This window comes from Ursus americanus, chromosome 21 (assembly GCF_024610735.1).
Source record: "Ursus americanus isolate L20-20 chromosome 21, mUrsAme1.1.p, whole genome shotgun sequence".
In the NCBI taxonomy this organism is placed as follows: Eukaryota; Metazoa; Chordata; class Mammalia; order Carnivora; family Ursidae; genus Ursus; species Ursus americanus.
The window spans coordinates 8685884-8828262 of record NC_142147.1 but is presented as its reverse complement, the minus strand read 5'-3'; the positions used below and the strand labels follow the sequence as shown (position 1 = coordinate 8828262).

Here is a 142379-nt window from a genome sequence, read left to right as displayed (position 1 = left end):
CCACCTCCAGGGGCTATCAGAAGGAAGCGAGCTAGACCGCAAATAAGGTGCCTACAAATATAGGGCGGCCACCCCTGCTGGCTCCTGGGGGCGGGGGCTGGAGTAAGCCTCCCTCGGTATGGGGGCAGGGCCGTTTCTCAAGTACGGGGGCGGTGTTGGGCAGAGCCCTGCCACATGGCTTCCCAGGAGGCAGGGTTTGGGTGCTGCCTCCGACCTTTTGAGGCCCGGGGTGGTGCAGAGGGGTTCTCATCTATCTGCCTACTGAAATCAGGGGAGAAGAGGAGCCATACACTTTGACTTCTTTTCACCATGAGATACCTACCCAGGGCAGCCTCCGGAGGCTGTTGGTAACCCGTGGCTTGGATGGCTGGATACAGGAATGGAAGGAAGGAAGAGGGAGATAGAGTGGGAGGAGAAAGAAAAGAGAAATCTCCCTTGCTTGTTAGAGTGGCAATGGGTACAACCGCTCAGGAAAACCATCTGCTAAGCTGACCATAAGCTATTACGTGAGGACCCATCGATTACGCTCTGAGGAGGACGCCCTACAGATCGATAGGCAAGCGTGGGCGCCAGAAGGCACGGACCGGAGCCTCCGAGCAGGACCACTCCCATCATATCCCCCAACTAGAAACAACCCCACGAACAGTGAAACAGTTCAGTAGATGGTGGTGTATTTATATCTATATTCGTGCGTTGGACTATTACATAGCCAGGCAAACAGACTACACTTACATGCAGTGAACCGGTCGGATCTCACAAGCAGGGCCAAGTGTGAGCAGTCGCACACAAAAGAATAAAGCCTGTATGAGCCCACTGAATGAAGTTCAAGAAGAGGAGAAACGAAATGATGGTTATTAAGGGTGCTTACTTAGAGTGCAAAACCCCTAAAGGAAGAAAAAGCAGAAGGGGTTAATATGAAAGTCGAGGTAATGGTTATTACTTTCGGAAGGGGGAGGGGGGACGTGGGGAGGACAGTGAGGATTTCGGCCTGTGGGTAGTGTTCCCTTCTTGGTCTCGTGTAGTGGTTACAAGGATATTTGCTTTGTAATGATTTGTTAAGCTGTGAACTTTTATTTATGGGCTGTTTGCGTTATATTACACAATAAAAAGATTTCAATAAAGGAATCGCTGGAAGCAGCAAATATGAATTCAGTCTTTATTCTGCATCAAGTAGGGCAGCACGCAGGGCTGGAATGTGAACCCCAGGCTTCCGCCCCCGGCCTGGGCTAAACCACTGGACATGGGGTGGGGGTGGGGTGATTGCATGGACTTCGGGCTTAGACTAGTGAACAACGCAAAGGAAGACACTTCACACCCACCCAGCTAACGTGGTGCTCTGACTTTAAGTCCACGCTTGTCCTAAACCGCAGGAAGGAATCGTGAAAGGTGGGCACTGGAGAAAAGCATTCAGCCAGTGGGGTGGAGAGATCCCTGCACGCGTCTCATTAAAATAATTGTGTGCAGACGATTGGGGGGATGGCCCCAGTTCTCCCCTGCTCCCTGTCTCTAGGCCATTACCATGTGACACGGCAGCTCGTCTCACACCAGAGGCGGGGTCAGTTTCCCCACCCCTTGAGCCTGGGCTGTCTTGGGCACCTGCTTTGATCAGTACGACGTGGCACCAGGGACAGAGGGCCAGTTCCCCAAGCCTTGGCTTCAAGAGACCTTGCGTGTTTCATTTGTGCTCTTGGGCTTCTGCCCCTGTCATGAGAAAAACACGCTCAGCGGATCTTACTAGAGAATGAGACACTCCAGATGAGGGCCAAGGGCAGCTGAGACCAAATGACTGTCAGCTACTCCCAGACGTGGGGGCAAACTCCGTCAAGGTCAGCCACCCCCCAACCATGTGATTTATGAACTTGAATAGTAAATTGTTTTAAACCACCGAATTTGGGTGCTGTTTGTTACATAGAAATAGCTAACTGAGACACTGTACATAGCTGTGGGGTCTGGGGGACTTGCTGGAAGAGGGTCCTGAAAGGAGATGCCCAGGCTGGGAAGCGATCAATGCCAGTCCACCCATCACCCTCGCCTTCTTCGGCTTCCCTTCCAAGCTCCAAGCAGCCTCCATGTCACCATTGTCACTGAGGCTCCTGGTGCCTGGAACGCAGACGGCACTCACACCAGGCCCTTGGTTTAGCACCTTATACTCCTATCCCACTTAAGCCTTACGACAGTCCTAGGCGTAGCCGCTGTTACCACCCCTGCTTTACAGGTAGGAAGGCTGAGACTGAGAGGTTAGCTGGCCAGCCCAGGGTCACGTGGCCTGGAAGCGGGAGCTGCGATCTGACCTCAGAGTCTGCGCTTTACTCACCTGAGCCATTCTCCTCTCCATCCCAGCCCACTCCCCTACGAGCGCTTCCCCAGTTGCAGGAGGCCAAACCTCTGGGCTCGCAGGAGACCACCCGCCTCCCTCTGTTTGCCTTCCCCTCGTCCTCAGGGCCACCCTGTTCCCCACCAGGAAGATCGCGCTCCGCAGCCATCCTGTCCCAGAAGAACACGGCTCCTTTGGATAAACAAGGCTCCAGCTCACAGGAAACGGCAGAAAGGATGCTTTGCAATAACCCGTCAACAGGATGAAGGGTATAGGAACAGAGTTTGTCCACCTGACAAGGAATCTTGGAGTATTTGGGTTGGAGGGGACTCCGGAGCTAATCTGGTTCAGGTTTCAGAGCCTTTTTTTTAAAGCCACAGAGTCTTTTTCAAATGAAATTTGATACAGAAACCCAATACATGAGAAAGACCAAAGCCAAGCTCTTCGGGCTGGGAGGCCAGGGGGCTCTACCTCAGACCCTGCGGTACCCCTGGGGCCCTGCGGAACACTATCTGAGAACCACTCTGGTGTACCAGTCAGGTCATTTTGCTGATGGGAAAGAATCTCAAGGTCACAGAGCGCTAGCCTGGAAGAGCCAAGACTAGAACTCAGATCTCCTGCCTCGCATTCCTGGGCTTGCTCTTCTGTTCCAAGCATTCAAGAATACAAAAACAACTCATTCCAAAAAGAAAGGCATAAATCCGATGTTTTTTTAACAGCCATTTTTCAAAATGGTGCACTTGGCTTCTCACCTAGTCACTAGGCTAGAATTGTTCAGTCATCCACTTTCAAGACCCTGATTATCACTTTGTCGTGTTTAGCTGGGGGTCCACTGGGACCCTGGACTCTTTTCTCTGGGATCATCTCCCTTGATTCTCATCCTCGTACTTTACTGCACAGTCCTTGTGTAGCCAGCTCCCTACAGAGCAGTTTTCCCTGGTGTCTTCACGACCACAAGACAGGCTGCAGGTGTCTGCCAATGTGAGAAGATACTCCAGAACATTCCCCAGGTCCAGAGGGAGCCAGAGAGGCCAAGGGAGGAGCTGGGAGTCAGGCATTTGGTGTCTCGGGGTTTCGCCCGCCTGGGTCCTTCAGGAAACAGCAGCTGGTTACTCTCCTCTGGGGAGCTACTCCTCCCTGACTGCATTCCGTGTAGTTTGGGGGGGCTGGAGCCCCGGCTGTCCTTGAGCCAGCCCCTCTGTTTACTGGGCTTCAGTTTCTCTGCTTGTAAGTTGTATTCGTTTCCTCGGCGGCCGTAACAAATTGCTATACACCGGACAGTTGAAACCGCAGAAACGTCTCTCTCACACCTCTGGAGCCTGGAATTCTGAACGCAACGTGTCAGCAGGACCACATTCCCTCCGAGGTTCTAGGGAGGAACCAGTGCAATGCCCGGCTCCTGGCTCCCACTGGCAATCCTTGGGCTTCCTTGGTTTCTAGATATGTCGCTCCCATCTCTGCCTCCATCTGGCCTTGTCCCTTCTGTGTGCGTTTGTGTCCAAATTCCCTTCTTCTCAAAGGACACCAGTCATTGGATTAGGACGCATCCCAATCCAGTAAGACCTCATCTTGACTTGATCACATCTGCAAAGACCCAATTTCCAAACAAGGTCACATTCCCAGGTACCAAGGGTTAGGACGTGAACAGATCTTTGCAGGGGACGCAATTCAACCCCCGACATAAGTGGGTTATGTGTGCACTGGGTAGTAGCGTCCCAAGATTTTGTGAAATAAATGTGTCAAGGGCCAAACAAATGACAGCTTACCAGCGTCATGCCCTCTAGGTCCATCACAGGACCCCACAGCACCCTGCGTGGGCCCCTGTGAAAGCAGGTGTCTAGCCCTTTGTGCTATTCTCTTCGGTGGTGGGGAGGGGTCTATCTCCTCCACCTGGGGCCACTCCTGGGAGGTGAGCGAGCAGAGGACAGGCCTTGAATCCATCTAGGAATCCCTTCGGCTTGCCCTCCACATAGGCCCTAGACCCCACCCCTTCTCTGCCCCCACAGTTCCTGCCTGGCCCCAGCTCCCCTTGACAACTCTGGAGCCTCCTGGCTTTCTCACACCCTCCTCCCGTGCTCTCTCCACACTGCCATCAGAGAGAACTTTCCAAACATAAATGGATCGTCTCACTCCCTGGCTCAAAGCCCGCCTCTCTGTCTTGAGACCCCTACAATCTTCCACTTATTTCTTTAACAGTCCAGATCCCCATGGGACCTCATCTTGGGGGCTGCTCACTGTCTTTCTCTCCACTGGGAGGGAGTCCCTCTGGAGCACAGCTCCCCAGGCCCCTGCCCTTGGTACCTAGAGGAGGGTGGGGCAGGGCTGGTGTCATGGGTGGCGGACCTCTGCAATCCCACGTGACCCCTACCTAGAAGGGCCTCAGGCTTGGTGTAAGGCTCCATGGTCACCGTCAGAATTCTCAGTACTTTTTGAACAAGGGTCCCCTATTTTCATTTTGCACCAGGCCTTCTAAATCACGTAGCCTGTCCTGGTGTCTGGTAGACGGAAGGTGCTCAGAAGAGAATTACTTTGGGTGGGAGAGGGAGCAAACCTTGTTCCCTGCCCACCCCCCTCCACCCCCCACCTCCAATCTCCTTCTGAGAGCCTAGGCCTAGACCCTACCCAAGCTTAAGCATAGAAGCACTTGCTGGGCAGGGGAGGGGAGGGAGCAGGGTAGGACACAAAGGGAACCCGAACCCCCTGCCTCTGTCCCTGGTTCTCCCCAAAGACACCTCAGAAACAGCAGCAGCAGAGCCCTGCAACCAGGAGGGGCTGGGGGGCTGGGGGGCGGGGGGAGGAAGAGACAGATGCAGGAACCTCCCTGATGTGCCCCTACCCCTGCCCCTCAGGAACTCACGTGATGAACTCACTCCTTCTGCAGGGCACCCCTGGGTGGCCAGGTGCACCCCTGAGCATCAGCACTAGGAGGGGCCTCCCGCTCCCTGGGTCCAGGACATCCCAGACGGGGCTGCAGCCCACCCAGTAGTTCATTCTTTACGGATCCCATTCTTCAACCTGAACCCCAGGCTGCGATGTGAGCCCCTTTCTCTCCTAATCATGGCCAGGAGAAAGCCTCCCCTGAAACTCACCTCCCTCTTGCCAATCTTGGATTTTTACAGCAGGAGCTGCTGTCGGTCCTCTCGCTGCTTCCGGGGGGGCACCGTGACCTAGCTGGGATTCGATGACATGCTCTTTTCTTGGTTCTTTTTCTTCTTATGGACCCGATATTGTTTCATTCCCCCCCCCCATTTATGTGGGTGACATAAATATTCTTTATTCCAGTAAAAGCATTTACGTTAGGCAAAGGGAATCTTTGTAAACCGTCGCAAGGCGGGGGTGGATATGGCAGGAATTGTGGGGGTTCCTGAGGGAAAGGGGGCACTTCTGAACTCCGGTCCCGGCCCTCCTACAGTGTGGACACTGAGGCTCAGAGCAGGGAGGGGACGTGTCTGGAGTCCCACACAGGGCCTGTGGTGACACCAGGCTGACCCTCCAGCCATAACGTCTGTGGTTCATGCTGAATCAAAGGCTGGGCTGCCTCTGTCCTCCCAGAAACCCCCTTCCCCCAAGTCCCCTGGGGACCCCCTCCCCCGACACTGGGGCTCCTTGGCCCATTTAAAAACCCAGGCTGCAGGCGAATCGTCCTTTGCAAGCCTCAGACAAGCAAGTCTGGAGACTGGAAATCGTGTTTCTGCTTTGAAAACTGCCACTGACTGCCTTTCCCATCTTCTGCTCAGCAAATCTTCACAGGCCGTGTTTTAAATACTCTTTCTCCTTTTGCTGTGATCAAAGGACTTGCTTGTTCCCCTGATAGGTGACAAAAGATGTCAGAAAGACTAATGAGAGAATGTGGTTGCCGCCCCCCCTTCCTTTCTCCCAGAAGAAGGGTGATCACAGGGCAGAGAGCTTCTTGGGCTGGGTGGCGTTTAGGATTTAAGCAGGGGAGAGATAAGCATAGAGGCTGGAGCGGGAATGGAGGAGGGGGCCTCAGGCAGGCTGATAATTTGGTGCCAGTGGTTGACATCAGTTGGAGGGCCTCCCAGCATGCATTTCCCCTCCTGGGCAGAGCGTTCCAAGTTTGCTTTGGAATAACCAGCCTGCCTCCACCATCATCTGGTTCAGGAGGCGTGGCTCCAGGCCCAGCTGTGGGCTGTGTGTGCGACTGAGACCTGGCCCCTCCATGTCTTATATTCTTTTGGCCCTGAGGTGGGTACATGAGCCAATCAGAACCACAGAGAAGGAATCTTGGGGCTCTAATTGGACCGAGTGCTAGGAGAGAGGACGGCACTTAAGACTGGTCTTAGTGGGTTGGGGACACAAGCCTGGAGCTGCCAGGGAGCTTGCCCAAGAGGGACTAAGGAAATAGAGCCAAAAAATGGAGGGAGAAATTGTTCGCTGAGTCCGGATGATCTTAAGCACCTAGATCAAACCATACCTGCATACAGATGCAGGAAACACCCTTTTTTGCTTCAACTGCTCAGGTTTTTCTTTCATTGTGACAAAAGATGGCCATTTCATGATCATCTTTTAACACCTGAACATGTGTCTCCAGGTGCCTTGCTCCCTACCATGACCCCTCTCTATCCCCAAGGATCTGACAAATACAATTTCTTCCATCACATTTCTAGGCACAATCGCAGCTCCTTCCAGGCTCATCACACACCAACACTGGAAGAGTCTCTGTTGGAGGCCACAAGTTCAGATGGAGAAACTGAGGCTCACTCAAGGGCATACCATATAGAGAGTTCCTAAGATAAGTCACACCTCTGGAGTTGTCTGTACCTGGCATCTTCCCACCCAAGAGACAGCCTAGAGGAATGGATTAAAAGTCCTCACAGCCCTGTGACTCCTGCAACCTATATCACTCTTCCTGAACTTAACTGTCCCATTTTATAAGTTCAGGGACTGAGGCAGCAGGAACAAGGAATGTGTGATACTCCTACTCTCATCTCCTTATCCTGACACACACTCAGCACTTAACCTTGCAGCTAGGAGACAGGGAGACCTAGCACTGACAACATTGTGCTCCTGGATCCAGCCATGCCTGAAGGCCCTAGATCTATCTCTTGGATCTTTCAAAAGCCAATAAATCCTCCTTCAAGATTTATTTCAGGATTTTGTCACTTATAACCAAAAGAGTCCTGATTATATAGCTGCATTCAAATCTCTTGGGGCCATGTGTCATGGGACAAAAGGAACAACTATACCTAGCCAGCCGCAGAGGTCAGGAAGAAGACCTGTCATAGAAAATTCAGGCATTCCATGGACTTCCCCAGTTATCTAGGTGGGTTAGAGCCCCCTCGAAGCCATGGGAGGGGAGGCTGGCAATGTGGAGACATGGTGGAAACCAGCATGCATGGGGTGGGCACAAATGCCAGGGTGAGGTGCCCCTGGGAGGGGCCTGGTCTTCCAGGAACTGGGGCCATAGATGCCCCAGACCAATGGTTCTCAAAGTGTGGTCTCTTGACCAGCATCAGGGTCCCCTGGGAACTTGTTAGAAATGCATCATCTCAGGCTCTGCCTCAGACCTGCTGAATCAGAAACTGGGTGTGGGGCCAGCATGCTGTGTTTTCTCAAGCCTTCTGGGTGATTCTGATACTGCATAAAGCTTGAGCACCACCGGCTTAGACAGTCAGATAAATTAACTATACTCGGCAAAGAGAAGGAAAGTATCTACTATCAAGAAGAGATGTAGGGAGCCCAGAACCCAGCTATTCATCTTTCCTGTTCACAAGTGTCTCAGGCAACGTCAGCAGCTCCGGAAGCTGGTACAGCGACCTCCACACCTCTCCCGTGGGCCCGCACCAAGCCGGACAGCAAGGCAAGGGACAGCCACCACAGCCACGTTCCTCCCAGCTCATCTGCCTCAGCCCTCTTCAGAGCACTGGGGGCGGCAGCCTGCCAGCACTGACACAGAGGAGGGAGGGCCCACGGGTGTGAGTGTGGACCGAGGTCGACCAGGTGAACTTTCACTCAACACGCTAGGCTCATACACTAGTCAGATCCCCGTCCCTAGCTCGAGCTCAGTAACTGCCTCGAGGTAGTCAGGATAAGGCTGGGTTTTGCAGCAGTAACAAACTAATCTGAACCCTCGGTGGCTTAACACATGGCACGTTCCTTTCCTGTTCTCACAAAGCCCAGAGCAAGACAGGAGCCTTTCCAGGACAACGCAATGTCTCAGCAGACCAGGCTTCTTGGCCCTTGCAGCTCTGCTATCTCAGGACAAGCCTTCAGGGGCAGAGAGAACTGGAAGGACATGCACAGACTCATCATTTCCATCCATGCTGCTTCCACTTGTAGTTCACTGGCCAAAACTAGCCTTGTGGCCTCAACTAGCTTTGAGGAGGCTGGGACACACAGGAAGCATGCGGGGAGTTGGCAATCAATAGAAATCTCTGCTACCTACCTGTTGGAGACCCCCGGCTGCCACCCACTTTGCCACCACCCATGAGATCCCTCGTTTCCTCGAAAACACCTACTGAGGATTGACAGAACCAGACTCTGTGAGCAGCATGGGATGTGGATGGACATAAACAGGACAGACACGGTCCCAGTCCTTCAGGAGCTGATGGGTGGAGGGTGGGGTACTGGAAGATCAGGCAGATCTCCTGAACATTCCCCAGACCCCCTTTTCTATGCCCCCATCCTTCTTGACTCATCTGTACAATGGGCATAATCAATGAACAGAAGTCATCCAATAATACTGAGAAGAGTGAGTCTCAGACCGGTGACACCTCATGACCCTGGGCAGTGGGGCCGGGATTCAAATGCCGTCTGTCAGATTCCCATCTTCAAGTCCCTGGAGTGGTCCTTCCTCTTCCACCCTGGGTGAGGGGCCCCTGCAGGGTCTCCCTCCAACTTTTTTTCTTCTTGAAGTTAGTTCCACGCCCAGTGTGGAGACCAACGTGGGGGACTAAACTCATAATCCTGAGATCAAGACCCAAACTGCAATCAAGAGTCAGGTGCTTAGGGGGTGCCTGGGTGGCTCAGCGGTTAAGCGTCTGCCTTTAGCTCAGGGCGTGATCCCGGCGTTACAGGATCGAGCCCCACATCAGGCTCTTCTGCTATGAGCCTGCTTCTTCCTCTCCCACTCCTCCTGCTTGTGTTCCCTCTCTCGCTGGCCATCTCTATCTCTGTCAAATAAATAAATAAAATCTTTAAAAAAAAAAAAAGAGTCAGGTGCTTAACCGGCTGAGCCACCCAGGCGCCCCTAAACCTTTTAAGCTTTCTATAAGAATGAGGGGATCCGACAGCCCAGCCTCCCTGCCACAGCCAACATTAACCAGGCCTGGCCTCGAGCCAGCCTGGTCCCCCCAAAGACAACTTGAGCCCTAGGCACATCCTTGGAACTGGCTCCCGGCTCGGGTCATTCCGGAAGGACCAGAGCGGCCCTCCTGCCACCCAGCATGCGGACAGGGCCTGCTTCAAGCCCCTCACCCCCTCCCACCCCCCTTTCTCCAGACTTAGATGTCGTTGAAAAGCTTACCACGGGACCCAGCGAGGCCACCACTGCCACCATGAGAAACCTGATCCCGAGTCGCTGATTAAAACCAGGAGGGGGTTTTAATCAGCCGGGGCCGTATGCTGTTTAACTGAAGATGAAAGTACCAACGATAAGCATCATCTCGGAAAGGATGTCGTTAAAGGAAGAGCAGAACAGCGAGTGGTATCTTTTATCATTACAGTAGCCCCTCACCAAGCTCTCGTTAGGGGCTTTGAGGACCATCTGGGCCCTGTCTTTATTATGCGGCGCTTACAGTGTCACTGTGTTTGAGACGCCTCCCCAGCCCACGCCACGCTAAACTTCTAAATATACAATTAATGCCTATTAATTATAGTTTTCAAACCAGCAAAATGATCCTTCATTAACTTAATCGCCTCTTCTATTTTATCAGGAAATTGTATTCTCGCTTTCCATAATCCTTGCATCTGAAGCCCCCCGTGGCGGGTGGTACATGGTGCTTGGCTGATTGGCGAGGGGAAGGCCTGCCTGTGCTCTGGCCATCTCGACACCCCCTGCCATGCCACCCTCCGCCAGGAGATGGAAGGCCACCACCGAGCCTGGTCAAGCTGCATCCCAGGTCATATGGAATCGGATTGAAATCAGTGTGTGGGGGGTGGGGGACAGAGAGCCTTACCTTCCTCATCTGTGAAATGGACGTGACAGAAAGCCCCACAAAGTTGCCATGAGGATTACCTAGGCAGTGCTTTCCTTCCAGGGGCATTTTTGCCCCGTGGCGTCGCAGAGGGCCCAGAGCAAGGAACGGGCTGCTTCCTCACCCCAGCTCCGTGGGTCCCCGAGCCCATCTAGACTCTCCTAAAACCCTACTCCAGCTTTCTATACATTTAAAGCGTCTCTACACTTCTCTCCCTCTGTTGCAACTTCATATCCACAGCTTTATTTTAAGCCCTGTCACCTCATCTCATTTGGGCCTTCGAGTAGTTTACGGCTAAGCAGGGAAGACTAGTTGTGCTATGAGGGATGTGTGGGGAGCCTATGAGGGGCATCTGCTCCAGGCTTGGGGGTCAGGGAGAGCTTCCTGGAGGCACTGGTCTGGAAGGAGGCGTGGGGTAAGGGCAGCACAGACCCACGGCCCCCTGCTGTTTCGGCGGGGCCGTCAGGGACCGTCCAGCCAGCACAGACTCACCTCCCCCCCGGCAGGATCGCATCCCAGGCTGTGCCCAGTCTTCCTGCAAGGGCCCTGGGCTCCAGTCCCTCAGCACACATGGGGAGGCGTCGGCACCCGTGGAGAAGCTCCCCTGAGACTTAGGCTCCAGGGCTAGGACCGGTGCGCAGAGGCTCGGGCCTGTCATCCTGCAGGCGGACACTGGGAGTGCTGGGCTGTATAGGCTCTGTAGAGTTCTGTACATCTTCGTGTCAGCTTGTCACTTTGCAGCTCACTCTCCTGCCCCCTCGCTCCTCTTGCTGGCGTCACTCTGCCAAAATGCCATCTGCCCTCAAACCCTTGTCTCAGGCTCCGCGGTGGGGAACCCAGGCTGAGGGGTGAAAGGAGCAGCAGCTTCTGGCACAGGAGGGGAGCAGAGGCGTTGGTTGTTCAAGGACCACGAGGGGGTGCAGTGGGGCAGGGTGGAGCGGGAAGTCAGGGTGTGAGGGAAGGTGAGGAGGGAAACGGGCAGGGGCCCCTCGCCTTGGCCTGGTCTGCTGGGCTGGGAGGTCTTTGGGTCCTTGTCCTGAGGGCGAGGGTGTGGATTTGAAGCAGGGTCAGAAGGGTGACCTTCTGGGTAGGAAGCAGCAAGGTCAGACTGGTGTTTGCTTTCTGTCTGCATCGTGGGGACTGACAGGAGAAGCGAGGCTGGGAGAGGAGGTGGCCCAGGCCAGGGGACAGCTGACAGGCCTCTCCACCTGGCTCGGTGCCACTGGGATAGAGGACCTAGGTACAGGTGAACTCTCTTTAGGTTGGAGAAGCAACCAGTCTCAGCAATTGGACGAGGGGTGAGGAAGAAGGAGTTGAGGACGCCCAGGCTTCGGGCTTGGGCTCCTTGGTGGATTGTATCGCCCTTTACTAAGCTTGAAACAAGTTTTGGGGTAGGATGGTGAGTTTGTTGGGGGCATGCAGGTGGAGCCCCTTGTTAACAGCCTAGAGACGGTTGTCAAGGCCATGGCCGTGGATGAGATCCCAGGAAGTGAGGCCATGGAGAAGAAAGGGGCCAGGATCAAGACTGCAGCAATGCCGCCATTTTAAAAACTTTTTATTTTGCCAATACTTACAGATTCTGCAGAGACAGTGCGGAGAGATCCCATGTACCCAGTTTCAATGCAGCAATTTCTAAAGGAGGATTCGGCAAAGCCTCCTGCTAAATGTGGTCCAGAGGGGCTAGAGAATGTCCGACAGGGCTTGATGTCGAGAAAGTCATTTCACTGAGGATTCAGTTTGGTTGCAAGAGAAAGTGGTTTAAACAAGTGAAAAGTTGATTTCTTCCTCACTGAATAGTCTAAATGTAGGTGTCCAGGTCTGCAAGAGTAGTCCTGTTCCTTGGGGGAACAGCTTCTTCCAGCCCCTCCACCATCTCTAGGGCATTGTCCTTGTCCTCATGGCCCAAAGTGATGGCTAGAATTCCAGCTATCACATCCACTTTCCAGGCAGCAGAATGGAAAAGAGGATGGAGGAGAAAAGGGACAATGGGAATAAACAAGATAGCTCTTAAAAAAGATTCCCAGAGCTGCCATAGGATAGCTCCTTCTGTCTAGAATTTAGTGACAAAATTGAGTTGTGTAAGAGTCTGAGAACCACAGTCTTTATTCTCGAACTCAAAATCAAAAGTTCTATTACCCAGAAGAAAGGGAGAATCCATACATGGGAGCAAGAAGCAGCCTGTGCACAGAATCCCAGAGTGGACGGAGAACGTGAAAGGGAGAGAACATGGTCACCATCATGAAACACAGGAAACACACAAGAAGTCAAGAAAGGTAGCTACTAAAATACCCATTGGGTTTAGGAACAGAAAAGTCAATGGCAACCTGGTGAGGATAATGACAATTGTTCCCTCTGACTCCAGAGCCCTTGATCCTGAGTTCTCTACTTTTCCCAGAGGTGGCTTTTGTCAGGTGGTGGGGCAGAAAGACAGAGGTGATGGTGTTGAAGGTGTTGTACGGAGAGTGGTAACAATCCAGCCCAGGGGCTACCGTAGACCAAGCAGGAAGTGGAGACAAAGGCAGGAAAGGACACTGGTGTTTTGGGAAGAACCAAGGGGGACTGTGAGAAGGCCAGGAGTGAGGACAGAGGGAGGTGGTAGCTTTTGTGGCTTCTGAGGTGGGGCACTTCTGGGCCCACCGTGAGGCCCAGGAGGGGGTGGCTAAAGAAGAAGGAGAAAAGGTCTTTGGGGAGCAGGCAGGCCGTTACAAAACAGACAGGGGTATCCAGGGGAGTGCTGAACTCCCCCACGACACTGCCAAGATGTCAGATAAAGGCAGACACTGAGTTTCCATGGCGCAAACCCAGGCGCCTCCAAGGCCACCCAACACTTTCACATTCTTATGGCCACTATGACACCTGCCCTGAACCCCGAATATGTGCCCGTGGATCCCCAGGAGAACGTCCCAACTGCTCTCCTTTCCTCAAAGGCCCTCCGTGATCACCAGGCATGGACCAGGAAACCCCAAGGAACAGACGATGCCAGGGACCTGAGTCCCTCACATGAAGCATTTCTGAGTCCGCCAGTCCATTTCCCAACTGCCAGCACCACCAAGTCTTTGTAGAAGGTCTGTCTGGACCCCAGAGCTTGCTCTGCCTGCAGGCGGGAACAGCCGATGAATGGCTGACAGCAACAGGTGGGTAAACGCCCCGGCTCCCTCGCTGTGCGGGTGCATAACTGAGGGGTGTTCTACATGGGTTCCCGGGGTTCCCAGCAGGATTAAGCCCTGACTGTCCAGCTGCTTGGCTTCCCTGTCTCACTTTCTCACTGCCCTACTGGCACCTCCCAGGATCACTTCGGAAGGAACGACTTGCTCTCAAGTCTTCACCTCAAGGATTTTCTCCTGAGAGAAGCCAAGCAGCTGGAGTGCCCATGCTGAGCAGCTGCCAGGTACTGTATGAGTGGTACTCAGGGACAGCCTCCAGGACCGCACCTCTCCGTCTCTGCTCTGCGGTCCTCAGGCACCTTGCAAGATGGCTGCCACCATGACGTCTCACAAGCCCGTCCACAGACTTCCCTTTGGGTCCCATTGGCCGGAATAGGGTCACATGACATTTTCTGACCAATCACTGGCAAAGGGGACGGCTTTGCCAAGATGGCGTGGACATATAATAAAATTAATACAGAAGGTCTCCTACTTCTGTGAAAGTGTTGAAGGAGGAGGAGAAAGAGGAAGGGGGGGAGAGGGAGAAGAAAAAAAGAACAAAAGGAACCAAAATTTGTAATGCCCAAAGAACAACTTTACAAGCTCAAATATTCATATTTGGCTATGTCGTAAATATTAAAACGTGAAATAGCGAAAAGATGGAGCTGGTTGAGCCTGTATGCCATTCATTCATTCATTCATTCATTCATTCATTCATTCATTCATTCATTCATATTTAAAGCATATATTGAGTGTTTACTATGCCCTTGCCCTGAAGGAGCTCACAGGCTACTTGCTGGGAGTCAGGGTGGAAGGACAAGAAAAGCACAGAGGACTGAGTGTGCGAAGGACAAGGTGGCAAGAGGCATAACCTAGGGATGCCCTGATTCAGCTATTTCTTCACCTGGTCGGCACCTGCCCCCCTCCCAGCCATCCAGGATCGTGCCTGCCCTACACAGCCACTCTCCTCCAGGAAGGCTTTTTCCAATTTCCCCGGGGGGTTCAGGGTCTACCCTGTCCCTGCGCCCCCTGGGACCTTGGGTGGACCAGGTGCTGGGTTGACACTGCCTTGGCTGCTTCTGAAGTGTCCTTGGGTCCATTTGTCTTGTCTTCCCATTAAGAGTGAGCGCTCCAAGAGGGAGGGGGCTATGTCCCCAGAACTGACTCACAGCCTAGGCTGACCTGCCCGGCCCAGGCTCAGCCCTCACACCTGCCTCTGGGCTCCTCCTCTCTCTGTCTCTCCCATCAATTTCTTATTTCATCAAAATCAATTTCTGTCCCGTTTTTGCCATGTACATAAAAGACTGTGGCATCAATTAGCCTTAGTTCTCTCTCTCTCCCCCTCTCTTTTTCTGCCTCGTCTTTTTTGGAAACCTCTTTGTAGGGAAAATCTCATATTTCAGCAATTTGCATTATCCACACACTCAGCTTTGAAGTTCTAAGTTATGGTAAGAAAAGGACCCACTTATCTGCCCATAAAAAATGTTCAAAGCTTATAAATTCCCTGAAACAGATGTACATTATCATTGGATTTGCCTTTCTTTTTGCTAGAGCATGCCTAATAGAGTTTCGGCCGCCCCCTGGCCCCCTTCCCCCGCCCCTGTTAGCATCTTGTCTCCACAGAAGCCCGCTCCCCACTGGGCCAGACTGACTTCAAAGGTCCCAGGCTGTCTGTTAGAAGCAAAGCACAAAGTGGGAACATAGGGGCCTTTTAAATCCCCCGCGTTTAAGTCAATATCATGCCTCCCTTCTTTCCCTTCTTCTGGCGGAGGGACATAAGCCAGCCATGCCTTTTCTGCCTCCACGAGCGCCAATTGAGCAATTACCCAAGAGAGAGGAAATTGAGGCCTCTTTCTCTCTCGGCCTCTGTCTTTGCCCTCTTGTTCTTTCCAACTTTACTTTCTGTTCCTTCTCCCCACTTAACAAGATACTGTTCAATAGCAGGGAAGGTATCGCTGCTCCTCAGTGTAGACAAACAAGTGGATCCGTAGCACTTTTGTGGGTAAGAGTGTCACAAGCGGCTTCTGTCCAACAGGCTGCCATCGTGTTCTATGATGAAGGTCCCTCTCCAGCCGACTGTTTACAATCTCCACTAAGTCACCAGAGGGTCATACCCTAACCACCCTCCCTGCCCCTGACCTTCCAACTTTTTGATGTATCTTCAGAGTAGGGAGCAAATTCTCCACGGTGACTCCCCAGGCCCTGCCCACCCTGGGCCTCCCTCTTGCTGTCTGTGTTCAGCCTCACTGGCTTCCATCAGTTCATCCAATGGCCCACCCTCTCTCCTACCCCAGGGCCTTTGCACAAGCTGTTTCCTCTAGCTTTTCACCTATTTCCTCCTTATCCTTGAGGTCTCTACCTGAACGTGGCTTCCTGGAGAGGCCCTCTCCAACCCTGGTCTCAATCATGTCTCCTCTGTTATTCCTGCACACATCTCCCCAGAAATGATCACAGCTGATAACAATATAATTTTTGTGTGACTGTTACTTCCCTACTAGATTGAAAGCTCTGTGAAGGGAGGGAGGGTTTCTAGTTTATTTGGCACTGAGCATGGCTCCTGGCACATAGTAGCTGATCAGTAAATATTTGAGAGTACAGATGGAAAAGGAATCTGGAGATGAATTTGGGACAGGTGTGGTCCAGGGAAAGGCCAGCTGGGCCTGACAGGAGGCTCTCTGAACAGTGAGTGACAAGTTTGGGTCACCCTTTGCTCTGACCGGGCTCCATTCTGGAGTGGTCAGCTCCCAGAGCAGATCTGCAGAGGCTAAACCATGCAGCAAGGCTGACTGAGATACCTGAAAGCCAAATTCTCCACAACGAAGAAGGGAAGGAAAGAAAGAAGAAATGAGGGAGGAAGGGAGAGAGGGAGGAAAAAAGGTACATGGACCACACTAGAATATTCCGGGTAGGAATTTCTGAACAAATTACAATCAGATATTGCTTTTTGAGGATAGAGTCAGAGGAAATGAAATCAGGTGACAATGGCCATCTGGGGAAGATCTGGCCAGGGGACAGAGCCACCCCAAATCACCCAGGTCCCATGTGCCTGGACTATCCTGGGAGCCCACAGGCCAAGCCCAGTGGTGTTACCCCTTTCTCCCATGCTACCCCAAGCATCCCCAATACATTCCTCGTTTTCAGTCTATCCAAATGCTACTACCCATCCCCAAGGGCAGAGTCAACATGTTAATGAGCCTGAGCACAATCCTATGAGAGGGGAGGCTCCCTGGCCACTTGTCTTTATGAACGCAATCAGCAGAGACGCCTGGAGCACCAGGGCGGGCCTGGGGCCATGGGGAGGCCAGAAGACACTGTTCTCCAGTGGCTCTAACAAGTATCTATCTTTGCAGGGCCTTTGGGATTATAAAATAATCTTTGGTGAGCAAGACCGTGCTTTGGTGGCCACAGACATTAACTAAATAATCAGAGGCACAAACAAATATATACAGCTGATTCTGATTACTCACCGGGTCTTTATTTATGAATTTGCCCACTGTCTAAAATGTAGAGATTCGTAACCCCCAAATCGATACCCACGGTGCTCTCACAGTCAATCATAGTTATGTGCGGAGCAGCAAAAAATTTAAGCCACTTAAATGTGCGTGTTTCCAGCTGACGTCAAACAGGGCGATGTCTGCCTCCTAGTTCCAACTCATACGCTACACACAAGTGTCCTTGCTGTAGTCTATTTGGTGCCACACTTCTTGTATTTGTGTGCCTTCTGTTGGCGATTTCGCTGTTTAAAATGCCCCCAAATGTGGTGCTGACATGCTGGCTAGTGTTCTGAGGCACCAGGAGGCTCAGATGGATGGGCCTTACAGAGAAAACGCATGTTAGATCAGCTTCATTCAGGCATGAATTACACCGCTGTTGGCCGTGAGTTTGTGTTAACGAATCAACAATATAGCGTAAATCAGGTGTCTTTAAACAGAAATACACACACTACAAGGTTAGGTATTGACTGGTGGATGAAAAGGTTGCAACCGCAGGCTCGCAGGAACCTAACCGGGTACGTCCCCTAGGAGCAAGGGGTCAGGATGTGCTAATTCAGCATTAGCGACGACTGTGCGGAACATAACCCGACTCAACCGTAATTGTGAACATGATCGGTGCTATGAAGAAGGGGACTGGCAGGGTACCATCTTGCTGCAGCTGGGGCCTCAGGCTTGGCCTGCAGGCCTGCCTCCCAAAGCTTCCCTTTCACTCACATTTGCCCTGACTTGGCTGGGGTGATGGTAGAGGAGAGGGTAGGACTGGTCTTTGCTCATCTTTGCCAATGTCCGAAGGCTCCTGGAAGGGGAGAGTGAAGTGGCGAACAGCTTGCCCCCTCCTCAGGTGTCACTCTGTGTTAAACCCTATGACCTAACCATGACCTTAGTATAAGTCACTTAGCAGAATAGTCACATGGTTTCCTCACAAAGGGTGTCCTAAGGATGTCAGCAAATGCAGGCTGAGCATACAGTAGGTGCTCCATAAGTGATAGGTATGGCGATTTAGACTCCTCAGTGATCCTGGGGCTCAAGGCCTGGTCCCAGGGCCTGAACCAGCCTCTCTGAGGACAAGAAGAGTCCCAGAAGCAGGGCAGCTAAGAACTGTCCCAGAGCCTTCCTGTTTCCCCCTCTGGTGGGGGGCAGGAAATGCTGGGCATGGCTTTTAGGGTGCCAGTCCTACTGCTGCCACATTTGTTTAGGGCCCAGAGCTGCCCCTCCAAGGCCCAGCTTGTCGGAACCACAGGCAGCCTCATTATGCAAATGAGATTTAAGGCCCAGACAGGTTGGGGTCTTGCCCAAGTTCACATGGCAGGGCAGGTCTGGAAGGAACAGAGTGACCCCATTGAATGTGGAAAGGAAATGTAACAGTGCAGCCCTTGATTGTGCAGCTGACCCACGGGGGCTCTGCAGCAGAGTTGGGGGCAGGGCAGCCCTCAAGACTACCCCTCCTTTCCTGGGAGCCCCGTGGGGCCAGGTTCTCACAACAGCAGCTGCCATTTCTTGAGGGCCTACTGTGTGCTAGGCTCTGAGCTGAGCACTTCGTACCCACTGGATCCTGTACTCTGATCCTTACAGTGCCCCAGGGAGCTGGGTACTCTGATGAGCCGCATGTTGCAGAGAAGGCAACTGAGGCACAGAGAGGTTGAGCCGTGGGGCCCACAGTGGTCCCACTGGTCACACAGCTGGAAAGTGGCAGATCCAGGTCTCAGTAAGGGTCTGCCTGACCCCAAAGTCCATACTCTCAACCATCAGAGCTAAGCCCCCACGCCTACATTGGGGGGCCTGGCTGCTGGATCCCATCACTTCCTCAAAGTTCACCTACCAAACCAGAATCCAGGATGTCACATGCTCCCGGATCTGCAGATGGGAAGGGCCAAACGCCTAACCTGAATGGGGACACGCGACCCAGACAGGCAGGAGTCATGGCCAGTGCCGGGCCTGGGCGGGGCAGTGCTGGGCTTCCCCGCGTGCCCACCCCGAGAACCCCTCCTCATCAGCAGCGTCCAAGAGAGCTGAGCCATGTGGCGATTTGCTCAGGGAATTTAATGTGTAAGAATCCCCTCTTGTATTTCTTGCTTTGCTTACATCTCCAAAGACCCCGGAGCTAAAGCAAAGAAGATCTCATCAGGCCCATTTTACAGAAAAGCAAACTGAGTCTCTGAGCAGTGAGTCACTGGCCCATGGTCAACAGCTCAAAGCAGCCCAGCCAGATGGAATCCAGCCAGTCTTTTGAGTTGGGGCTTTTTCCACCCACTTTGCCTCTTCACGCAGTGACAGACAGAGTCTCACGCAGGCTGGCACCCTCTGCATGGGTCCACCAACCAACCCTGCCCCAGCTAAAGGAGGAATGGGGCCATGTGCTGAGGGTGGATTTCTAGAACTGGCCCCAAAGATCCTCCCCATGAAAATTCTCCCGTGCCTGAAACGCCCCTATTAGTGTCTAAACTCTGCCCTGAACAGGTCCAGGTTTTCATAGGCCTCGCTGGCCCCAAAGGTCCTTGAGCATCGTCGGGGTCATAAGCTGAGAGGCTGCAGGGACAAGCCAAGGAAGGCGCCCGGGCCCCAGGCTGATGGGGCTCCGGACAGTGGCGGGCGTGCACACGATCTGAAGGGGGCGTCACTATAGCTTCCGTTGGGAAGATGGGCCTGGGGGAATGGCATTTTTTGACCTTTATGAGAGAAGCTCAAAATCCAGATATTTAGATGACATCTTCAGATTTGGGAAATTAATTCAAAATTTTTGAAACCTCAGATGGGTCAGTCATGACATAATGACGGGCCATGTTGGGTATAGCCCGAAGGATCCGTGGCTGGAGGAGGAAGCCTGGGGAGGCTCAGAGCAGGCAGGGGACGGGAAGGATGGGAGAGTGACAAGCTCTCGGGGAGGGTGGCTTCGAGCCCCGCGCCACGGCCCCCCGGAGGCAGCGCAGGTGGCTGACTGCTAGACCGGCAGTGACAGCCCTCCAACAGTCTGGCTACAGCCGAGCTTTGCCGAGGCAAAGGATCCCCACCACAGCCCCTGCAGAGTCCCTGGCCTGTGACTGACGCCGTGGAAACTCTCTCCCCAGACATCATAGATGCCAGCCTATTCCCACATTTCCCAGCAGGCGGCCGAGGCCACAGACTGGAAGAGGGGGACCCAGGGAGATGGCGCGGATCAGCTTCAGGAAGGAACGTCAGTACGGACTACACACACCTCCTCCGGACTCAGGCCTCCCATCTTGAAAATGGGGATGGTAATTCCCGCCCAACCACAATCCGCTGTCCACAAACACGATGAACATTCAGCCACATGTTCACCGGTTTCCAATGGTGGGGGAAGGGGGTGGGACACCAATGCAGCGAGGGGTGGTTCTTTTCAAATAAGGCTCCATTTTGTCCTTTTAAAAAATTTTTTTTCTTTAAGCGGTAAAAGGCTGCAGTTTTCTTTTACATTCTTACTTAACAAAATTAGAAGTCGGCGATGCTGTGTTGCTTTCCCAGACTTTTATCTGAACTCTGACTGCTTTGTACAGCTCCACAGGCAAGGATTCAGCGGCAGGAGACCGCCCGTAAACCCTCCAGTCACTAAGGGACTTGCAATCCCCAGTCCCCTCCCTCCCGCCCTCCTTTCTCTGACATTCCTTCTTTTCCCTTTAGTGACCACCTACTGCGCGCATGCTCCGAAGTCCCTGCCTGCGGGGCCCTTAGCGCAGGAGGAAGCCAGCAGCCAGCAGTGAGATGCTGACAAGCACCGCGGACTGCCCCTTTGTCTGGGCACCTGCTAAGTTGGCTCCAAGAAGGGAGGCCTTGTTGTTCAAGAAAAAAAATAGAGAGAGTCAGCTTTGATGAACTTATCCAGAATTTTGCGATGAGAAATATCTAGAAAAGAGTTATCTTAGTGGAGCAGGGGGAAGTCAAAGCCTGGGGTGAGGGTAGAGAGGGGATGGTAATCCTATTGTAGTGCTCGAAGTCCCTGAAGGCCTTCATCCTGCTCTGCCACCGTGAGATCTGAGTGGTGGCCCGGGGGGTCTGGGACTGCTTGCCCCCTACAGGGCCTCCCCAGACCCTGGCAGTTACTCCTGTGGCTGGATAATCATACCCTTCATATCCTTCTTCTAAATCTCTAACACCCCTCTCTGCATACCTCTTCCCTCTGGACATGGGGGATCAGGAAGGGCCCTCCAAAGGGTCAGCCCAGACTTGGCCCCCAACGCAGACCCTCGTAGGGGTGGGGCAGGGTGCGCTAAGCTTGACCATGACCACGCCTGGGTCTACGGTGCTGCAAAGAGGGTCAGCTGGTAGTTGCTCGAAGCCCCTACTCCCCAAGGATGGCCTTCATCGAGGACACCAGCGCCTCCCACAGTGAGCGAGGACCCCAAAACAAAGTGGGAGGATGGAGAAAAGGCCACTTCCTTCTCCCTGAAGAGCCGAGGAAGAGGAGCGTGCGGTGCACACAGCAGGGGTCACTGTGGACCCATCCTAGCTGGAAGACACTCCTGGGACTCTCCCTAGAGCTGGCTGTCCTTGGGTGCCTGTGGTTTCGCTAGGGGAGGGGCGGGAGGTTCCTGACGGTCCAGGTGGCAGGGCAGTGAGGCAAAGAATGCGGCCTGCACCAGAGGGCTGTTACTGAATTATCCAGTTTCATCCTCTGGTGTGGCCATGGCCACTTGTCCAACATCAGGAGGCTTTTCGGAGGCTCCCGGTGGGACAGGGCCATGGGGAGCGCGCTCTGCCTCGTTTATATCTCAGGGCACATCCGTCTGAAGGCAGGCGCCCTAGACTTCTACCCTGCTGGTACCAGCGCAGAGGCCACTGGGTTTCTCGTGCTGTGGCCTCTGGGCCCAAGTGCAGCAGCTCCCTGGGGTGGGAGCCGGTCAAGGGCACTCATGCCTGTTGCCATCACACCCCAGACCCACATGCTCTCACTCCCGGGCGGGGGGTGCTGGGTATCTACATTTCACATGCTCCCTGGGAGATTCTTATGGCCCCTGAAGTTAGGGATATCCCTCGAACGGGGCCTTCTGAGGTCATCTGGGGAGAATGCCAGGCTCGGGGTTCTCAACGTGGCTCACCGGAAGTCGGCTGGGAGCTGAAACACCTTGATGCCTGGCCGCCCCCCAGACCAGCGAATCAGCATCATCGGAGGTGGGCCCAGGAACTGGCATTTTTAAAAATCTCCCCAGGTGACTGTGAAACACTCAGGATGAGAGTTAGAGGCTGTGAACATTCCACTCTGCTCTCCCCGCCCCCCACTCCCAACGGGGTGGTCTATGCCCAATCATGTCTGGAGGGTCTCCTGTCGAGGGGGAGGCCCTCTTGTCTCCACCAGGCTCACAGGCTGGGGGCACCGGGATTCTTCCCCTTTGTGGAGAGAAAGTGGAGGGCGCAAAAGCCCAGGGGATGGTCAGGGGGAGCTCGGGAATCGAGGCCAGGCTCTGAGCATCATTTCCTCCCCGGGGTCACCTTCTGCTACTAGAAAAGGGGTCTCACACTCATTCCCCCTCCTCAAAGGAAGATGTTGAGGGCAGAAAGCCCTCTGTGTAGACATACATTAATCCATAACAACATTCAAGGGCCCAAGCCCCTGAGAAGAGGGGCTGGGTTCAAAGGTCTGTTGGTTTGGGAGAAGATGACAAGACAAAAACCAGATCAGAGTCCCCCACAAGGCAGTGATGGAACATTAATGATCGGGGACACCGCTTGCAGGAGTCACTAAAGCGTTAGTCTGAACCACCCGTATTGGCTCTGCGAAACATAGCCACTTGCACGCGGAGAAGGGCTGAAGCCGGGCCGTGCCCATGCGAGCTGGGGGGCCAAGGCAGGGCTGGGAGGGTGCAGGCTGGGCCTGGACTGGACAAGGGCAAGGCTGCCATGGGGTCTTTTGGGGCATGCCAGCCCCAGGTGTCTGCTGGGTGAAGCCCTGCCTTCGATGAGGGGGTGAAGGCGGGGCGGGGGGGGGGGTTGGAAGGTGTCACAGTCTGCTGACACCGAGCACCTCTCAGGGGGGCCCTTTCATTCCCGTGAGTGCTGACGGGCCTCGCAGAAGCTGGGGTCATTAGTGGCAGCGGCTGACAGAAACGGTACTCGAGGTGCAGGCAGCCTTCCCCTCCTCCTGCCACCCCCAACGCTGCCTTCCCCTCCAGCCCTGTAATGATTTGACATCTAAACGCTGAGAACAATGAAAGGGAAGCAAAAGAAACTGCTCCCGGCTGTTTCCTTTGCCAAAAAGTGTAATTGGCATGGCTGGGTGGGAGGTGCACAAGGCCCCCTGGCTCCCCGACCCCCCAGTGCTCCCTGGGAGATGAGAGCCGAGCCTGGCAGCTGCGAGCCCTCACGCCTCAGCCCTCAGCCCTCAGCCCTCAGCCCGGCTGGCTGCCTGACCTCCCAGACGTCCTCGGGGGGCTCGTAACAGAGGAGCAGAAGCAGGGCATCCTAACCACCAGCCAGTGCTGTGCACACGTGCGCACGAGGCTGGCCAAGCCGAGGCCTGTCCCTCCTACACCTTGTCCAGGGCCCAGACGAGCGCAGAGCTCAGGGCCCTGGAAAAGCAGCAACAGTTCCTCTGGAAAGGACATCAGGAGATTTGCAAACAAGACAAAACTCACCCACATCGGCCTGTAGGAAAATGTGCTCAAAGACTCACCAAGAAGCCTGGTTGACCCCTTCTAGTTTTCTTTTCCCTCCTTCCTCCCTTCCTCCCTTCTTTCCTCCCTCCTTCCACCCTCCCACCCTTGCTCCTCTTCCTTTTCCTCTCTCTTCTCTTTTCCACTTCTAACTATTCGGCACACCTTCTTTTAGAGGTCGTTTGAGATCTACCAGCATTGAGATCACACATGCCTTGAGCTCAGCAGTTCGGGGCCGGCGCTGTCCCTCTCGCTCCTGCTCGTGGGCACTGGCGCAAGCTGAACACAAGGACCCCCGTGCCCCTGGGATGAGAGACCCACAGGCCTGGCAGGAGGGGATGGGGCAGGTCCATGACAGCACCTCTGAGCAAGAGAAGGCTGAGCAGCCGTTAGAGAGAAGGGGGCCGAGCTCGATAGCCCTGGGGGGGCAAGCTCTCCAAATACAGGAGGTCACAGAGGAAAGGCCTGACTATGAATACCATGTTACTCCTTGGATAAAAATAAAAAAGTGGGGGTGGGAAGGGGATTAAGCAGCAACGGCAGTGTTTTCTTTCTTAAAAATAGATCTGAAATAAATATTGTAAACTGTCAGCGTGTGTCAAATCTGGGCGGCGAGTTCCGTGACTGTTACAGTTTTCTGTTTCAAACCTTGTTTGAAATATTTAATAAAATAACAAAATGGGGCAGGGGAGAGAGGAATGGGTTGGGACACAGAGGACTTTTAGGCAGTGAAAATACTCTGTGATAATGACCAATATGTCATTGGGTATTTGTCCGAACCCACAGAATGTCCAACACCAAGAGCAAACTCCAAGGCAAACTATGGACTTCGGGTCATTATGGTGGGTCCCTTAGGTTCATCCTTGGGGAAAAAAAAAAATACCATTCTGGTGAGAGATGTTGGTGATGGGGGAGTCTGTGCAGGCATGGGGTAAGGAGTATATGGGAAATCTCTGAATCTTCCCCTTGATTTTGTCAGAAACCTAAAAGTGCTCCGAAACAAGGAAAGTCTTTTCAGAGAATTAACAAAATTTAAGCGGGGAGGTATCTTACGGAGATGCATTTATTCTTGTAAATTATGGCAGCTAACGTCTTCACGATGCTCCCTGGGCCAAGCCTATATGAACTCAGTGACTTCTCGTAACAACCCTGTGGGGTAGGTCTCTTACGATCCCCCTTTACAGAAGGGAAACGGAGGCTTGAGAAGTACAGAGTATGGCGTGAAGCACAGAGCACTGAGGAAGTCAGAATTTGAACCCGGGCAGCCTGGCCCCAAAGTCTGGGCTCACAACCCTCAAGCCTCCCTGCATGGCCCAGGAGGGCCCAGGAAGGTTAGAGTCAGGGATTCTGGAAGGAAGTGTACATTTACTGCCCCCCCCATTCTGTACTATTTGAATCTTCAACGATTTTTCAAAATGGTATTTTAAATAAATCCCAGTTCCTAAGAAATCACCGAATCCTGGAGGGCGTGGGGCTGGGAGAGATGGCATGGAACCCCCTCTCAGAGGCTGAAAGAACACTCTAAAGCCACCGCAGAGACTCCCCGCGTGGACCCCAATCCCTGGTTCCTTTCCACCTTGCAGCCATTCTAGTCCTGGGTCCCCTGGCTCCGCACCCCTCCTTTCCTTTCTTCCTAGACTCCGCCCTCTTGCCGCCGGGTTGGCCATGTGACCCCAGGTGGGCCATAGTGATTGGCCCAGGAGTGGGTAGGGATCTAAGCGCAGCCAATCAGAATCCTGCCCTGGACCACCCCTCGCAGAAGATCCTTTTCCATCTGGTTGTGGGGCTGCAGCCCCCCCAGCGCGACAAAGCCTTTAGAGGTAGAAGCTTAGAGCCAGAGAGGGAGGGGCAGGCCCCAGCGCCTCTCGGCTTCCTTCCCACCCCGCCTCCTAGCCTGTCACAGCCAGCTCCCTGCCTGCCTTGGTTAGATGCCCATCCGTTTGAGTTCGATGCTGACTGATGGAAGCCCACAACCCAAAACAAGGGAAGCTCTGACCCAGTCAGTGGTTAAGCCCTGCAGCGGTGAAGGGGGTCCTGGGGAAGACTGGAATGTCAGCCCTGCCACCTGCTCTGTGATCTCTAGCGAATTACTTAACCTCTCTGAGCCTGAGGCGCTCCCTGAGCTCACTTAACAAAAACAACTCAGAAGCTCTGGAAGAGGACATGGCAACTGGCAGCCAAGGAGCAAAGAGGCAGGTAGCTGGTCACTCCTTCCTGTGCCCCTCCATTCACTCCCTGCCTGGCAAGAACGTCCATGTGGCCCTCAACAACAGATCCCCGGCCCTGTGGCTCCCGCGGGTTCCTGGGGGCGGGGGGTTCAGCCAATAGTGTCTCAACAGGATGCAGGGCAGGAAGGAGTGAGGTCGGGAGCTGGGTTTCCCGGTAGGGTCCCCACAGGCTGGCTGCATCCCCGAGTGACAGTCCCTCATGGCTCCTTCTGGTGGCTCCCTTAGCCCCATGGCTCTGTCTGCTGAAGATGACTCCCACCCTCTCTGCGCCACAGCAGGGGCACCAGTGGACCCACGCATCGCCCGCCCCGGATTCTGCATTCTTTCTGGAGGCTTTGCCCTTTATTCCCTCAAAGTACCCAGTGGGAGTATGTCATGTTTTTCACGGGACCCAGACTGGTTGACAGTGGTCCTTTTCCTTGTCTCCCCAGGCCCTCATCAGACAACGTTGTGCTCTGTGGAGGACACTGCTCCAGGGCCCCAACTCTGGCCACTGTCCCCCTTGCCCTCCCAGCTTCTGGACTCCAGCAGGCCTCTCCAAATCTGTCAGACCCCGAGCCCCGAAAAAGGACCTGCCGAGGAGAGGCAAGTGACCATTCGCATCTGATGGACAGTGGCCCCACCGGGAGGCACAGAGGGTGACATCGGGGCTCAGAACACGTCTAGAGAAGCAAGCCACTGATTTCCGCACACCGGAAAAGTTACCTGAGAGTGTATATTTATAGAAAGATACATCGAAACGGACAGATGGCGCCTAGCTATAGATACAGTCAGCTCTGTTAGAGGACCACGTAGGTACGTATATATTTGCCAACAGTAGAGAACATGAAGTTTCCACATCTTCAGCCACAACCGACAGCACACGAATGCCCGATCTGGGAAAACCACGCTTGTTTTTGTGGTTGGGTTCCCTCTCCAGAGGTTTCCCAAATGAGAAGGCTGGTTTCAGGGACAGTCTTTAAATATGGGTGTGTATCTTTCTCAAGAAGAGAGAACAAGGGAAGGGAGGAGGAGAAGCGTATTTTCATGTGGTGCACGGCAGAAAAGATGGGACTGGTTTTGGGCGAGGACGTGATCCCGCTGGAGAGGCGCGAAAGGGGACTCCAGAAAGACAGCTAGGGTTTCTAGGTTGGGACGTAAAAACACAAGAGCCCAGAAGGTCGCGCGTCCGCAGTCCGCTGACTTGTGGCACATTACAATCAGTTAAGGGCAAAAGAAAATCAGAATCGTACTAAGAGGTAGCAGCTGTTTATCTTCTCGGAGATTTCGAGGGTCTCTGGAAGCGGGCCAGGTAAGGGTGATCTCCTGGAAGAGACTGGGGTAGGGCACAGTTCTGGCCGAGGGCTCCCCCAGAGCCGGGAAGGGTGTGGACCAGCCTGCGTGGAAACTGCCGCTTGAGAGCCCGAGCCAGCCTCCACCCTTGACAGGCCACTTCCAAACCCCGAGTCATTTTCTCGGGTAACTTATGCAGTCCTCACAACATATAAATAAAAGTTTAGTTCTGTGTTTCCATATATCTTCTACATGGAGGCTAGCTGAATATTAGTGGAGTAACAATAATTATTAATAACAATAATCGTCATAATAACAATAATTAATAGAATAATAATGCCTTGGGGGCCTGGGGAGGGGGGTCCTTCATATGGCCGGGGTGGGGGCTTCCGGGGAGGGGTCTATGTCTGGTAAAAGTGGTGGTAATGGTGGTGATGTTCGTGGTGGTGGTGATGTTCGTGTCTCTGGACCGCCTGGCCGGCCGGGCTCTCATACACCACCACGGCGGGCAGGTCCCTCACGCGGTCCCGCCCCACGACACTGCCGCCCACGGCCAAGGGCACCTGCAGCCCCCGGCAGCCCTGCTGGCTCTCCCTGGCTCGGTGCTTGTGCTTCTTGTGGCCGAGGGGTGCCAGCGTGGGGAGGAGGGCGGGGCTGGCGGCCAGGTGGGCAGCTGGGGACACCGCAGGGACAGCGGGTCCCAGAGGGGGTTTGCTTCGTGCCCCTCTGGCCACGTGGCCCACACCCACGCTCTTGCCCTGGGCCTTGGGGGACCTCACAAAGTGCTTGCTCCCGTCCTGGGTGCCCCGGAGCCGCTGCTGGACCTCCGAGACCTTGGCGAATGGGGTGTCAAGGAACTGGAAGGAGCCCGGGTCCGTGCCTTGGGGCTTTCGGTGTGGGACGTGGATGGCTTCTGGCTCATGGGAGCGAGACCGAGTGGGGTTGGACGTGCGGGGGGGCAGCTCTGACTTCTGGGCCACTGATGGGGAGCCTAGGAACCAATTTAACAGATATTTCATGAGCACCTACTGTGTGCTGGTGCTGCTCTGTGCCCCAGAAACTCCCTCCACCCCCCCATGCTCCAAGACTGGTAACTGTTCACTCCGAGAGCTCCCCTCCCCACCCTGACTGCTCCTCGCTGCCTTGGAGGAACCTCTCTGGAATGGAACTTGGCCATCTGCGAAGGGGGAAGATCTGCTTCTTTGTTAGGTCCTTAAAAATAAGTAATTCCCCTTCCAAGAGAGAGACGAGAAGGAGAGAGAGACGGGTAGCTGTCTGAGGTCACAGGAACAGAAGGAAATGGACAGGCGTATTCCTTAACTCACGGGGGTAACCAACACAGGAATTACACACAGAAGGAGGAAGGGGAGAAGGGAGTTGGGGGTGCGAAAATAAGTGAGCTACCTCTTCATTTATCTTAGCAGGGGGCAACAGATGTCAACAGCTGATGAATACAGAGTCGTGGAACAGGGGAGAGGGCGGGAGCGGCCTGGGTGGGGCACAGAGCGATTGTTTCCACTGCCTGATAGGCCCTAAGATACTATTTGATTTTTGTTCAGCTTGGGACATGTGTTCGTTTTTAAAATGTTTTTAATGTCATCTCCTCCAAGGAGACTCTTTAACCCATCCAGTAGAAGCTGCACCTTCCCCCAGCCCGGGGAGGGGGCGGGGAATGAACACCCCCCCCCCCGCACCCCCCGCAGCTCTCCCCTTGCAGGAGCTCCCTTACCGGGCCCAAACTGGGACGTGTAGTCCTCTATCCCGGCGAGATCTAAGTAGTGGTTTCTCCTCTCGATGTTCTCATCCACGCAATGGTGGTAGCAGCCAGACTGCTCCAGACGGCTGTCACCCTGGAACCTAGGGCAAGAAGGCCAGTGAGGGGGTGGGCACCAGCCCTCGGTGGGGGTAGCCCCGCGGTCTCCTGGGAAGCCACCAGGACAAATCCTTCTGGACCCTTCATTCATCTTCTGGTTCTTGGGAAGGGGTGGAGGTGGGGTGGGGAAGGGAGTGGTCATCTTGGCAATATGTGTCCCTAGCTCCTTCCCTGGCAGCAGAGAGGGAGACCTCTGCTGGCCTCCCTGGGCTTTCTGGGAGGACTGGAGAGGCATTTGCTTTGAACAGGTCCAAAGTAAAGGTGAGAAGTTACTGGTCAAAACTTAAGGAAGCCCCAAAGTCAGGCTTCAAACCACGTGTGCCCACGGCAGACAGGAGACCTCACCCCTGGGCTGGTTCCCCAGAGAGTGCGGGCAGCATAAAAGCCCCCAGGCCACTGGAGTTGAGGGTCGCAGGCTCTGTAACCTGCCCCAAAGCCCAGAAAGGAGTGTGTGTCAGGAGGGGGTGGGGAGAGTGGTGTCCCCAGAGGCCACTTTTCTCCCACTGCAGGAGTCCAGGCTCCCTGCCTCTCCCCTGCAAGGCTCTGTGAGCTGCCAGCCCCACCCCTCACATCCTCCCCACTCCCCAGCACAGTTAGCCTGCCCGCCCCTCCCCACCAAGCTGTGGCCCCTGCTGGCACTGCCTTCTGTCTTTCCTCTATGGGCGGGAGCCTGTCACAATCTGGTCACTTCCTTTCCATTCCCCCCCAAGGTACCGCCACCCGGCCCCTGACTTCCGGCCACGGCCCCTGACTTTTGGCCACGATGCCTCCTACATCCTCACCCATCCTACACTGCTGTTACTTTATATTCCTGTTTAGTCGATGCTTTTCCTTAAACGCACTCTCTCTTCGCTTCCCTCCCTCCTTTCCTTCCCTCCCTCCTTTCCTTCCCTCCCTCCTTTCCTTCCCTCCCTGCAGTTAAAGAAATAACAGGTGGAAGAGAATCACAGCCTTACAATCCCTTAGCCATGATTCTGAAACCCAAAAAGCTTGAAGACAGAGATTTTTCATAACCTATTTGGCTGCCAAGGCTGCCCTAAGCCGACGTGAAGGTAGCTATAGCCTTTTACATCCCTTCGTGTGGATAGTCATGTGTCCACGCAGAAATTTCAGGGCATGAAATAGCGGGCTGCTGCCCAGACGCCAAACAGAATATATGAGAAATGCGCTGGGAACATCTCTGCTAAAAGCCAACGAATGCTGATTTCCAAAACATTTCTGGCCCAAAGCGTTTTGGACAAAGGAATGTGGACCTACATTTATTTTTTTAAAAATGGAATTTGATTTGTGAGCTTGTCCTCTGAAATCACTGCCCCCTGAAGAGAACCCAGACTGGAGCCCCCTGCTCAAAATCCCTCAGATGCAGGTACACAGCTGGTGCTCAATATGTGCACAGGTGCACTGGGCGGTCATGGCGTCCCCCCGCCACCCGCGCACACACCCACTGTACCTGAGTGGGGCTCGCTGCTTCTTCTCCCAGCTTCGCAGCTCCTCGGCAGGCTTGGTCTCCGCTCTGGGCCTCGCGCTCTGCAGGTCTGAGTCCCGCCCGAGAAACAGCCGGGTGAGCGGCTTACGCCCGTGCCCGCCAGCTGCCTGGCTCTGCTGAGGTTTCTGAGCTCCCTGGCAGGCAACCCTCGACAGCTGGCCCATGGCGGCTCACCATGGCTCTGTGGGCAGGGTTCTCCAAGCCAGGACCAGACAGAGGGATCTCGCAGCTACCGGGCCCCTTACCTTCTCCCCCCAGACTCCTGGGCTGGCCACGTCCACACCCACCTCCAGGGCTCTGCTGACACAGGGCCTCCCACCTGTAATTCTTTTCTTACCCAAATCCTGCTCTTTCAAGGACCTGCTCAAAGTCCACCTGTCCACAAAGTCGCTCCCAGGGAAAGCCCCCAAGGCTCCCTTCCACTCCTCCCAGGTGGGGGGGTGTGATCCTTCCTGAGAGCTGGGAGTGGACTGGGTGGCCCCCCAGCCCCTCACCGGGGTGATTGAGAAGGATGCCCTTCTTGCCCTGGCTTCCGTCGGGGGCCACCGTGAGCTTCACCCGCAGCGTCTTGCTCGACGTCGGGGAATGGTTGACGGAGGAGTCGACCACCTCGTAGATGGTATGTAGCAGGCTGGTGATATCCTGCGGGGGAGCCAAGCAGAGGGCCACGCGGGGCTTCAGCCACAGGGCATCCCCAACCCCGGCAATCCGAGGGCCCTGGGAAAGCTAAGGAAGGGAAAGGCCCCTGGCTCCCCCAAAGTCAAGCTTAAGGCACAAACGTGCATGTGAGAGGTTCATTTGGGAGGGGATCCAAGGGCAGGGGCACAGGGGCAGGGGGCGGGGGATGACGGGAATGAGCAGGTCCAGCCACGGGCGACCAGGCTCAGTCGCCCTTGCGTCCTCGGAGGGACTGCGTGGAAACCACCTCCGCGAAGTCTCATCCCTCCCTGGTGGTGTTGCCCTGGGCGGGGGGGGGGGGGGGGGGTGGTGACGCTACATTGCTGGGACTTCCAGGCTGTTCTGCAGAGGCTGAGGCAGTCCCACCCGAGAAATCTCTGATGGTGGGCACTGTCCACCCCAGCAGCAGGGAAACTGAGGCAGGTCGGGGAGACTGACGGGGAGAGGGGTACCAACAGCACCTGCTTCGGGTCTGAGGAGCTCCTTCTGAATAACAAATGCAAAAGTAGACGTGTTGCTCAAGATAAACTATTCTGTGAGAACTCGACCCAATCTCATCTCTCTGGACCCCCGTGACCCCCTCAAGTAGAACAGGGATGTCCAACCCGTGCTCTGTGCAGCGTCTCAGAGACTTCGGACTGGGGAATGGAGGGACAAAATAGGTGTCCCCTTGTTCTGGGGGTCTGCTAAGGTCGTTTGTCTGAGGGGGAGGCTTCCAGCTTTAAAGGCTGTAGGAAACTTCTGGAAAAGGTATTTGCTCTCTACAGGTCAGGCCCACAGATGGCCAATGATCTGCCCTGTGGCTCCTCACAGACAGACAGACTCATCCCTCACTTTATTCCCCACCCGTAAGCCATTCGGACAGAGGTGACAGAAGTGACACCAAGCACTGCTGTGGCCAGGCAGGTACACTGATGAGCAACCCGGAGAGGGGAACCCACAGAGGTGGCACCCACTCAGCTCCACTGACCTGCCCCGTGGCAACGCAGGCTAAGGAAGGGTCATCCCGGAAATCCAGAATCTTCTGCTAAATCTTCAGAATCTCTGATACTGGAAACTCAGTTTTTGTCAGCTCCCCATTTCCCCAACTCCCCAGCCCCTGGCCACCACCATTCCACCTTCTGACTCTCTAAATCTGACTATTCCGGGGACCTCATAGAAGGGGAATCACACGGTATTGGCCTTTTTGTGACTGGTCTGTTGCCCTTAGCGTGAGGTCCTGGAGGTCCATCTGAATTTGTGTTCTGGCTCCTGGTAGGATTTCCTTTCTTTTTAAGGCTGCATTATATTTGTTTATCTTCTCCCCTGGGGACGGACACTTGCGGGGCTTCTGCCTTCTGGCTCTTGGGTAATATGCTGCTGTGGGCGTGGGGGTACAACTGTCTCCCTGAGACCCTGCTTTGCGCTGTAGAGACTCAGAAGTGCGCTTGCTGGGTCACATGGGACTTCTGCGTCTAGCTTTCCGAGGACGCTCATGCTGTCGTCCCAGCAGCCACGCCATCTGACATGCCCGCCCAGAACGCACAAGGGTTCTGATGTGGCCACTTCCTCAGGGACACTCGTCGTTGTCGGTCTGTTTGGGTGTTTGGTTGTTGTTGGGTTTTTTTTTTTTAGTAGCCACTTAACACATGTCAGGTGGGATTCCAGTGGGGCTTTGATTCGCATCTCCTAATGATGAGTGATGTTGAGCCCCCTTTCATGGGCCTATTGGCCATGCATTTGTATATCTTCTTTGGAGAAATGATCAAGTTCTTTGCCCAAATATAATTGGGCTGCTTGTTTTCCTGTTGTGGAGGGTGCAGTTCTTTTTATATTCTGTATATTAATCTTCTATCAGAAACGTGATGTGCAAATATTTTCTCCCATTCTGCAGGTTGCCTTCCACTCTGCTGTGTCCTTTGATGCACATTAGTTTTGAATTTTGATGTAGTCAATTCATCTATTTTTATTTCGGTTGCCTGTGATAACTTAATTTTTAACAAAACCTTCTGGAAGGCTGGGCCCGCACATCTCAGGGCTACGTGGGGATTGTGAAGGCTGCCAGTTTGAGACCCAGGCTCGCTGGCTCACTCCGCAGTCTCAGCTCCTGCGGTCAGGCCCGCAGAGGACTCCTCTTCTCCCCACTTCTTCCCCTGAGCTGCTCTGCACACCCACATTTGCCCCCTCTTCTTCCCATCTTAGGAAGCCCTTGCAGGAAGGTGCCAGTATCTCCATTTTCCAGATGAGGAAAGTAAGGGCCACCAACATCATCCCCAAGTGTCCTATCCCACGCCGGGGGTGGGGGACAGTGACTGCACGCCATGCTCTAGTGATCCCAGCCGAAAAATCGACTCTTGCCTGCATGGGGCCCAGCACACAGAAGTGGGCCTGTGAATATTTATTGCACAAATGAACACGTACTTTCTTCTGAGTTGGGAAGCGAGCCCAGACGCCAGCTCTGGGCTGTAGCTGCCATGAGGTGGGAGCCTGTCTGCCCCAGCGCACAGAAACATGCCCGCAGGCAGCCAGCGAGCATGGAGGGGACCAGTATTTATAGCCAGCTTTGAGGAGTGGCCTTGGGGCTAAAAATAGACCAAGGGGAAACACGAGGCTGGGTTCTCCCTGGACTGGAAGCCAGCCTCCTCGCTTCTCGGCAGGAGGAAGACACGATCCAAGGATGGCCTTCTCTAGCCCGGGCTGGGGCAGCCTCCTCGGGAACCCTCACTTCCCTGCTCTTCCTCTCGTTACTGAGGGTAAAGAAAAGCAAGACGCAGAGCCAGACTGCAGCATCTGCCCGCGGGTTTCTGCAAGGCCTCCGAGGTGGGGGTCAACCCTCTTATGGTCAGCATTTCCGAACCAGCAAGGAATGAAGGCTGCGGCTAGCAGGGCCAGCGTGGTCTTCGCTGCCACACGAGTCTGAAGAGAGGACAATGCCACCGCACCCCCGAGAAGCCCAGCCCGGCTGCCTGCGTGGCCCGGACAGACGGCTGGGGCCACTGCCTTTCAGCTCAGTTACCCAAGCTTCCAGACTGCAATGTGTTCCCCTGTGAAGATAATTACACCGCAGCTGCCATTCCCAAACAGGATGGGGGGGAACGGCGGTGCTCACTCCAGAAAAACCATAACCCCTCGCACAAAGCATCACAGCTGGAGGGAGACAGGGGTTCACCTAAACCATCCCCCGGCCTCCCCAGGGTCTCCAACCAAGAAGGGTTTCCACTGCTTCCCAAGTACCCAGGCTCCTCTTGGGGCTTTGCCTGCCCAGAACCCATTCCCCTGCCCCCTAATAACAGTATGTTGATATTACTTTGTGAGCCGACTACACGCCCCCTCTCACTTTCAGTCTTTGTGGCTCATGTATCCAGTAACTTCCCCCGGCTCCACGACCCAGAGTAGGCCATCTCAAGCCATCGCAAACCCATGGCAAAAATGACTGGGTCAGGGACACTCATGTGAGGTGGTCAGAGCCAGTGAGATTCAGTTCTGGAACTTCTGAATTGGGAGGGTCGCTGAGAGTCCCAGATAGAGGGAAAATGTCAACCGTCACCTTGCTACTGGCCAGGGGAAAGGCTGCCAGACAACGAAGGAACGCAGATGAAACCGAGCCACTGCAAGTAGCTAGTCCTGAAGGCACCAAACCTCTGGATCCAGCCGCGCCTGAAGTCAGTGCCCTGGACCACCATATACTCCTTTTTTTTTTTTTTCAAACCAATAGCAGTTTGCTGGGGTTCTGTCACTTACATCCCCAAGAGTCCTGAATGATTGAAAGTCCCTCCCAGCTTCTTCTCCCACCCTGTTGGAACATTCCTTAAGCCACGGCCTAAGGAAGAGATGCCCTTTGTTCACCCAGGTGTTCCTTCTGGCAGCTTCTCCTGCACCAGTCACAGAAAAGAAAACCTGTAGCCCTGAACCAAGCAGGGAGAGAAGACAGCAAAGCTTCTCTGGGGACACCCCGGGTGCCCCTGTGAGCCGGACATGAGGTGGGCGTGGAGCCAGCCATGCTGCTCTCAGAGCAGGTCACACATCTGAAAGCCAGCGCCTCCTGGGGAGGGAGACGATGCCCCAGAGGGACGGCGGGGAAAGCCACGTGGAGGCAGAAGGGGTGGCACCCAGGCCCAGGGTAAGAGGAAAGCAGACACTGCAGTAGCTCAGACCAGGTCATGGCCCTGCTTCAACCACCTACCAGGGGCTTCCCTGAGCCCCAGGAACCCAAGCCAGGGCCTGCCCTGCTGGCTCGGGCCACAGCCCGGTGTCCTGGTGGGCACCCACCGCACAGTCTCGTCTGGCACCTTAAACACCCCAAGCACTCCCGCTCTGCACCTGCCGGGCCTCTCTCCCCCAGCTCTGCAGGCCATGCTCGCTCGGCTCCACGACGCCTCCCCCAGGAGGTTTCCTAGACACATGGGCCCCTCTCTGTCACACTGTTTATCTCCTTCACCAACCCCGTCACACCTCAGGACTGTCCTGTAATTGTTTGGGGTGGGCCTCCCTCAGCAGCTGTCAGAACCACGGGCCGGGAGCCATGTCTGCACTGTTTGTCCCCTTGTCCCCACACCTAGGGCACAGCAGATGCCCACAGAGGGTGCTCAGTATCCAGACAGAGGCACGGAAGAAGGGTGAGAGGTACACAGGGAGGAAAGAGGTGCGGCAGGAGCCCTGAGGGGAGAGACGCCGGCGTTCAGAGGGAGGAGGGAGGCAAAGAACGGGCCCGTGAGCAGGCCAGGCACAGAGCTCTCGGGGCTGGGGGTGCTCATTCCTGCCTTGGCGGAGGGAGGCCCTGCCTGGCCTCTGTGTGCCCACCTGGCCCCAGCTCCTGGGCACACTGGCTGAGTTGGGTAGCAGCCTGGGATGGTCGCAACCCCTGCCCTAGCCAGAGCTCTCGGACTCCAGAGAGGAAGAGGCAGGACAGGACTCTGTTGGGACTCAGGGTTCTCCTCCTCCGGGGAGCCCTCAGACTGCATCTCACTCTTCCCCTTCCCCAGTGGGAGCAGTGCCTAGGCTGAGTGCAGGGGAGCCCGGCTCCCCCTTCCTCTGTCCCTGCTGCCCACTCACTGGGCAGCTCTGGGACACCCCTCCAGGTCTCCCTGAAGCTCCAGCAGCCTCGATCCCCTCCCCACACCTCCCCACCGCCTGGCAGGGCGCCCTGGAGAAGGGGGAGGGGCAGGAGTGCCCGAGGGTGTGGCCAGGGCAGCAGGCCCGGCAGGTGCACTCACCTCACGGGTGACCTTGCCATTGTTGTCGAAGTCGTACAGGGTGAAGGTCCACTCCTGCCGGCTGTCCTCTTCCACTGACACGTCACACTGCAACTCCTGGACACAGACAGACAACCCACGGGCATGGCTGGAGTACCCCGAGGCCAGGTCACGGGGTTGCCACCTCCCCACGGCCCTCCTCAGACCTTGCGTGAAGGAAGAGCACAACGACCAAGACGTGAGGGGCCGGGTGGGGAGGCCAGGCGGGCAGGGGAGGTCTGGCCCAGGGAGAGAGGCCTGTGGGGGTGCCAGACAGCCTCTGGGTCTTTGAAGGCAAAGGAAACACCGGGGGGTGTGACCTGGGGGTCTGAGAGGAAGCTCCAGGGCCTCAGGGAGACTGAACTCGGACCAAGGGACAGACGTTACTGGAAGACACAGGGACCCGTAATGGGAAGCTACGGCAGGACACCCAGGGTGGCCCCCCGACCTGGAAGGCAGAAGAGGGTGAGCGAGCATTAAAAGGTAAAGCTCCAGCTCAGCCCCGGTGGGAGCCGGTACGTGGCCCTCCGCGGCTGTGTGACCCTGGGCGTGGCTTCTCTGTACCTCAGTTTCCCCTCCTGTAAATTATGGGAAAGGCCAGTACGGATCTCACAAGGCTGCTGGGAGCACCCCACATCCCCTCGGCGTTCCTGGGCAGCTGTGGTGGACAGCTCCCGACCTCCCACCTCAAGCGGCCAGCTTCTGTGTCCGCCGAAGACCTGAAGAGCTGGGGCCTGAATGCCCGGGGCAGCCTGAGGCACTCTGCATGGCTCTCCGGGGGAGGGGGGGGCAGCAGGACGGAGCCCCAGCTGCCCTGGCGCGGATCCACCCATTCACCCACAGGTACTGGCTTCCCTCCTTTGCTGCTCCCTGGGATCACCTGCCAAGTCCTTGCCTCAGGCTCTGCAATGGGGCACCTGGAAAAAGTGTGGAACTGTTTGGCACCTAGAGAAGTCCAATTAATGACAGTGGCTGCCATTGTCTTTGCTGTAACGTTAACATATGATGTACGAAATGTTAACAACCACTTCATTATCACCGCTCACAGGACCCGACGTGTCTAACCACAGGCACCCAAGCTGGGACGTGATGAGCTCTGTCCCTGGCAGTGCGTATGCAGGAGCCAGCCGAACACCAGATAGAAAGCTCGAGAAAGGCTGGCTGTTTTGGCAAAGAGGTTCACAAGATTTTATGAAAACAAGCAAAGATGCTCCCAGGCCATTCAGCTGCCCTCTCCTTTTGCAGGAGGACAGACTCAGCCTCCCAGAGAGGGGGGATACCCTGCCTCTGAATGCTGACAGGGACGAGTGCCCGAGCGCGGCGTCCCTGCCCCCAGCCTCTGCAGCTCGAAGCCAGTTCCCTCCAGCAGTCCTCGGGCGGCCCACGCGGAGTTCAAAGCCAGCCTTCCCTCAGTTGTGACATGCCCGTCTGATACCTGCCAAGTGCCCACTCTGCTCTGCGAGGCACCGTTTCATGTAGCTCAGCGCTCGCCCCGCACACATGCCCACACGCGCACACACACACGCACACACACACTCACACACACTCGCACACACAGCATTTATCTGATTCCTCTTCCCTGGCCCTTCTGCACCACTCCAAAGACAGCTCGGGGTTCAGTAACTATTCCCCCCAACTTCTGTCATATATGTCTTTTGTCCCCCTCCCCAACCACCGCCACCTGGGCTCCCCAGGGAAGTGAGACATCTAGGTGTGAGCCTTCCCTCTGCTGCTGCCCTCGGCCCTCGGCCCTCAACCCCCTCGACCGCCCCAGAAGACACGCAGGCACTCCGGTGGGCTCTGGGAAGAAGCTAGCCACCCCAGCTCCCCAGCTGGATGCTGCCCGCCCCCCAGTCCTGCATTTAGGGCCACTGTGAGCCACCTCACACCCTGTCCCAGTCATCTCCCCGCAGCACCTGCCATCACTGCACAATATGACGCAGCGCCTTCCCACGCGGCTTGCGGCACGGACAGGCCTCTGGGCCTTTGCTCCTGCCGTTCCCTCGGCTGAAAGTGCTCTCCTTAACCCAGAGGCTCTGTGTCCTCACCTCCAGCCTGACCGAGGCAGCCACCCCCTCCGTGAGCTTCCGGACCCCCGTCACATCCCTGACTGTGCAGTGTCCGGGTCTGGGTCACCGTCCTGTCCCCCTCGCCGCACTGTGCTCCGGGAAGGCAGGAGCCCTGCCCAATTCACTGTGGGGTCCCCCGGTACCCCGCAGGTGTCACTCAAGCTTGGCTGGAAGGAAGAAGGAAAGCACTGACATGATAGCGCCACCCTTTAAGCATGTTAGGTGCGTTACCTTCCCAGGCTCACAGCAACACCCCAGTAACATAGACGGAAACTACCCCCATGTCCCAGGGGAGGCCAGCGGGGCAGTGGCAGAGCTAGGATGTGAACCCCAGCCTGCCGGCTCCAGAGCTATGCCCTAGTGGTCTCAGGGAGGGAAGCAGAGAAGGAGGAAGGGAGGAGAAGGGAGGGCAGAGAGAAGCCGGTCAGCTCCACGCCGACAGGTCCGGCTTCCGCTCTAGCACCCGCCCTGCTTGGTCCACAGAAGAGCGTAACGTACTGTTTGGGACGGGGCAGGACAGACAGACTGCAAGCTTTAGGGGGGCGTGTCCCTTTAGTTGTTGACCACATGGGGAAACTGAGTCCCAGATAGGGTAGGGGACCTGCCTAAGGCCTCCTGCCTCCTGGCATCCAGCCTACCCGAGAGCCCCCACATGTTCCCCAGAACAGCCCCAGGAGTCGGAATGACTTCTTCAACTAACGAGGAAACCGAGCCCAGAGGGGAAGGCAGTCACCTAGTACAGTAATGCCAGGGCCAGGGCCAGGCCCCACGGTCCCCCCTCACGTCCGCCCCCAGACTGCCGGGCCACAGCCCAGTGGGATGGCGGTGCTCAGTCCTCAGGGCCTCTGTGGAGCTGGGGCAGCCCCCGACGTGGCGGGACAAACCTCCCACAAAGGACAGCTGTTCACACAGGAGGTGAAAGGCCTTTGCATCTGGACAGGCCTCAGCTTCCCTCCTCGAAAAGCACCGCCGAGAGGACAGAAACCCTTCTCTCCAGAGCCCAGCACCAGGACAGGGAACTTACTTCAAACTTCAGCTGTTTCTTGGAGCCCGGGCAAGATTCGCTCGCCTTCTCCCTCCTCTTCTCATCTCCGCTGGCCACCCCGTCTGTCTTCTCGGGAGGCAGGGCCACTGTGGGGAGGGCAAGTGAGACAGCGTGAGGATGGTCCCCAGCTGGGCCTCCGGGCCACCGCCCCCACTGGGGCTTTGTTCTGGGGACCGTGAGGAGGAGCGCCAGGGTGCTGGGCCCTTTCCTGCCCTGCCCGTGTGCTATAGTCAAAATCCCTTTGCTGTCTGGCCTCTGGTAATGTCCACGGCTGCCCGAGGGGAGACCCCCTCCCAGGGGCACCCGTGCTGGCCACTCAGATGACCCCAGGGCGCCTCAAGGCCGCCATTCTCTGCCCCAACTATAGAGCCCAGATAAGCAGCCTGTGGCCAGCCAGGGCCCTCAGACCAGAGGCAGGCAGACAGGGAGCTCGTGGAGTGTGGCCACTGTCCACACAGTCTCACTGCCTTCCCTGCTGACATTCTGGCCTCCTCAAAGATGCCGCCTCATGGGCCCAGTGAACGGCACTCTGGTGAGTGGTCAGGAAGACTGAGAGAAGCAGGAGGCAGGGGGCTTCCCTCAGGCGGCCTGAGAAGCAGCCTTAGTCCCTGCTCGGGTCCTCCAGACACTATGTGTGACCCAGGGCGAGCGGTGCAACTTCTCCAGACCTCCCGACTCGTTTCCCCAGCTCTCCAACAGGGATCCGGACAGTCCCCTCCCCACGGGATCCTCGTGTGGATTCAAAGAGCTGGGACTGAAAAGGCCAAGGGCCCAGGGCCAGCACGCAGGGTCCTGGAGGCTGCTAGTAGTTACAGTCAAAGGAATGATGTCCCCTCCCCGCTCAGTCTCTCAGGAATCGGCACAGTCGGTAGCTAAGTTTTCTCAAAACGGAGGCTTTGGGCATGCAAAAGGACGTGAAAGCATCATCTCAAACACAGGCAGCCTGGGATGGCTAACAGGACAGGGAGGGAGGAGCTGAAGATAAGGGTGCTTTGGTCACCCGTCCAGACGGGCGGGGACAGGAAGGCCACGGCGGCAACAGACTGACCTGACTCCATCCACAGCTCCCCTCCCAACTGGGCCTGAGTGCCCCCATCTTTCTCTTCACTCCAGGTACACCCAGAGGGATGCGGGGGGGCCGGCCTGCGATGCCCCCACAACCAGGCAACAAGTCCCTAGAGCTGGCAGCGATCCAGCAGGAGACCCTGCCTCAGTCACAGCCCCCAGCTCCCTCGTGGTGCTTTCGCAGAGTGAGGCCGATAAGGACAAACCTAAAAGGAGATCTAGCTCCTCAGAGGCCCCCTGGGGGGGGGGCTTGACGGCGGTGGGGGGAGGTGACTGACACGGATGGCTTCTGCTCTAGTGGATAAAACCAGGCCCTGGGGCGCCTGGGTGGCGCAGTCGTTAGGTGTCTGTCTTCGGCTCAGGGCATGATCCTGGCGTTCTGGGATCGAGCCCCACATCAGGCTCCTCTGCTGGAAGCCTGCTTCTTCCTCTCCCACTCCCCCTGCTTGGGTTCCCTCTCGCTGGCTGTCTGTCTCTGTTAAAAAAAAAAAAAAACCAGGCCCTGCCCTCCCTGCTCTTCCAAAGCCAACAGCGCCGTGGCCAGGCCAGTCCGTGCACTGCTGAGTCCTGGGCAGTCAAGTGGGCAGTTAGTCGGTGACCCAAGGACAGCCGAGCACACAGCCTGGGCCACCCTGATCCCCCCCACCCCCCAATCTGCCGGTCTCCTGCTGGGCCAGAGCAGCCGCCATCGTGGCACGAGACGGGGTGCAAGGCAAAGTGCTTCTCCCAGGCTACGAAGCACGAGGCACCCCGGCCGCCCCCATTTAGAAGGCAGCTTGTCAGAGCGAGTCAGGGAGCGGGGTCTCTCTCCATTGCCAGCCCCCAGCATCTCCGGGGGGTGCAGCTGAGCTCAGTGGGACCGTCCTGGTTGAGAGCACTGGTATCCTGGGTCCATATCCTGCCCCTGCTACTGACTGGCCCGGGCAGCTTCGGCGAAGGCGCTGGACTTGTCTGGATCTTGGGCTCCCCGTGTGGAGAATGGGGATGAAATGGTTTCTTCCCCATAGGGTGGTTGGGGTGGGGGGAGGCAACGAGGCACGTGCCTCCGTAGCACAGTGGTCTGTATGCAATAGGTGCTCCATAAAAGCTGGCTTTGCCAAAGACGGAGGGGAGCCATGGTCCCAGCGGACAGCCCAGATCCGGGTGATCCCCCTCACCCCCAAAACCGCCCCACTGGACAAACCATGGTGCCCTTCTGGCTGGCAACATCCTCTCTTCAGCCCCCCTGCGAGGCATGGGGGGAGAGAAGAGAGGAAAACAAAGCCCAGCTCCATCTTCAAAGCTGCAGCCTCCCTCCGCAGAGGTCCTGGCTGGAGATGTAAGCCAGCCAGGCTTATCGAAACCAAACTTCAAGTTCAAAGTTATCAGAAAACCAGCTTCAGGTTCAACCTTGCCTTTTAAGTTCCACTTGATAAAATCCAAAGGAAAGAAAACTCTGTCCCTTCTCCCTCCTTCTCTGGGGCACCCCTCCTCACACGCAGGCCCTCCCCGCCTCCCCTCCTTCCTCCTCACCCACGGGGGTGGAACGCGCCCCCCTTGAAGAGCTCACGCTCTTCCTGTGTCTTCTCTAAAGACCAGCGTGGTCTGGATTGCCTTCTCGTCACCAAGGGGTCCCTCATCCCATCCCAGCTCAGAAAACCTCCCGGACACCCACAGGACTGGCCACCGATGGGTCGCAGGACCAGGAGCTATCCTGCCCCAGAGCCCTGCGGGCCAGGAACAAGGACAGTCGGCGCCCTCTGCCCCCACCGAAGAAGGCCCTTCACCCTGTCCCTGTCCCGGCCCAATGGGCCGAGGAGGTGCCAGAGCTGATCAGAAAGCCTAGCAGACTCCAGTGGCAGAGGCAGGGGCTGGGACTCGGGGCTCTGCTTCTACACCCACATGTGAACCTCTCAAACCAAACACCAACCAGCAGCCAGCCCCGCCACCCCTGTGCAGCCCGAGCCACCTCCATCCATCCATCGCTGGGCTCGTGGGCACAAGGAGGGTAAAAGGTGCTCGCTTCGGGCTGTCACGGTCCTGCCAACCAGCAAAGACCATGGCATTTTTATCGGGATGGGGTTTGGTGCCGGATTCTGAGCCCATTCTCTCTCTCCTACTCCTGCTCATACCAGAGATTGTTTTCCCCCAGAGATGATCTTCAGGGGGGCATAATTTCAGAGGGACTCCGATCATTCTTTAATCACTCACAGTAACAACAGGAGATACTGCTAATTTGAAAGAAGAAAGGAAAGCTGGAGGAAGGGTAGAAAAAGGAAGGGAAGGGATGGAGAAAGGAGGAAAGCAAAGCCTTCGAGTTCCAAGACTCGCGTTCTGGGTTTATATCCTGCGTTCATATCATTGCCTGTGACGTACCTTTAGATGACTTAGAGCAGAGGCTGGTAAGCTATGCCCTGTGAGTCAAACCCAGCCCACCCACCGCCTGTTTTTGTAAATAAAGTTTTATTGGGACACAGTCACGTTCATATGCACTGTGTATGGCCGCTTCACTCTGCGATGGCAAAGTTCAGTAATCACAACAGGGTCTATATGGCCTGCAAAGCCTAAAAGTTGTACTCTCCTGGTCCTTTATAGAAAAGTTTGTGAACTACACTTAGGTACCCTTCCTACCAGGGTACCCTGATAAGCAGGTTGCAGGCTGGATTTCACCTGCTGCTCACCTGCTTAACTGGAAACTCTTGTGCAGTACACAACCTGCCCAACCATACACAGTAGGCATGGACGAAAGAAAATGTCAACTCTGATTTCTTCAAACCAATTCTCAGCTCAGACGAGTCTGGGGGTGGTGTGCGGAGCTCCTTCTCTTTGGAAACTGCTCCCTGTCCCTCCTCACGCCATGGCTGCGAGGAGCCTGCTGGCTGTGTTTACCAGATGATGGCTCTCTCCCACATTAGCTCCCAACCTGGCATCTCTCCACCCCCAGCAACTGCCAGATTAAATGCATTACTTGACCATCTTCACCCGGCTCCCTTTGATGTTCCCTTCTCAAGCTTCAAAATACCTTTTGGAGGGAGATCAGACAGCATTAAACAGAATTACTAATTAATTAAGCAAAGTTAAATTTTAAACACTGTTTGTTGTGTTAGCCAAAAGCCTGAACAGAACAGACTTTTTTCCTCCACTGAGATCAAAGACAGTCTCTTCCCTGTCCCTCCCCCAGTTTAAAAAGAAGAGGGGGCTGGGGAGGAAGAGAGGGAAAGAGGAGAGTACAGAGGAGCACCAGCGAGTGAGGAAAGACCCGCGTGGGGATGGTCGGGATGGATGTTGGGGGTGATCATGGGGTCTAGACTCCCAGCCCTCACCCCGCACCCACAGTCCCGATGGGAGACATCAACAGCTCATTTGGGACCGCATGCTGGGAGAGCCCCGGTCACTTCCTCGAGCCTGTTTAGCCTGGCAAATAGCAGTGACCCAGACAGCAGGATGGCACAGCCCACCCAGCCAGAAGCTGCTGACAGCTGGCACCACCCAAACAGGGTGAGAAGAGGGCTACAAAATAAAACAGATCTGCCCTCCCGCAGCCCCACCCTCCCTGGCACCCAGGCAGGACCAGCACCTCAGGGCTCTTTCCTGGGGGGGCGGGCTTAGGGTCAGCTGAGAAGCCGGTTGTGCACTATACAACTCTAGGGGGCGCCATTCACAGACTGGACCTCACACTCTTGTATATTGCCAGTGATATTTTTTGGACAGATGGCCGAAAGTTGTCTGGAGGCGGGGGTGGGGGGGATTGGAAACTCTTTTCTTTACTTGGCACGAATGCATTTGTGGCGAGCAGAGTTTGGTCTCGCCCCATCCGGCCCAGCACTTCATTCTGCCCAGTCTGATCTGGGATCTTCCAAGTCCTTCCCAGGAGCCTGCCACATCCTGGCGGCCAGACTGCAAGTCTCGTGGGAGCCGGGGTCCTGCCGCCTAGTGCCCCTGGGATGCCCACAGCACACGCACAGGGCAGCCAATCCACGCCAGCATGCTAAGTGGCACCAAACCCCAGAGGCAGACACAAGGAAGGCCGTATAAAAAACACACCATCAATTCCAGCTTGACTGAGATCGGGAACCGGCGTGAGAAAGCGGGTGCTTGAAAGAGGTAGGTCTGTTTCTGAATCCCATACTTAGGCTAAAATCCAAACCCTGGAGGATCCGAGCAAACACCGGCTTATTTTAACACAATCCAGAGAGGCCTGGTTGATAATAAATTTAGGAAGCAGGGACAAATTTGAGATCCCATTATGACAATTACCAGCCCCCCCTCCCCACCCCCACCAGAGACCAGAAATGCTTAACACTCAGACGGGTGGTTCTCTCTGCCCGGTTACCTGCCACGTTCTTCTCAGTTGCTACGACGTAAGATCTAACACAAGCCAGAGCTTCCTTGCTGGAGTTTGGACACCCGCCCTAACGTCTCCACAGGCCCTTCTCAATTGTCCGCGTGCAGATTATCTGCTGCAAATATTTTAGTCTCGGGGTGGCTCGCCAGGATGTTTCTGACTCCCCAGCCCCCCACCAGCAGCTGTTGGAGGGAATGCAGATGAATTTTAATATTAGCCTATGCCAAATATAATTAGGCGGGTCAATCTGCTGCCAGTAAAAAGAGAAAGATATCATATGTGCATTCCAGGCCAAATGGTTTCTCGCATCATTTGCGCGAGGCTCTCCTGAGGGAGCGAGGGTCCGAGAGACGCGCCAGTCTGCTCGTCAACGAGCCCGGCAGCAGGCTGGTGAGGTTAGTGGGTACGTGAGCTATTCCGTTAGGGCCTGTTAAGAGCACCGGGCAGGGTCGGTTCCTGTTTGCATCTTACCAAAGAGGAAAGCAACCTGAAGAAGCAAAATGGATGGGGCCACAGATTTCCCTGCCGAAAATGATTCGCCTGCTGCTGTCTTTCGGCCCAGTCTCTCCACTGACCTGCTCTTTAGTTTTGGACCCAGCCGTGCGCTCACGCTGTTATCCCTGCCAAGAACACTTGCCCTGGCTTGAAAGCTCCTTCAGGTCTTCCGCCCAGGCCCTCCAACCTCTGAGAAGGTGCCTGCAAGCCCCCAGGGGCTAGGTTAGGGTTCCCCACTCAGTGAGTCATCCGTATTACTCCACTATCATCATTACTCCGTTAATTCGATCTTTCTACCGTAGCCTAGATGCATCGACACTGTCATTGCCATCACCATCACCATCATCATCATCAAAACAAGCCAACAGTCAGTAGCACAAGCAGGATTTGAACCCACAAGTGTAGAAACAGAAGAACGAAAATCGCCGTTTCCTGATTCCCCAGCCACTGGTCTCCCCACTCTGTCACCCAGTAGTTGACACCTGCTCCTGTGTGTCCTGCAGCCATCGTCCCCCTTCTGAGAATAGCATCTGGGTTTCCTCCGGCGGGCCCCCCCCCCATCTCAACCCCTCCTTTATGGAGGGCTGAGCCCACTCCAGCGTTGGGGATGCACCCAGCACCCCGCCCCGACATGAGGCATTTTGTCCTGAAAGCCCCTGGGGGCTGCTCCTAGGTCGGTACTGAGGTACAGTTCATCCTGAAACCAGTGAAGCCGAGCTCGTGGGCCCCTCACCTGCACGGGCCCCGGCAATGTGCTCACAAGGTCGTTTGGTCTTTCGATACTTTCACATTTAGGCATTTTCACCTCAATTGGTTACGACCACTGTCTCCTTCCTTTCTGACTCCCAAGCAGCCTCTTGCGTCTCGCAATGTCAGAGTGAACACAGGCATTTCTGGAATGGAGCTAAGGGAAGGCTGAGTTGGAAATATATTTATTTAAGTTTAGCAGGATAGATCTATCGTCTGGCTCAAAGTTATAAAAGAATCGTGCAAAAAATAAAGAAGAGAATCGTGTATTCTTTTTCTTAAGGACGACCCCCACACTGGACAAGCTTCCGGTGCCGTACAACCTAGATCCACCCGGTGAGAACCAAACTTTGGCAAAAAGTATTGAGCCTTGGGGGCTCTTTTTCACCTGAGGGGGCTGAGCTCACAGGATGGGAGCCCCCAGAGCTGGGTGGCCACCCTTTGCCACCTGAGCGGGAGAGACCAACACAGGGGCAGAGGGAGAGGTGACAGAGGAAAAGGGGGGGAGGGAGGGAGTGTGTGTGTGTGTGTGTGTGTGTGTGTGTATGACATGGTTTGCACTCCTGGATCCAGCTGGCCCTTTTTAGGCAAAATCCACCCGAGCATTTTTCAAGATCGTCAGCTAAAGCTTCAGTGCGTTTGGGTTGATGGTCAAAAGAACCCAAAGAATCCTGACTGAAGTCTGAGCCCCTGCTTATCAGGACAAAAACCACCACCACCCAAAGAGGAATTGACGTAATGCGGCGGGATTCTCCAAGGTAGTTTCTGGCACTTTCCACCAGTGGGTGTCTACCCCTTCCTGAGACCAGACATGCCAGCCTGGGTTTTTTTTCTTCCACAATCTTGCCTCCCCAGGCTGCATTGTATCGTAGGGAGATTTTATTTAAGGACGAGTTGTGACTGAGGGGAAAAAGGAAAGGAAAAAAAGAGGAAAGAAGGAAGGAGTGGAGGGAGGGAGGGAGGGAGGAAAAAACCTTCCAACAAATAGCATTCTAGCCTTTTCCCTCATCAGAGCATAAGGTTGATAGCCACTCTGCTTTGAGGTTTGAATCGGGTTGAAACGAAACATCTGTTCGGGGAGGGAGGGGGGAATGCCGGCAGAGAGGGAGCAGGAGAGAGAAAAAAGCTTTTTTGGGCTAAAAATACCCTGTCCCTTCCACTCTCCCTCCCTCCCCGCCCAAGTTAAAACATGTGATGAAATTCAACTTTTAAAATCTAACCCCGAGCTACTCGAAACTACTAAAGCTGCCTTGGTATCTGACACAAGTCAGAATTTCCACTGTTCCAGCTGAGCTTTTATGAAGAACAGACTCGAGAGAAGCTGCTGTCCCCCGGGCTGCTGGGGGGACTGCCGCCGAGTGGAGTTGGGCCTCGCTGACACTCACAGGAGGACGGGCTCTGAACTGAGAGCCGCAGCCAGCGGGGTGTGGCCCGCCTGCCCTCCGTTGGGGGGGGGTCCCCGCTGCTCACCAGTCATCTCCTCCTCCTCCAGGACTTCCAGGGAACCACTGGCCAGCCCCAGTGATTGACCGGTGCCCGGGAGACATGCAGGGTCCTCTGTGGAGACGTCCTTAAAAGTCCTCCCTCTCTCCCTCTCTCTCTTTCTCGCTTGCCCCACCCCCAAGCTGCTCCCTGACCTCCAGACGCAGTGTCCAACTGTCTGTCTACTTGGCATCTCTACTTGGATGTCCAACAGCCATCGGGAACCTGACATGCCCCCAAGAAACAGCCTTCCCTGTCACCTGCCCGAACCCCCACCTCAGAAGAGGCCCCAACCTTGCTTTTGGTCCTTAAGCTGGAAGTTCAAGGTGGGGCGGGTTGGGGGCCTAGGATCCCTTTCTTTCCCTCATCCACCCCCTCACTCCACCTCCCATCTCCCACGCCTACCCCACCAGGACCCCCATTTCTCTCCGGCCCCACAGCCCCCATGCAAAGCCGACACCATCACCCTCGCCCGCACTACTGGAATCATGTCCCATTGTCATGGCCTCCTTCCTCCCGCCTGCACGGCCCATCCTTCCGAGAAGGCACAAGTACCTTGTTAAAATGGAAGTCAGAAGCTGGCACTCACCTTGCCTACAATTTTCCAATGCTTTCTCTTCAAAAAGCAGCATAAAACCCAAGCGTGTGGTCCCACCCTTGCTGACTGGCCCACCCTTGTCCCCCAGTGTCCCCTCCTGCCACATAGGTCTCCCTTTTGTGCTTCCCTAAACCCCAAGTTCCTTCCCCTTGGGGTTCTGCTTGCTGGCTCCTTCTGTCTGCTCTCCCTTCACGTCCTCCCATGGCTGGCTCCTTCCCGGCACCCACATCTCAGCTGACATGTCACCTCCTCAGAGAGGACTCGCCACCCTCTCCCCTTCACTGGGTTCTACCTCTTGGGCCGAGCACCACTACCAGAAACTGGCACGGTCCTTCCCGCGTCCCTCGTGTGACACCCTGCCCGCAGGTGCTCAGCAAATTCTCCCCAAGGAGGAGGAGTTAGAGGCCTGAGTTCTGGTCTCAGTCTGCTGTGTGACCTTGGACCGGTCACGTCCGCTCTCTGGGCCTCGGTTTTCCAACTACAAATGAAGGGGGACTAATGGGCTTCCCGAGGGTTCCTCGGGTCTATGAGGGGTTGATATATCACACCCGGGGGCCGGGACGAACTGACCGGGGCCGAGGGGGAGTATGTGGGACCTGCCTGGGTGGCCCGAGGGAGGGGACTGCCTGACTCAGTGACTTCATTCTTCCAGTGAGTATTTATTAAGCACGTACAGCGTGCCAGACTCTATGTCATGCCCTGGGAGGAGAAGGAGAGGTTCTAATAGGATTAAAGAAGCTTTGAAAATAGGTCTTCTTTGATCTGGACTAGTAAATAATTATAAACACCAGTTGGCTCCTCTTCAAGAAGAGACCCGTGAAACAATAAGACTCCTGCGAGCTCACATACGCTGGGCACTTACTCTGCGGACCAGGGCTGTTCTCTGCGCTCGCATGAACGACCTCCCTGTCTTCATGGGAGACCTGCAGAAGGGCTCCGATTACCCCCAACAAGGAAAATGAAAAACAGAGACGTGAAGCGATTCACCCAAGGTCACCCAGAGAGTGGTGGTTAAAGCCAGGCTGGATCGGGGGTCTGACTTGCAAATTCTGAAAAAGGCCCAAATAAAGGTAGGAAGGTGCCTCTCACAGATTCAGAGGCGGTAGTGGTGAGACAAATTTCGGGGCCCATGCAGAGTCAGATGGGTCCTTAGCTCACCGTGGGGCTACTCAGACCCGCAGGGCCTCAGGCCCAACACCACCGAACTGCTTGGCAGGACCAGCTACTCTAACCAGGGAAGTAGGGACACCCCCAGGGATGTAGGGATACACCCACCTCCCCCCATAGGTCTGGTCAAGCCAAACCCAGGCTGGGGGGAAGGAAGCCTGCCCTGCAGCAGTCCTGGGGGCCTGGAGGGAGGCCTTCAAGTCCTCTAGAGTTCAAGTCAGCGTTCTAGAGATGCCAGGTGGACTGCAATGTGCCTGCTTCCAGCCCCACGTGGAGGTCAGAGGACAGGAAACAGACATGGTGTTGGGGGTCCGTACGCAGAGTCCAAAAGTCAAGCCACTGGGAGGGATGGGGACGTCCCTGGGCGGAAGGGAGAGAGGGGACCCAGAGAGAAGGCCTTGTAACCATTTATAGGTCTTTCCCTTCCCAAGGGCACAGAGCCGAAGCTGCACCGAGTGGGGAGGACGCCCGGACACAGTGCTTCCGGGAGGCCATGCAGGGTAAGGTGGGTCTGCCAAACAGGTGTGGCTCCAATTTGCACCTCAGGCCACAAGCCACAGGCTGCCACCACCTGTCGTGTGGCCCAACCGACCAACCGAGGACGAGATGCGGAAGCCAGGTGGGGACCCAAGTGAAGTGCGAGGGTGGCCCTCCCCTGTGCTCAGACCCCTGCTGGGTCAGCAGAGGGAGGGTCCCTCTCCCCTTCTCCCCTGGAAAGCCAGCCACGTGTCCCGCCCCTGCCACGCCCAGCCAGCTCTCGGAGCTTGGGACTTTTGATGTTTACTTTGTTCTCTCCATAGTTCAAAAGGAGCTCCGCAGCCCTCGCACCAGGCCCAGACTTAATCTGCCATCCCGCGAGCTCCCAGCTGGCCAGTTAAGGCGGTTAAGATGCTGGATTAGGGCCGGCTTTACATAACAACGCAGGAGCGAAAGCCGGCCTCTCCTGGGATGGCTAAAAGACTTCTTTTTATCTTCACGCCTCAGATGGCCTTTTTTCTCCCTTAAACAGCCCTCCAGCCCGCCAAGAGGCAATGAACTTGGCCAACAGGAAGACAAAGAAGAGATTCAGGATTCGGTGTGCTCTCCCTTGGCCGGTAGCACAGAGGGGCGCCGCTGCCCCCCGCCCTGGGGCCAGGTGGATGCTTCTCCGTGGCCGGGACCATGGGCGACCACAGAACCACAGATGGTCATGGGTCCAGCATCCCTCCCAGGAGTGTCAGAACCTCGCAGGCCGGCCCAGGTGCAAACCAGAGCAGCCTCGCTCTTCCTGCCTCCTCTACTCATCGTATTCACTTTTAATTCTGTTGCGAGTCTTTCAATTCACTCTTCTTGGGAAAGTTAAAACATTCTTCCCCGTTAATACTACAGTCCTCTTGAGGAGCTCTTTCTGGTTTTACTATCCTCTTCCCAAGTCCAAGAGGAGCTCCTATTTTGTCTGTCGGGCTCTCCCGCTACACAGTAATACGCACGTGGTCTCTACTCATACAGTAGGAAATACAGAGCACTATCTCGTGCCCCTTTTCACAAAAGACATACTGGCCACAACCCACCACATCTCTCTGCGACCTGATCTGTTTTACGTTCTCTGATTCTGTGTGAGCTTTTGTTTGAAGACAGAGGCCGAAAAGCTGGACCACCAACAACTTAGTCTGAACGCTAGTTGGGAAACTGAGGCAGGAGAGTGGCTCCTGACCCCCTCCCCCATGAGTGGTGGCACCGACGTGCCCGGACATCACCAGGGACTAGCAAGGTGCCCGGGCTGCCCTTCGAGCCCAGCATGCAGCCAGGGGGCCGTGGGGTCAGACCGAGTACCGCCAACCTCATACCCTTTCCCCAGCAGGAGCCGGGACCCTTGGGCGCCTCCTCTTCATCCCACATCTATCAGCCAGTGTTTGTAAGTGCTCCCCTCCCCCACAGCAGGGCTTCCTTCTCCCTACAAGGAGCCCACGTCCTTTGCGCACCCACAGAGTCCGGCTCCATGACTCCACTCATCATGTGACAGAGGGCAAGGGGGCGCAGAGCTGGGGGGACCCGGCCGCGATCCACAGCCGGTTGTTACCAGAGCTGGGAGGGGAGCCCGGTCTAGGTGCTCCTCGGCCAGTGGTCCTTCTACTTCGGTACGAGAGGACTCACGCTCTGAATGCAGACAGTGCACAAAGTAACCCTCCCCTCCAGGAGGAAGTGGATTCCACGGCTAGGCCATTTCGTGTCTATTTGCAGAGAAAAACATCTCATTTGAAATCAATTACATGGTTGTAAACGGAGCCTTGAAGGACAGAGAAGTGCCTCCTTTGGGGCAGTAACAAGGGGCTCAATACATAATGGGTAGACAGACAGACAATGATTGGAGGATGGGTCAATGGCGGAAGGGGTGAATGACGGGAGATGAACACGTGAGCAGAGGATGGAGTGTGGGCGGCTGCGTGATAACTCAGAGTATGCGGGCTGGTGGACGGGGGGTAGGAGAGTAGGGAGAACCATGGATGGATGGATGGATGGATGGATGGATGGATGGGTGGGGCACGGCCAGTGGGTGGGTGGGTTGTGGGACGGTAAGGAGTGAGGGATAGGTGAACGAAGGGACCAGATAGACAAGTGGACTGGTGGCTGGTTGGATGGGTAGCGAATGGGTGACAGATGGAGTAGGTGGGGGGACGGATGAACGAGAGAATGAACTTGCTAATGAGTCACTGTGAGAAAGAGCGGGAAATGAATACACAACTGGAATGAGAGCCGAAGCCCACGGAATCAATGTCTGGGGTCACTCCAATCCCCAGGGCTTACATCCTTCCCACCTTTCCCTGATTCCCCAGATCTCAAAGCACCAACTCCTGGCATCTCTCCACGGAGCCAAAGATGACGGCCAAGGCCTGGGGGAGCCCAGAAGAGTGACAGAATCAGACCCGCGGAGCCTCTGCGTGTGGTCACCAGCTCTGCAGGCAAACGGCCCACAGCCTGCACGAAGTTCTGTCCACGGGACTCCCCCCAATCCTTGATTCAGGACCTGCTCGTATTGGAGCCAAGTTTGCTAGATACCTGAGTCCCAGCCTGCCTCCAACTCCTCGGCCCCCAAGTGAATCTCTTAAAACAATGCTTCTCAAAGTGTAACTTGCACACAAGCCACGTGGGGAACCTCTTTGAGGGCACATGGCCTGGGGCCGACAGCTCTCAGGCTGCATGTGGCCACAGTCCTCAGGTCTGGCCCAGGCTCCCCTTGAGAAACTCTTGGCACTGTCTGCTCTCCTCTCAAGGCCCTACGGGGCTCCAAGGTCTAGATTCCCCTGCCCCCCTCCCCAAGATCCTTGGCCCCCTGGCTCTCTTGCGAGCTGCCTGTCCTCACCTCCACAGCAAGGTCCCTACTATCCTAAGGCTTCCCCAGTTCAGTGATTCTCTTCTCTGAGTAGAAAATGGAAATGCTATCCCACTTAGCAAATGCTTTCCAATGCCATCTGTGCTTGTACCAACGTAGGGAGTCAAGCAGGGAGAAGGCTCTCATTCCCACTCTGTAAGTGTGGAAACTAAGGCTCTTCTAGAAAGGTGGCGTGCCTTGCCCGAAGTCAAGTGAGGGCACCAGTGGCCAGCCGGCCCTCTGCTCCAAGGTCCTCATCCTCCTACAACAGGTGCCTCCCCTCGAACAAAGGCAGGAGCAAGAGCTACAGACTGAGAGGGGAGGGGCCGGGGGGGCTGTTTGTATGCGTGCTTGTGCTCCCAAGTGAGTGATGTGAACAGAGAAACGGGGAAATAGAACAGCTACTTTATGTAGTGCTTACATTATAGTCACCCCCCCCCCCCAACAGGAAGGCTGAGTTCAAACAGCCTGCCCAAGGTTCCCCAGCCAATACAGAGCAAGACCAGGATGTAAGGCTCAGGAGCCTGGCTCCATTCCAGGCTTGGACCCATGAAGGGCTACACTCACTCCCCTCTTGCTTCTCACCCTACCACCCCCACCGACAGTCAGGGTCCTGTCCTCTGTCTGGTCTGCAGATTTCTTGGAGGGTACCCAGGGCATGTGGTAGACCAGATGGCCCCATCCCCATCTCACTGCACCCTGGAAAGAGAGCAAGAATTCTGGTACCTTCTAGCCGAAAGTCTTCCTCTTCCTCCTCACTGAGCGTTTCTCTGAAAACTTCACCCACGAGCTCCTAGAGGAAGACAAAGCAGGGGCGTTAAGTAAGTATCCGACAGAGTCAAGGAGGAACCTGGCATTGGGATGGTAAAGGTGGCGTCATGAACGTGGGCCTGGCTGGTCCCAAGGAAGCAGGGCTCCTGCTCTGATTCTTCTGATGGGAATTTAGGTCAACTGAGGTGGATCCTATTGCTTGAAAAGGGAACTGTCACCATGCTTTTTAGGAAGTACCCTGTCCTCAGCCTACAGCTCACTATAAAATGCTGTAGGCTCCTCCCTCAGAAAGGAAGTTCCACCCTCTGCCCTGGAAAAAGACAGAGACAAGATGAGAAAACATCCCTATCTACCCCTCAGAGTCAACTTTGACGGACTCAGGATGAACAAGCCTCCCCTGTGGGCCCCAGGAAGGGATCTCAGTGTGAATCCTTCCTGGGGTAAGGGTCCCAGGCGGGCTGTCTCCATGGGTTTGCAAAGAGGGCCTGGTTTGCACAAGAGTGGTCTCTACCGCCCCTAACATGAGCCCCCAACTCTTCAGCATCACATTCAGCAACCTGCACGCTCTGCCTGCCGGCTAATCCTCAGACATGCTGCCGCCTCTCCCCAGTGCACACACCTTCCAGAAGCTAGCCTGACCCTTGCGCTGCCTTGCCCGGTGCCCCACGTGTGAGTTCAGGATGTCCGGTGGCAGAGTTGTTCCCAACCAGCCTGGTCAGGCTGCCACTCGGCTGTCGTCAGGTTGGCAAGGGGAGTTTCGTTGGCCCACAGGCTGGGAAGTTTCTGGAATGTCCACAAAGGTACCACCTATCTTGCCCTACCCCAGCAGGGTGACCCTAGATATGGAAGAAGCGAGACCAGCACTTGTCAGACTATCTTCTGCATTATTGGTATCTGCCAATAAGAGTTCTGTGATCAGAAAAGATTGTTTTCAAGTCAGACAAGATCCCTTACTGAAGAATTTACTATGGTAACAGACACTGTGAATATCCAAGGGGTAACTTAGGCTGCATTCCTCAAACCTATTGCGACCATGGAGTTTTGTGTCTCAAAAGCATCCCGTGGGATCTATGTTCCGAGGAACCCACTTTGGGAAATGCTCCTCTTCCGGGGGAGAGACAAAGTTTGGGAGGGTTACACCTCCTTATCTCTTTTGACGCCACAACAATGCTCTGGCAGCGCTTCCCGAACCACAACATGACAAGCAATAAAGAAGCCCAAACTCAGCAGCTGTCACCAGCTTCTCTTTTTTGGGGGGGGAAAAAAGTGCAAAGAGAAAGAAAAAGAGAATGCGCCCCCTCCTTGAAAAATTAGAAGGGGGAAAAAATCCCAGATCTCAGATACTTAACAGAAACACCAGTGCTTGTCTTGATTAACAAAACCAAAAATCCTGCTTGGTAGAGCTGATCTTATCAGCTGGACACAGCTGGAGATAAGCCTTTTGTTTTGTTTTGTTTTGTTTTGTTTTGTTTTGTTTTGTTTTGAAAGGATCGACAGCTAACATTTTATGGATTAGGGCTGGTGTTCGCCATTCTCCCTCTTCTTCCGAATCGTCCTGGTGCATCACACACTCCTCCCCCCCCCCCCCGCCTCCCCCCGACTCCCCCGCCCCAGGTTATGAAAATGTGGTCATTCAGACTTCTGATGTACCACTGACTTCAACGCCAGGCTCCTTGATTCCTGGAGTCCGGGCGGCTTCTCCCTCCTCCGCCGCCAATTATCATAATCACCGAACACTTCCTGGGCTTGTAAACTGGCTGTTTGCGTTAACAGCGCCGGAGTTGACAGGGAAGCTGGGAGCGGGTGACAGGGCGGCATCATTAGGTGGCTGGGACACTCGGCAGCCAATTAGAGCCCATCTTTCATGTCAGAAGAAGACGGATGCCACCTGCCCCAGACAGCCTGGCGGGCAGCACCTCCTCCCAGGAGTGGGGTGACCGGCTTCAAGGGGATCGTGCTGAGGTCTTCTGGAAAGTGGGGGCTCAGTGCGGACCTCGGCCAGCCACGCGGACAGCTCCCAGCGAGGCGGCCAGGACCTGCCAGGCACACACTCACGAGCGCTCGCGTCTTCTTGTCGGCACACTTGGAGGAGTTGAGAGACTGCCAACGTCACTCCCAACAAAGCAGCCGTCTGGAACCCCGATAACAATGCCTCGCGGTGTGTATCACGCACTCTGAGAACTGTCTGCGGGGAGAACCAAGCTCCCTGACACAGTAAAGGCATGTCTCTGCACATGAAAGCAGAGTTCTGGCAAGTTCCAGGGTCAGCTTCTGCGTGCTCAACCCTACCCTGCTCTGTAACCCCTGACTCGCTGGGCAGTACAGGTGCTCGATGCTGGCAAAAGTCCGTTTCATCCGGGGCGCCTGGGGGGGTGGTGCAGTTGGTTGAGCATCGAACTCTCGGTTTCAGCTCAGGTGGTGATCTCATGGGTGGTGAGATCGAGCCCCGGCATAGGACTCTGCACTCCGTGGGGAGTCTGCTTGAGTTTCATTCTCCCTTTGTCTCTCCCCCCACTTGCATGCACTCTCTCCCTCTCTCTCCCTCTCTAAAATATTTTTTTTTCTAAAATATTTAAATAAATCTTAAAAAAAATTTCATTTCATCTGCTAAACCAGACTGCCCAGGGAATGCCGTGTCTGTGGTCCTCAAACTTTGAATCACGAAGCCAGAGGCAATGCGGTGTGGAGCTAGACACAAGATCACATCCTAGCTCCACGGCCTCCCTCGCCCTTGGATGTGGGGCCAGCCACTGCTTTCTTGGAACCTCAGTCTATCTCTCTGTAAAATGGGTACAATGATAGATCACAGCAATGGCAGGACAGCTGACCTTACTGGGCCTCTCCTCAGTGCCAGGCGCCGTGCGAGGCACCTTATAAGTATCATCTCCCTCAGTCTTCACCATTGCCCTGCACTTTCCCGCTCTCCAGGAACAAATGCTTATAAAAATGATCTGCAATTTGTAGAGTGAGAGTTATGATTGTCATCCTTTTTTTTCCTACAAAGAAAGTGCCGTCAGTCCTCAAGGGACATAGGAGACAGGAAATAATGGGACTGAGAGCCACTCGCATCATTTACCAAGGGCTCATGGAGCCTGAGGCGCTGACCGAGGGAATGAGGTTCCCAACAGCCCTGTATTTAAATGAGGCAGCGGCTCCACCAGGCCAGGCGACCGGCTGGGGATCCTCAGCAGAGCCAAGACGCCTGGCCCGAGCTTGTGCCATGGAATCAGGGCTCCTGTGGGCATGGGGACAGAGGCAGCCAAGAGTCCTGGTGCTTGCCAGGGACCAGGGATCCCACTTAAGGACGTGCAAGGAGAACGGGCCTGCCAGCCGCTCCGTGGGTGGTGGCCAACCACTCCTGTTAATGCCGCAGGACTCCAAGGGCCCACAGCTCCTCCCCATTAGGCTGGGGACAGGGCAGAGCCCTGGCCGGGAGGCCTGCAGACAAGGTGTAGGGGCAGGCCCTGGGGACCATCCTGCAGGAAGGCACTCAGAGCCCTCGACAGCCACGGGCCCCACGCGGAGCCCCACTGCGGAAGGTACGGGGGCATGGAACTGGAATTGGCCAGACCTCGGGTCAAATCCCAGCTCCGCGTCATACACGCTGCATCACTTGGGTGAAGGAACGTTCTCAGCCTCCCGTGTGTACATAGGGATGATAGCGCTCATGGTGTCTCGGGGTGGGTGTGAGGGTTAAGTAAGTCCTTGCATGGAAAGGGCTGACGTGACACCCGATACCACAACTGGGGCTCCAGAGACCAGAAGTTATTGTTCATTACTTCTACTCTTGATTGTCAATTGGCTACCAGAACATTGCTCAGAGAAGCTCAAAGGTTCACCAGCCCCCAGGCGCCCTCAAAGACACTGAGAAACACTGTCCTACCCGGCACACTGTTTTACTCCTCATGGCAATCCTTCGAGATCGTACCATCATTATCCCACTTCGCAGATGAGCAAACGGAGGCACAGGGAGGTTAAGTGACTTGCCTAAGGTCACACAGCTAGTAAGAGGCAGAGCTGGGCTGGAAGGCAGGCACCTGGCTCCAGAGTCCACACACTTCACCACTGCCCTGTGAGAAGCCCAAGTGCGGGGCTTCGTATGAGTGACTTCCCTTCACTGCTCCTTTACTCGGCCACCACTCCAGTGGCCCCTGGTCCCCGGCCCCTTCTCCTCTAGCCTTCAGGACAGTCAGCATCAGACTAGGCTCTAAGTTGTTACCAAAGGCCTTCCTGGATCCCCAGACCTCCTGCTGCACCCAGCCTGATGCCAGGCTGCCCCCTGCCTTGTGGCCAGGCTCGGTGGCCTCTCAGAGCACAGGGCCCAGGCCCCTCTCCCTCCCTCCCTCGCACGTCCCCACACTGCTGCCCCACGCTGGGCCCCAGGAAGAGAGGCCAGCTCCTCCGGTCGCTGGGTGTGCAGCCAGCGCCAACCCAGAGCCCAGAATTGCAGGCATAAGGCCTTATAAGGCCTCAGGGGACGGGAAACCACATCAAAGCAGGGCTTGGGAGCGGGCTGGAGTTCGGTTAGGGTTTTTCCTCTTTGTCTTTGAGACTCCTACTCCTGAGCTTAATATCTTCCCGCACCGCCTGCCCAGCAGCTCTTTGTCCATTTTCTGTTCCCTAAGAGCTAACAGATGTTGGTGCCACGGCGTTTCAGAGCAAACTCCTGGTGCTCATAGAACACAACACAACTTCTAGATTCCAAGAATGCACAGGTCTGCAATGTGCCGGGGAAAGGGAGGGTTGGAGGCACACCCCAGCCACCCTGTAACCCCTAGATCCAAGCAGTCTGCCCTGGGGCTGCCCCAGGAAATTCCTGGCGAGCTCCCTCTTTCCAGCGCGCTGTGCAGAGGCAGGCCGGCCGGGCGTGCCTGGGGGTCCGGCGCCGCTTGGGCAGGCCTCGCCGAGAGCAGGCTCTGGCCGTCCAGGGCAGGGATGCTCCCTTCCCAGAGCCCGGCCTGACCTGGGAGTCAGGGAGTCAGGGCAGCTACCCGCCGGCCCGGCCTCAGCAGCTGACCGACAGCAGACGCCTTAGTGAACCACTCTGGCTCCCGTTCCGCTCTTCTGTAACATGGGGTTTAGATGTCAAGAGTTTATACATGTAGTGGGAGACACTAAGTATGAGCTTCTCTGCTCCTTTAAGGGCACCCTACTCCTGCCACACGTTTGGAACATTCTCACATTTGATTCCTGCAAAAACCTCAGGTCCAGTGATTCAATGCCTCAGTGTCCACCCCGGGACAACATTCTCACGAGAGCACCAGGGAGGCCCGTTCAAGTTCACCAACAGTCCACGACATGCTAAATGCCCAGAAAGGAAACTGCTAGATCCTCACCGCGAATGCCACACAGTGGTTCTGAAGAACCGGGCCCACCGGTAAATCCCGGCATGCAGCGCGCCACGCCACGTGGCAGACGCACAAAGTAGAATGCGACTTGCACATCTAAGAAAACACGAGGCACACACGTACTGGGAGGGCACCCAGTGTACAGGTATCCCCGAGCTTACCGCCAGGGAGAGAAGGCACAAGAGAGGGGGATGGGAAACTTCAACGTTCTCAGAAGCGTTCTAGTACGTTCCTTTATCACTGGGGCCACTGAAACCTAGTTTAATAAAACCCCACACAATAACCCCCTTTATAAGAGGGACCTGGGGCTCACCCAGAGTAGGTGACTGGTCCCTGGTCACTTAAGGAGAGAAAGTGGCAGAGCTGGGTTGGAACCACCCAGGCCCTGGGCTCCGTGTTTCCAGTGCGGGGGGAGCAGACCGGGATGATGCTAGTGGTCCCCTTGAGAAGAGACCTTCTGGGGCTCCAGCCTCCTGACCCAGCAGGAATCAAGAGTGAGAGGAAAGCCGGGGCCATCCACTTTCTGAGCCTCAATGCCCCATCTCCACTATGCACCTTAATCCGTGGACCTCTATTCTTCTGCCCCTGAGAGCCACTCTGCCCAGGAGCATAGCAGGCCAAAAATGCAGGGAATTATCCATTCCACCCCCACCTGGGTAACGTGCAAACCTGGAGACCACTGGCAAAGGGCCAGGGGAGGCTCCTGGGGGCCCTGGCTCCAGTGACAGGCCAGGAGGGGCTGGGGGTTCCCCCCTCCCTGGGGACTCACTCCTCCCGGATGCCAGCAGAACGTAGACCTCACGGCTGCTTCCAGAAAGAAATGGCATCTCTTCTTAAACAAGTGTAGTGTGGGACAGAGGCCTCAGACACTCCTTTGAGGACACCACAGCCTCCCATGGCCATGTAGCCCCCAGTGAGGGCCATGGCACCTGCCCAGCACCTGTCCCCCAGCTAAGCAAACTGGAGTCGTCCCCCCAGATCCTTCTCACAGGAGCCAGCAGGAAAGAAGTCTTCTCTGGTGCCAAGACCATGTCCAATCTCATCTCCAGCTGCTTGAGACAGCACACCCCAGGTGAGAACTCACAAAGGGACAGAGACACAGGCCAGCGCCCAGGAGAGCACGATCATTCAAGGCCTTAGGTCAACTTGTTTCTAGAAGTCAGCTCCCCCAGGGCAGGGAACTGGGTCTGCTCTAGAACAGTGCCTGATATACAGTAAACACTCACTGAGTATCTGCTGGATGAACCTTGGGGCCAGATCCACGCTCACCTGCCTTTTCTGGGGATGGGACAATCACAGAAGCCATTCAACGGCCTTCATCGTCAACAGCAATCGGGTTGGGGTTCTCCGACTTGGAGCTGAAAGCTCTGACCATTCCCCCCACCCCCTGCCCCCAGAACCTTCAGAACTAAGCCACAGTCCCCTAAAACCAGAGCCCAAGATTCCAGCCAAGCTTGGAAGCCAGAGGGAGAAAGCCGCCACCACCGGCTAAGCTGTGGGCACCTGCACACGTATCCCCTGGCTGGAGGAGGGGGAGGTGCTGAGCAGAAGAGAGGAAGGCAGCTCCAAGGGCTTTGGGGTGCACAGCTGGCCTCCGTGTCTGGCCTGCAAGGACCAGGCCTTTGGACTCCACAAAGCTGTGCTGCAGTAATTAAAATTCCTTGGATTTCTCCCTGTTTTTATCTGCTCGAGATGTAATCCCTCTGCTCCCATTGGCACATCCCAGCCTCTGCCCCCCACATCTCGAGGGCTCCAGCCTGAGCTGGCTTTCTGGACTTGAGGGAATGCTTATCAGTAAGGTGGACAGCAGGCAGGGAGTGGGATGGCAACACTTAGCAGGAAGGACTTCCAACCCTGGGGTCTGACTCCAGGGCCCCACACTCCCCTCTGCTGAGGCTGAGCCTCAGGCCGTCCATGCTAGAGGGTGCAAATAACCCCCCCAAAGATAGCTTTGCCCAGTCCTGGAGACAGAGCCAGCCAAATGCAGCAATGGGCCAGCAGAGTTCACTGCCTGGGTTGTTGTCACCCCAACAAGCAGCCGGCATCCACACGCCATCATCCCAGCTACCCCCAGAACTGGGTCTCACCTGGGCTTCCATGAGTAATTCACAGTTTTCTTTAGATTGACTCTCTTTCTCCTTTTCTTTCTTTTTAAAACCTAGTCTTGCCAATAAGATCAGTGAAATCGTGGATATGATGTCCTAGTTACTGTTGGGGTTCTCAAAAATATATTTCATATTAAACAAATGCAGAACCATTAAAATACAAGCTGTCCACCATTTAACCTCAAGCCCCATCCCCCCAGCAGAATGCGGGTCCCACTTTGGGAACTATACAAGGTTTAAAGAGCCGAGAGCTGAAGTCCTCTGCCCCCTCTCCCACCCTGAGCAATCGGGCCAGTTCCCTCAAACAGGTGGGAAGGGGTGGAGGGAGGAAGGAGGGAGACACCAGGTAAACGGCCAGGCCCAGCAGACACTCCCCCATCCGGTCACAGGCCCTCCTCCGGGGCTTGTACTTTGGGAACAGGAATCCTGGGGCACGGAAAAAAACAGCCAATGCCAAGAGGAAACAGCCAAGTTTGGCATTACCCAGAACCTGCCTTTATCTCCAGCCTTCGGGACCTGAGCGCTCTCAGGAGATGAACCAACACAGGGCAGGCTGTCCAGGGCTGGGCAGGACACGCGGCCTAAGGGCTTCTCGCTGGCGTGACGGGAATTTTCCTACTAGATGGCAGTTCAAAGGAGTTTCTGCAGTGGAAACCAGGATCTGATGGGCTTGTCGGGGCGTGGGAGTAACTGAGGTCACGAACATAAAGGACTCAGTGATAATAATTACCAGCATTTCTTTCGCAAGTGGCTGACATGGGCCAAGTGCTCTGTTCAGCATGTTGGTGCCGAGCTGAACGTTCCGAACAGCCCTGTGAGCTGGGGTGCTGCTGTACCTGCTGCAGCCAGGGGGACACCGAGGCTTGGGAGATTAAGTGACTCCTGTGAGGGTCCCACCTGAGCCCTCGCTCCTCTGCTTGATACTGTGTGCCTCGCACCAATGGTTTCCCTGTCTGTGCCTCAGTTTCCTCACCTGAACATGGAATGACAGCAGCCGCCTGGTGGGACCCCTTTGAAGGAGAAATGAGATCGCGTGGCTAAGGCGCTCGCCGCCGAGCAGTCAGCAGGCCATAACGCAGCCGTGCCCTCTCCGCATTGGGGGGGCCCTGTCCTTCACTCTCCGCCTTCCCGTCTTCTCTCCTTCAGGGCTGCCCCACAGCGGATCAAAGCCAGACCCAGGAGCGCCCCAGTCGGCCGCCGGCGCTCAGCGCTTCCTCGTCTCCGCCCTCCCGCCTGGCCCCCCGCCAGCCACACCAGCCACACCACCCACCCCGCTAGGCCACGGACCCGCCAGGCCACTGCCTGCCACACTGCTGGCCTGCTGGGCCCCACAGCCGAGCGCCGAGAACAGGAGAGGCCAAAGGGGCCATGCTGTGCCTCCGATCCCTGCCTCCGCCAGCGGCTCCTGGCCCCGGGACAGGCCTGGGTCTGCAGCCAGGGTCCAGCAGGCGTGCCCTGCTGAGCGGGGTGGCCGGCAGCCAGGCTGCTCACACCTCACAGCACTGTCATCTGTCGCCCAGAGAACGGTGCGCAGCGCAGGGGCCACCCTGTCGTGAGGAGAGGAGTGCACCCTGCCCGGGGCAGGGGCCAGCCCAGCTGGGGACCCTGTGTGGCCCGGGCACCCAGGAAGCAGGATGATTCTCTCAGCCTCGGGAGTGAGGGGCTTGGGCTTCCGGTTTCTCCTCCCTTAAATAGAGGGAATAAGGTCGTCTCATTTCATACATCTAAGGAAACTTTATTTTCATGAACAAGAGAACGATGGTTTGAGCCAGACTCTAGGACCCTCGTGCTAGACACACACACACACACACACACGCACACGCACACGCACACACGCGCACACGTCCATCCCGTCGGGCCCTAAAGTGCTTGCAAAAATCATCTTCCTGGCCCTCTGATGCCTGTCCATGCCAGACCTCCCTCTGTCCTGGCCTCCTCCTCCTGCCCCATAGCCCAGCTCCCAGGACCTCTCCCCAGCCCCCTTGCTGGCTGGACCCCACCTCAGGGCCTCCCATCCCCCACCTGTGCTGCTCCCTCCACCCTCAGCGGCTGACTGCCTGCTGGTGAAGTCTCGTCCCCCCGCCCCCCACCAGTGTGACTGCTGACTCCCAAGGTCCCCACCTCATTGCATTTGGGCAGAATCAAGGCTGGCACGTCTGGACGCCCAGAGGACTCTGTGCGTTCAGAATCTGAGCCGTTTCTGTGCCACCAGATGTGTGACTCTAAGTCTCAGTGTTCACACCCATAAAATGGGCCTGTGACACAGGCGTGCCTTGAGGGTCACATAAGAAGGCAGACAGGGAAGAACAGAAGGGTTAGCAGCACTGCTTGGGAACCCGGGCTCCCAGGCACTGGCAGAGGGGAGAGAAGGTGAGGACAGCGTAGAGGGGGCAATCCCATCGGGCTCATAAACAAAAGAGGCATTTTCTCCAGAACATTTCTGGAAGGACACGCCACCCATCAGTCATAGAGGCTCCCCTGGGGGAGCAGGAATGGGCAGTGGGGAGTTGTCCCCATCAGCTGCCCAGCTTTCTAGACAATCTGGATTTGTGCTGTCTCTCCTCTCCTCCCCTTCTCTCTCTTTCACTCCGTCTTTTTTAACCAAGAACATGTGATGCTTTTATACTCAAAAGACAGTAGGCTTTCTAGAGCTGTTCCATGAAAGAGACTGCTGTGGCTCCAGGGCCCACTGGCCACATGCACCGAGCTGCTCAACAGGCCTCGGCAACTTCCCGTGTCCAAACTGACTCCCGACCGCCCCAAACCCAACCTCCCAGATGGCCTCCCTGCACCCGACCAGGGCCGCTCCCCGCTTCCTGTTCCACAGGCCCGCCACCCGGAAGTCAGCCTGCTGCTGCCCTTCCAACCCTTCCAACCTATCCCCACTACATCCTGTTGGTTCTACCTCCAAAGTGTACCTGGAAACCAGCACGTCCTTACCTCCCCTGCACCCATGGTGCACTCCAGGCCATGCAGAGAGGTCATCCTCTCTCATTGGGACGATGGCCACCATTTCCCTTTCTCTGCCCTTGTACCCCCCGGTCCCTTCTCCAAAGTCCTACGAATGCCCTACGAAGCCCCACCCGGCCCGTCTGCCCCATTGTCTACCCGCCCTGCTGTTACTCCCCTGCACGCATTCTGTCCCAGGCCACCCTCACCTCCTTGCCGCAAACACACTCCTACCTCAGGGCCTTTGTACATGCAGTTCCTGCTGCCTGAAACTCTTTCTCCACATATCCCATCCCCGACCCCCCCCTTCAGGCTCTGGCTCATGTCATCACCTGGGTGAGGTCTTCCGAACCCCTCTATAACCCCTCAGTTTAAACGGTAGCACCCCCCCCCTTCACCTCTTCTCTGTCTCAGTTTCCTCTGGGGCACTCACCGCCATCTGACATACCACACATTGCCTGACAGAGGAGGCGCTCAACGAATATGTGTTAAACAACTAAATGCGGCTCTGACTAAATTTACTGACTCCGAAAAACATGCCCCGCATTTTCCTCAAAGAGAAAGCGCAGAGAGGAGCGACAGCATCCACTAAAATTATCTACACGCGTTTCCACGCGCCGTGGTCGGAGAGGCCCATCTGGAGAGAGCGGCCACAAAACCCCCAGAGGCGGTGCCTGGGCCCCGGAGTCGAGGTTGTCAGACGGCTTGCCGGGAAGCTGCCCAATTACTTCCACAGTCAGAAATCATAGCAAAGCGTTTGGAGGAAAACATGTTAAAACACATGGCAATGGGCCACGTTGGTTCGAGAAGGACTCCCCGCAGAAGTCGGCTAGAAGGGTCTTGGCCCTAGCCGGGGGTGTGGTCTGCCACTTGCAAGTGAAATGGGGCGGTTTTTGGATCCCACCTGGCAGGAAGGAGGGGGCAAGGGGCCTCTCCGCACCCCAGTCCCCACTGCTCCCTCCCACGCCATGCACACAGCCCATGAAGAGAACCCACCAGGAACCCGCCTGCTCCCCAATGCTCTTGGCTGTGGGTGCAGAGGAAGCCGGGCGGGGTGGGGGGTGCTGGCAAGACCTTCTTTGTGGTCATGTAAGGCAGATAGGCTTTGATTCCAGAAATGGTATGAGGTCAGCTGTGAACCAGGGCTGTCACTGGGAGCAGGGGAGGGTGGCAGCTCTCTCTCCAGACCCTTCAAATTCTATTCTTTCCATTCACAGGCAAGCCAAAATCTTAGGGTTGTTGTTTGTTTGTTTGTTTGTTTTTTGGTTTGTTTTTTTAAAGAGGGGAGTTGTAGGAATCTGAAAGGTGGCTGCCCGCCCCCAGAGGCCTACCAGGGACCCCTGTCGCCACAGTGGTCCTCCAGGAAGCCCACGGAGGCCTAGGAGATGCTGTGTGGCCAGCATCCAAGGTCAAAATGCACTTGGGTCTGAGGGCAAGAAGGCATTCACAGCAGGGCCTGTGTCCATCGTACCTTGTCCCCTGTGGCCTCTGGGTCATCGGACTCACCCACAACCCTAAGAGGTCAAGAAGCTCTCACCCCCTTTTACACCTGAGGAGGCAGAAGCTCTGAACAGGGAGGCAGGAACATGCAGTGCAGGTGGGAGGGACCAAGACCCCCTGAGAAGAAGGCCAGGGGTTCCTGAGCCACAGAGCCCCACATGTTTCTGGATGTCAAGGAAGAAGGCCTACAGACACACACACGCAGTCCCTCGGACCACAGGGTCAGGGCCAGACCAGAGCCCTGGTGCAGAGCTTCTGACCTGAGGGGAGGTCCAGACTCCCCTGAGAAGATCCCCCCAGAGAAACGCCACACAAATAAAACTGTACATCAAACCTTTCTGCAAACTTGAGGTTAAGCCCCCCTCAGAGAACAGATGGGGAAACAAAGGCCCCAGAGGAGACTGCCCTTGCCCAAAGTCACAAAGCCAAAGAGTGACACAGCCACAATCAGAATCCAGAACACTCAAAGCCGGCAGCAAGAGCCAGCAAAAATCAGCCCCCACGGGGGCCAGCAATAAAGATGAGAGCCCCTCAATTCCGCCAGAAGCCGGGGGGGGGGGGTGGCGGGTGCTCCGAGTCAGCGAGCTCAGACTCTCAGACCGATGTCCCCAAGAGCAGGGCTCTGTAACCTGTGCGGTTGGGAGAAGATTCTCAGTTCTTCGCTGTGGGACTTCTCAAACATTACAGACAATCTGCATGAGGAGCCCCTTGCTGTGCTCAGTGTGCAGGTTTCCCCGACTCCTCTAGGCCCTCTGCTTATGGCTCCCACTCAGACCTTTTGCCATTTCTGTGAGGCTCCCACCCCCTCCTCCAGTAAGCTTTCCTCACCAGCAGCCCACATCTGTGAGATGTCTTCAAAGGCCTTCAGAGAACGGCAAGCTTCCCCACCCCACCCTCGGACAGGTGGCTGAGCCCAGCTTCCTCACTTAGTGGGGACCAATTCTGAGGCAGAAGTCATACTCCAGGGGTGCCTGGGTGGCACAGCGGTTAAGTGTCTGCCTTCGGCTCAGGGCGTGATCCCGGCGTTATGGGATCGAGCCCCACATCAGGATCCTCCGCTATGAGCCTGCTTCTTCCTCTCCCACTCCTCCTGCTTGTGTTCCCTCTCTCGCTGGCTGTCTCTGTCGAATAAATAAATAAAATCTTAAAAAAAAAAAAAGAAGAAGTCATACTCCAGAGCTCCCCGCAGGAGCTCCCTCCCTTCCTTCCTGGTCTGCTCTGGGAGATCGTCCTTCATGAATCACTTGCACATGACCCTTGTCTCAGGCTCTGCTTCTGTGGTATACCTGATGGCTCTCCACTGAACTACCTGGTTCACTGGAGGATTCCTGACACGTTTGGTAAATTCACATGGAGCAGACAGGCTGACCAGCAAGCTGGTTAGTCTCAGACAAAGGGATGGGTCATCCCAAGGCCAGTCCAGAAAGGTACTGGGCCCAGGGGCCCTGTGCCTGGTCTCAGGCCCAACTGGCAGACAGAAACGGACATTTTCTCCCACCCATCACTCACCCCACTCCCATTTCAATATATGCCTCTCCCCATCTCTGGGGCCTAATTCAAGTACAGGGAGACCTTCCTGGTCACCTCATCCTCCAGTGACTTCTCTCACTGAATAGACATAGCTCTCAGGGCTGACTTCAGGAGGAATCCAAGGCAGAAAGAAAGCTTTACCTCTGTAGTGGGCACTTCCTGTGATTTGGACAAACGACTCCCCACCCCCCCAGCACCCATTCCTCCTTCTTCTCGGTAACACTTTGATTTTCCCTGGAGAGCCACCCCTCCACAGGCTAGCCAGACTTCACAAATAAAAACACAGGACACTCAATTAAATTTGAATTTCAGATTCTCTCATTGTTTAATATAAGTATGTCTTGTGCAGTATTTGGGATATACTTATAGAAAATAAATATGTTATTTATCTGAAATAAAACTGGGTGTCCTGTATGGTATCTAGAAACCCTACCCCTCCACCACTTTTACCCAAGAGGCATGGACAGGGCTGATTCCTCCCCCTCAACACAAGGGTGGGTACATGATCCAGGCCTGACCAGTGAGAACTTTGCACATCCCTGGCCACAGGGATTAGTCAAGGCTGGGCACATGACCCGAGCTTGGGTCAAAGAGATGCAATTCTAGGACATCTGCTCTTTTTCTGCTGACGTTGATGAAATGTGAGGGTGGAAATCTGACACTGAAGACAACATTTTACCTCTTTACAGGGAGATTCTTTCAAAGAAAAAAGCCAACATGAAGGAAAACAGATGCAGAAGTTGAAACAATAGACAATGGGTCCTGACAACACTGAGTGCCTGGATCAAACCATGCCTGAAGCTAGTGTTTCCCTAGACTTTTCAATGGCATGAACCACTAAATCACCCCTTTTTACTTAGACCAGTTTGAGCTTACTTTCTGTCATGAGTCATTGAAGGAGTGCTGCTCAATCCAGCCTCCCCCGACCCAACAAAACACTGGTACAACGAGGCCCAGAGTCTGGCTCAGTGAACATTTAAGTTACATACGTCTCTGATGTTGTACTTTACTGTGGAAGGTAGCATGGGATTATGGGAAAGCCTGAGCTTTCAAGTCAGAGAGGCCCACCTCCCATCCCAGCTCCATTACCAACCTCTTTCCAGGGTCTGGCCCAACTTACTTGAGTTTCTGTGACCCTCAGTTTCCTCATCGGTAAAATGAGGACACTAGTACCTATATTCTGGGGTGCCCATATAATTTTACTGCTCAAACCAGGTCACTTTTGAGAGTGAAAGGGGGCGCGATTAATAACCGGGCCAGGACAACAGGAGTGACCGGCACAGTCATAGGTAAATGGGCCAGTGGTAGCCCTATCTACAACCAGCCCTGCCCACCTCCACCCACCCCATGGTCAGTGCCTTCCACACTGTCCACCCCTGTCTCTCCCCATCACTGCCCTCTGCCCAGGCCACTCTCGCCATTCTCCTAGCTGCCACCTGATTCCTTTGCCCAGCACAGCTGTAATACTCCCTCCTGGAGAAGCCAGCCCAGGACCCCCAGACTCAGCAGGGCCCCCACTGTGCCCCCCCACCTGTGATGGCCTCACTGTGGTCCTTAGTGCTCTGTAGGACTACTACTTATAGACTGCCAGTCTCCCCACTTGGTTCCATAAACTCATTGAGGACAGGGACCGTACATTTCTTCCTTATTACTGAAGGCCCTACAGACCTGGCACGGAGCCTAGAGCACATAAAACAGCAGCCAAAAAAGTAAACTGCTAACCCTCCTTTGCCTCCTCCCCACAGGTCTTGTGTTTGCTCCGTGTGTCGACAGAACCATCCTGGGGGAGATGTCAGGCAGGGACGAATAGAACTATGAATCACGGAGCAGGGAGAGCGTGGGGCGGGGGTAGGACCCGCCCCTGGCAGGCCGGGACGCGTTGATAAATGTTCTCAGAGCCAGGGACTCTGGGGACAGCAGCCCTGGGAGGCCCCACCCATCTCAGCGGCCCGCAGGCAGCGGCGGTGGCGATGCGCTGGCCCTACGACAGTTTTCATTGATCAGGGGCCAATGTGGACTGAGCCTGGGCTGGTTGCCTAGTCCAGAATCCAGCTCTGGCTCCTGCTCAAAACACAGGCCCGGCGTCTCCCTGCAGCCTCAGCCAGCTCTGTCCTCGGCAGCAGCCAAGTCACTGCCCAGGACGCAAACTGGGCAGGTGCAAAGGGCCTCTCCAACCTGAAACCAAGGCCATGACATCCCACACACAGCCCGGGTTGTTTCACTTGTGAGCAGACAGCGTCCCCTTGGGTTGCCTTGCCCCCTCCCACAAGGCTTTTCTGGCCCACCCAGGGGCAGCCTCACCCGCCTGATTTCTTGGTTCATCCAGGCTCCTAGGTTGAGGTCAGCTACCTGGAAAATGCTTTGCCGACCAGCTTCTTGGCTCACACCCCAATCCAGATGGCACACTACTTCTTTATTTCCGCAGGCGCCCTCCCCTGCTCTGCAGCCCTTAATGGCTCCCTATTTCCAACCAACTCAGATCCTTCTGTGGGCTTGCCCTACCTTCCCAGTCCTGCTCACCAGGAGACAAATGGTTGTGACAGGGGAAAAAACGCTGGCCTGGGAACCTCCCATTCTGCCTCAGTTTCCCCGTTTGTATAACGGGAGGAGGCAAGAGGGTGTCTCCAAAGGCCTTCCTGCTACAACAGGCTGTGATTCCATGGGCTCATAAAAGGGTCGATTGAGCCAGGCCCTGACCTCCACTCTTCCTCTGCTGTCTTCAGGCCACCTCGCAGGGCCATCGCCCATTCACAAAGCCACCCCCGTTAAATACCGAGGAAGGACCCCCAGCAGCTGCAGCCTGACAACACGCACCTCCAAAGATAACAATTACCAGGTTAATTTCACAATAGGCTGAGCCCTGATGGCTGTGAGCTCGTAACAGCACCACGAGGAGGCTGCCGCATCCTTGAGTGGGGTGGGACCCAGATTCTGCCCCAGACCACCTTGGGGTTTGGGTCTTGGCTCTGTCACCTTCCAGCTGCAAGATAATAACTTCCCTGTGCCTCAGTTTCCTCCTTTGTATCACGGGGAAATGATACTATCTACCTCATGGAGTTGTTGCAGTGATTAAAGTAGGGGATATTGGCAAAGCACTGAAGTCCTGGCTTATCGGAAGCTCCACATAAATGTTTAATAAATAAAAATAAAGGTTACCAGAAAGTGCATAAAGACATACTTATAAAAGAAAGGAAGGAGGAGAGATCATCCCACAGAAAGGATACCGTTTGTGAATATCTTCTCGCGAGCATCTGCTGGTCCTGGCGCATAGAAGGGCACGAACGCATGTGGGCGGCTTTGTTTCTTCCCTTGGGCACCTGCCAGTCTTCGATGAGGTATTGATATGTCCCTGGATTCTCTGGGCAAGTACAGGAGGATCGATATGGGGGAGACAAAGTTGAGCCCAGCAGTGCTGGAAAGGACTGGACCTCTTCCGAGGCTGGACTGGCAGGAGGGGTCCCTATAATGCCAAGGTCAAAAGGGCGCTTGACAGAGGGCTCCCATGTGATGTTTGCCTGACACCATCATAGGGGAGCAGGAACCACCCAGACTTGAGCCACCTTCTCCTTCAAGGAGGAGCCACACTTGGGGGGGGGGGTTTCTAATTATAGGATGGTGCAAGCAAGACACAGCCCTGTCTTAACAGTGCCCCGGACCAGGCTGATTTTTCACGAGGCCAGGGGAGTGAGCTGTGAGCGCAGGCCACACGGGGCTTCCGTACGGAGCATGCTGGGCCACAGAAACCCAAACCGAAACTCAAACGAAACCTCGGAGGTTCTTGTACACAGCCCATCATCAGGTTATTGTTTTAAAATCCACTTAGCCACTCTGTCTTTTGATTGGGGAGGTAATTTACATTTAAAGTCATTATTGACAGGGAAGGATTCACTATTGTCATTGTTTTCATTGTTCTCTGTTAGTCTTAGAGTTTTGTCGTCCACCTTTCCCTCTCTTGCTGTCTTCCTCTGTGTTTTGTTGATTCTTTGTAGTACCGATGTGCTTGGATTCCTTTCTCTCTCTCTTTCATTTCTAAAATTTTCTCCGTGGTTGCCATGGGTCTTACGTAAAACAGCTCATAGTTCTGGGGCGCCTGGGGGGCTCAGGGAAGCATCCGACTCTTGATTTCCGCTCAGGTCATGATCTCGGGGTTTTGAGATGGAGCCCAATGTCAGGCTCCACGCTGGGCATGGAGCCTGCTTGAGATTCTCTCTCTCCCTCTGCCCCTCCCCCATTCTATCAATAGATAGATAGATAGATAGATAAATAAATAAATATCTTATTATAGGTTTGACAGCATCCATCGTTTGAGCTGCATAGGCTGTAAAATAGGCTTAAAAAGCTCTATGATGCCACAAATAAAGTTTAATACTTAAAGAAAAAGTCAAGAAAAAAATATATAAATAAATAAATAGAAGTCAAGAAAGCTGACTCGTTGTCCTGTCTGGGCGATTGCTTCAAGGGGATTCATTTCCATATTCTCTCTAGTTTTGTGTAGGATTGAAATTTTCTATAGTAAATACTTTTTACAGTGGGGGTCGGGGGGGGGGAGGTGCAGCAGGGGGAGGGCAGCTTAGCCGGAAGAACAAGAACTTAACTTTGCACCATCTCGGCAAGAACGGTCAGGTCCAAGGCTCACCAGGGATAAGCTGGTCAACCACCAGGATCCTGTGATGCCAAGTCGTGGGAAGAGGCACGATTTCTTTCAGCCACAACGCGATCACAACAGAATGGGAAAGGGCCAAATCTTGTGTGGCTCCTGGGAGCCAGACACCCTCCTCAGACACCCTACTTTGTGTTTATGAACTCATTTCATGATGACAACGACTATGAGGTAGACCTCGCTATCGCTCCCATTCTACAGATGAGCAAACGGAGGCACAAGGTGGTGAAGAAATCTGACGGAGTCGCGCTGGGATTTAAGCCGAGTCCCCTGGTGCCGCAGGTTGTGCTGGATCGAACCAGCATGCTGAGCGGCCGCTCCCTTTCCGCCCAGAGCGGATCACAGCCCAGCAGAGTCAGATAAGGAACAGAGACAGGCTGGTTAAGCCACCTCATCGTGGTAGCTTTGGAACCTTTGGAACGGTTGAGTCGGAAGTGCACTGATAAGTCCATAACCATTGTGCTCTTGTCAGTGGGTTTGATCTGTCATTCTCAAGTGGTCTCTCCTTGGTCCCACTGGTTTCCAGGGATGCAACTGGAAATTAGCACTGAAGTCTTTAAGAAAAATCGGTTTCTCTATTATGTACGTTGAACGAACTGAGCCACGAACGTGCAAACAGGTGTCGGGGGTCCTCTCTGTGTGCTGCAGTGCCCGGGACATGTGGGGGTCCCTCTAGCAGCAGGGCACCGACCCATCGCCCACAGCAGGCTGCTTCACCCACTAGCGGCCCGTGGTGGGACCTGGAGGGACTCCCTTCACTGACTTAGCTTTGGCTAGTCACATGATACTCCCCAGGTTCAGGAGCAGAGGGAATCCCAGGGGCGAGGCCTGTTCCTCAGAGATCCTCACGTTCTTTCAGATCCGTGAAGGCCATATGCAACCTACGGGACAATTTCGCCACCAATCACTGCCTCAGACTCCGAAGCCAGAGGACAAAAGTTACCTTGACCTCCAAGATAATACTTCTCCCCCCTTCCAGTAATGCAATGTTAGCCTGGGTTACTGTAAGTATTATATCTTCTACCATGGGACATGATGGTTCTACCATCACTGGACCAGAATAGCCCCTACCTGGCAAATGAAGTTTCATTCGTAAAGAAAGACATGGCTACGCTAGCCTTGCTATTCAAAGCGTGGCCTGAGCACCAGGGGTTTCCACACAGCCTGGGAAGTTGTTAGACATGCCGAGTCTCGGGCCTCGCCCCATCTGCCAAATCAGAATCGGCATATTTATGTGACATCTGTGCATTTCATATATGCATTCAAGTCTGAGAAACTTTGGTCTGGGGACGACCAGAAAGATGACTGCAGAGTTCGAGCTGATATTTATTTACTCAGCAAGCCCTTGTTTGAAGTACTTTCTAGGCACTAACCCGTTTAACCCTCCCTCACAAGAAGTCTGAGCTAAGGACTATGGCTATCTCCGTTTCAATTTATGATAAAATGACTCAGACTAAGACATAGACTCAGACTCAGAGAGGCTAGGTAACTTACTCCAGGGCACACAGCTTCCGAGTGGTAGAACTGATAACACAATGGGAAAGGTTAGGGACTTTGAGGGTGGAAGAGGCCAGCTTCCTGCCTTCACACACTTCAGCAGATGGAGAAGGCCAATTCGGGGTGTCTCTTGAAGGCAGAGCAGGACTCATGGCAGGGAGGGCCAATATTCTCTCTCCTTCCAGGAGCTGAAGCCATCCAACAAAGGAAGAGGCCACTCAGAATAGTGAGCTCCCTGTCATAGGAGGCATTCAAGCAGAGGCTGGGTGGCCTTCTGTACGGGATATACTGGAGAGGATTCCTACTTTAAGAAGGAGTCAGGCTTGACAGGTGGGACTTTCCTCTTTAATCCCAGGGTTCTGGGAAGACCAACAAGTGAGAATGCCCCCCTTTCCCACCAAGGGCTGGCTGTGGATAACAATGGCCCCTGGGAGCCTAGGAAATCTCTCCGGCCTTAAGAGTCTGAACAGAAAATGGGGCCTATTTTTAACCCTCCAGCCCAAACATCTTCATCCTGGATCGCTGGTGGTCCACAGACAGCAAGCAGAATTAACTGACCCCTGGCCGGGGATGGGTGGGGAGGCAGACAGACACCCCTCCTCACTCCCTCTGAAGCAAGGAGACGTCTCTGTGGCTCCATGATCCAAGCTTTCACGAACAGGAGAAAGCCCTTGAAGAAGATCCTCATTCATTCATCCAACGGCCCACACCTTGACTCACCAGACCCTACTCGCTGGCATCTTCAAGTAATGCAATTTCTACCCGGCTCACAGAACAGGGTGCAAATGGACCACTCTGATGGGGACCTGCCTTCTAAAATGGCAGACCACGGGAGTGCCTGGGTGGCTCAATCTGTTAAGCGTCTGACTCTTGATTTGGCTCAGGTCATAATCTCAGGGTCCTGGCATGGAGCCCTGCATCGGGCCCCACACTGGGCATAGAGCTTGCTTGAGATTCTCCCTCTCTCTCTGCCCCTCCCTACCAGCTCCCTGCCCCACCCCTTCCTGCTCACACACTCTCTCTCTAGAATAAATAAAGAAATCTTAAAAAAAAAAAAAAATCAGGCCATGGACATCTTTCAGAGGGACCCGGCATGGCCGAGGGTCAGAGCCCGCCCACTAGAGTTGAAATCACAGCTCCACGTGTGAACTGACTGCTCTGTGCCTCCGATCCTTGTCTGGAACATGCGGATAAGCACGGCGCCCAGCGGACCTAGAACAGCACCAGGCACACGGTGAGCACATCTGCTCAATAAACACAACCCAGAGACGGAAACATCCTCGCCATTCCAAAGAAGGGTGAGCTTTAGCAGTGAGATTCACAAAGCAGCACAAAGGTGCCACGAAATAATGAGTGTGGCATGCTTGGCGTGTCCGTGGCAAATGGAGGTCTCTCAGTCAGTGGTCGTGGACATCCCTGCCAAGCCTGCTACTATCAATCTTGTTGCCATTACCAGTTTCTAACTGGAGAGAAGAGAAGAAAATCAGCACAGACCACACTGGGCAGCCTGGCGGGGGCTGAGGTGTGGAGTAGGGCTGAAGAGGGCAGCGCGGGGAGGAGGGAAGGCCCAGCCTGGGTAAACGCTTGGCGGCTGGATCTTGGAGGCAGCGAGGCCTCTGGAGAGCCAGCTCCACAAGCCTCAGAAGTCAGGCCAGCTTTCAGTTCCCGGCATTCCGGCCCCAAGTCCCCCGTCGGGCCCGCTGCCCAGGGCACTCAGACGCTTCCAGGGCCCGGGATGTGCTTCCAGAGCGGCCTCATCTCCGACTCAGACCCAGAATTCCTTGGCCAGCAGGGACCATGTCTCCGCGAGGCTGACAGGGCCCAGCTGCTGGGAAGCTCTCTCCTGCACTCCCGCAAGGCCCTGTCTAGCTCCTGAGTGGTCAGAACGGGAACTGCCAGTGTCCCCGGGCCCTGGGCCAGCCACATGCTCGGTACACAGGCCGGCGAGGGGCTGCGGCCACCCCCTTGGACCCTTGGTGCCTGAGTGGTGGCAGGCACTGCGTGGTTGAACTCTGAATCTAATGACAGGTTTCCCTGAAAAGAAATGCCACAACAGGCCAAGTTTTGAGGAAAAAGAAACAAAAGAGAATCCTCTCTTTTCTCCAGAGCAGCACATCCTGAATCTAGCAGCATCCTTGATGCTCCAGGGGCTCGGGAGAGGAAATGCCACTGCCTGGGTCCCCCTGTTCCTGGTGTCCGGGACTTGCTACCATCTACAGGTGACAGGCTGGACCCTTGGGGCCACAGGTGATGCAGGATATGTGCTGGGGTGTCACAAGGCCCTGCAGCCCACAGTCAGGGGGAGACGCTCAACGGAGACCATCCTAGATGAACAGACCCCTTGCTTATCCACAGAGGCCAAAGAAGAGAAACCAGCCAGCCCCGGAAGCTCCCTGTGACCATGTGCCTGTGACGTAGGGTCACTCATATGCGGGCTGATGATTATAATTGCTGATATTCACCAAGGGCTTACTCTGTGCAGGACATTGTACCTCCCGTTTTACATTTCTCTTCTTTTGAAACCCTTGAAACAGTCCTTCTATCATTATGCCCATTTTATAGATGGGAAAACTGAGGCACAGGCTGCCTAACGACTAAGCGACCCATTTGGAAAGTCGCAACCCCGGGACCTATGGGCAGGAAACAGACCCCTCAGCCCAGTGGTATCAAGCCGATTGTATTAATGGCCCCAATTTGTCCACACTTCCCTGCACCCACGACCCTTTGGGGGTGTCCTCGCACAAGGACGCTGGGCTTAGCCATGTGACTTGCTGAGGCCAATGGGACTGTAGCCAACATGAGGCAAGCAGAGACTTGATACGGCACCTGGGATTTCCACTTCCTCTCTTAGACATCCGCTACTATGGTGAGAGGTGCCTGGGCTTTGCTCCCTGGAGGGATGTGAAATGCACCTGGAGGAGACTCACCTTGCCCCAGCCAATTCTTTTCCTTACCAGGCAGCTGCCCGTTGACTTGTCAGCTGTCCTCAGAAGCATGAGCGAGTCCAATGCAGATCGGCCCAGCCTGGCCCAGCTCAATAAAATCGCTCCAAACAAACGGTACATGCGCGAGGAAGGTTAAGTCACAAAGGCGTAGGGTGGTTTGTTACAGGGCAAGAGCCAACCGTATATATTTGGTTATGCGCGCATATATACTTAGTTATATATAGTACGTGTACAGTTATGTGTACACATATCTTATTATTAAAAATGTAGATAGATAGATATTCTTACTGCCCATTCTCTTTTCACATATGAAATAAACCTCCTGAAATTAACAAGGTGAAGAGTGATACTATTTTGAATAAGAAACCCATTAAACCAGGGGGTTTGCTTTAAATGAGAGATTCTCAAAGAGTTTCTGTATTTGGAGGAGGCTTCAAATCCCACAGCTCTTGACAACACCCAGGAAGGGATCGAGCCGCGTCTGCGGTCCTGACCCTGGTCCCTCCGCCATACCTGTGCCCTGTGTCCCTCAAGGGAGACCGTTTGTTGCTCCGCCCTTCTCTCTTTGATTCTTAGGAGGACATGCTCTGGCACGTGCCAGGGGACACGTCATCTTCCTTCCACGCAAGCTGACATCAAGCCACGCCTCTGTGGTACAGCACACCACCTCCGAACTGAGTGGCTTCAAACTTCCACCTTCTAACGTCTCGTGATGCTACGGATTGACTGGGCTCCACCAGGCAGCTGTTGTTTGTCCCTAAATCTCTCATGTGACTGCTGCAGGCGGGGCCTGCAGTCATCGAGAGCAGGTCTGGGCGGGAAAACCCGAAATGGCTCACCCCAGACGTGATTCTGAGACAAACACCAAGGTCAAAGCAGCCGCCTGGGGACACCAGGATCCCCGCTGGGTCACCCGAAGATTCCGAGGCCCCTTCCAGACTGAATGTGTGAAATGACTAGTGAGAGGCCCTGCTCCTATTCCTGCACCTACGCGGGGACGTCTGGAAGGTGTGAGGCCACCACGCTCTTTGCAAAGACCTCAGTCTGGAAATGAGCACCTTCAAGATCTAGCCTGCCTTGGGCCCTGGGAGGGAGGTTCTCTCCCGGGACAAAAAAGAATCACATCTTGGCAAGAGCTCTAGGCAGCGGCCTGGGGGACTGCTGTAGGGAGGCCAGCCCTGGGAGAGCCCTTAATCGTTTAACTAAAATTACATTCAAGGCATAATTAGCAGACAGCTCCAAATTCATGATCTGAGGCCCATCGGCTCTAACGGACTAATTAGTTGAGACATCCTTGGGCGGGCGACACACTCTGGCCTTCTCCGAAACATCCCAGGATGCTCCGCAGATCAAGGCTGGCATCTGGTCCAGGAGCTGCCTTACCAAGGCCAGGCAAAGAGACAAAAGCGTTATTGGGCCAGAAATACACCTTACGGCACACACAGCTCTGGGAGATCAACCAGGCAATCTCTCGATATGTGATTCCACCGTCCCCAGATCCCACTCACCGAGCCCTTGTAGACTCACAACGACTGAGAGCTGTTGCCAAATAGCCCAACATCAGAAAACAAGTCACCAGCTCTGTGGAAGCCCACAAAGTACCCAGAGCCACAAGCTGACCACAGAGAGTGGGCACTGGCTGTTCAACCAGCTCTCTCAATCCAAGTCGCTTCTAAGCAAGTGGCAGGGGCCCCACACAGCAAGGAGGACTCGAAATCTCTGTGGGGAGCTGGCAGAAGACAGCTTAGCAGAAGCAGAGTCTGCATCTTGGGGAGGCCCTCAGCGCATCTAGCGTAAGAACAGGTACAAACAGCAGACGCAATACGCAGGATGGGTGAGCGCAAGAGACGGCACTTAACAGTGTGAGAGCACTCAAGCCCTACAGCTCTGCTTCCTGAAGGGCTCCCTGGTCAGAGAACATGGGGAAATGGGCCACCAAATCGAAAGAACGCCAAGTTATGCTAAAACCCCATCTTGAGATTCGTAGTGTACCTCGGCACAATAAAGGCACTGAGAATTCCTGCAGCAAAGAAACTTACTAATTTGGTTATTAGATCACTGTTTCCCAAACCTATTTTAGCATAGAATCTTTGACCCCCCCCCCCCCCAGAATTTCTAGTGGGATACTGTATTTGGGAAATACTGTCCTATGGGAAGCAATACATCAGTGTAGGGCATATGTGACAAGGGCAGATGTGACAAGCTCCGATCCTGTTGGAGCTAGGTCATTTATATAAATGAAGTGGGCCACATTGAATATTCGCATAGGAAACATACAGAACCTTTCATCGCCATGAAGAAATATGCTCTCATTTTTCTTAAAGAACCATCTTGTTTCATCTCCACCCCTCCCCCAATTTTTTTTCTTTGCGAGAACTAGAAAAACTTATTAAAAAGAAACATATCTCGGAGTGCCTGGGTGGCTCAGTTGGGCCTCTGACACTTAGTTCGGCTCAGGTCGTGATCTCACGGGTGGAAGGATAGAGGTCCACATCGCATTGGTCAGCGGGGAGTCCGCTTAGAGAGTCTCTCCCTCTGCCCCTCCCCCTGCGCTCTCCCTCTAACAAATAAATCTTTTTTTTAAAAAAGGGAGAGAAGGGGCGCCTGGGTGGCACAGCGGTTAAGCGTCTGCCTTCAGCTCAGGGCGTGATTCCGGCGTTGTGGGATCGAGCCCCACATCAGGTTCCTCTGCTATGAGCCTGCTTCTTCCTCTCCCACTCCCCCTGCCTGCGTTCCCTCTCTCGCTGGCTGTCTCTATCTCTGTCAAATAAATAAATAAAATCTTTAAAAAAAAAAAAAAGGGAGAGAAGAAACATATCTCTATAAGAAAACATGTGCAAGACCAATGATGAAGGGCCACAGAGAGAGAACGAGGATTGGTGGGTGCCACGGGGCTCCGGGTGGCGTATACCATGTCCAAAGGCCCAGCCACACTCAGCTCCAGCTGAATGTTGCCAGGCTACAAAGTTGATGCCAGTATTACCAGCTTTTCCAATTTTCAAAAAGGAGTCAGAAATCTGGACTTCTAAGTGAAATCCTCCATTTTTAAGCATTGATCCTTTTTTTTTTTTTTTTTTTTTGCAATTAAATCAGTCAAATAAATCATGCTGGGGCTAGATTCAGTCCACCCATTTGCAGTCTCTGCCGAAAGGAAGAGAGTAAAACACACTAAGTCAATTGGTGCTGTCTGCTTTTCCGAAACTTCTCTGGCCAGGGACTCCTCAGGAAGCCGAGCTGCGGGGTGTGAGGACTCTGGCTATGTTGGCGGCTGTCACTTACACTCACGCAAGCCCGTGCACGGGGGCCTAGACCCAAGGCATTGAGGGACTCCCAAAGATGCCAGCTTTGCCTTGGCGAAGGCCCCACCGCAAGCACGGGGGCCCGTCCTCTATTTGGGCTCACCCCGGCACACGTGGGAAGACGTGACAATGAGAGGCCAAGTCCATCAAGAGAACCTGGCATGGTGTCGTAACACTCAGGTCTCTTTTTTAAAAATGGGATCTGTTCTCCAACCAAAAATAAAAACAGAAAACCAACCCGGAGAGACCTACAAAGGCAGGTGTAGCCCATGGGATAGATCAGGTTAGACTGCATCTATCAGGTTAGACTGCACAGTGAGGGACTCCGGGGACCCTGAGGATGGCCCATGTCCTAGGCAGCCAGGGCTTTATGTGAGCACGTGTTTAACCTTTACAGATAAGGCCCATGGATGTAAAGTCTCTTCTCCAGGGTGACACAGTGACACTTGCATTCCCAGAGACAGAAGCTGCCTCATGAAAGCAACGACTGAGACCCAGCCCGACCCCGCAGCCCAACCAGCTCCCAGGCTACCCAGGGGGCCACAGGCTTGGAGGAGGCCTCCTGGGCATTTTCGGAACCATAAGGAATGGTTCTCAGAATCTGACAGCCAGCCACAGTAGTGCAAGAGGTGCGTGCCGCGTGGGCATCCAATTAGAACCTGGCTGTTAATCTCCCAGCAAGCCACCAGCAGCCTCCCAGGGGCTACGCCATTCCACATGCGAACAGAGGCAGAAGCTTCTAGAACATGGGGCTAGACATGCCCAGCTGAGAAAATTAGCAGAAAAGGAGGCCGAGGCACCAAGAGACCTTGAAAAGGACACGAGGACACAAGCGGGGGCTGTGACAGAGATAGACCCCAGCTGCCCAGATAGAACTACATTTCCCAGCACCCCTTGCATCGGAGTGAGGTCATGTGATCTCACAGCCAGGGTTCTTAAGGAGTGGGTGGTTTTTCCATTCTTTCATTCCCCTTCTGCCAGCTGGAAGCAGAAAATTTGGAGAATCTGAGCTACAAGATGGAAGGAGCCCGGGCCACTCAGTCACTGCCTGGGCAAGTGTCACCTTCCAAACAAGATACCTGCTTTACACTGGTACATGAGCAAAAAATAAAATTCTAGCATCATGAGCCACTCCAACGTCAAGGTTTATGTGCTCCAACAACTAGGGTCACCCGGTCTAAAACAGGAGAAGAAAGAAAGAAAAATGCCATGGGTGAGGAAAACAGATCCCCACCAGAGTGAGCAGCTCAAGGCAAAACCAAAACACGAAAAACTCACCTGGCTAAGTCAGATCAGCTGCCACCTCCTACATGCAGCCCACCCAAATGCCCCCAGATAGAGGTGAACTTTAAGACCCCTAGACACTCAGTTATGCCTACTACCTTGATCAAGAATGACTTAGGAAAACTTATTTTGCAAAAAAATAAAAAGTATTCTGACCTCTCAACAACCTGCTAGAAAGTTATTCCTACTATGTCCACTGACAAGTGAGGGCCATGTGATCAAGGTCACGCAGCCTGGAGAAGCAGACTGGGTTTTGATTTAAGCTCCTGTTTCTTCCCCCAACCCCTCCTGCTCTGGAATATTATACACCTTTTCCCAAAAATCACTTCCTGCACCTCCCACTTCACTGGGTTCTTCCTGAAGGCGGTGCTGAGCCTGGCCCTCCTGCAGCTCACAGCGTCCAGCTGCGGACCCCTTAATGCGAACTGCAGGGAGTTATCGATAGGTAAGCCAGAAATCACTACCACTGAGGGGTCTGCATCTTCTTTGCTGCCTGGGGAAGGGGAGGGGGTGGGAGGGGCCAAATACCTTCCTATGAAATGGTGGTGAGGGTAGCTGCTCCTATAAGCTCTGTTCTGGGGTGTGCCTAGCGGTCAGTACACCCACCAGCCACCAAGCACCCATTTGTCCGGGGCACAGGCAGGGCCCTAGGAGGAGTGAGGGCAAATTAGCACACAGTCCCAACTTTGAACAAAAGGTAGGAATGAGCTGAGAAGCTAGCAACCAATCTTGGGAACTCAGAACCTTCTAGAAGCCAGGAGTGGACTTGGTGGGCTTGACAGATGCTCCGCCATAGCAGGCTTTGTCAACCTTGGTGCTGTTGGGGCCAGATAATTCTTCGCTGTGACACCGTCCGGTGCACGTAGGGTATCCAGCAGCATCCTGGTCTCTACCCACCAGATGCCCACAGCACCAGCCCCCTGGCGTGATACCCAAGGATGTCTGCAGACATTGCCGAACATCTCTGCTTCCATGAGAAGCCTGGCTCTAAAGGGCGCAACCCATGGTGACCACACCGAAATTTAGGCCTGCTGTTTTGAGGGCACAACCCCTTCCCAGCGCTGCAGCCCCTGAGCTCCCTAAGAGTCAAACTCGGGCCCCACCGCCCTGGGAAGGAGCCCCTCAGATGTGAGATTCGTACCACTGAGGCCAAGGCTGATCAGGAATCTGCCTTATTTGGGGGAATACTGTCACAACATCGCTGTCTTCCCAAACGCCCCCTCCCAGAAACACAGGCCGGCAAACCGATGCCCGGAAGCCCAGACCGGATTCCCTTTGCAGGAACGCTGAGTTTCCCCAGCAGCAACCCACCCCCTACACTTCCCCCCCTTCTCCCCAAAACACAATTACCCTCCTGCCAATGCTCCGAAACCCCGGGCCCTGAGCGGTTCTGGTCTGTGAAGCGAGTACCTGTGAACCGCCTGCCTCTAAACCCAGCCGGCCCCTGGGCACGGGTGAATATTTCAGTGCCCGAGTCCCCCCAGAGGACTGGTCTCCGCAGCTTCTAGCCCCTAGTTAAGAACTTGTTCTGAGCGAGTTTCCTTTACTTCCAGCAAAAATCTGGGTTACTAGGGGGAGGGCAGTGGAGAATCTAATAAATCTTAGAATATACTTCTTGGCTAAAGGGGGAGAAAAAAAAAGCCTACTTACGGGTGTCATGAAACACCTTTCCTGTTCTCTGAAGAGAGCCCCGTTCAGAAGTTACTATTGTATTCAAGCTGTATTAAATCAAGCTGTGAGCAGCACCAGGGTTATGCTTTTAAAGAATGCCCTGAGCCAATTCTGATGTTTAAAGGGAAAAGGAAAAGTTTCCAAGGCTTCCATAAATTCCAGCGAGAGGAAGTTTCAAACTTGGGTGTTCACAGTCCGTGGCCCCCACATGGAAACAGCTTGGTTTCATGTATTTGGTTTTACTGTTCAAACTTGAGGGTCTTTTAACTTTTTATTTTTACAGGGCTCAGAAGAAAAGGGAGAGGGAGCCATTTGCTCACCAAGTGCCAAAGAAAACCCTAGAGCCTCCCTCCAGAGGGCCTCTGCCTGAGGCGGCGGCGAGCAGGGGTGTGGGGCGGGGACCCCCTGGCTCCTGGCACACCCCCAGCCCAGCTCCTCCTGCCCGCTGGAGGCCAGGCCTGCAGGACCAGCTGCTAATTAACTCCGACAAGATCAATTCGGGCCAGAGCGTGAGTGGAGAGCGGGCAGGACAGTCATTTGGCTGTGGCTGGGCTTGGGCCGCCCGCAGGCAGCAGGAGGAACAAAATGGAGACTTTCCAAAAACAAGAGGAGGCCCCGCCAAGAGCTGAGGAATCCTAAATTTAGTCCCTGGGGGGAGACGGCTGTGTCTGCTCAGCCAGGGCACCAGTGAGGCCCAACATCTCTTGGAAATGTCAACCAAACCAAACAGGCCCTCCCAGGCCACCTCAGCCCCAAGTCCTGACTCCAAGGAGCTTACCCCTCAGTCGGGAGGGGTGACTCACTCACACACACACACACACACACACACACACACACACACACACACGGGTTCCCAATCCTCAGTCCCACTCTCCAAGGGCTGGCTACCCAGGAAGTGGTCAAGGCAGGTGGAGTGTGCCCATTTGACAGGCAGGAACACTGAGTCCTAGGAGAGGCAGTGGTGAAGCAGGATGAGCATAGCAGTCCTGAGTCTGGATCCTACATCGAGCTCTGCTGCTGATGGAAGAAGGGACCCTGTCACTTCTGACCTGGAAGAAGGGACCCTGTCACTCAGAACCTCAGTTTTACCATCTATAAAATGGGAATAAGAATACCTACTTCAAACAAAATTCTAGAAATGTAATGTATCAACATGCATGTATTATACATACACACATATACGTGTGTGTGTTAAAAAGAGACTCCTGGGCTGTCCCCCAGACATAGAGTCAACAGCTGTCACTCATGCGGCCAGGCACCCCTCCCCTATCTGTGGCAACAGCACCCTGATACTCCTTGGGCCGCCGCTCTCTCAGACCCTGTGGCTGATAATGGGCCTGCCCTGTTTCCACAAGCGTTCTCATACCTGCTGGATCAGACTTGCCAGGGTTGAACCCAGAAGCTATCTACTCGTTTAATTTCCCCAGGTTATTCTGATGCACACAAGGCGTCTCAGACACAGCCGCCAGAAAACTCCAGAGGGTTCTGAGGCTACGCTCAGAGAGGGTGTTAACCCCCCAGGAAGCCGCACGTCGGCAAAGGGGCTCAGATTCCAAAGGGCTGTGAGGACAGGACCCTCTCCCAGACCTGAGCCAAGATGAGCTCCACAAGGAGGGAACCCGCGGGGCAGAGAGCAGGCAGCATGCTGATCTGACCCCACACAGTGCTGGCTCTTCCCCCACCCGCACTGCCCTTCGCGCTGCAGGGCAGGTCAAGGGGAGGATGGGAGGCCCAGAGGCTCCAAACCAAACCTGCCCTTGTCCCCTTGACTGTCACCCTCGGGCCCTAGGCAGGGATCACAGGATGTCCACCCAGCCACAGGGCAAGTTTAGCATAAGGGGGTCTCCATAGCAACCCTCCAGCTGGAGTAATTAATGAGTCACCTGGTGACCAGCAGGGTGCAGAGGGACAATGGAGGGACAGGGACAGGGTGAGGCTGAAGGGTAGGGGTGGGGGTTTTCCAGTAAGGAAAGAAATAACAAAGACCTTTCCATGGGGTAAAGAAATTTCCAGAAAGACTTTCCCTTCTTCTGCTTCCTTCTCCCTCACAAGAAGCAATTTTTAAAGGGAATACGTATTAGTCATAATCAAAGCAGGTTGACCGAGCACCTGGCCTACACCAGGCCACAGAGGTTCACGTGCAAGGTCTTACTGAACTCATACACCAACCCCAGGGGGAGGTTCAACTGGTAGTCCCATTTTACAGAAGAGGAGACTGAGGCCTCAGAAGGATCAGGAAAGCTGCCTAAGGTCACGTAACTAGTAGGAAGCAGGCCCAGGATTCCAATTACTCTGATCCCAGAGCCCATTCTCCTACCCTCTTCCGAACAGCCTGTCAGCACACCTCTAACCTCCACATGCTCTGGGCTGGGCAGAGACTGGCTTTGGACCTGGTTCTGCCTGGCTCAGAGGTTCACGCAAGCCCAACGCCACACTGACTCCGAGCTGGTTAAGAGCCATGGTGGTGGTGATGAGCACCCATTTTTACCGATCCCCTAGTTGGTGCTCAGAGGATTTCTCTTTCTCCCGGGGCCCCCCAGTAGACCCCGTGAGCCCCAGCTTGGCTAGAGCACAAAGGAAGGAGGTGGGGCACAGGACCCCGCCACACCCAGCCTTCCAGCCAGCCCCAAGCACCATACGGGGTCAAAGAAAAACCACTGGTTAATTCCAAAAAATATCCAAGATGGAAGCAACTTAGAAGCGACTGAGTTCAGCTACCTCCACCCACTATTTACAGAGAGGGTAGTGGAAGCCCAGAGGGGAACGAATGTGTCCAAAGCACACAGCAAAGCAATTCCATTCTGCAAGTTTTTTGTTTTTTGTTTTTTTTAAGTAGACTCCATGCCCAGCGCGGAGCCCACCGCGGGGCTTGAATTCACAACCCTGAGATCAAGACCTGAGCTGAGATCAAGAGTCAGATGCTAACTGACTGAGCCACTCATGTGCCCCCCATTCTACACTGTGGTAGGCCTGGAGCTCGGGGGTTGATAACAGCACCTGCCCTGGATACCACAGAGCTGAGGTCCTGTGGGAGGCGAGCAGTAACACAATCACCACATGAATAAATTGTTAATGCCCAAAGGTGATAAGCACCCCCAAGAAGTGGAAGGAGCTGGGTATTAGGAGAAGGAACAGCAGCGAGGAAGGAAACTCATTGTGAGTGGGGCCTCAGGGAAGGCTGTTCTGAGGCAGTGAAGTGGAAGTTGAGTCCTGAAGGGTGAGTAAGGAAGAACCAGGCAAAGAATATCAGGAAGAACATCTCAAACAGAGGGGACAGCATGTGCAAAGGTCCTGAGGTCGGAGCGTGATGGGTGTGTTCAAAAAGGACCAGAGTGGCTGGGACCGAGGAAGTGAGGGGAAGGCAGTGGGAGACAAGAGGTGGGAAAGGGGCCAATCATACTCAGTTTTGTAGACTATAGGAAGGATCTGACGTTCTTCTAAAGGCTGCAGAAAGGCACAGTAGGGATTTAAAGAGGGGCATGATTCTGTAAAATCCCAGTGTGTCCTGTAAGGTCAGCCTGGCTGAACTACAGAAGGTAACATCAGAGGCTTTGGAATCCTGCAGGAAGGATATGCTGGTGGCCTAGACCAGACAGGGACAGTGACGAGCAGCAGACAAATCTGAGAGGCGTTTAGTCAGAGAATGCACAAAAGTTGTCCATCTGCCGGCTGTTCAGTCAAAGGTTGAGAGAAGAGTCGGGAATGACCTCCCGCTTCCAAACAGAGCAACGGGTGAATGGAGGGCCGGTCATGGGTTTCCCAGGAAGACGGAGAGAGCCGTTTGGGACGGGTTACATTTGGGTGTGTGAGTGGCATCGAGAGCAGGTGTCAAGCAGTGGGCACCCACTGAAACCCCCAGGACCCCCACTTGCCCCCGCAAAGCCACCAAGTGCGGAGGCTCCGGGTACGGGGTGCGGGTCCCAGCAGGCTGAACAGCCAGCAGGTGTTCCTCACCCCGGCCGTGCTGCCGAGCGCCCCGGCTCACCACCTCCTCACACGAAAGCCAAGGCCCCCGCATCCGAGCCTCTCAACGGTGATCTCAGAAGAGGGAATTTGGTTTCATCATTAAAAGGCAGCAGTCCCCAGGCCAGGGTCCATGTCACTAACAATTTCCAAGGCCTTGAAAGGGACCTTTAATCCAATTGTCTGTGTCGGGCAGTCAATGGGGCAGCCCCTGCTTCCCTCTCCACCTTCCTGCCGCCTCTCCCTTTGAAGGCAGCCCCAGGGAGGAGATGCCCAGCACAGCCCCGGCCCGGCCCTGACAGCTGGACGCCTCCCTGGCCAGGAGGGGCTGCCCTGAGCCTCTGCCATGAGCCCAGCAAAGGCCACCGATGAACGGGCCCTCGGTGTGGAACCCCACCCCCCAGTGCCCGGTGCGGTGCTGGTATGATTGGGGATGGGGGAGCCCAGCGCTCAAATACCCTCCAGCCACATTCCACACTCAGTACAAAGTCCTGTGCTGACATCAAGGTCTCCCCAGCAACACGTTTCCAGATGGAAAATCAGGCGAACACACATTTGGTCACTCTGTAAGTTCTGGAAGTGGAAGCCCCCCCCCATCCACATTGTGCCTCCAGAGGCCTCGCTTACCACATACAAGTAAAAATTAACAATAATAACTGCCCTATTTATTGGGTACTGAGCAAAGCATTTCACCTTTAACCTATACGACAGCTCTGCGGGATAAGTACCATTTCTCCTCCCATTTTACAGATGAGGAAACAGAGGCACAGAGAGGTTAAGGAACTCGCCCAAGGTCACACAGCTAATAAGAGGCAGAGCCAACATGTGACTCAGGTCTGGCTGTCCCTCGAGCACCATCTCTCGGGCTTTGTTTTCTCCCCCCTGCCCCACACAGAGCCTACTTTTAGACTTTTTCCCCCATCACTTGAAATTTTAACACTGCAAATATACCGTGTAACTATTTATGCAGATCGATATCTAAAGTGAGTAAGAACTTTTTGCCCCCACCCCCTCAGCACAGCCCCAAGAACCAACTTTTGCCTACTCGGGGACAATATCATCATTGAGAATGGTCTAGAATCTAGACCAAAGTTGCTCAATAGGAATCAAACGCAAGCCGTATACGTAGTTTGAAATTTGCTAGTAGCCACATTAAAGAAAAAGAGACAGATGAAACACATTTTAATAATGTCATTTAGCCAATGCGTCTATTGCCCTTTCAAAGTATTACCGTTATACGTAATCAACGTAAAAATTATTCATGAGAAACTCTACACCCTTTGTATCATACTAAGCCTTTGAAGCCTGTGCAGAGTCACCGTCCAGCCCAGCCGTGTTTCAAATGCTCCACGGCCGTGTGAAGCTCGTGGCTCCCGTGGTGGGCTGCGTTCTCACCACCCTGCGGCAGCAATATTGTTTCTCTTCCCCAGAACCCTGAAAATCAAGCTCCGAGAGATTTTCTCCATCCAAGGAACCCTTGGGAGAGTCACTACCCCTCCTAACAGTGGGTTCCACTTCCCAGGTTCTCAGGGCCTACTGCAGATGGGACACATGCTAAGACGCTTTCAAGGGGCTTCAAAGAGGAGTAAGAACTGGCTTCTACTCGGGTAGTTTATAATCTAAAGTGGGGAGCAGAGGGGAGTGACAAATGTGCCAGACCCTTCTGCACACCTGGCCTTGAGGTTTCCCACCCATTTCCTGTTCATCCTTATGCTAGAAGAGGGGGAGGGGGTCCTATTATTTCCAGCCCATTTTATGGATGAAGAAACTAAGGCTGGAGAGCATATGAATCTTGCCCAGGGCTCATCTATGTGACTTGGCCGACCCCGGGCAGGACACAGGAGATGTTGGTAAAGTGACAGGAAGGCTTTTAGGAAAAAAGGGGGCAGACTCGGAGAAGGGCTTTGGGGGGGGTGCTGGTGAATGCATGATGGAGGTTCCATGGGAAGGAAGAAGGACACGAGGGTACCAAAGATAAAGAAGGACCGGGTGTATCTGCAGGGAGTTAAGGAGGAACGGGAGGATTCCTGGCGGAAGGCACAGCCCCGCAGACCTTTAAGAGGCAGGTTTTCTGGGCACTGAGATGCCTCAGCGCATAGCCCGTGTGCGGGGCCCTGTGTGAGAAGGGTCCGAGTCCGATCATGAGCCGTGGAAAAGGACCCAGTGCCCAACCCACGGGCCATAATGCCAGTGGAATCCAGCTTCCCAAAATATTTACCAGAAGGCTCTGGGCACCAGACTCCATCCTGTAAACTTGGATACCGTTCCAAAGCTGAACCGATAGATCTCCTGGAGAACAAGATAAACTCTCCCTCACATTCTAAATAACGACAGGGAGGTGAGGAAGAGAACGACATCAATCAACCCTCTCCAACCGCCCAACTTAAAAGGGATGACGGTCAGCAGCAAGAGAGGGGCAAGGATGCTGTCTCCTTATCGGGCGCATGGCTGCTCCAGACACAAGAAAGATTTTGGCAGGCATTCTTCTTCCACATCGAGGGGGGAAGGGGAGAACAAAGTCTCGATCCCCAAAGGTCAGACCCATCCTCCTGGAGTACGATAGAGCCAATATCGTTTCCCCTGATTTCCAGGCGAGAACAGTCCCTTCCGTGAACTGAAATACTTGACCAGCTCGAAGAATGAGGCCCATAAATGCCCGATGGCCTGGGGTGGCCCAGATCTCGAATCCTTCCCCCACTGCATTATCCGGCCAGAAGTCTCCGTTCAGGACTCAGGAAGTACACCCGCTGCACTGGAGAGCACCAGCAAAGGAAACAGCACGGTGAGCTGCTTCTGGAATGCGGACTGAAGGGAGGCCGGTCTTCCTGCCTCCACTCATCACTGCAGACACGATGCATCGAGTAAATGAGTCAATGCTGGGCATGGGTAATCCCACCTTATCCTCACAAAGCCCAGGTTACACACGGGACAGTGACTACTCCAATCACTGTGGACCCAGAGTCACACACCTGGTCGATGGCACGGACTGCTCTGACCTGGGCCTGCTGTCTCTCCAGCTGGGGCCCTCACACACCGGCATGCCACCCCACTGTCCCCCACTCTCTGCCATGCACCCCCAGGCCCAAACTCCAGCTCTGACCCCCGCCTTTTCCTGCTCTGGGACCTTAGGCTTCCTTCTGCCTGCGTAACAAGCCCAAAATCCCCAGGTTGGGTTAACAGAAGGTGGGGGCATGCCCAGGAGGCCCCCAGACCCTTGCACCACCTCTGTCACCCACTCCCAATTCCAGAAATGCAGCCCAGCCTCTCAAACGGCCCATCCGAGAAGCGGGCTTCCTAGCATAATATTTTCCTCCCACAGAACGTGAGAATAAAGGGCTCTTTGCTTGTCTCCTGAAATAACTGGCTCTCGCCATAAAGCAATCTTCTGCCCAGTAAAAATATTTCTGTAAAACTTGGTAACTCTATCTGTGGTTCCTTTTCTGAAAGTCAAAAATCTTGGAGAGTGAAACATGGCAGGGGCAGACTCTATGACAACCTCATGAAGTCATGTCTACCCAGACATTCCCTCCTTAATACTGTGATTAATTTGCTGTTAACCACAGGGACTTTGTGTCTTAATGCTCTCAAAGCAGAGCACCAGTTCGCCTTTCTACAGAACAATACCCACCAGCCCAGACCTGGTGTCCAGCCAGGCAAGCAGAGGGGCCACTGGCCGGGCCTTTGCTGAGATCGGGGAGCTCCTTCCTAGCCCCGTAACACACAGGTGAGCCGTCACCTGTGGCCTGTCCTTGGCCAGGCAGGAGACACGGCTGTTGAAATAAGTGAGGGGTATCCTAAGATCAGAAAGTAAAGGTACCCACAATCACCCCAAACTAACCCCAAGACACCTGGATGAGTCACGGAAGCCTGCTGGGCCTTAGTTTTCCCACATGGAAATAGAGATGAATCACCCCAGCAAGTCCTCAGCAAACAAAGATGTTCTCTCTGAACTTCTTCGTCCACCAGACAGCAACCGAGACCCTTGCAGGTGCTGTGCTGGGCACCTGAGAGATGGAGTGGGTTTCGCAGGAATCTTCCAGAACCTACCAGCAGCTCTGGAGGCCTTACTGAGCTACCGAGCATGTTTACTGAGTGCTTACTGCATGCTAAGCCTTAAGTTGCTCCATGCATTATTTCCTTTAATCCTTGAAACAACTCCAAGAGGTGGGTACTTCTTTTTTCTCATTTTACAAGTGAGGAAATTAAGACCCAATGTCAATACAGTCAACAGAGTTCCCTATAAACCCAGATCCAAAGCTCTGTGGCCCCTAGAATTAGGAGAAGACCCACATGAGAATAATAATAATAAGGAAGTTAAAAACAAAATAAGCCGGGGCGCCTGGGTGGCACAGCGGTTAAGCGTCTGCCTTCGGCTCAGGGCGTGATCCCGGTGTTATGGGATCGAGCCCCACATCAGGCTCCTCTGCTATGAGCCTGCTTCTTTCTCTCCCACTCCCCCTGCTTGTGTTCCCTCTCTCGCTGGCTGTCTCTCTCTCTGTGTCAAATAAATAAATAAAATCTTTAAAAAAAAATAAGCCATACAGAATAAGGCAAAGGATCTTAACTGGGAGGCTACGGGCACCCTGAAATTGGAGTTAAAGGTGTGAGAGCATTTATTGAAGAGAATGACGCCGTCAGATTTAGCAGACTCCCAAAAGGGTCTTGCTATCTACTCCTTGAAGGTTAAGCTCGTCATCACTAGAAGCTAGGAGCTTGAAAGGAAGGCCGTGACCCACGTGGGCTGCATGGAGGAGGTGACAAATTACCAGGGCTCTTCTAAGATCCAATGGCAAGGAGTGGTTCTCCCCAGAGAGTCAGCTGACTGTCGGCCTCTCTGTCCCCTCCCACGCCTGCCAGCTGCTGACAGGAGCTGCAGTGAGCGAGTTGTACTCCAAGGGCCAGGCAGGACGCAGATGCTGGCCCCCTCCATCCAATGCGCATTCTGCAGCTGTCTCCTCACAGGTGCTTTTTCTCTGGGGAACTGCCCACCCTGTCCCCCTCCACCCTTGAGGTTTGGGACTGAGCCCAGCCCCACTCCAGGGTGACCATGTTGACCCAGGACCATCAGAGGCCGAGCGATTGGTTCTGTGATAGGCACGCGACCCAAGTCAAAACAATGGCAGCCCAGCTTGGGCTCTGGCTAAACCACTCTCTTCCAGCCGGGAATGGCAGCCCAGACCCCTGGGTGCCAAGCTGCCACCACATGGGGAGAGCCTCTGCCTGAAAATGAAGCCAACCCCAAAGAAAACAGAGCTAAAGGCACAGACCACTGGCCTGGGACAGAGAGGGAGCTCTGGGATCCAGCGTCCCTGAATTTGATTCACCCTCGGAACTTTCCAGTGACACAGGCCAATCATGCACCTTTGTATGAAACAGTGGGGATGGGTTTCAAACCCACAGGATCCTGACTAATCCACACCAAGAAAGGTCACATTTACTTAACCACAACACCCACCCTGAACCCACGGCCCTCCTGCATTCTGAAGACACCAGGCCAGGGGAGAAACTCTGGCTTTGCCAGAAAAGTAATAGAGCCGCCCCTAGAGATCACATAGGGGTGAACGGTGTGTCAGAGCAGGGGTGTGGGGGCAGAAGTAGCTACAGAAATGCACACCAGTGATCTAGGTAGACTACAGGCCCAAGCCCCTAAGTCAGCCAGCTGCCCAACCACAGGGAATCGGTGCAATAAATTATGGTCAGTCCTCGGGATGGAAGGCTTGAGGCCACGAAGAGCAGTAAGATTCAATGTACTGATATGGACTGATTTCCAAAATGCACTGTTAACAAAGTAAGGTGTAGAACCAGATTCTGACACTCAGCTGAAGGCAACACAAAATCTCTGTCACTTTTTCATGATTCCGCACCCCGATACCATTTTTTGATTAACCTACAAATACCAATGCTCCCCAGTCCTAGTGGCCAAGGGGGCTTCTGCTGTCTGGGTGGGGGTAAGGGTCGGGAAGGCGGGAAGCACGTCGAGGAACCGGAAACAGCAGGTACCTAGGGAGAGGGGCGCTGGGAGGTCAGCGTCGGAGGTGGCACGGAGGCCTCCTTTTCATTATATAACCTTGAGTACTATTTAGAATGTCTTTATTTTTGTTTTCCACCATGTGCATTAACTTGATTTACGAAAAGGAGAAAGGCAAGGACCCTTTCGAAAAGGCAGGGGAGACGTGAGCAGAGGCTTTCTTCGAGGGCTCAGAGAGGCATGGCTCTGTGAAAGGAGGCGGGGAGGTGGAGGGACAGGACCTGACTTCCTGCCCCCCTGGAGTCACGTGCCACGGACCAAGCTGCTAGCCCCTCTGAGCCTCGGTTACTCGGCGATGGTTCCTTGAGCACCTGCCACGTGCCGAGCTGTGCAAAAGGCCCCGGGGATCCAGCGGTGAGCCCCGCAGAACCGGCCCATGGACACTGCCGTCCGGCAGAGTTTCCCCATTGTATGAGTGCTGACCCTGGCCAGCTTTCTGTAAGTATTAAAGGCCTGACCAATGGCTGGGAGGAGGGCTTTGCAGACTACAAAGCTCTGGCTCTTCCTCCTGGAGAAAAGCCAGCCCTGCTCAGCATTGCGCCAGGAGTGGGCTGTGCCTCCCAGCTCCGCGCACCACAGCCAAGGGGACGGGTCCTCACCCAAGAACCCCAGAAGCATGACCGCAAGCAAGCCTTCCGAGATTAAGGAGGCCAGGAAGGCCTGATTTGTGACACCAGGAGAAGGTGTTCCAAGCCACCCACTTGGAAGGACCCCACGATCCTCCCCCTCACGGATGTGGCCGTGGCCAGTGGGGCTGCCGGCCTCCAAGCTGGAGGGAAACCATGCGTCCAAGGAGCAGGGTCTGGAAAGACCCCAAGAAGGGTTTCACCAGGGCTTTCCGGGGGCAGAGCCCTCTTTCCACCAGCACCTGCTGCAGACAACTCCTTTGGACCCCTCAGGATGGGGGTTAGCCCGATGGGCCGCAGCACTGGATCTTGCCTATTGGTCCAGAGTGAGCGGCTAGCCGCATGTGGCTATTTAAATGAATTTAAATACAATATATTGAAAATTCAGGTCCTCAGTCACAGAAGCCACATCCCAAGTGCTCAACAGCCACAGGTGGCTAACGATGCCCCTATTGGACCGTGCGGACACAAAGCATGGTCATCATCACAGAAAGTTCTACCGGACAGTGCTCATCTCGAGGTCCTTTTAACCTCTCCTTCCTTCCAGTTACAAAACGAGGGTCCTGGCAGGTCTTGAAAGAAAGGCCAGATATCCACAACGGCAGTAAAGATCGAAACCCACTTGTAGGTTTAAGAAGCCATAGCCACAGGGAAATGCACGAAAAGACAGAACCATTGACTGAGCTGGTCATGAGTCAGGGACTGTGCCTGGCTCCTCCCCGACTGCCTTTCCTACAAGGTCCAGGCAGGACAGGCATCACCCAATACAGAGAGGTTCCGATTAGAGAACATCCAGGTGGAGGGGGGCCCCAAGGGCTCCGCGTCTGAGACAGCACACGGGAGGCTCTCATGCAGGTGGTCCTTGCTGTACCCCCACGACCTTCCCAACCCCACACCCCCCCTCCGGCCACTGTCTTCTCCCTCCACCCCCTCCAGCAAAGCCTCTCCATAGATCTCCTGCACACGCGATCCACTTCTCATCCCTCATTCTCTTCTAAAACCTACGGGCTTTTTGAAAAATACAAAAGTATCCATGCTCGTTGGACAGAAAAAAAAAAAAAAAAGTCAAACAATGTAGAAACATCTAATGTGAAAAGTGAAACTCCTTCTCTCCTCACCACCTCCCACCACTCCAATCCTCAGGGAAGCAGCCTTTGACAGTGTATCCTTCCAGATCTTTCTCTGTGCACCTGCAAATATATAGACACAGGCCTGAATAGACTTTTGTATCCTGCAAAAAAATGGGACCACGTTATACTTCTGTTTTGCTCTCGCTTTGCTCATTCAATAGCATTTCAGGGCCTCCTTCCCGTCAGCCCGCTGCCCACCCTCACTCGCCCTGGTTTCACAAGTCGCGGAGAGATCCGTGACACGGCCACCCCTTGTTTGTTAGCTGTCTCCTAGTGATGGATATTTGAGTTGTTACACATTTCTCATTCTTCCAAATAATGTAGCCATGGATGTTCTTTCAAGTATGTGCTCTGCTCCCATGCAAGGCTCCCCCGGTCCCCTCATGACCCAGGCCTGTCCCGCCTCTGCTGTCATCCCACCAAGATAACTCCTGCCACACCCAGCCATACACACCAGGATCCCAGATCCCACAGACACCTTGCAGTCCTTTTTCCGACTCAGGCTCTGGGCAGGTTCTCTCCAAGAGACCATCCTGTCTGCTAGACTACCTTAATGGTCCCCAATAAATGTCACCTCCCAGTATGTATGCCCCCGTGTAGTCCCTTCCCCTGAACCCGGCCTCGACTTGTGACCTGCTCTAACAGGGAATGTGGCATTGCCAATTCCAGGCCTGGCAGTTTCCACTTCGGCACTCCCGGGAAGGCAGCCACCAAGTGGGGAGTCAGCTTACCCCGAGACCACCATACTAGGAGGAAGCCCAACCTAACCATGTGGTGAGGCTGCATGGGAGAGGACCAAGGCCCCAGACATAGGGCCCAAGTGGAACTGTTGTCCCCTGACTGTTGGAGCCACCCCAGCTATGCCACGCGGAGCCACAGACAAGTTGCCCCTGCCAAGCCCAACCCAAATTGCATAATGTTCAGCAAATGGTAAAAGGATTAAGTCACTAAATTTTGGAGTAATGTGTTACACAGCAAAAGAGAACCCAAACACCCGCCTTTTCTTCAGTGTATTTGGAAATGCAGAGGCGAAGGCCACGAGAGGTCAAGGTAGCTACCTAATAGCCAAGCTGGGGCCACCCCCAGCTCAGGACTCCCAGCGCAATACTCTGTCCAGTCCCCAAAGATGCAGCCGTGTGTTCTTCCAGGAGCAGCTGCTGCTTAGAGGTTGATTCTCAAGTGAGAGGACTTGGGGACCCACAAAGGACTCCTCATTCTCTTCATGCCCGAAGCAAAGGGAGTAGGTGGGCAAGAAAGCACCCCCAGCCGTCCTGGGAGAATCTTTGTGACCAAAGAGTCAACAAACCAAAAGGCCCTGATGTTAAGAAAGAAAACTCTGGCACAGAGAGGTTAGGGAACTTGCCCAAGGTCACGCAGCTAGTGAGAGACAGAGCTGGGGCTTGAAACCAAGCATTCGGGCTCAGAGCCTGCACCAGTGACCACACATCAGTGTTTTCCAACACCTCGACCGCAGTAAGAATTACATTTTAGAACGCGCCTCTATATAAATGGATTTGGGTATAGATGTGTAGGTAGATATCCATAGATCTAGACTGATCTATTACCTATAGACATGAATATCCATGCCCATAAACTAAGCAAAAAGTCAGGCAAAGTAATATTTCCTCTTATTTTAGGCAATGTTCTCTCCCATTTTCATTCTATTTCTTTTTTTTTTTTTAATGCTGGTCACTAAACTGATTTCATGAGCCACGAATGGGATTATAACACATGATTGAAGGGGGGAAAAAAATCTCATCTATAATGATGAAAGACAGCTCTAAAATCAGATTAACCTGAATTTGAATCTTGATGGAGCAAGATTCCACTTCCAAGTCAAGCGACTCTGGGCAAGCAGGTAGACTCCTTTAGCGCCTCAGTTTCTCCAGCTGCACTAAAAATCTAACGGTGCTGCGAGCGCTGAGTGGTATGGGCCACGCGTGGCTCAGGGCCTGGTGTGCCACAGGTGGCTCGGCGTGCGGCGTGGAACAGGGTGGACACTTAGTAGCCACATTGAGGCTGCAGCCATAGCACACTGAAAAACGAGGCACAAACGAAATTGACTGCGGCACCACGCTCCTTTGAACTTCCAGGGCAGGGGAACAAGGGCGTCTCCCCAGTGCCCATTGAAAAGACAACTTGTAGCATTTTCTTCATCATCTTTTTGCTTCTGAAGTCTCTCTAGATCACCCGGGGAAAGATGAGAAAAGGGTCGAGGTCCAAAACTGCCCTGCGACAGAGGGGGAAGCCAGGTGGGGCGTGGCCATGGCACCCCGAAGCGCACCCCCAAACCTGCTCAGTGGAGCCACCACAAGCCCATGCCTCTGTGTGAGGGGCCCTGCCAGCTTGCGTGGCCTTCTGGAATTAGAAAAACATCCCTGGGCCTGAGCCCATGTGGGAGGCTCTGGTCTTCCCCAGCCCTCACCTGTGGCCGGAGGGTAGCCAGGCCAGCCCTGCTAACAGGGCCCCTTTTATGCTCTGCCCTGGCCTGTCCGGGGCCCCAGGTCAGTCCTCAAGGCCAGGGGGCTCGGGTAGCTCACGGCAGGCCAGCCAATCAGCTCCACGCATTCTCCCCCTACCTCCCATCCAGCCAGAAAGGAGAGCAGCCAGAGTGGGCAGACTTCAATTAAAAAATCCAATCACCTGCAGTGGGCAGACCAGGACTCGTGATGGGTTGTGACATATAACATCCCCCCCCGCCCAACCCCCACCTACCCCCCTCTGCTGGAAAATGCATTTCTGTCCTCTCCTCTCAGAGACTGGAATCTGGTGCTGGGTCAGATGCTCAGGAGGGGGTTGAAGATTTTCTGCACTGATCACGGCCTTTGCACTTCCCTCTGTCTGAGATGACCCTTTCCTCACCCGGGTATTTATTCCTTGGGTCCCAGCAACTTAAATGTCACCCCCAGTCCACAGTCGAACCCCCCCTACTCTCCACCACAGCCTCATGCCGTTTAGCACACATCTGGGCGATCATTAGCAAGCTGTAAGACCAGAGACGTCTGCTTTACTCTCCCTGATTGGCCGAGGGGAACTCATTTCATTCTTAGAACGACCCCATGAGCAAGAACCAGGATTCTACCCATTCCACAGATGTGGAAGCTGAGGATGAGAGATGAGCCCCACCCCCACCCCGCAGCTGGGGAGACGTGAAGCTGGGAGTCGGGAGTCGGGAGTCGGACGCAGGAAGTCTGATTCTGCAAGCCATGCCTCCGACACCTGCTCCCGGCGCGCACCGGGCCTCAGCACAATGCGGCCCAAACCCGAAGACGGGTGTAACGGAAGTTAAGAGAGCCAATGCGAGACGCTAGATGCAAGCTTGAAGTATGGAGGAGAGCTGCCCACAAAGTGGCCCAACCCACATCTCTCCGTGCCTGCCCCACCTGCCCCTCCCATAGTGTCGTGCCAGACCGTAACATGCTGTCCCCGGCTTCCCAGCCCCCCGCCTGCGCTGGGGCTGTGCCCTCTGCCCCGAGGCAGCCTGAGTCTGGCTCTCTCTAGCTGGGCCTGACCCTTCCATCTGCTAAGCCCGTCTCTCATCCACGCAACAGGGGGGAACAACACACAGAAAAACCACGTGCAAAGCATGAGGCAGCGTTCCTACTCACATGTATGTACTATTACCACTAACACACTTGTCCCCCACCAAAATCTCATCTCACAAGCCAGGGCACGATGGGCCAAATCAAGCTGCCTGGGTCCACCCAAAGAAACTATTTTCTAAAAATGTTATTTGGTTGATGATAATTGTTTTTTAATTAGAAATGATTTCACATAAAAATCCAGATGGCTGTATTCTCTTAATGATCAGATGGGGCAACATCAGGGCCACATTCCCACATGGCAACCATTGGCTGGGGCTCCGCGGTACTGTCCCCTTGAGACAGGACGTGTGCCCCCAGGGGCCCCCAGTCTCCACTCCTCCTGCATGTCTCCCAGCCGGCTGTGTTCGTTCATATGACTTCTCTGGCCCTTTATACTCTGACCATCCTTCAAAGCCTCTTCACACACCACCTCCTCCAGGAAGTCCTCCCCAAATCTCCATAACCTGTGTCTATTACGGCTTTATAGCCTTAATAGTTCACTTGTACTGAGCATGCACTTCTGTGCCAGGCAGTTATAACCATTTCACAGTTTGAGTACCCCCAGCCACCTTGTGAAGCAGGTCCCATTACTATCCCCACTTTATAGATGAGGGAACCGAGGCCCAGAGTTGATTCTTCTATTGCTCTCCCCACCTGCAACCATTCCCCGCCCTCCTCTATGCTGCTCTGTGCCCTGGGAAGCTGATCCCCTTAGACCAATTTCCTGAAGCCTCCTGGTCTCTGGCTTCCGGCTTTGACCAATGGGAGGTCCTGGCAGGAAACCCGAGGATGTAAGGAGAGAGGTTGGGGGATTTCTCCCCACCCCCGACTCCTTCTGCACCATGTCTCTGACTATGGTTCATCTTCCATATCTAGAGCTCCTGCCCGGCCTTTTCACTTCCTTAGCTGCAGTTCCTACGGGGATCCAAATCTAAAATATCCAATGTCTTCTCCCCTGCCCTTTCTGCCCTGGGACAGTAACACTTTCCTGCCTTTGCCAGGAGCCAAGCATGCCCTGGGTGCCTCGACACCCCGTGAAGGTTCTATTAACCCTTCCCACCCCTTCAGAAGTTAGTTTCTGTTAGTTTAAAGTGTCTGGAGTACACCAGTTTCCTACCAGGCCCCTCGCTGACACAAAGGTTAGACACTAGGCCCAAGGTCCCACAGTCAGAAAACGGTGCCGGCAGGATTTGAACCCAGGATATCGGGCCCCAGAGTCCTTGCTCTTTAACCATCACACTATACTGCCTTTTGTCCTATTCTCCTTCTCCTGGTCCTTCCCCTGCTGGTGGCCTCCTCAAGGGCCCCCCTGATGACCCCCAAGAGCCAAGTGCCAAGCCTGGATTGATGCACACATTCCAGAATTTCTCACTGAGCCCAGAAGATACAGTCGCTTGATTCCTCTTTATCCTCCAAAGTATTTTTACAACTGAGAGCCTGTCCCCACATTCCTTCTTCCCAAGCATGACAGCTCCCCCACTTCTACCCTCACTCTGTGGCCACTCACACAGGGTCTGCCACTCCTCTTCCCTCTAGACAAAGATCAAGGTCCTTTACATGGCTGAGAAGGCCCCCAGGCCCAGACTGTGACCCCCTCCTCGGCGAAACGAACTTCAATCAGCATCTCAACCAAACTGTCCCCTTCACTACAGGGCTTTCTCCCACACTGCTGGCCCATCCGGCAGACACTCATACTGCTCTTACACGCCCCCTCCCCTTGCCTTGCTCCCCACCACCCTTCCCCGATTCACCTTTGGGCTGAAATCACAGCTCCTCCAAGACCACCTCTGACCCAAGGCCAGTTGGCACTCCCTGCTCCAGACTCTCGGAGCCCCCAGAGTGTCCTCCAACATTCCCCTAACATTGTCCTCATTGTTCAGTATCCATCTTCACAAACTCTGAGCCAATCGGACATAAATATTGATTAAAAATCCAAAGCGAAAGATCAGCAAATCAAATACAGCAACATTCTAAAACAGCAGTGTCTCATGGCGAAGAAGGATTCCCTTTAGGAATACAAAGAAAGTGGAACAGTAGGACGTCTCGTGCTGTAAATCATGCATATAGTTATAGTAGCAAAGGGTGACAATACCCCAACAGCATTTGACAACATTCAATAATTATTCCTGGTTTCAACCACATTAGCAAGCCAGGGGGTGGAAGAAAGCTTCTTAACGAGAGAAACAACAAACAGTTATTAACTAGTATGGGAGATTCTAACCAATGCAATAAGATAAGAAAAACGAATGAGAGGCAAAGATGAACGTTCAGTTCCGCTAAACTCTAAGTTCAGTGAGGCGGGAACTATGCCGTATGCTTCATCGTCTCCACACCATCTTACGCACATGCAAATATCTGTGGAATGCACAGCCACCCAGATTAGGTCTGACCCCCATTCAATGTTCTCCAAGCACCCCAGTACTCCTCCTTTGAGGTATGTATCACAACTTAAATTGTGTCACTTGTTGTTAAAGATACTTCTCTTTTCCTACCAGAGTATAAACTCCATGAACACAAGTGCCATGCATTACTGGCAGAGTGAATGTATACCTGGCCTAAAACAGGTGTTCAGTATCTATTGTACAGATAAGGAGGACGATCTGTGGGCTTGAATAAGATGCATTGATCGTTGCTAAGTTATAATAAATGATTTTATCCTACTTCTCAGCTGGAAAACCCGAGGCCCAGAGAAGGGAGGCAATGTCACACCCCTGTGAAGCCCCCCTCCAGGACCCTTGGGTCCCCTGAAAGGCATCAGCCACACACAAGGCCACGCACACAGGGCACCACCCACGTGGCTCAACATGCACGGAAAGTGAAGCCCAGACCTATTCCTCTAAACAAACGCATGCCCAGGGCACACCCAGGTGGGCAGAGCCGCCTTTCTGGGGCTAGGGACGACCGGACGAGGGACGTGAGCTTTCCTCGCAAAGCCCTGTGATGGCTGCCCACGTGGGTAAACGGCCCCCTCTGCTTCCCCGGGAAGTTATCAAAGAATTACTTATGTCTCTGGAAACGCTGGTTTGGAAAATGTTCTCCACCCCACCTGGGCTTGGCAGGAGGGGCAGCGTCCTCAGGCCTGCCCTTCGGGGAGTGATCAGACTTTTCCTGCAGCCCCTGAAGGCTCTCGGCCATTCTTCATGCAGAGAGTCTGAAACCAGCCGTAAAGAAGCAGGCAGCCTCCCAGGATAAACGGAGCACAGTGACATCAAAGACCGCCTTCCAGATTAAACAACTGAGGCCTTCAGCTCTCTCTGGCGTTTCTTCCAGGATATTCTGGGCTCCTGCCTCAGTTCTCCCTCAGATGGAATGGTAGATATTTTGTTTGTGAGAGTCTGAATTTTTTCCTTCCTCGGGGAGAGGGGGAGCGGGAGGAGGTGAGGGGAAGGGAGGGTGGGGAGAGGGAGAGGGAGAGGAAGAGAAAGAATGTCTGTGAGAGACAAGAGCCACAAAAAGAACGTGTGTGAGTGAGAAAGAAAGGGAAGTCAGGAAGGCAGCCGGAAGCGCCTGCTTTGGAATCCAACAGGCGACCTAAAAATTCCAAAAGTTTCTAAACCAAAGCACACTGTGAACCCACAGCCTGGGAGGGAGGCAGGCTACAAGAGCCCCCAAGCCGGGATCTGTGGGGTGCCTGGCTCGCCAGTGCTGACAGATCCCTTCGTGGGCCAGGGCACTGGCCCCTTCACCAGAGGGCCCCTTTCTCAGACACACCAGGTAAGCCAAGGCAAGGGGCCCTCCTCCCTCAGGCACAAGCTCACAACGGTTCTCTGGGATTGGCTTGTCGCTGCCTCTTGCCTCCTCACCCCTGGGGTGCCTCTTTCTCCCTTGAGCAACCAATCCAAGCCCACCACAGCTGCGCTTCTGGGCCTCCGGCCGACCCTCCTCTCCCCACAGGGAAGCAGGGGCCACCGATCCGTGGTCCCCAAGTCCATGACACTCCACAGTCATCAGCTCTAACGGCCGTGCTGCTGGCTGGGGCGGCGTGCTGACTACCCATCCCGTCCCTGAACGCCACACACCAGTCCACGACAGGGAGCTCGAACGTGCCCTGAGCCACTCATGCGCAGGGCTCTTCAGAAAGCCTGAGCACCAGGAGAGCTTTGCAGGCCCAGAGGGTGCAAGCCAACAGCCAGCACCCAGGTCCCAGGGACAATGGTGAGCCTGGGGCCTCCGACAACTATTCCAGGCACAAATACCAACTTTCTCCTCCCACACCCTCTTCCTCACGGCCTCTCAGGTCTCTGCTTAAATGCCACCTTCATGCAGCTTCTCCTGAGCGCCCCTGTCCATTTATGCGCCTGTTAAAGTGCTCATTCCTTTGTCCCCTTTATGAGACTAGAAGCTACGGGAGGGCAGGGACCACATCTCGTTGATGTACCACCGTATCCTCGATGCCTGGTCCAGCGAGGGAGTTCTCATGAATAACAATTCATTATTGTTCATAAAGCAAAGGCCTAATCCCACTCTTCCATCTGCCTGAGGAAGAGTATCTGGGAGCGAATGAGGCAGGGATGGTGGCCTAATCTATCTTCATTCATTCATTCATTCATTCATTCATTCATTCATTCAGCAAACACATCTGAGTGCCCAGCATGTGCCCTGGGGTTACCACAAGGAAGACGTATTCCTTAGAAAGTGATTCTTTCATGGCTGATGTTCCATCAGCTGTTTTAAGCCCTCATAGGGGCAGTCTGGACCCTGCAGGTGGTACCAGAGCCTCCCGGTGCTAGCAGGGGTCCTCTCTCCCCCTCCGTGGCCCACCCTCTCTCCTCACGTCGGCCATCCCCCCTGGGTGAGGGGATGCATCATTCCCCCAAGTTGTAGGACCCCGGGAGACATGCCATGCTTGCTTCCTGGTTCAGCCTCTCCCTGGGTTTATTACAGTTTGTACGAAGCTCGAATGTGCAGGGGCTGTTCCTGAATTCCAGGGACTAGAACACGCATGGGCCTGACTCAGGGGAACTTCTTTCCAAAAAGAAGAAAAGTTTCCAAGGCGGGATGAGATGGTCCTCAAAGTCTCCTGGAGACCACATCACAGAGATTCATTAAAGCCTTCAGAATATGACACCCTTGCCCACCACCGGCCCTCCTGAGGGACCCAGCCCTACTGCAAACCAGAAGCCCTACCTGGCACTTTGCCCAGCTCAGGCCTCCCCGGTCTCTCCCCACCAACTCCCCCGGGGTCAAGAAAGCTGCCAGGTGGGGCAAAGGAGCTGGTCCTGGGTGCCACGGGCAGAGGAGAGCCTCCACGGAGAACCTGAAGATGCCAGCAAGTGGAGGCCCAGATGCCTCCAGCAGCCTCAAAGCAAATCATCCTTTAATTCTGAAAACACCAAATATTTAATTTATGCTTTACCTCAAATGTCAAGTCTACCTCCCGGCACATAGCTTTGAAACCACGTAAGGAGGCCTAACGCTTTCCATATGGTGAAGACATGGGGCCTTTTAATTGTGCCAACTGGTATCATTCAAGGGTGATTCCCCTGGAATCCGGCAACTGGGGCAGCAGCTGGGCCAACAGCCAGCCTCCACCCTCCTCACCCAGCCCAGCATGGCCCCGCGGGCTCCGACACGGCCTGCGCCCTCCCAATCTTCCCCAAATATCAGAAGGCACTAGGTGCCCCCCAATCAAATTACCAGCCCGCCTGGCGGCCACCTTCAATCCCAAACAGGCTTGCTGGCCCCGCAGCTCTCAACCCGATTCTTAAGGCAGATCTGCCATAAAAGAACAAAAGGGCCAAACCCGGGGGGGGGGGGGGGCGGGAATCGCCTTAAACCTTGTCCTACACATTCACGTCCGCGCACGCAGATGCACCCCCGCGGGAGCACAGGGCACCCAGGTTCTGCTTGTCCAGGCATTCTGTCGTCAGCCTCTCCGTGTCGGCTACGCAGTTCCATCCCTCTACCTAGCTTTTCGATTTCACCCATTTTATTATATTACACTTTCCAGACCCGGTATTCCCAACTGGGGTTCTCTTATAACCGCCTGTTAACAGCTTCGTGTTCAGCTCTCCTTCTTTATCTCTTTGAGATTATTAGGCTTATTTAAACATCTGAGTGTCCAGTGCACTGTTGTCTGGCATATAAATCATTCACTTCGTTGTTCTTCTCTCATAGTACTTGGACCTGTCACCGTCTCTCATTATTTGTCTCCTCCGAGCTCATGATGCCTTGAAGCCCCGCCCTGAGCCCCTGTCCATCCAAGCGCGTCTACAGCGGCAGGCAGGGCAGGGGTGGGGGGAATTCTGGATTCATACTCTGGGCTCCCATCTCCCCTCCCAACCAGTGCTTCAGCAAACCTCCCGGTACCTTTCTCCCTTTTGCACTCTACATAACCCCGCCAGGGCTGAGAATGTTATTATACCCATTTTGCAGATGAGCTTAGGTAAAATGGCTTATAGACAAGGTGACAAGCTATGGTGGCAGAGCCTGGCCTCATTGATTTTTGTACTCAGGACGGCAGGCTTAGGTTAGCGCCAGCAAGGTTACCCTCTCCCATCCTAGGACCTTCCAAGCAACTGGGACCCACCCTAAACATTTACTAAGCTACTCAGCCCTGGGCAGGAAGGAGGAGGGCAAGCAGGGGCCCCTCCTGCTCCTGCCTGCCCCACCACCCGCCTCTTCCCGAAGTACTCAGCAGCTGGTCAGCATGCCGCCTCTCTGGAAACGAGTAAGGGAGGCACCCTCCAGACAGATGCTCTAGCATGGGGCTTTGCCATACATGGCCCCTGTTCTCTAGAAAGTGCTCCAGAAAGAGAGAAAGACCGAGTCCACATCAGCCGGCTGGCACCTTGATAGGGCTATGAGGAAGAGTAAAACAGTGTCAGCAAAGTGCTTGACATACACAGGCACTTAATAAATAGGTTCATTGCAATAATAATAATGCTAATTGGATGAACCACTCAAAGGCCGGGTGGAGTGGAGACAGAGACCATCAATACGCCAGGCCTGGGTCTGTTGGGGGGACCTCTGCCAGCCCGCGGAATCCAGCAGACTTTGGAGCCCACACCCTACATCCTGGTGACCTAATGGAAGACCCTGCAGCCACCCTTTCTGAGCTGCTGGGAATCATGGAAATGAAACCAGGCAGGAGGCTGCCCACTGCTGTCTCATTCACTACTTCTCCATGTCTCCCAAACTTCGGGCATTCCATTTCCACAGTCACAATTTTGACCACTTGTACTTAATATTTTGCTCAGAATCCACTTTCAACACTCTCTTTCAATTTAGCTTCATCCGAAGTGATAATATCCGTGAAATCATGGGTTTGAGGTCCTCGCTACTATCTTTTCTGGTAACAGAAATGCTTGACTATTAAGATAACAAACATTCCTCCAGGTACCACCTGAAATCAGTGCACACACCCCCACCGTGCAGCCCCACACCCTGGGCTTCCCCTGACCTTTCCCAGGGTGGGCTCGCCATCTCTACCCCTGCAGATTTGGTGGCTGGGCTAGGGCTGGTAGGAACCCCGGTGTCTGGGTCCCAGTCACCAAAGCAGAACTCCCTAGGAAGCAGAGGGTCCCTCCCCTTAATATCTTGGATGGCAGGGCCCGCCCTCCACCACGCAACATATGTCACGCTGATGGCTCTGTGTCTCACATCTTCAAAAGTGCTTTGAACAAACATTAATGACCCCTCAGTGTTTCTCTGAGAGAGGGGGCGAGGAAGGGAGGGGGCAAGCACCACCCCATGCTGCCCTCAGCTGGGGGAAGAAACCAGGCAACAAAATTCCATGACTTCACCAAAGCCACAGACTTAAGCTGGGCCCCCTCCCCACCCTCCCTCATTTCCCCCAATGGCAACTTTTACTGGCTCACATTCCTCTTGCTGGGAATACTACTATTTAATTAAAAACGACAGACTTTTGTTTTCCTCTCCTTCCTTCCTCCTCCCTCCCATCCTCCAGGACTAGATGCCAAGGAGACCCACCAAAAACATGCGGGTAACATTTGTTATGGCTTTGAAGATAAAAGTCAATTGAAGTAAGCCCTCGCTGTATTTCAAGTTTCCCCTAAAGCATGGAGCAAACTGCCTGGCAGTTGAGGAAAGGAAAAAAAAAAAAAAGGGACTGCAAATAAATGTCATTCTGCAGGAATACTTTGTAAAAATAAACAGGCTGAAAAAACCCAAAACTTGATTAATGGAAATCCACTCCGTTGGCCTCTGTCTTGAGCTGCAAACGCATTTGTTCATGTGGCTAAATCAGATCATTTTCACTGGGCTTTAAATAAGTAGATCAAAAAATACAAATGGTGGGAGAAGAAAGGGAAGTTTGTAGTTCTATTGCTAACGGGCCCCACCTGCAGTGCCCCCCACCCACCCAGTTTTGACCTTTCCTGGGGGACAGCAGCTCCAATTCCAACCCAGCCAAGAGATGAAGAAAAATGCAGAAGAGAAAGCCCCCCAGCTAAGCGAGGCAGTGGAAGGAGGGGAAGGGGGCTTCTCCCCGATGCAGAGATCGTTCTGTACGTGCACAGGAGTGGACTTTATCCACAGGCTCACCTCCCAACACCGGCCCCTGCAACTGAGCTGTAACCAGCCCAGGTGCCACCGTCCCAATACACACACACACACACACACACACATCCGAACACTCCACAGGCCCCTCCCTAGCCCATGGACAAGACCAAAGAACTAACCAGACCTGAGACTCAGTTTGTTCCCCTCTAAGTTAAAAAAAAAAAAAAAAAATTAAATGTCACATCAAAAAGTTGATTCATCCTTTGATCCTTGGCTTGCTCGAGTTCCACGCAGACCATCTGAAAGCCCCGTGCAGAGTTCCAGAGCTCCTAGGACATCTGTGAGCACCAGTCCCAGGCCAAGAGCTGGGGCTGGACTCACTCACTCCCCTGTCACATCGACTGCTCCCCCAGGAACAACTCCAACCTCACGACCTACTGGGGGGAAGGCTCAGGGTGGGCCCTGGCTGCAGCAGCAGGAGACCCTCTCTCTCCCTGTGGGCCAAGTGAAGGGGTCTACCAGGTCTCTGTGCCCCCCAAGCTCTGCTACCCGGACCACAGCTTCTTCTACTGGGGTTCCTGGGCAGATGGTACTGATGAATGCCATAGACACTTGGAACACATTTGGAGGCCAGCATAGTCTCGCCCTCCACCCAGACACCCCTAAATGCCTTCCCTGTCTTCCCAGTACTCCCCCCCCCTCCAAATCCAGCTTTGAATGCTGGCCGCAGAAACAAGGTAGAAGTCAGAGCAGGCCCCCAAATCCCTCCAGCACACACAAGCTTCCCCAGAGACTGGACCTGCACCACCTTCTCACCTGGGACCTTTCCCTCCCCAGACAGCCCCAGCTGGAAAGCAGACTGACACCTGAGCCACCTCTAAGGTTCCCCAAGACACAGGGGTACCGGGTCATGTTGGTGGGGCAGGGGCAGCTGTGCCAAGAGGGTGCTAAAAGTTGGGGTGGGTGGGTAAGGAGACCCGTCTCTGGGGCTGAAAGGTAGGAGGGGATCGTACCCGGGTTCCTCTGCCAACGGTGCCCGCCGCCCGCAGCTGTCGGGGTCCAGAGCTGCCGCCGGGGCAGCGCTGCCTCCCGATCCACTCCTCGATGCCTTTCCGAGCCCAGGCGGCGCTCACAGCGAAGCTGTCACCTGGGGCGGGGAAGACACGAAGCCCCTGAGTCTGGCCCCTGGGCCGAAAGTTACCCGAGAGAGGAGGGAAAGAGTGGGCGCGGTAGAGGCAGCGGGGCGAGGAGGGGGTCGAGCGCCGGGGCACAATCCGAGAGAGGGACGCAGGTAATCGGGAAAAAGGGGTTCAGCGAAGCCCCAGGAGCAGAGACCCAGAGGGGAGCGCTAAGGGGGAGCAGCACCCCGGAGAAAGGGTCTGGGGATCAAAAGAGAGAACACCAGAGGCCAGGACTGCAGAGGAGAGGGGTGAGGGTCAGAGGACGGGTGCAGTGAGCACAGGATGAGGGGAAGAGGGAAACTGAGGGTCAGGAGAGGGGCGCAGTGGGCGCAAGAGCCCAGATCTCGGGAGAAGGGGCTGAGGGCCGGAAAAAGAGGGGTATAGGATTTTGGGGAAAGGGCTTAGGAGTCTGAAGAGGGGGCGCAGTAAGCGCGGAGGGCGGGGACCGCAAAAGGAGGGGTTGGGGAGTCAGAAGAGAGAGCACGGGACGGCGAAGAGGGGGTAGGTGGAACAGAAAAGGGGGCGCGAAGGCTGCTCCCGGAGCGGGTTTGTGGGACTGGTGGCCAGAGCTGGGGGTGGGGGTGGCCCTGGTAATAAGATCCCGCGGGCTAGGCCATTCTGCCGCGGTCCGCGGTCCTTCCCCGTCCATCCCCCCCGGTCCGTGCCCCGCGCGCCCCTACCTTCCGGGCTCTCCCTGCGCTTGCACACGGCGGCTGCAGGCACATCGCGCGCGGCGGCGGCGGCGGCGGGAGCCGGAAAGAAAGGAGAAGCAGAGAGTTAGCAATCGCGGGGGAGAGGGCGGCCGGGGCCAGGGGGCCGGCGCGCGGGCGGGGACACTGACCCGGCTTGGAGTGAAGTTTCCCCATGCTGGGGGCGCGGCGGGCGGGGCTTCCCTAAGCCATGCGCCCGGCCCTCGGGGCCCGCGGCTCGCCGAGCCGAGCCGAGCCTTGCTCTCCTCCCGGAGCAGCCCCGAGCCGAGCGGAGCCCGAGGCGGCGCCGGGACGCGCTCCTGCCGCAGTCGCCGCGGCCCGACTGACGCCCGGGCGCGCCGAGCCCCCAGCCCGCCGCCGCGGCCCGCGCCTCCCCGCGCGCCCATTGGCCGGGCGCGGCGCATCAAAGGCGAGGCGGGCCGCGGAGGGGGCGGGCCGGGGGTGGGCCGGGGGTGGGCCGGGGGTGGGGCCAGGCGCCGCGGGGCCGACACAGCGCCCCCCTCCAGGCTGAGGTCTTCAGCCCCGCGCCGGGGCCTTGGGGCTGGCAGGTCTGGGGACTAGGGGCCGGAGGCCCGGGTGGGGGAAGGGCCTCTGGCCAGTAGGCGTATTGGGACAGACACCCTCCCGGGTCCTGTCTTCCTTAGGACAACCGCTGCCCTCGCTAACAGTACTGTGCCTTCCCTCCGCTCTATTTTTCCTCGAAGAGGGTCGGGCACGACTTAATGGCTCCAATTTACAGGTGATGTAACTGAGGTCGGGAGAGGAGACGTGGTTGGGGCGCTGGGGTCTGCTGCGCGCCTGCTGCGCTGCCCCTTCCCGAACTTACCTCGACCAGACTTTTGCAGAAAGGGTTCGCTTATTACTCGCCCTATGCTTCCACTCAGCCCCTCTAAGTTTTGATTTGGGAGTCCAAGAGGAGCCCCCACCGCGCGTCCAGCCAGTTGTGGGCCCAGCCCACTCGTGGCGGCTACAAGTGTCGAAAGCCACGAGTTGCCAGCCAATCGCTCAGATGCCTCATGCCGGGCCCGTGGGTGCCCTCCCGGAGTCGAGGCGCGCTGCCAGCTGCGCGGCCCGGAAGGGGGTAACCGCTGGGGCTTTGATCTTCCTTGGTTTCCGCTCCCTGCTGCAGCTCGCCAGACCCAAGGGCTTGTTTGTTTTGTCTGGGGAAGTCTCTGCGGAGGGGAGGGCGACATCAAGGGGTTCCACCCCACCTTTGTGGTTCTCAGGAAGAATGCCTGCTCTGCTGGGGACACGATGGGCCTGTTAAGTTGGGCCTGGTACCGGGAGGCCTGGGCGTGGGAAAGGAGAACCCCGTGCAAAGCAGTGAGGAGCTGGGCTCTGCCCCTGGAACTGAGTTCCCTGTGAGCCTCAGTTTTGTGGTCTGTAAAATGGAGGCTCGAGTGTGCCCTTTTGGCCAGCTCCTTGGAGCAGCATTGCCCAAGAAAGATAATGTAAGCAACATGGGTAAAGCTAAATTTTCTAGTAGCCACATTTTCTTAAGTAAAAAGAAACGGATTAAGAGTAGCACTTACAAAGATGAGCACTGAGTAATGAATAGAATTGTTGAATCACTATATTGTACACCTGAAACTAATATAGCACTGGGTGTTAATTATACTTCAATAAGGAAATTAAAATAAAAGGAAAAAATTTTAGAAGCTTGTAAGAACACTAAAAGGAAAAATATACAGGCCATCTCACTCATCAAAAGAGGGGAAAAAAGTAAAAATAAACAGGTGAGATTAACTTTAATAATATATTTTATTTAACCCCATATGCCAAAGATATCATAATTTCAACATATAATGAGATATTTTACATTCTTTGTTTTGCACTGTTTGAAATCTGATGTGTATTTTACACAGAGAGCACACCCCCACCCAGACTCGCCACATCGCAAGACATCAATAGCCCCGTGTAGCTGGTGGCTGCTGGATTGGGCATCCCAGCTCTGGACCATCAACGTATCTCAAAAGGACATTGGGAACTGCAGGGGCCTACAGAGTCGTAAATCTCTTACAATGTCTTACTCCACGATGTCTGAACAATGCCTTCACTTCCATTGTCCAAACTTCGTGTTTCACGCACCCTCGGTGGTGAAAATGAAGGCTGATCTTAGAAGCAGGTGTCTTAATGCAGTTAGCAGACTGGTTTCATTTGAGGAGTGCTGGGACTCCCCAAAATATTGTCATTGTCCATTTTATAGTGCCCCTCTTTACCCAGGACTGCTATATGCCCGCCATCATTCCTAAGTCATGGCTAGTCCTCATTCTGACACAGGCTTGGACTTGTTTTACAAAGAAAGGAAACCGCTAGGCTCAGAGAGGTGAAGTCACTTGTCCAAGGTCACACAGCGAGCCAGTGACCTGGTGAGGCACTGAACCCAAGCTTGTGGATCCAATGGGCCAGGCTGTTTGCACTCCCCGAGGCTGCCCCAGCACAGTCTCGACCTCGCATCCCCACCAGGAGAGAGAGTCCCTCATCTGGAAACAGATACTGACGAAGTGCCTGCCGGCTGGGTGACAAACACTATTTTAGGCACTTAGTATACATCGGGGAACACGACGATTCTCATGGAGCTCCCACTCTACTGGGAGGGGGTCGGACAAGAAAGAATCCACTTAGCAAATGGGTGTGAAGTCAGAAGGCAACACGAGCTATGCAATGGCTCTTCACCGAGGGCACTTTGCCCCCCACGGCACATCTGACCATGCCTGAGGACACTAGCAACTAGACAGTTGCCATTCAACACCCTACAGTGAGCAGGACATCCCTCCAAAACAAAAAGTTATCCGGCCCCAAATGTCAATATTGCCAAAGTGAGACCCCCTCTTCTCCCTGTCCCCCCAAGCTGTAGCCAAATGAAAAAGAGCAGGATAAGGGGAGTCAGTAGTAGGAGGGAGGTGGGGGGTTCGAGTGTCTGATTCAGAGAGCAGGAGCTCTCCTGCAAACCCCTCCAAAGGAAATGGCATTCGGTCAGGGTTGCCGGAGGCCTCTCTCACCCCCCACTCCCCCCACCGGTGCCAGGGTGGGTCTAAATCAAAGCAAAAACTCTGAGCGTTCTTTCTCACAGTGCTCAAAAAGTTGGTTACTTCCTTAAATCGGTCATGGCTTTCTTCTTTCATGAGAAAAAAGTATCCCCTCTTCCCCTTGGGAATTTCTTTTTACAGTTCAAAAAGAGATAAAAGCAAGAACTTAAACTCCGCAGTTACCAGTTTGAGTCTTGGGGGAAGTAAATCCCAAATGTCCAGCCCAGACACAAAGGCCTCCCTCCACCTTTAGCCTGGCCCTTCCCAGCCCGGCAGGCGCCGGGGACTTCGCTGCTGTTGGAATCGTGACACCACCCCCCCCCCAACCAAGCTGGCCCTGGGGCGAGACACCAGAGCGGTGGGGCTTGTGGTGAAACCTTAGCCTGTCCAGGACTCCGAGGACGGGCACCCTGGGAGCCACCAGCCCACCGTCCACCTGGGGTGGCTCTTCGGCCTGCACCGGCTTCCCGCCCCACGACTCACTGTCTTTTTATGTGTTTTAATAATTTATCTGGCCCACTTCTTGGGCTGAATACTTACAGTGACACATCTTTTTCTTTGAAGATTTCCCATCCTTTGGGGGAAGAGAATGAGAAAGGATGGGAAGGAAGAGATAAGAGAGAGAGATTATAACAGAAACGGGTTTCATGGGGCTCGAGATTTAGCAAGGCTGGTTTAGGTGAAATCTGTTAGACGTGGAGCCAGGAGGTTTTTTTTTCTTTTAAAAACCACATCACCCTGGTTGGCCACCCCCACGCTTGTCCCCAGGTTAAAGCCGTCCCCTCTGGCTCCTTTCAAAGGCCACCTCCTAGAGAAAGCCCTCCTAACCTTCCGGCCTGAAGAGCTCTGACCACTCTGATAAGCCCAGCTCCCCTCCCCTGCCTCTGCGCTGGGCACTCGTTATTTTATAAGGAGGGCACTCAGTGTTCCGCCTGAAGTCTGGGCTCCTTAAAAGGGAGGGAGTCTTGCCTGACTGGCCATCTCCAGGTACCCAGTGCAGTACCCAGCACTGCCCATAGGAGGCGCTCTAGACAGAATGAGAGGAGCCCACTCAGTGCCATAGCACCACCCCCACCCCCACCCCAGGTGTATGGGTGTGTTGGCCATGAAAGGGTGGGCCGCTGCCAAGAATATGCTCTGGGATATAGTGAAGAGAAAATTAATGTCCAACCCTGCTGGTCCCCCTTGGTCCCTGGGTTGCTTCATTCTGCAACCCCCACTGAGACTTGGCATTAGTAAGCAGCCTGGAAACCCGGTCTGGGGTGAGGAAGGGAGAGGTGAACTAGTCTACATGAGAAAGTCACAGGAATTTTGGAGATGGCAACCAGGAAAGGGAAGAAACGTGTGTCAAGCAGACCAGCGAGTATGGGAGAAGGACAGTAAATCAGGGCCTTAAGAAGGGGCAGTCCAGCGAGGAGGGAGGCGGCCAATTACTTTTCAGGACAGTGAGGTCTAATGTGCGATGGGCAGTTGTCCCTGGCTCGGCCCTAGGATGGGATCGCCCTCCGTTGCTCCAAACTTCTGCAAAATCCTAACCACGTGTGTGGCTCAGTGGCCCAGGACAGAGTGAAAGAATGAGCCAGCATGGATCATCGTAGGCGACAGGCCACAGGCAGGGAAGTGGTCACTGGGGGGAAGGATGGGAGCTGGACGCAGCCAGGAGGAACACCAGCCCCAGCATCAGTCCTCGGAGAGGAGGTCAAAGAGGCTGTGCTCCCCCAGAACAAGGGGGGAGGTCCCCAAGCCATTCTGTTCAAGTCTTGCAGGAGAGAGGCCCCAAAAAGAGCTACTCGAGCCTAAGTCTTGGTTGAACTGAATTGAATTTTTGTGCCGCCAACTTCTCCCAGGTCTGGGGTGTTGTTTTTTTATTATTATTTTTTTTTTTATTTGGGCGGGGGGGAGAGAATGAGCAGGAGAAGGGGCAGAGGGAGAAGCAGATTCCCTGCTGAGCAGGGAGCCTGATGCAGGGCTAGATTCAGGGAATTCAGGATCATGACCTGAGCTGGAGGCAGAGGACTGAGCCCCTCAGGCGCCCTTGGGGTGTTTTAGCAAGTTCAGAGCATAGGCTTCCCGGAGGGAAGGAGAGAGGGAGGGAGCCAGCCTGGCCTCATGCGGCCCCTTGGTGAGATCTTGCTCTCTCTCCTGTGACCCCTGCCTCTCAGCCCTTGTCCCGTGCTTCTGTGACGCCCTCCCAGTTATGGTGTCTGTCTGCTTCCAGACTTCTGTCACAAAAGGGAGAAAGAAACTTCCACCTTCCTGGGCCTTTGTTTTTCAGTTACGTGAAGTCAACCTGGGCCCTAATCACCATACTCGGTCTGCACGTCCATATAATAGAAGGCAGGGTCCAGCCAGTCAGCGTTTCCCTAAGCAGGTCCCGTGGAGAACACCAGAGCTGTGAGACGCTATCGTGATGTGAAAGAAAGGGCTCTGTGGGAAACTTTGGGCAGCCCTGGTTTAGCTGAAGGGTGACAAGTTCCTTCGCTGCAGGACTTGTCAGAACCTTCAGTGAGTATCTGAGCTTTGTGATTCCTCAAGAGGCAGTGTTTCTCAAACTCACCAAACTGGGGAAACCATTTTAGGAAGTTTGAGTGCAAACAAATGTTCATGGAAAATGCCAGACTAAATGGCTTCTAAGGTTCCTTCCAGTCTGAGATTCCAAGTCCTAATCCAGGGATGTAGCCTAAGACGGTGGCAGGAAGGAAAGTCAATGAGGCCAGAGCCAGTGTGGGAAGATACATGCACCCACATACGTCTACAGTGTGCACTTAGCACGTCCCAGGATGTATTTGTCTACCTCCAGGCCCCTGAGCAATCAGACACCCACACCGCGTGAGGCTCCATGGCCCAGTTTGAGGCAAGGAGGAAGAGCATCACTGTAGGAAAGCTCATGGTCAATTTGCCTGCCTCAGTGGCCTTCTCTTCCTTCAGTCTCCTCCCCCTCCTCCTCCTTCCCCCTCCCCCTCCATCTCCCCTCCCCCTCCTCTTCCATTGCCTTGCCACCACGGCCACCTTCTCCTTCCATCCCACAGAGCACAGCTTCAAGGCGGCCTGCTGCCACGGCGGTACCACGACACCTTCACTCCTCGGCCACAGCTGGCTGGGTGCCTGACCCGTGAGCCCGCCCAGGCAGAAGCTCTTTGCAGGGTTTGAATAGAGAGGCCCAGGGTCTGGGGTCCGCCTGTTGGTCATCTCCAAAACCCAAGGGCTCCATAGTTCCAGGGGCTGGAGCAGCTGCTTGGGGTCCAGGTGGGCTAAGGAACAAGGAAAAAGAAGCAGGACTAGGAGCAAAGAGAAGCAGAGATAGTAAAGCAGGTGGAAAAGGACACGCGGGCAGACTGTCTTGGTCCCTCACACGGCCTGTTCCTGGCTCCTAACCTTGTTGCTTCTGCCTGTGTGATCTGACCTTCGGTCCCTGACAGACCCTTGGCCCCCTTGCCTGGGCCAGGGTCGAATAGCCTAGCCGAGTGTTCCTTGGAATTTAACATGCGTATGAATTCCCTGAGATGGTGTGAAAATGTCTGGGGTGGGACCCAAGAATCTGCATTTCTAACCAGCTCCCAGGGGAGACGGTAGACCACATTCAAAGCTCAGGAAAGTTCCATGTTCTCAGTGGCCACTAGGGTTTATAACTCGCTTCGTCACTGAGTAAGTAGCAGTACTCAGAGAAGGAGGGACGGAAGTCAGGGAGAAGGAACCCGAGAAATAAAGGAGTTTCTCTTTTATTACTTAAGTCATTTAGGAAAGGTCTGTTGAAGGCCTAATTAATACCAGGCTTTTATGTTAACCAAACAGACAAAAATAAGTCAGTGAAATAGATGGTGTGTCTATGGGGGGAAAATCAAGTGGGAAAGAGGGAGAAGAAGTGCCAAGGGAGGGGTTGCAATTTTAAGTAGAGGAGTCAGAGGGTAGTCTTTGAGTGAAGACTTGGAAACAACTTAAAAGGGAGCCATAGAAATGCATGGGGAAGCCAGAGGGAAAACAGGTCCAGGCAGGGAAGAGCAAGTGCAAAGGTCCTGAGGCAGGAACATGATATGAATGTTTTGGGAACAAGGTGGGCTGTGGCTCTGAAGCATGGGGGAATGGGAACGGGGTGTGCAAGGGGGAGGAGAAGAGGAGGTTGGAAGGTGACAAGGCTCATAATGAGAACCTTGTGGGCCTTGCCAAGGGCTTCAGCTTTACTCAAGGGAAATGGAAGTCATTAGAGAACTGTGACCTGGAGGGCCCAGGCTGCCGTGTTACGAGCAGAATGCAGATTAGGGGGTGGCAGCATGAGACCTGGCAGAAAAAAGGAGACCCATAACAAGGTGACTGCAGCACCGTTGTTATGATGGTGGCTTACACCTGAGTGATAGCAGCCAAGGAGGTGAGAAGTCAGCTGTGACCATATTTGAAAGTCAGAGGCAACGAGGTTAGCTAACACAGTGGACATGGGGTGGGAAAGAAAGAGGAGTTACGGAAGATGCCAGACTTTTTGACCTGATCCATGGGAAGGAGGGAGCCTGCAGGTGGAGCTGTGTGCAGAGCAGGGAGGCTCCGGGGCTCAGTCTGAGCACGTTACTTTGAGAGGCCTGTTGCACAGCTAAGCAGCGAGGTCAAGTCGACAGGTGGATCCATGAGCCTGGGATTCAGAAGCAAGCTGCAGCCTGCAGGGGTACACTGGGCATCATGAGCTTATAGATGGAATTTAAAGCCCGACAGTGGATGCGATCCCCTGGGGAGTGAATGTACACCGAGAACAGAATCAAGCCCAGCGGCCCTGCCAAGTTTAGGGATTGGCAAGCGTCTCCTTAGAATCCAGCAGCACCTCGACCTCTTGACCTCCATTCGGTCCTCACGGGCTTCCCTCCTAGGGAACCCCCTTCTCTTCTCGGTAATCCTACTCATACCTGCTCACCACCGCCTGCACCGCCCCCCAAGCTGGCAGATTCCTGGCTCAGCGTCTGAACTCTCAAAGCACTTCTTTGTTCAAACCAGCCCCGGAGATAAATGAGACAATGTGTGTGAACCGCTTAGGGCGCCCAGCCCTGACCCGACCCGGCGGACGCCAGGTCTCCCTGGTGTGGCGGTCACAGCACGGCACCCCGCCCTCCACGCGGTGCCTCGCCCTGAGTCGGTCAGGTCTGCGCTGGCCTCAGCACAGCGTACCTGGCACACAGTAGGGACTTTAGAAATGCTTGCTGTAGGCAGGACTGACAGCACAGGGACCCATCTGACCAGAGATGACACTGTCCCCCATGGCCTCTCCTGGCCTCCTCCCAACCCCTCCCACGTCATTTTTGTTTCTTCTAACTCTGTGCCCAAGAGGTCACTGCCCCCCTCCCCCATAGCTCCAAGCCTCTTCCACTCCCAGCCGGGGCAGGGGGACAGATGGAGGCTGCTGCTTGGCCACCGGCCACTGTGGTCCCTCCCCGCTGAAAACCACAGGGATGAGTGCTTTCTCCTCCATTTGCCTCTTCCCACAGCGGCTGGGGGTACATCTTCCACCTGGCGTCTCTTTTAACGTCATGATCTGCAGACTGTTCTGGGTGACAAGTATCTTTGTGCTGGGCGCCCCCTCCCCAGCCCCTCCCTCTGTCCCTGGGTTCGGACTCTGGCCGGCTTCCGTCTGCACAAAGGGACCATTGAGCGGCAGGCGGTGGGACGCCGCCTTTGATCTGGGGTTCTAATAACGCATGTATGTTTGCGTCCCAAAACAATGCAGCAACCTCACAGGATGGACGGAGGCAGGGGGAGGAAGAGAAGGTCCGCAGGAGGGTGACACTGGAGGCTTGCTTGTGAGCGTTGGCTGGCACAGTTGGAACACCTCCGTAGATTCTCCCAGTAAGATATGCCCACCACACAGAGGAAGGCCCTGGCACCGTTTGGTATGGCACGCCGCGTTCCGAGAGGTCACGGGGACAGCACAGGGCGCCCTAGAACCGGGGCTCACAGGTTCACCAGGGGAAGGGCAGGAAATCTAAGGGACGGGCTTAGACCAGGGAGGCCCCGTGTCATAGGCCCAGCCTAAAGGCACGGCTACAGCTCCACACCGGCTCCCACCCGAGGGCCCAGAGTTGCTAGATCTTTGCATTTTTCAAGAGTAGCTGGAAAGCCGGGTTTCGAAGTGAAATCTTCCCCCTTTTTTAAGTTGGCAACTAACTGTAAAAATGTTCAGTACGGTTGCGGGCCCTATGAAACAGGCCTGACTGCTGGCACCCAGCCTGGGGAACCCAGCACCGGAGACAGGGAAGGTGTCTGGTGGGAAGGCAATCGTGCAGACTGGGCCCCGGGCTCCCTCCAAAAGGGAAAAATCGGGGTAGGGAGGCCAGCCTGGTGCCTGCTGCTTCGGTGTCCCCCAAATACCCTCATGGTCGTTAATGTTAGTCCTCCAGTTCCTTGGCAAATGGGTAGCAAGTTCCTCCAATGTGCCAGGGCTGGGCTGGGCAGGAAGGATGCAGAAATCCATCAGATAGGCCTCCTGCCTGCCCTCAAGTCCAGGCCAAGAGACAAGTGTGAGAAGCAAAACCGTACTGAGGACCCACAGTTGCCAGGCCCCTTATGAAGGGCTCTATGCGTTTTATTATCTCACATCATCCTTATAAACCCCCTGAAAATGAAGGGACTGTGAGGATAATTTCCACTTTATGGATGAGGAAGCGGAGAATAACAGAGCTTCTCAACCAAGCTGAAGAGACTCGAGCCCCCGCTGCCTCCCAGCCAAGCCCTTACATGTGGCCACTACTGTACCCTGTCTCATGGGCTGCAAGATGGCTCACCCAGGTTTATGCCACATACCACTTGGAGTTGTGCAGTGTATAAACTGTGCAACTGTACATGCCAACCAATTAAGCCAAGGTATATGTAAAGCCCTGGAGCCCAGCCAAGGAATTCTGAGCCTGGGGCGTCCCCTTGAGATCCTTCTTCCCAGCACAAATCTTGCTTCTGGTGAAGAAACAAGTTCCTCCTTTGCCCAGATCTTCCTTCTTCCATGCGTACCAGAGAGAAACAAAGACCACGCAGAACATCAGCGCTTCCTGTCTCCCATATCAACCCTCAGTTCTCTCATCTGTAAATGGGGCATATAGCTAGGAAATGAACATGCCAGAAACAATTGGAGAGGGGTTCTAGGCTATCCGAGATGGCTCTGCCTTCCTCACCGGCCAGCTGGGTGACCTTGGCCAGCTACTGGGTCTCACTTTCTCCCTCTGTAAAATGGTACGCAGTGCCCTGCTCTCCAGGCAGGGTGGGCTCTCCATAGGCACTGGGCATCACTAATGCTTTTCGTCAAGATCATTGTCTCTATGACCCCCCACCACCACCATGGAAACCACGCTCAGGAGGGGCCGGGCTTCCCTCCTGCATCGAGACTTCCATGGCTCCCACTTTCATCTGGCATCAGGCCAACTTCCAAGAACCCATGAGGCTGCACATCACAGCTGACCTTTCGTGTTTGCAGCATCGGCACAAGGTGACAGAGCTCCCGCACTGTGCGAAGCGAGGCGGAGCCAGCACTGCCTGCTGCCCTCCATCCTCAGATGCCGTGCCCCTGAGCAGGGGGCCGGGAAGGGCCGAGGCTCCTCCATCCATTGCTGTGGGTGTCTCCAGGGAGGGCCCGGGCCATAACACGTGATCCTGGGCTGGCAGGTCAGGCCCTGGGAGAACGGAGCTGACCCCAGCAGGAAAGTGGAGAGGAAGGAGGGGCTGAGAATGGGGCCCGGGAGCCCCTGCTCCCTCTTCTTCCTACCCCTCCCCTAAACATGAACCTGCCTTTGTAAGAGCCCGCTATCGGGCGTCCGGACGGTCCGGGAGGACATACGGAGGACTAGCAAGCTTGCGGAATGTTCTTTGGCCTCACTACGAACCCGAACGAGGAGAACAAAACAGCAGCAAGTAAAGGTTTTACACAGAGGAGAACTGTGGGCCCTCTCGAAACCAGCGCCCCTTCCACTCAAGTTAGTGTTCTCATCCACGTGGAGCATTCTGGATATCTCGAACTCCAGGTAAAAATAATTCCAATTTAGGGATGCCTGGATGGCTCAGTCAGTTAAGCGTCTGCCTTCGGCTCAGGTCATGATCCCAGGGTCCTGGGATCGAGTTCCGCATGGGGCTTCCTGCTCAGCGGGGAGTCTGCTTCTCCCTCTCCCTCTGCTGCCCCCCCTGCTTGTGCTCTCGTTCTCTCTCTCTCTCTGGCAAATAAATAAAACAAAATCTTTAAAAATAATAATTACCCCAATTTGAAAAAAATTGTTAATGCCAATAAAAATGCCAGTTTTTCTGTTCTTAAAAATTAGCAACCTGGGCTGGCAGCTAGAGGGCCAGTGTCGGGGTGTCCACTCTCCCCCTTACCTCCCACCCAGGCCCCTTTGAGCACTACCATCAGGCCAGTTCCATGGAGGCCCAGGCGGGCCCCTGAGGGTGGGACCTCTCTCTGCTGTTCTGCTCCCTACTCTCCCTGCTCCGGGCTCCTGCTATTCCTTCGATGCCCACGTAAGTGTCACTTCGTCCTCCGCCAGCCAGCTGCCAGCCTCCCCGTTAAAGCCCAGCTGGAGCCCTGGGGGGGGCCTTACCTCCAGCCCCAGGGAAACAGACGGTTCCTTACTGTTCCTCACTGACCCAGAAGGAATTCTGGAACCAGCTATCAACCTACTAATAGGGAAGGAGCCACTGAGGCTTGGGTCCGCAGGGTGAACAGGAGTGGGGTCCTTCCCACCTGTAAGTGGCAGCCAGCTCCCGAAGATCGGTCCCCACAAGACTTCTGGCCAGAGGACCCACCCCATGTGGCCGGTGGAATCTGCACTGACCGCCCTCTGCACCTCACACTGACTGCCAAGTCCAAGGTGACCCACCGAGGGGCTGGCATCAGGCTGCCCCACACCTCGTGCAGGACAGGCACTGCGCTGGGTGCTTTCCACAGCGTTGGGACAGACCCAGTCTCAAGGAGATGAGGTGCATGGAAAGGGTCACCGCGCATGCTGATAACCACAGACCAAGGTGACTCGTGATCCAGTGTGTGGAGAGACTCAGCACAGAACCCAGCAAAGAGACGTGTGATAAAAGGGGCTATTATTATTATTATTATTATTATGAAAACACTAAAAAATAGTGTTTTCTTTAGCAGTTTCTGGTTGTAAATGGCAGTGACAACACCCACCCAGAACTAGCCCAAGCAGAAAGGAACTTTAGGGGCTCACATAACCCAGGTACTGGGAGGACAGTTCATGACCAGCTTCAGACTCATAACCTAACAACCTTGTGTTGAGAGTGAAAACAGAATTATTCTTACCCCCAGCTCAGGAGAGAAAGATCCTGGCGAAGGACTCTGATTGGTCCAGCGTGGGTCATGTGCACATTTCTGAACCAATCACTAAAAGAGTTTGGTTAGTCTAACCTGAGTCAGATGCCCAACCCTGTGGCCCAACAGAGTTGATTGGCAGCTCCACTCCCACCCCCACCACAATATTGGATGGGAAGGAACAAGTTCCCCAGAGGAAACGGGGAGGCTGGAGTCATTATCTCACTTGAGGAAGACAGAATCTCCTTATAACTCCACCCTCCAATGTGCAAAATTCAGGGCCTGTCAAAAAAGTATTGGCCCCACTTTATGGATGGGAAAAGCGAGTCTCAAATCCATGCGCTAATGTGCCCAGGGTCATATAAGCAATAAGTGGTGGCCTTGGGACTCAGTCTAGAACTGTCTGCCTCCATAGAGTTCCTTCTATCTATTCCCTATGCACCTGATATGAGGAAGAGACAGACTAACCGTGGGTAGGCACTGCTGTCTCCCAGCTACTGCCTGGGCCAGTTCCTCCCATGTGCAGAACGGAGCCTGGTCTTTGGAGATGTCTTCAAATGGGTAGACTTGACCTCTTGAAATTGACCCCTGGGAAAGGGAAATGGGAGACAGAAGGGACAGAGGACTGAGAGACTGAACAATCTGAGAAGCAAGATAGCAGCCGTCCTTGGTGACACAGGTGACATGGAGACCAGCAGCCACAGATCTGAAGGAAAGCTGGCTTGGTGAGGGAGCCAGAGGATGAAAAAAGAAAAGAAAAATCTGTATCATACTCTCACCCAGGCTGCTCTCCAAAGCCTGGTCTCAATGTTCAGGAAGATGATTTTTGGATTTTCTCCTGATGAGGAGAACCATAAGACGTCCTTCTCCAGATGGCCCTGAGCCTCGAAGGACAGACGGAAACTGTGATGGGGGTGTTGCCATCAGGACTGGCCCCCTGGATCAATGGGCACCACTGGGAAGGGCCAGTGCCGCCCTTGAGGGGAAATCATTCTGTCTCTGATGGCATCTGCAAGAACTTCATTCTTCAGGATAATGACAGGCCACTCTCTGTCCGTCTCCCAGACCTACCCATGCTACGTCGTCCTCTAGCTTCCACAACTCTCCTCTTCCAGGAGCATCTGGTATTTCTCTTTTCCCACCTCCCTGCTATTCAAACTACCTGTCCCGTGTCCTCTTCATCTGGGGGCTCTGTGAGAAGCCCGGCTCATCTGACTAACAGATGCTTGCCAGAGTGACTGGAGGTGTCCCAAGCGAAGATGCCAGTCACCTTTCTTTCCCTCCCAGGGAACACATCTAATGCACGACAGTGGGGCCACTCCATGTGAGAACCCCAGAGCTGACTCCAGGGTTCGAAGGGGCCACCCTGACAAGCCCTCAGGGCAACGCTTTCTGGGCATCTCGGTTCTTCCTTCCATGACCAAAAAGGTGTCAAATCCTGACAATTCTTTCTAAATGTCTCTTCCACCTGCATCCCCTCCATACTGCCACTGCCCAGGTATGATTGATTGGAAATGGCCATGATTACTTGCCACTCTCCCTGTGAAGCAGACTACTTATTTTCCCGCTGAGTCTGGGCTGGCCTGTGACCACTGAACCAACAGAGTCCGGTGGAAGGATTCTGTACAAGGGCTGGGACTTTAAGAGGATGAGCAGCTTTTGTTTTCTCCCACTTGGAACATTTGCTTCTGGAACATTCTCTCTCAGAACCCGGCTACAATGCTGGAAGCCCAAGCCCCACAGAGAGGTCATGTATGTGTGCCCATAGACAGCCCTAGTGGAGCTTCTAGCGGAAAGCCAGCAACAACTGCTATTTTGGATGTCCACCATAAGAGAGTCCCCAGGCGACTGAGGTCCCCGTCACCACCACACAGAGCAGAACCACCCTGCGGAGCCGGGCAACCCCCCCAAATCACAACAGACCATTTAAATGGTGGCTATGTTGAGCCACTGAGTTTTATGGTGGCTTGTGACACAGCAGAGAGACCTAACACCAGGCTCAAGCTTTCACGATCTCTTCTGGCTCAGTTGCAACCAGACGTTCCCTGACTGATCTCCCAGCCTCCACGTCCATCTGTCACTCAAAGCTGTTTTCCAAGTGCAGGTCTGATGATGTCCTGCTTCTACTCAAAGCCTTCCACGGCCTCTCGTTGTCCCGAGCAGGAGGACTTATCCCCTGGGAGTGCACATGAGAAGGACCAGCGCAGCTTTCTCCAAATACAGATATTCCACTCAAAGGCTTGGAATCAGGGCCTCAGACTGAGGAAACACTCCTGGTGGGGTAGATGAAATGCTTTGTCCCCAATTCTTCCTTGTCCGCTGTTACATGATTCATGGTGAGCAGAGGAGGCTCTCTAATACCCAGGAGGTTGGACTTGGCCACGTGATTTATTTTGCACATTTGAATACGGGCAGGGCTGACACCGTGCCAGTTCCAAGCCAAGGCCTTCAGAGGCATTTCACATTTCCACCCCTCCTCACACTTCTACGGTCCGCCATGACAGAGTCGGCCCCAGATAGCCTTTCAGCCTGGGTCCCAAAATGAGAGTCACGCAGAACAGGTATGAACCCAATCCCCAGTCTGGCTCAGCCAATTCTAGTCAAATTCATCAGAGACACCCCAGCGGGTTTTCAGAGCCGTAGTGAGAAAAATAAATCTTTGTCGTTGAATGCCGCACAGAATCACTTGTTACGCAGCATTACCACAACCAAAGCTAACAAATACATCAGGTGGTTTGGAAGCTCATCCCCGATTCAGAACTACTGGCCTAAAGGATGAAGTCCTTTGCTTAGCTTGGCACTCAAGACCCTCCTCAGTCAGTCTCCCAGCTCTCTCTCCAGACTCATCACCTCGCTTCCTCTTCTAAACCAGTCAAGACTCTGGGCGCTAAAACAGAATCTAACCGTGACTAATCCTAACAGAAGAGGGACTCACAGGGCTGTACCATCAGACTGAGAAAATGGTCAGGAAGCAAGTAACGTCAGGCAGCTGGGACCAGCACCAGAAGAGGCATAGCTGAGGAACAGACCACCACTGGCTCCCTGGACTCTGAGCACTGGATCCTCAGGCCACTGCTTTGCAGAGTGGGAATCTTTGGCTCCCCCTGCTTCTTTGAAGAGGGAAGTATCCCATTGGCCCAGCCACGCCCTAGCCATTAGAGGAGAAAGAACAGATATATGACTTCTAAAGAGGATAGGGTCAGATGCAAGGCAGCCCAAATCCCCAGTATCCCTTGAATCTTCATTCTCTTTACAAATATGAAAACTCTTGAACTTGTCCTAGTACACGGTAAGTGCCATATGAATGTTTCTCAAGAAATATTTAAATATTCTAGAATATTCCAAAACATTCTTCCAGCCCATGAACTAACTCAGGCCCTTTTGATTTCTCTTTTCCAATATGGTAAATTCAGATCCTTTCTAGGTCAGCTCAAAATCTACCCCTTCCCTGAGGCCTCCCCTGATCTCCAGGTGGGAAGTGGCATCTCTTTCCTCAGCACTCCATCACACATGGTCTGCCTGTCTTTTCCAACGCTGAGCAGCAGCTGGAGTCATTGGCCAATCTGTGAGGCCTGAGGCCTTCCCAGCGCTGAGGCTGGTGCCTGGAGCCTGGTAGGTGCTTAGGAGGCACTGGGAAGACACCAGAGCAAGAGGCCTTTTGGCACCTGTGAAACTCCAGCCTGCCTCTAATCCCCCCATATGTGAGCAGTGGGAACACTGCTTGTGCTCAGGCTAGTAGATATATGCAGCCTGGCCCAGCTTAGAGCCTGCTGGTGAAATGCCACAGTGCAAAGGGCCTTTGGGTCAAAATCCCTCATTCCTCAGGCTGGGATTTCAAATAACCCCACCCAGCTTTTGAACTGAGCCCACTGCATCTCCTATATGCAAGGGCTTTGCAATGGCTCTGAGAGGAACATCCTGGAGCTGGAGTGGAGGAGCACTGACCCAGAGAACAGAGGCTGCTGGGCCCGCCCCTGTGCCTTCTCTAACCTGGCCTCCCCATTAAAATCATTTCCAGCTTCAAGGCTCCTGTGCGAATATGAAAGAGCCTACCGAGGATGGGGGGGTCCGCCCACATCTCTTCGGACCCATCCACCTGACCCCTGGTGTGCTCTGATTCCCAGTAGCCAACACCTGTGTCTCATGGCTGGCGGGCTACCCTCAAGTGACTGGAGAACTTAACCGATGCCCAGCAGAGTGAGGCAGTCACTCTCCCAGTTCTCTTGCTCCTCTGTAACTTTGAGGCATGACAGATCCCTCATTCTGACAGTCTCCGAGATATAACCTCCAGATCCAGGTTTTCAGCCCTCTCTCCAATCCTCTGAGCTACCCCGGGTATATTCCAATAAAAGCCCGAACAGCTCAGGTGAGTCAGAGCCTGGGGCCACCACCTGTCCACAAGCCACCGCAAGAGATACAGAAATTGGTACCAGGAGTGGAGTGTTGAAAGTGACCTACCCTAAAAATATGAAATCGTTGAGTGGAGAAGCCAATACACTCCCCCTTCCTTGTGTAAGCAGGCTTGAGTGGGATTTTTGCCCCTCCTGCCACAAGGCTCTTGAGCAACAGATAAATGAGAAGGGAGGGAATAACCCCTCCCCGGATGGGCTTCCTTCCTCTATCTCCTTCTATTCCTTCTGTTTGTTCTTCTGTGCGTTACAAGTTTGCTTAATTTCTTTCCTATGTAAAGTCCGCCAGTGCTTTCCCAGGTAACACGGGAGAAGGAGTTGGGTGGTCAGCTCAGGTAGGGGGTCACCCGGTGCATCCAGGGGCAAGCAGGCTGGGTGCTGTGGGCCAGGGGGAGGAGAGTTGTGTCTGGGGCCACCCCTGACTCCCCGTGTGCCATTGGGTCAGAGTCTTCCCTCTCTGGGGGGGCTCCACTCCCCTCTCATAGGATAAGGGGGCATCTCGAAGGTCCCTTCTAGATCTAAGAGGTTCAGATGTCTGGGGTAGACACGAGGGCACGTGGCCCACATCAGGTGCACAGCCTGACAAGGTGGGGAGAGGCAGCGATGCCAGGGTAATGAGGCAGCGTAAGCATCTCTGGACTGTCCCCTGAGCGTTTCTTTGAAGTTGGGATCCCAGAGGTGCCATATTTTCCTCTCCTGCCCCTGCATCACTCCCATGATGGCAGAAATGGGGACCGGTGCCCCAGCATCTCTGCCCCTATTTAGAAATAGAACGGCCACATGGCTAGCGGCTGCGTGGTCTGGCTTCCCCTGCAGCTCAGCGTGGCCGTGCGTGATGGGGATGTGAGCAGAGGAGCCGTGGGCCTGCCCTTCACCCTGTCCTCCCTGCTTGTGGCGGGCTGGAGCACAGACATGGGGCCCAGGGCCAGCTTCAGCCAAGGGGGGAGCAGAGAAGCAGGTGGAAGTTGCTTGGGCCCCTGACCCACTGGATGGAGTCCGATTGCCCTCCACTCCCAGACGACTCCCTTTCTTGGCATTTTATGGGAGAGAACCAGCCTTCTGTCCTAAGTCGCTGTACTTGGGCTTGCGATTCTTCCACAGTTTACCCTGTGCCCTGACTGACAGCTCCCCCCGCAGCTCACAGGATATTCTCAGAGGCCTGACACCCAGGGCCAAAGAGCTAATCTCCACCAAGAAGAGAAGGAAGGGAGGAGGGAGACAGGGCTGGGAGGGAAAGGGAAGGACGGCATTTATCGGACACTCGTTCTGTTCCAGGTAGTTATCGCCAGTATCTTGAAAGCTTGAATTTTATCATTGACAACACACACTCCCCATTATTTTCCTTGACGTGACAGGCATGTTTCATTCATTCATTCATTCATTTGCAAGGAGATGTCTGCCAGCACTCAAGTCTGATAAACCATAATTTCTCCACGAGGTGTTTTTGTTTTTTTTTTTTTTTAAGTAAAAGTGGTGTTCAGTGAGGTCAGCTCACAACTCAAAGTACTGCACAAATGCTTCTCCTTAGGACGACTGTTATATTTCAGTCTGCGGGAGAAAGGCTGGGTGCATTTGGTGGCCGAGGATACTGAACTGGCTGTATCAAGGGAAATCAACGCATTCATACATTTTCCAGCTTTGAGAACATTCCTCGGCGATCCCGTCTCTTTCTGTGTTTTGTCTTAACTGTGCGTATGTCTTCATGCTCGAACATTAGCAGGTCTACCCATCATTACTCTTGCACCTCCAGTGCGAAAAGGGCACATAACATCTTATTATTATGAAAATAGTCCTGACCTTGTAGACCCCCTGAAAGGGTCTTAGGGACCCCCAGGCATTCTCCAGCCATGCTTTTTAACACACACTGCCTTTTTCTTTTTTTTTTTTTTTTAAGATTTTATTTATTTATTTTACAGCAAGACAGAGACAGCCAGCGAGAGAGGGAACACATGCAGGGGGAGTGGGAGAGGAAGAAGCAGGCTCCCAGCGGAGGAGCCTGATGTGGGGCCCGATCCCAGGACTCCGGGATCACGCCCTGAGCAGAAGGCAGACACTTAACGACTGAGCCACCCAGGCGCCCCGCCTTTTTTTAATATTAAGTATGTAAACATATGTGCCTGTGCGCACGTGCCCACACACTCAGCGCCTAGCACTGGATTTTTAAAAGGGCAATTAAATATCAAAAAGAAGAAGGACGTCATCTCAGAAGAAAGGCAAGCCCATTAAACAGAATGCATTTAGACTTACGAACAACCCACGGCATTGTCCTTACTTTTCTGGTTTTGCCAAGGCCGGGGGCAGAAGTGAGCAGGGAAGACTGATGCGGGCGAACCACCTCCAGCCTGACACCCCTTCCTGTACAGACGAGAGAAATTCTGCTCCGAAGGGGGGCACACAGCTAGAAATGGTTCAAGGGAGCGGGGCCCTGGCTTCGCCTGCGGGCAGGACGGGGACTGGCAGGAGGACCCCTGGTGAGCTTGCACACCCTCTCGCCCCTCCCAGGAGAGCTGAGAGCAGAGCAGCCCCCGTGCAAGCCGCCCGGGGATGTGTGCACGGAGTGGGCTGGGTCCAAAGCGCGTGCAGCACTCGCTCCCCTAACGAGGATTGGTTTTATTCCTCAGCTAGCCGACACTGCCCGGCCCGTGCCCCCCACCCCCGCCCCACAATTCTGTGTCCACTGCCTGGGGTTTTTTTCCAGGAGCCACGCATACTCACATCCCTCCTCGTGCGCACAGCACACCCATCTCTGTCACACACCCACAACTCACTCTCACGCGAGGGGTATGACAAAGGCGAGCATTTTGAAGGCCACCCACCCCAGCAGCCCTGGTGACCAGGGGTCAGCCATGAGGTACAGGGAGCTGGGACCCAGGATGGGTGGTGACATCAAGGGAGAAAATTTGGAGGTGGTGGGCCGGAGCGGTGTGTGTGATGTGTGGTTTAGGGGGTACCGAGTGTTCATCAGCCAGGATGGGGAGACTGGAGTAGAGTCAGCGTTACCCTGAAAAGCCCCTGCTGTGGCCCAGAGAGTGGCATATGTCTTTCTACGGCGCATACACTTCCCCCAGGGTGCCAAGCCCATGGGCAGAGGGGCAGAACTCCACCTCGTCTTCAGGGAGTTGGCTTCTGTGGGACGTGGCGACTGTGAACATCATGGGTCAGTTTGACTCTTTGGTCAAACACTATCCAGGGTGAGTCTGTGAAGGTGTTGCTGGATGAGATTAACCCTTGAATCAGCAGACTGAGCAAAGCGGATCGCCCTCCCCAGGGCGGGTGGGAATGCCAGCGGACCTTTGCCAACAAAGGAGCCTTAAGGCCCTCAGAATTCTACAGAGGGCAGGGACCCTCTGCCATGTGCTTTGGGCCCCACTAGGATTTGTATTCGGCAGTGTGGTTGGCCCGTTAGAGGGGCAGAGGCATGACTTCGTGACTCTAACTCAAACGGTCCAAAAGATTGATGGATTTTAAGTCTGTGGCCAGTGAGGTGAAAAATACACATGGGGGGCTCTCAAGGGGCCTGCAGAGTGGTATTCTGGATTTGCTTGTCCTTGCTCAGAGGGGAGCTGGCCCGACCTTGCAGGCTTGGTGACCTCCTCCGTTTCAGGAGCTAACTCCAGGTCACAGCGTTAGGGCTACCTGCCTAGGATCTGTCTCGCTTGGAACCACCAGGAGGCTGGGAGCCTGCGGCCTCCCTGGGAGCCTCCCTGTCTTCTTAAGAAGTCACTGCATGCACAGCAACCAGGCTAATGTCCCCCTGACGTCTACTCACTGGTCACAGCCAATGTCAAGTCATACCAAATTGGCTGAAACTACTAATTGGAAACAGAAAAAATAAAAGCCAAAGGAATTCCATGTGATGGAAAGAACTGTTCCTTATTGTGTACCTGGAAGACAAATCCTGACTGTCCTCGGGCAGTTTCCCCAGAAGCAGGACCCCCTTGCAGGGAGGAAGGGAGAGCGGGGGTGATTTCTGCTGCCTCGGCATGGAGCTGGGAGAGGTGTGCTGGGTGATGTGGGTGCCAGGAAGGAGGAAGACCCCATCACCTCTGCTCAGGGTGATTTCTGCCCGGGGATCCCTGCCACGTGCCGGGGACCAGTGTGGTGAGGGACGGCATTCATATTCTCCCCCCAGGCTTTCTCAGATGAAAGCGACCACCAATTTAGAAGGGGAAAGGAACCACAAGTAAGTAAAAACGGGGCAATGATGATGACAAGAGGGTATAACAGGCAATATCACGGGCTTTGAGCACCCAACTCCTTGCCTTCAAATACCCACAACTCTGGGGCTCCTGGGCGGCTCAGTCAGTTAAGCGTCTGACTCTTGATTTTGGGCTCAGGTCATGATCTCAGGGTCACAAGATAGAGCCCCACGGCTCAGCACGGAGCCCACTTGGGGTTCTCTCTTTCTCCCTTTCTCTCTGTCTCAATAAATAAATAAATAACCAAAAAAAAAAAAAAAAAACCAAACACAAAAAACCAAATACCCACAACTCTTCTTACTAAATGTCCTTGGGCCACCCTCTGCCTCAGCTTCCTCATTTGTAAAATGGAGATGATAATCACTCTACCGCCTCATCAAGAGGCATAAGGATTCAAGGAGTTAATAAAGATATAGCCCATGGAGAGTGCCTAGGAAATACCTATTCCGGGCTGTCACCTTCAGTGTCATATCCTGATGTGGTAACACGCGGGCTTCATGGGCCAGCAGGACCCACATTCCCACTTACTTATCTTGCCTAGAGAATACCATGCTGTCTTCTCAGCCTCAATTTCCTCATCGGAGAACCAAAATGGCTGCCTTGAGCATTATCACGCATAAAAACGGAATTATGGAAATAGTTGCTCCCTAAACTATAAATGGCAGCCTATAGGGTTGTGCAGTGCACAATCTGAGCAACCATACCAAGCAGCCCTGATGATGAACGTAAAGGTTGGTGATACCCACCCTGTGTCTCTGTTTGTAGAAGCTCACATATCAAACCACTGACTTTAGCTCAGTCTTTTCCATGCACCTTCCTCCATACTGAGTATGGTGGATGTCAGCAGCACTGAGGAAGAATAGCCATCCCCAATCTGCAAGTGCGTCTGCCGTTAAGGAACAGAAGTTTCTAGCAAGAAATAGTCGAAGCCCGGCTATCTCGCAGGACCAAACTCCATGGATCAGCTCCAGAGAGTGAAGCAACCCACAGCAGGGTAAGAGGAGCAAAGGCCAGGACAGCAGGAGCTCCTTCCCCCGCAGGAAGGTCACTGGGGAAGGTCTGGACTCACATGTCTTGAATGAAGGAGGGTGTTGACCCCTGGGCAACAGTGGCAATGTCTGCAAAGGTGAAGAAGGGCATGCTTCTGAAAATAGGGTCATGCTGGGTCTCCTGGTGGCCCTTCTGTGTGCACCCAGAGTGGGGGTGAGGGCGAAGGCTGGGAGAGGCTTGCGGACTGGCCCCCCTGCACCAGTCAGTTAATCCACTTCAAATGGGGCAGCTCAGGGGGAATTCTGAGTGACACCATTTTTCTATTATCCTTCATTACCACCACTTAGATCTTTTATTTTATTACAAACATTCTTTAGCCCAGGCACCGGCTGATCTCCTAATTGGACCTGCTGCCTCCACCCCCATCCAGATCAAAGCCGCCCTGTTTGTTTGTGGAGGACTGAGGACGAACCCTCATGCCGGCCTTTGAACATGAAGGCCCCTTTGTCTTCCAGCTGAAGTCATCCCTGGCCCCAGGCGGGGAGGAGGCTGGGGGGAGGCTGTGTCTGCAGCCTGGCCAGAGGCTTGGACCCAAGCTTGAGTAGGGGACAGCTTTCACCATAAGGCCCCCCCAAACCGCCCAGCCTGCCTCTGAGGAGGGGTCTCAAACTGGCAGCCCCAGGGTGTGACTTATTTGACCCTCATGATGGTTTTGATATGAATACTAATTCAACGGTTAAACGATTTTTAAAACAGATCAGGTATTTAAGTGTGTCTTAAAGAAATTGAGTATTTCCCTTCTAACTTCTCCTGAAAAATCAGATTATCTGGCAATACTGGGCTTCTATAAAGCAAACGAAATACCCAGTTTTCTGAAGGTTTTTCCTGATCCTTGGAGCATAGGAGTTTCCAACTCTATTCGGATATCTTAAAACAAAACAAAACAAACAAACAAACAAAAAAAAAAAACTGTTGCTGTAAACTATTGAGTCTCCTGAAGTTCCTTCTAGTGTATGCATGGGCCCACCAAAACCTCTGCCCTACTATTGGAGATTATAGGGGGCGGTGGGGAAATTATTGTGCCCATTTTGCAGATGAGAAACCTGAGGTCCTGTAGCATTCTAATAACCAGCCTGAGGTCACCCAGAGGTTAACGATAGATTTCAGAAGTAAGAATTATAAGACAAAGGGAATTAGCAATGGTCTATCCTCTCCTATGTTGATATTATGGTCAATATCGCTATTTTGGAAAAGAAAGAGCAACAGCATGCCTTCCTATACATAGGGATGCTTGATATTAACACTGAAGTTCCGTTATGTGCCAGGAGCTAGACATTATCTACTCTTCACAACAATCCTGAGAGATGGGTTACAATTTCTACATTTTACAAGGCTTTGGGGGCTCAAGGAGGTGTCCGAGGTTACATATTTGGGCCGAGAGTTGCACCCAGGTCTGCCTGGCTCAAAACCCAGCTTAGCAGTTTCATTCTGGGTTCATCGTGAGCTGGGTGATTGCTTCTCAAAGCCTTGGGTTTTCCTATACAACATGGGGGCCACCTGCTCGGAGGACACCTGTTCTGCCCAGGGCTAGACCTCCTACCCCCTTCCCCGCCACATGCCCTCTGTTGAGACAGCCAGTTGGACCAGTGGGGGACACCTGACCCAAGCTGGGCCCATCAGATCCTTCCTCCTGGGGAGTGGGGATTGGGATTCCGTCTGTTAAACTGTGTTGGGGAATGACCAAAATGGGACCACAGGCAAGCCCGATGACCAAGTGTTCTAAAGGAAAGAAGAATGAAACTGACGCGCAGAGAGAAATAGACACACCGACCAGATGGTCCCAAGGAGCTGGCAGAGAAGCTTTCTGAGGTCCAGTCCACCCTCGGCCTTTGCCCTTTGCTGTCACCCGTAGCCTTCCTGTGGCATACCATGTTAGCTTATGGTGATTTGAGAGATTAGCTCTTCTTACAGCCCTATGATCCACAACGTAAATAGTAAAAGAGATCTGGGTTCGAATCCTGCCTTTGCCCCTGGCTGTGTGCTTTTAGGCAAAGCACTTTGTGCTTTCATGTGCTTTTATGATAAAAGTGCTTTTATGACCTTCAGTTTCTCCTTTATAAAGTGGGAGCGATAAATGCCTACCTCACAGGGCTCTGGGGAGAGTCAAAATACATAGTGTACTTGGAGATCCTTGCCCATCGTGCCCGATACCGTAGACCCTCGGCACCTGGCTACTGCTTTTATCACCCCTGTAGCCATTATTATTATTAAACATCTTTAGTGATAGGGAGAACAAGCAGTCATTTAACCACCTATTTCACTATTCCAATTTGCAGGTTATTTACAAAGTGATTTTCATCATCCGCTGATTTCTTTCCATCGGCTTCTGCATGTTCAGGAAAGACGGAATTATCTCATCTTTGGCTAAAACCCCTGCAGCTGTAAAGGCAGAGGTGCTTACAACAAGAATCATGGATAGCAGGGATGAATTTTACTCCATGATCTAGATGTGTAAAATAAAATGCCTATTTTACTTTTCTAGAATCAGATTAAACAAGACTCCAAGCCCTCTCCCGGCAGCCTGACTAGGAATGTGCTCCTGGCCACTGCTGATGGGTCTCCACCCCAAGGCAGAGCTGGACAACCCTGCAGGCCCCCTCCCCCACCCCGAGGCCACAGCTCTAAGGCCTCCAGCCTCCCCTGGGCATGGGACCCGAGAATCCCACACACCCCTTTCCTCTCTCAGGGAATTTCGTTTTCTTCTCATTACTTCCTCTCCCGAAATCAACCTCCCCCACTGAGAATCACTCTTCTCTCTGTCTTTCCTTCTGGAATGATCTAGAACAGTGGTTCCCAAAGCTGGGTCCTGGACCAGTAGCATTTGCATCACCTGGGAATTTGTTAGAAATGCACATTCTTGGGCCCCTTGCCCTAAGACCTACTGAATCGGCAGCTCTGAGGGTAGAGCTTGGCAATCCATGTTTTAACGAGCCTTCCAAGTGATTCTAGCACAAGTTTGAAGACCACTGTTTCCGTATAATCCTCACACTGAATTTATAAATTTAAAACCAAAGGCCGAGAAAGTAGGGTGTCTTGAGACAACTTCAGGTTCTGGTCTCTGCTGCATAGCATCCTCCCACCTGGTGAGCAAACAATAAACACCAGAGCCCTGGGCTAAGGAGGGAAAAAGGACTCCCCTAGCATGTACGGCAGTGTGGGTTGTGCACTGCACAACTCCAGGGGGCGCCAACCACATAAACTACCACGTGAGTGGCAACACATGCTGGCCAGTTGGGGAGCACCAAGGAACCAAGGAGCATAAGGAGGGGTCTTGTGGTCTTTTGAAAAAGCGCGTTTTAGGGATTCAGTCCCAGACAAGGAGAGGTCATTGGGAAGATGACAAGAAAAACGGTGCAACACCTGAACTCAGCCCTAGGGGGCGCTGTCTATGTGGACAACCCACATCACAGGACAAACATTAAACACATTATTCAGAGGGTCTCAAACTCCAATGCCTGCAGGAGCCAGGCTGGCACATAAACAGGCAGGGGCTACCCAGCCTCAGTCACTACTGCCACATGGGATACTGGGCTCAACCTTGTCAGATCTTCCCTTTTTCTTTTTTTAACCAGAAACCCAACTTTTACATGAAATCTCTTGACATCTCTTTCAATATTATAAACAGATTCTGATTTTTAAAACCACTTTATATTGTATCCAGAACATATAAATGACCCTCAAAACCTAATTAAAAACAAACCAGGGGCGCCTGGGTGGCACAGCGGTTAGGCGTCTGCCTTCGGCTCAGGGCGTGATCCCGGCGTTACAGGATCGAGCCCCACATCGGGCTCCTCCGCTATGAGCCTGCTTCTTTCTCTCCCACTCCCCCTGCTTGTGTTCCCTCTCTCGCTGGCTGTCTCTATCTCTGTCAAATAAATAAATAAAATCTTTAAAAAATAAAAAAATTTAAAAAATTTAAAAAACTAAACAAAAGATTTGGACACATCACCAAAGAAGGTATACAGATGGCACATAAGCACATGAAAAGATGTTCAACATCATTAGTCATTAGGGAAATGCAAATTAAAACCACACTAAGATAACACCCTGTGCCTATTAGAGTGACTAAATTCATAAAAATAAAAAAACTGATAATACCAAGTGCTGACAAATACGCAGAGCAACAAAACACTCTTGCATTGCTGGTGGGAATCCACTATGGGACCGCTACCCTGGAAACGGTCTGGCAGTTTCTTATAAAGTTAAACATACCCTTCCTATCCAACCCGGCAACCCCACTCCTTGGTATTATCCAGGAGAAGTAAAAATGTATGTTCCCACAAAAGTCTGTAAGTGTATGTTTATGACGGCTTTATTCGTAATCACCAAAAGCTGAACATAATCCAAGGGTCCCGCAACTGAGTAACGGATAAACTAATCGTGGTATATCCATGTAAGGCAGCTCTAGTCAGCAGCAAATGCGTGAATCACCTACACGTGCAACAGAATTGCCAAATCTCACACGCATTCTGCTAAATTATAGAGCTCGGAATCAAAAGACACCTTAGCTCAGGGTTCCATTTCTATGACATTCTGGAAAAGGCAAAACCATAGGGACAGAAAACAGAGCAGTGGTTGTGGGGGGCTGGGGAATGGGGGCAGGGATAGACTAAGAAGGGCATGTGGGGTGTTTTGAGGAATGATGGAGATCATCTGTATGTTGCTTGTGGTGATGGTTCGTCAAAATTCACAGGACTGAATACCAAAAAGGGTGCATTTTAGGGGCGCCTGGGTGGCGCAGTCATTAAGCGTCTGCCTTCCGCTCAGGGCGTGATCCTGGAGTTCTGGGATCGAGCCCCACATCAGGCTCCTCCGCTGGGAGCCTGCTTCTTCCTCTCCCACTCCCCCTGCTGTGTTCCCTCTCTCGCTGGCTGTCTCTCTCTGTCAAATAAATAATAAAATCTTAAAAAAAAAAGGTGCATTTTACTATATGTCAGTTGTGCAATAAAATTATACCTTCTAAAAAAGCATACCTTAATAAAACACGAAAAATAAAATACAAATCTCTCCGTGGGCCAGACAAACCAGCAGTATGAGCGGAATCCATGAATCCAGCCTGTGGCCTGGCCTGCGCGGGGCAGAGGCTAAAAGGAGGTTTGGAAGACCCAGCCCGGGCCCTCAGGGAGCAGAGCTGCGGAAGTGAGACCTTAGACCGTGCCCCTCAGTGACCGGCCTCTTCCCTGTCTTCTACGCCTGGGGCTACGTGGGAGATGCCAACAAGACCTCCTTACCTGAAATTTTTAGGGAACTATCAGCGTCCTGAAAACAGAGGTGGATCTGAGTATAAAGAGCCCGGTGTGAGCTCACTTCTGCCTCTTGTCCCCTGGGTCTCGTCCTCCCTGGGTCTGGATGTCCAGGGGTCCAAAACGGGAAATGGGCCCCTCCTTGCTATCTGCCCCCGAGGCCTCTGGGAGACCCAGTGAGACGGGATGATGGACGGGCTCTGGCTCTGTGAGGGGTGAGATGGGCGAGAGTGTGCAGAGGAAATCATAGGATATTTGTCTTTCTCTGATCGACTTACTTTGCTTGGCAGGATACCCTCTAGTTCCATCCACGTCGTTGCAAATGGCAAGATTTGCCATTTCATTTTTTTTGCGGCTGAGTAATATTTCAGTGTGTGTGTGTGTGTGTGTGTGTGCGTGTGTATCACCATACATACACCACATCTTCTTTATCCACTCAGCTGTCGATGGACATCTGGGCTCTTTCCGTAGTTTGGCTACTGCGGACATTGCTTCTATAGACATAGGACTTCACTCCTATGTGGAATTTAAGGAACAAAACAGAGGAGCATAGAGGAAGAGAGGAAAAAATAAAACAAGATGAAATCAGAGAGGGAGACAAACCGTAAGAGACTCTCAATCATAAGAAACAAACTGAGGATTGCAGGAGGGGAGGGGTGGGGATGGGGTCACTGGGTGATGGACATTGAGGGGGGCACGCACGTAATGAGCACTGGGTGTTATATGAGACTGATGAACCACTGACCTCTACCTCTGAAACCAATAATACATTATATGTTAATTAACGGAATGTAAATAAAAAATATAAATTAAAAAAAAAGAGTATGGGGAAGAAATCATGGAGGGGTAATCAGCATTCCAAAGATGCCCATCCTCTGGGGTAACCAGGGAAATGCCAACCAAAACAGCAGGGAGGGACTGTTTCTCGGTGGTTCGCAGATGGGCCAAAACGCAGCTAATCCTGAGAGCTGGCTGTGGTGGCCGTGGGAGTGTAAACCAGCCCCAGGAACTCTCTGGTCCGTCCTCAGCCCGAGCGAGCTGCGTGTGGGAATCTCCTGGGGCCGCCGCCAAGTCTGCTGAAGCCCAGGTGAGACCCGACCAGCTGGACGCAATCTCAGCGGCGGCCCCAGCATCCGAATTTTAACACAATGTAAATGTAGGTGCTTTAAAAACGGAACAGACGTGTAAGCGCGTGTGTATATATACAAACACGTGTTTACGTGGAGAGCAAGGGAGATGTGTCTGATTGCCTGTTCCCAGCATCCCCTCTGCCACCTCATTCACATTTTGCTCAGGCCCAAGGTGATAGGTTTTAGAGGGAGTCTGGACTCCATCCCCGGGATGAGTCCTGACCGGTCAAAACGCCTCTCACCAGTCTCTGGCGTAGAACCAGCATAGCGTCAGTTCTGCCCAGTGAGAGGCAAGGGGTGAGCTGGGGCTGCTTCCAGCAGAGGGTCTAGTGCCTTCAAAGAGAGACACATGAGAGAGAACTAACCATCTTCTCCCCACTGGATGGTGCCCCAGGAGCATGCGTTCCTGCAGCCATCTTGAGGCCATGAGGATGGCCAAACCAAGCGGTCATGCTGACACTAGGAACAGTGGAGGGAACAAAGGGACAGAAGTGAATGCCCAAGAGACTGTAGAACCGACAGGCTACCCTGTCCCTGAGCTTCTCCTCTGTGAGATAATAAATGACCCAGTGGTCGACATCACTACTTGTTAGGGTCTCTGTGCCTTAGACCTGACAGCATCTCCATGACCTCCCAGAGAGAGGTCCAAGAAAGCCAAGTATCCAGGTGATAGCAGATGACAGGCCGCTGTGGGTGCCTTGCTAGGCACAAGCCCCTTGTGGACGTGGCCTGGCCTGACAATTCCCCAGGACCCGAGGCCTCTGGCTGTGAGAACCTATGTCTCGCTCAGTTGGAACCTATCCCTCTAGGGGGACGGGTGAGTATACAGAGCCAAGGTCTTCTGGGAGCTCGCAGGTCAGAGAAGCCCCAGAGCTCTCTGAGGCCTCAACTTCTCGAGAGTGAGGCTAGAACGGTTTGTGTTTCCTCTGACCTCACGGACCGGGCAGGGAGGTAGGAAAGACCGGAAGGGTGATTTCAAGGCCCAGGCTCCATAAGGAAACTGGGGGCCACCCCGTTAGAGGGCAGAGCTGCCACGGAAACAGCAGTGCAATGCCCCAGCAATGGCGTGCCATCACTTTCCCCGGCCGCATGCCTCCACGTGCCAAGAAGTCTAGAAGAAGTACCAAGGAGGGGCGCCTGGGTGGCACAGCGGTTAAGCGTCTGCCTTCGGCTCAGGGCGTGATCCCGGCATTATGGGATCGAGCCCCACGTCAGGCTCCTCCGCTAGGAGCCTGCTTCTTCCTCTCCCACTCCCCCTGCTTGTGTTCCCTCTCTCACTGGCTGTCTCTATCTCTGTCGAATAAATAAATAAAATCTTTAAAAAAAAAAAAAAAAGAAGAAGAAGTACCAAGGAAATGCCCTGGCCTCCTGCCCCCCTCTACCCCCTGCTCAGCCCCCATGCCAGAGGGCATCCAACCCTGCCCCTGAAGTGCCCAGTCATGTTGAGAAACAGGACAGAGCCCTAGTTCCTGGCCTGAAGGACGGACCCTACTCAGACGCAGAACATCCAAAGGAAAGTGGTTCTAGCAAATTGGACCTCAGTTTCCTCCTCTGTAAAATGGTGATAAATAACATTAACATCACAGGCCTTTTGTGGGCCTTGAAATTACTATACCATATCAGGCACATGGTTGGCGCACAGAGACGCTGGTCTCCTTGCAGGGATCTCCCCCGTTCTCAGCAGCCACTAACCCAGGTGACACGTCACCCAGATTCCTGGGAAGCTGGGCTCCCTCTCTCCTCAGCTGATCTGCCATGCCCAGAACGGGAAGAAAGGCCTTGGTGCCAGCCCTCTGTTCAGAAAGGAAAACCACAAAGAATGCAGGAGGCAAAGAGAACCCAGGTTCATCCTCCCTTGGGAACCAGGGGACCAAGCATGGAGAACCGAGAAAGAGCAAGGGTCCCCAAGAACCTGAACGGAGGAGCCAAGAGGAGGGGTGGTCGTGAGGGGCCTTGAGGGTCCAGCGGGAGCGCGGAGACTAGATCTAAGAGTCAGCTGTAAACAGCAGCTGCAAAGTGTCCTCGCACACCTTAGCCCGTTAGCCCGGAGCCTGCACCAGCTCTGTGGGGCCTCTATTTATCTCCATTGTTCAGATGGAGAAACTGAGCCCTCAGGGTTCAACACCCCTACTAAGCAACCAACCTGGGACTCAAACCCCAGGCCCCAGAGTCATGAGGATTAAGTCCCAGCTCTGCCACGAACTCAATCAGGGAGCTCAGGAGAGTCCTTGCTCCTCTCTGGGCCTTGGTTTCCCCACACTGTTGATGACTGGAAGATCCCAGAACTGCATGGTGGGCCAGCACCAAGTCTCCCTCCACTTTGGGACTGGCCACTCTTATGGGGTACCCCCCCTCCCCAGGCATACTTTGGCACGAATCCACAGGCCGCCCTGCCCTGGGCAAACAGTAGCCGGGGACCCCCTGCCCCAGGAGTTACCCCGGCTCCGAGCGCTCAGCTTTCTGGAAGAATAACCCCATTCTTCTCACTCATGGCTGTCCCTGACCACCCCAGGCCACTTCCTCCTCCCTGCCCCGGCAGACAATGCCCCAGGCCCAAGTGAGACCCCTGCTCCCTGCCCAGCCCCCTACTCCACACCCAGGCATGCACACACACACACACACTCACTCTCCCCAGCCCTTCGGCATCAGGCATCTGCCGTCCTTCTGGAATCTGTGTCAGGCAGAGCAGGGGCGGGCAGGCCTCCAGCCCCAGAGGCCCAGGGCCCCTGCGTGCCCTCCAGACCCCCCAGGGTCTGCCCAGGTTGCTTGGGAAACCATATCAGGTCATTTGAGATGATTAGGAGTCTTAACTCTGTTTTGAACTAAACGAGAGGAAACAAACCCCTGTCTGTCAAAGTGCGTCAGACGGAGCTCTGCCGGGGGCCGGGGAGTGGCAGCCCACCTCGCAGAGGCCGGCTCTGCCTGCTGCCTTTTCATTCAGCTCCACAAACATCTATGGGGGGGGGGGGCTCCGACTGGGCTGGCCCCGGTGTCTGGGGAGGTGAGAGGGGATGGGTGGTTTTGTGGAAGAGAGAGGAACCCCAACAGGGAAAAGACTTAGTTTCTACCCTCCCCAAGGGTGTCCTCCCAAAGCAAAGGCATTCGACATCTGTGCTCTACGGCCTTCCATGGAAGAGCCCACTGTGTCCTCCATTTCCACGTGGTCCTAAGGATGGAAAGGAAAGACCCAGAACGCTGGCCATCACTTTCTCATGGGAAGGAGACACTCTCGTTGCCCTTCCCTGTGTGTTCCAACTTCGCGCCGTGAGCAATTACGACTTTTTCAAATTGGATGACAAAGGTTTGCAGGCTTAATACTTTTTTGATGCAGAAACGATGTATTGGAGACGGCCATAAAAGATACTCCATTCATAGTAAAAATTCAGACAAGAGCCAAGAAAGTGCAACATGACCCATCATCACTGATTGGCCAGGAGAAGTCTCATCCTGTTTTCTCTGACCCCCAGCAACGGAAGGCCTCAGGAACCAATGTGGGGGGTGCTGACGGGGAACTCCCTCCCACCGTGGGGTCAGGCCTGGGCCCATGGCGGCTGTGAGTGTTGGCTTCCCTAAGCCTGTGCTCCTCAGAATTACATTCCAGGGGAGGTAGGGAGCTCCCCGTCAGGAGAGGAGTTCAGCAAATGCCGGTCTGTACCTTCTTGGTGTGCTGGAAGGCACATGTTCCCAGACATTGGCTCTCATGCAACGGTCAAATGTCACCCAGATTTGGCTTATCAATTTGATATTGCCAGTTTTTAAAATCTGTGTCTTATGCCAAGCAAAGATATTAAAAAAGGAAATCAGGAAAAAGGTAAGTAAAAATAAATACATGAATAAAATAAAAAGGAAATCATCAATTATTCATTATCACCAAAATTTCATAAAAGAATGGACACTTCCGGGCGCCTGGGTGGCTCAGTCAGCTAGGCGTCTGACTCTTGATCTCAGCTCAGCTCTTGATCTCAGGGTCATGAGTTCAAGCCCCACATTGGGTTCCATGCTGGGCATGAAGCCTACTTAAAAGAAAAGAAAAAAAAAAAGGATGGACATTTAAACACCAAAAATAGGAAGGACTAACTCTCCGGAGAAAAAGCTTTATGCAAAACTCAGTAAACTGCCTGTGCTTGCTTGATCTTGCCGTGGGGGGTGTAAGCCTTAGATGAAGGGCTGCAGTCTAGAGCCAGGCTGGGAGACACAGGTTCCATCCTCTCTCTGAGCCTCAGTTTCCCCACTTGTCTAGCATTCTTTTTGCTTAAAGTTCCTGAGTCCCCTTCACCCCCCTATTCTTTCTCTCCTTTTTTAAATTTTTCAGTGACAAATGGCTTTGTCCCAATGATCACCTTCCAGCATGCTATGCCTAGCAGGTTGTTTGAGACCAGAAGTGACAACCTCACAGAAGCAGAGGGTAATGGGGTCATGCACAGGAAGGGGTGGGGAGGCAGTGCCGCCGGGGCAGGCAGAGCGAGAAGGGAAGGAGAGGGAAGGTGATGGGTAGAGGGAAAGGCCGAACCCACTGAGGGTGAGGGTCTCCGTGCTGTTCCAGAAAGGCGTGTAAGGTGTAGAAGAAGCCATGAGAACATTTCCAGAGGTAGAGTCACTTCCTAGATGGTCTTTCTGAGCATAGAAGCCATATCCTGTCAGCCAGCAGGGTTCGTTCACAGGAGCCCCCCCCCTGCCCAGGAACCCCACATGGAGGATGGAAGGAAGGAGCGGACTCTCCAGCCTGCCCTGCCCTACCTGGCACTGTTGCCCCTCTGGGGATCCCCTGGGATGTGCTATCCTCCTGGGGCTGAGGTCTCATTAGGGTCGCATGATGGTAGCAAAGAAGGTTCCAGTACCTACTGGGGCCTTCAGCACCCTTTCCCAGGGGGACTCCCCACCTGAAAAATCTGGCCACACAGATCAAGGGGGAGGGATGTGTGGTGGGAGTCAGGGCCAAGGCCGGTTTGGATGGTCTCATTCATTCCTCACTGCACAAGGGGAAACTGAAGCCAGGGAAATAAAGCCAACCCCGCATCAACAAGTTAGTGGTTGAACCAAAACATTCTATCCATCATGATAACAACAATTACGAATATTAGTTGAGTTCCAGTGTCCCATGTCTCACTCCAGGACTGAAGCCGCAGGAACGGATATGGGAGCTGACAGACTTGCAGATCCCGCGGTCCGAGTGGAGCCGTGACCTGGCCAGAGGAGAGCTTCCGGTGCCCCTCGGATCGTTCCACGTGGGCGCCGCCGCCTACGTGCGAGGCCTGCCGGCTGCAGACAGCCGAGTGTCTCCCGATGTGGACATTTTGAAGCAGTTAGATTTTCTCTTCTTCCCGACCCTCCGCCCCACCCCCACCCCTCCCAGCAAACGGATAACAGGAAACAGCCAAAGCTTCTTAACTTTTCTTTAATCTTCCCCTCTCTGGCAAACTGAAAAATCAAACGATAATTGTCTGGGTGATCTCATTATTGTCAACAAAATCCAAGCCTTGAAGTCAGAATCCGCTGAAACGCTGACACATTAAACACAAAAGGAAACTGTGCTTGCATGTTGTTCAATAAATAAACAAGGCTGGCGGGAGCTCGGCACAGGCCTGGCACGCGGAGGGGCCAGGCCGTCGGAAAGGCTGGGACGGCAGGACGACAGCGGGACCTGGGAACGGCGGCCTCTGGGAAGGACCAGGTCCAATGGGTGGATGTCCCACCCTTCTGTTTCTATCAGTCCAGGTCCTGGCAGGGAACAGATGACATCTTCCAAAGGGACGGTGGGGGGCATTTCTGATGGGGCCGTCTACACGGGAAGGGGAACGGGGAGAGGTGGCCAGGCAGCCTGAGATGAGGGATCACCAGTGGTGAGCAGTTAGTTACCTCCACTAGAGCCTCAAAGGACTAGGACCCAGAGCAGGTACCAGAGCCCAGAACAGGCGCCGTGGGGAGAGGCCACCAGGTAGGGGCTGTGTGGCCTGGCAGGGGGAGAAGCAGGGGTGAATGAACAGCTTGACTGCTGCTACCCTGGTAG

The 142379-nt window shown here is 54.2% G+C and overlaps 1 protein-coding gene across 1 annotated transcript; it reads right to left on the bottom strand.

The window, feature by feature from the left end:
• Positions 1-26619: 26619 nt before the first annotated feature.
• NKD1 (NKD inhibitor of Wnt signaling pathway 1) lies at positions 26620-108349 on the bottom strand. The gene is made up of 10 exons (XM_045806755.2): positions 108173-108349; positions 108012-108044; positions 107164-107297; positions 53524-53590; positions 39550-39656; positions 36439-36534; positions 31063-31210; positions 30533-30617; positions 28939-29066; positions 26620-28200 (listed from the first exon to the last, which is right to left on the bottom strand). The coding sequence occupies exons 1-10, from the start codon at positions 108195-108197 to the stop codon at positions 27611-27613; spliced, it is 1413 nt and encodes a 470-aa protein (XP_045662711.2). The 5' UTR covers positions 108198-108349; the 3' UTR covers positions 26620-27610.
• Positions 108350-142379: the final 34030 nt, after the last annotated feature.

Bases quoted from the DNA above. Each gene is read 5' to 3' on its own strand.
- NKD1 (XM_045806755.2), bottom strand. From the start codon at position 108,197: ATGGGGAAACTTCACTCCAAGCCGG. The intron at 30,618-31,062 runs GTGAGGGGCTGG...GGCGGGACTCAG, and splicing joins CATCCTTCTCAATCACCCCG to ACCTGCAGAGCGCGAGGCCC. The intron at 28,201-28,938 runs GTAAGGGAGCTC...ATTGGTTCCTAG, and splicing joins CACGTCCCAGTTTGGGCCCG to GCTCCCCATCAGTGGCCCAG.